The sequence below is a fragment of the Manacus vitellinus genome, unplaced genomic scaffold, assembly GCF_001715985.3.
Source record: "Manacus vitellinus isolate BGI_N305 unplaced genomic scaffold, ASM171598v3 scaffold_58_pilon, whole genome shotgun sequence".
In the NCBI taxonomy this organism is placed as follows: Eukaryota; Metazoa; Chordata; class Aves; order Passeriformes; family Pipridae; genus Manacus; species Manacus vitellinus.
In genome coordinates this window covers 340,252-464,994 of record NW_021940671.1, presented here as the reverse complement: position 1 = coordinate 464,994, position 124,743 = coordinate 340,252, and the positions used below count along the sequence as shown (strand labels likewise).

General features: G+C 46.2%; 5 protein-coding genes across 12 annotated transcripts; 3 read left to right on the top strand and 2 right to left on the bottom strand.

Annotated features, from left to right (window-relative positions):
• Window positions 1-276: 276 nt before the first annotated feature.
• On the top strand, window positions 277-3,249 carry SNRPD3 (small nuclear ribonucleoprotein D3 polypeptide). The gene is made up of 3 exons (XM_029963319.1): window positions 277-447; window positions 1,020-1,212; window positions 2,072-3,249. Exons 1-3 carry the CDS (start codon window positions 322-324, stop codon window positions 2,131-2,133), a joined length of 381 nt encoding a protein of 126 aa, XP_029819179.1. The 5' UTR covers window positions 277-321; the 3' UTR covers window positions 2,134-3,249.
• An 11,748-nt stretch (window positions 3,250-14,997) lies between these two features.
• LRRC75B (leucine rich repeat containing 75B) lies at window positions 14,998-34,343 on the bottom strand. The gene is made up of 4 exons (XM_018081866.3): window positions 34,079-34,343; window positions 29,311-29,439; window positions 27,219-27,331; window positions 14,998-16,663 (listed from the first exon to the last, which is right to left on the bottom strand). Exons 1-4 carry the CDS (start codon window positions 34,334-34,336, stop codon window positions 16,141-16,143), a joined length of 1,023 nt encoding a protein of 340 aa, XP_017937355.3. The 5' UTR covers window positions 34,337-34,343; the 3' UTR covers window positions 14,998-16,140.
• Window positions 34,344-42,530: 8,187 nt separating this feature from the next.
• GGT1 (gamma-glutamyltransferase 1) lies at window positions 42,531-73,609 on the top strand. Of its 7 annotated transcripts, none has more exons than XM_018081992.2 (14): window positions 42,531-42,670; window positions 42,837-43,007; window positions 62,250-62,411; window positions 63,034-63,161; window positions 63,391-63,480; window positions 64,460-64,652; window positions 65,823-65,980; window positions 66,856-67,005; window positions 67,505-67,641; window positions 68,500-68,687; window positions 69,516-69,643; window positions 70,464-70,576; window positions 71,604-71,717; window positions 72,772-73,609. In XM_018081992.2, exons 2-14 carry the CDS (start codon window positions 42,886-42,888, stop codon window positions 72,913-72,915), a joined length of 1,827 nt encoding a protein of 608 aa, XP_017937481.2. In that variant the 5' UTR covers window positions 42,531-42,670; window positions 42,837-42,885; the 3' UTR covers window positions 72,916-73,609. The 7 variants fall into 7 exon arrangements, with proteins under 7 accessions (XP_017937481.2, XP_017937482.2, XP_017937483.2 ...); XM_018081993.2 differs by having other exon boundaries at window positions 42,531-42,743; XM_018081994.2 differs by lacking the exon at window positions 42,837-43,007.
• A 1,713-nt stretch (window positions 73,610-75,322) lies between these two features.
• GGT5 (gamma-glutamyltransferase 5) lies at window positions 75,323-89,281 on the bottom strand. Its single transcript, XM_018081997.2, has 12 exons — window positions 88,884-89,281; window positions 85,620-85,750; window positions 83,945-84,034; window positions 82,735-82,924; window positions 82,002-82,159; window positions 81,443-81,592; window positions 80,894-81,027; window positions 80,292-80,494; window positions 79,776-79,867; window positions 78,896-79,005; window positions 78,364-78,471; window positions 75,323-78,135 (listed from the first exon to the last, which is right to left on the bottom strand). Exons 1-12 carry the CDS (start codon window positions 89,042-89,044, stop codon window positions 77,989-77,991), a joined length of 1,674 nt encoding a protein of 557 aa, XP_017937486.2. The 5' UTR covers window positions 89,045-89,281; the 3' UTR covers window positions 75,323-77,988.
• Window positions 89,282-105,779: 16,498 nt separating this feature from the next.
• Window positions 105,780-122,261, top strand: SMPD4 (sphingomyelin phosphodiesterase 4). 2 transcript variants are annotated; one of them, XM_018081945.1, is made up of 19 exons: window positions 105,780-105,871; window positions 106,069-106,155; window positions 106,830-106,972; window positions 107,121-107,196; window positions 108,037-108,145; window positions 108,751-108,803; window positions 109,367-109,518; window positions 109,850-109,982; window positions 110,594-110,665; window positions 114,072-114,161; window positions 116,556-116,701; window positions 117,145-117,235; window positions 118,226-118,329; window positions 118,627-118,790; window positions 119,468-119,673; window positions 120,243-120,476; window positions 121,156-121,287; window positions 121,443-121,571; window positions 121,887-122,261. In XM_018081945.1, exons 1-19 carry the CDS (start codon window positions 105,833-105,835, stop codon window positions 122,211-122,213), a joined length of 2,487 nt encoding a protein of 828 aa, XP_017937434.1. In that variant the 5' UTR covers window positions 105,780-105,832; the 3' UTR covers window positions 122,214-122,261. The 2 variants fall into 2 exon arrangements, with proteins under 2 accessions (XP_017937434.1, XP_017937435.1); XM_018081946.1 differs by lacking the exon at window positions 114,072-114,161.
• Window positions 122,262-124,743: the final 2,482 nt, after the last annotated feature.

Sequence of the window (124,743 nt, the reverse complement as noted above, 5' to 3'; positions counted from 1 at the left end):
TGAGGCTGTTCCCGTTGAGGTGCACCTGGCGATACCAGTGGTTTGTTGTCTGATACTTAAAAGTGATTTTCCTAGGTCAGAAGAGACCTGGGAAAGATGGGCTTTTGGTATTTAAAGTCTTTCCTTCCGTGGGCAGCTCCCTAAAGGAGTTTTATGGATGCATAGTCAAAGCATACGGTGTGTTTGGACAAGTGAGAAAATCGGTGCTGTACACTGGGGAAGATCCTGGGTTGTGTAGGTGAAGCCTTGTCTACGACTTTCTTTGTCATAACGGCTTTTGTTTTCTTCTTGTGTCAGGAGTAGAGCCACAGCACTGCAGCCATGTCGATTGGGGTGCCAATCAAGGTCCTGCATGAGGCCGAGGGCCACATCGTCACCTGTGAGACCAACACAGGAGAAGTTTACCGAGGCAAACTTATTGAAGCTGAGGACAACATGAATTGTCAGGTATACAGGCCCCACAAGGATGGAGGGAAGGCTGGCTGATCTGGGCCTGGGAAGGCTGATAGCCTGATTAAAAGGCTGTTGCTTTTAGAAAACTGTACTGCTGCTTCTTAACCATAGTGAAATGGATTCAGCATTACAGAGTGCTCCAAAGAGGCCAGAGTTTATTCTTTACAGTTCTAGAGTCAGCTTGGGCGTTGCTGTCAGTAAGATCAAGGATTTAAGATTCTGTTCTGAGGACAATATTTTTTTGGAGTTCTTTATTAAAAGCCGCTGAGCATAAGAATAAATAAACCTTGATTTAAGAAACTGAAGCTTATTTACTGAATGTTACCAAGTCACTGCTGAAATTAAAATGCTTTTTTAATAGTTAGGACTAGAGCACCTTTATTAAACCTGATTGAATATGAGAAAACAAAAGCATATTGTTTAGTTACAAATTAGTTTACAAAACTAATTTGTAAAATGGGGAGAAAGCCAAAGTCTTGGGCAGCAGGCCTGGAGTTTGAATGGCCGTGGATGCCTCGTGTCACAGGTGAGGCCTGTGTGAGCACTGACTGGTTTTTACCTTCCAGATGTCCAACATAACAGTGACATACAGAGATGGCAGAGTGGCACAGCTCGAACAGGTGTACATCAGAGGTAGCAAGATACGGTTTCTCATCTTACCAGACATGTTGAAAAATGCTCCTATGCTGAAGAGCATGAAGAACAAAAACCAGGGCTCTGGAGCTGGGCGAGGAAAAGCAGCTATTCTCAAAGCTCAAGGTGCGTACAGTTTGTTCGTGGTCCCTCCCCCATTCTTCCCTAGAACTGGAAAACTCGTCTCTACCACTGAGAAGATGTAGGCTGTAAGAAAAGGAAAAATTACTGATTCATACAGGTTTTTTGTGTGCTTCGTCTTATGGTGGGAATCAAGACAAATTGTCCAATTACCTAAATGTGTTATGTTGATGCCACAATAATTCAGAGGTATTGAGTGGTCTTGTCAAACAAAGGCTTTCTGTTAAACTTAGTTTTCTGTTTTCCAGCAGTTGTGGCCACCAGCTGTTTGGAATACTTAGGGAAGGATTCAGGTTTTCTTGTTAAGCTTTTGTAGGAAAACCATTTCGGTTATAAAGATGGTACTTAAACTGCTGAGAAGCTGTAATTATTAGCCTTTCTGTAGCTCACCCTCATTTGTACCTTTCTCAAGGGAACAATCTAGTTATAACAAGACTGAGTAACGATCATGTGCCACAAAGTCTCTGGTTAAAATTAGCACATGCAGTAAGGTTACATGGGGGGTAACATCTGCTGAAACATACTGAGTTCTGTTGCAAAACCTTGGAAGAGTGTGGAGTTTTAAATCTCTTGGGCTACACAAGTTTGTGTATCAGCTTAGCAGGAACACGAGATGTATGAGTATTCACTGCAGCTCTTCCAAAGAGCCAGAGTGGGACCATCAGTTCTGGTTCTTCTCACAGAAAGCTTCTTGCTGTCACATCACTTTCTGAGCGTCATAGGGCAGCCTGTTTTCCTTCTTTCTGAGCGAGAGACTTTGTTGTTTAGGTTTTGCTTGTCAGTTGTTGAGATAAATATGCAGGTATGTCAAATTCATGTCATCTCTGATGTTTTATTTCTTCAGTGGCTGCAAGAGGAAGAGGCCGTGGGATGGGCCGTGGCAACATCTTCCAGAAGCGAAGATAATTTTGGTCTTGACAGACATGCTTTTTTTTTATTAGGGGTGTTAACTTGACTGTGTGTGCATTGGTTTCAGTTTTGTTTAATAAATGTTTCTGACAAAAACTTGTCTGCTCTTACCTTACAGGGCAATTCTTGGGCTGTAGGTTAATTACAGTGTTAACACTGTAGGTTAATTTCAAACTTAAGCCAGCTTTGCCTGGAGAATAGTGAACTTTAGGTTTGACCACTTTGTGTGATGCATTGATTTTTAAAGATAATTATTTTTCCTTTTTCTTGTTTAATCCTGTTGTCATTTATTCTTAAAAGAATTAGAAGGCATTCTTAATGAAGAATTTCTAAGTCATATGCTTTAAAGTCTTACTAGCAGCTGCATTTATGGAAAATAGAGCAAAATAGAGGCAGCTTCCTGAGAAGCAAAGCACTGTATTCTTTTGCTTTATATGGACCTACAATGGATAGAGGTCCATTCAGATCTGTATATTGAGCTTGTATTCTTGCATTTCTTAGTTTTGTCTTTGGATACGGGGAGAATTTTTCATTAGGAACACAATTTTGATAGCCTGAGTCTATCCTTGCAGTGAAAAAATCTCTCAGCAGTTTTTCCCTCTGTCTGGGAAGACAGAATATAAAATGAGCATTTTCCAGGATAAATTTGAAATGCTTTGTAAATTTGAAAGGTAGTGCAGGTGTATGGGGAAAGTCTTACAAATGATTATCCATTAAACACAACTCCATAAAAATGTTTACACTTTGAACAAAACTCATCATCACCTTCAGCTCTTGATCTTAACATCTCTACAGAGTCATGTAGATAATCAGCTGATCTGCAGGAAGCCAAGTGTAGTTCTAACTTAATTTTATTCTGCTGAAAGTGTAGTGTGGTTGTTCTTACTGACTTAAATGGTTGAAATGTTTAAATGTAACACTTCTGTATCTAATCACATACTTGCATACAATCAGCTATGAGTCTGTACACACAGGAAAGAGCTAGTCATGCTTTTCTGCTCTGATGCTGTGAAGGCTCTCCCTTGTGTGCAGAGAGGAAAGTTGAACTAATGTATTGATTTGTTGAATTGTGTGTAAATAAAGCTGTATTTGGTCTCAAACCACTAGGAAAAACCCTGCTACTTGTTCTTCTGGGTAGTAGTGATCCTAAATATTTGCATTGGAAACCTCCTTAGCACGTGTTGAAGCTTAAATTAAAAAAGCATTGTACTGACATCTTATGCCTCATGGGAATGTGTCCAAAAGACAAGACAGTTTTCACAAAGCCCTGCTTCAAAATGCAGCGCGTGAGTCACGTTTGTGTAGCAGTAATGCTTTCCTGAAGATGGTATTTCCAACTTAAAATGAGCAATTTGAGGCTCTAGTAATGATACTAAACCCTTCCTTGTGGAACTGTGTCATTCTTCAAATCAGCTGTCACTCAGAAGAGGATCATGAGCGATACCTGTTGATCAGGTCATTTCATTCTGTGTGAGACTGCCCTGGGCTGTGTGCAAACTACAACCTTTCCAATCACTGGGAGTAATAACTTGATTCTGTTGGCAGTTCTTTAACAGCTAGTGATTCTAGCTCTTACTGTGGAGAGAAGACGTTGTCACAGGATTTCTTCCCCATGCCCAGGTAGATGCTTCTGGATGTTGCAAGACTTTTGAGAAAAACCATCTTAACGTGAAGCTTGAGTCTGTTTTGAGTTTCTGTACTAGATGCCCCCTAAGACTGACATTTTTAACATACAGAGGAGAAAAGAATTCCATTCTGTAGCTGCACCATGAGTTTCATGGTAAGAATTGGACTGTCTGTGGTATCCCAGCCTAATGCCTGGGATTTCTGTAAATGGTTTGGTAAGAACAGATATTTCTGCTGACATCCCTGCCTTTGTTGCTGTATGGTGGTATACAAGAGCAGCAGTATAGCTGTTTGAAATAGATGTCTTTCATTTGCAGTCTTTTAACTGGGTTTTGCTGCTTTTAATAACCAGGCTTATGATTGTGTTGTAATTTTGTACAGTGGAGTTACACTGTGTTAGCAGGCAGACATGGACTGATATGAGACTAGTTTACTTTCTGTGTGACTTGATTTGTATCTGCTGCAAGGTTTGATAGGATGCTGCTTCAGCAGCTAGAGCTGACTTGGAAAGCAAGCACCCAATAGAAACCTGAGCTTGGTTAGTACAGTTAATTGTCCTAAATATAAACTGGTATAGGATGGAGAGTGTGCCTGTTGAGGGCTGTCAAGCTGTTCTGCTGAAAGGGTGTTATCCTGGCCACGGCTGATGTACAGTGAGGGACAAAGGAAGTTACCCTTGCCTTGTTCAGTAACAGGAGACACGTGACACTACTTGCAGTTTGAGCAGAGGAATCCCTTTGCCAGAACTCCTTTGGGTCTGGCTTCTATTGGGTCTCCCTGTAACCTCTCAAGGAGACTTAACAGGGAGAATTGCAGCATCTTTTCATGCTGGGACTATTGGGTACTTCCCAGCCCTCAGAGCTCTGCTTCCTTTTTCTGTAAAGCCTCCAAAAAGAACTGTTAATATGTGGAAAAGGAAGTAAGCCACAGATGGGGGACTTGACTAAAAGTATTTTTTGGAAGAGATTCAGCATTTTGGCAAGGCTTCAAATCTGGCCCATTGGCTTTGTGTCTCACTGTTTCCTCCTGACTGTTAAATAGCCTGTAGTCTGTCCTGAAGGATAGGTGGAAGCTTTTGCAGAGGGCAGGGGAAAATGGCACCATGTTTTGGCCACAGGCAGCTACTGGAATGACAAAAGGCTTGGAAACACCCAGGGGAACCCTAAGGAGAATAATAGTTAAATGCTATTTGAGCAAATTAAAGCTGCCTGGCAGTAGGGGGTTTGTTGGGGACTGTTTCCACTAATGATGACTGGCTCACCTGTTTTAAAGTCCCTCTTCATCCTTCCTGTGCAATGCCAAGGTGCCATTCTCTCCTCTCTGGAACAGTAGGTGTGGCTTTTAGCAGCTCTGAGGGCAGGGGACAGCCACAAATTTCAGAGAGCAACTGTTTCAGAGAGTAACAGAAATGCTGCTATATCACCCTCTGTATTTGTGACTGTCCACTGAACACACAGCAAGGAAACTTTATTTAAAACTTTTTTCCCAACCAGAAGAGTTTTTCTGAAAACTTTTTTTGCCTTAGCTTTTAAGCTTTATTTAAAACATGTAATATCTCTAATCCATATCAGCTTTGAAGAAAATACTGGATTTTGCATAAACAAAAGGCTTTGCTCTATGACTTCAGGTTGAGGCTGAGTCTGGGACAAACTGTTCAGAAAGATACTGTGAATTTAGTGTTAGAATTTTTTAAATTTCACACTGGTAGGAATTTAAGTCCCCGCCAAGACAAATGTATTACAATTTCTAGCTAGACTAACTGGAACAGTAGTTTGTTACAGGCTTCTTTGAAGGTCCTTCCTGCGATGTGTGTGTTACACTTAGAGTGTGATAAATCAAAATTTCCTTCTGACAAACGAGGTCTCACCCACTAGATGGCTCTGTCGGGAAGAGAATGAAGCTCGAGAAACCAGAACCCTCTGGAGGGAAAAAATGCAAGAAATGTGGTCCCTGCTATAAAAACTGTAAACTCAGTGCTATTACAAACTCTAGCATGAAAGTACTCCGCTTATTTTCTTTCTTCTTCAGTGTTCCCAGAGTGCTGGCTTTGTGCACAGCTGGGTTATTCCAGCTGTTGATGCTGTTTGTTTCCTTGGTACTTGGATAATTGGGTATGTGCACTTAGGCAGATTGTGTAGATTCCTCACTTCAGTAACTTAAGCAATCTGTTCTCTGGGACAGTGGATACCAGGGAGAGATGCAGCTGTCTGTTTTTAACATCTGCACTTGTTTGCCACCCTTTTTTTTTTGTCACAGATTGCAGCATTTCTTTTCATTCTTTGCCATTGCCTTTGTGTGTGGGCTTGTAAATCTCTTCCTGTTCAGTGGGTCCAGGGCTCTCTGTAGCTTCCTGTTTTTAACAGAGAGAGACAAGTACTGGCCTAGAGCTTTGTCATGAACTTGCCCCTTCGATAACATCAGTGTAGATGCCTTTGAAGGACTCCTGTGGCACAGACAACCTACACTGCAGCCATGCAAAATGGTGTGTGGAGAAGTGCAGGTAGTTTCGTCCAGTCTTCCAGAGTCAAAACCAAACTTGTGTTCTGGTTCAAAACCAGGGAATAACAGCAGAGAAGAGGTAAATGGTTAGAGAAGGTATCAGCTGAAAAAATTGCTTTGCACAGAACTGTAGGACCTTTCCTCACTGATCAGGTGCTTTCATCCCCTACATGTGCAGTGCTTCTCTCCAGGTGTTTCTAACTTATATTTGATCCTAAGCTGTACTTTTCTTTAGTTCATTTTTCAATGCCCTTCAGAAAACCTCTGCCTCTTCTGGAAGGGCAGAATGGAGTAGGAAATGTGAGTTTCTAGTACTACTTGTCAGCATAACTGTCCAGTCTGTATCTCTTTGCCACTTGAGCTTCACAGTGAGTTTTCTTGTAAAACAGAAGTGTCCTATTTCCTCTTGCCAGTACAAGGTGAGCAAGGATGGAAGGCTGACATCCCAGTGGTGCAATGATTTGGTAAGGAAGCAGTGGGTGGAATTCTGAGGCCAATGAGAAAGTGTCAATGATTTAGTTGTTTATTTCTCAGCTGAGGGTCAAAATGGAGGAAAGGTTCTTTGATGTTGCCATCCTGACAAAGGCACTTTCCAGATCAAGCTGCATTTTAACTGCTTTGGATGTCCTGTTGTTGCCTGGACCTGTAATAATAGTTCTTGATAGGGTCAAGAGTACTTTGAAGGTGATGAATAAGGAAGTGCCACCCTGCCCTGCTCATGCTAACTGTTCCTCAAAGAATAGGGTGTGGGATTATTTAACTCATTGTGGAGGCTGACATTAGTGTGCAGTATGAGTAGTAGGTTTGGAGTGTTTTTTATGCCACCTAATTCAGACATTTAATGAGAAAAGTATTTTGGGTTTGTGTGTGAGTTGTTTGTTCCTAGTAGACAGGCTATTATTCCTGGCACAGGACCAGTCATTGCATAAGCAAGTATTGTGCAGCCTTCTGCTGCTCAGCAGAGACTATCAGAGTCTATGAAAAGTGGAGATTTTCCAGCATCATTAATTCAGGGAAGAATGCTGAAGCCCTGGCAAAGAAACAGATTGTATCCAGAAGATGTGTAGTTATGCTGGGAGAAATGAAAAGAATCACAGAAAAACACTATTATTGTTCTTTTGTTTGGTGAACTGCTTGCAGTGAACATTTAATTTGTTCTTCATTTTCCCTTGCCTAGGGACTCAAAATCTGCTGTGTGTGGTTGGGGGTTTGCCCTAAATCCAGCTCAGTGATGTTGGTACATCTACTCCAGAGCAAACCATTGCCTGTGAGGCAAAACTCCTTGCATTTTGTCCCCCAGTGCCTAAAATGTTAACAGGGAGTGAGTGGGACAGAGCACCCAGCAGGTTTATCAACAGCACTGGCCTGTGATTCAGAGGGAAGGCAATGGGAATGCCTGGGTTTGCAGGGACGTGGTGTGTTATGTGGGACTGTCCCTTCACTGTGTTCGTGGTTCCATGATGGAAAGAGCCCGACTGTCACTTCCATGTGTTTTTCTTTACAAAACCATTACAGGATATAAAGACATTGTCACCTTGCATTTCATAAAGGGGGATGGAGTCTGAGCCAAGGAGAGACTCAGACCAGGATTTGAAGACAGGCTTGGGCCCACAGCTACTGCTGAAACGAGTGAGTTAGGCACCTCAGTATTTTCCAATATACTTATCCTTAATGACTGGCCTAAGGGTGTCCCTGGAGCTCAGAGACAAAGTCTCCTGAGGCCCAGTGAGTGCTCTAAGTGCTGGATCATCCCAGAAGCGATGGTCTCTGAGCATTGTCTCCTGCATCAGTCTCCTGAGCACATCAGTTGAGCACTAACCCACTTCATGGTGGTGTATTAGAGTGGGTAGTTCTTTGGATATTCAGGCTGCTTTGCTCCAAGTCCCTCAGTGGCATCCACAAAAGTGCAATTTTGTGTTTTCTATTACATCTATTTTGTACCTTCTTTTCTGATTTCTCTGTTCTCCTCCAACAAACATCAATCAGTCCAGTAAGGACTACTAAATCTGTGCTACTTTGATTTGTTTCCATCCTCCTTCCTTAATTCCTCCTGTAATTTCATCCTTACCTTCTGGAAAATAAGTGAATTTTAACTGTAAGTTTACAGGAGCTGCAGGTGAGATCCTGCAGTGGAATCCTGTGCTTCTGGCAAACATATTTTCTTGCTATAGGTAAAAGTGAAAACTGGCTTTATGGAGAAGTGCTTTCGAGGAAAGACACGAGACTGCAAGTCTGGAGAAGAGATGCAGTCTCTGCCTCTCTTCTGGAGGTTTACAGGTAAGCTGCTTGACAGGATAATCGTTCTACTTTCCTTGTAAGAATATGAGGGAGATAAATTACTGATCAAATTATCTTGGTTGCTTTGCATATCGCTCTGCCCAGGTGTAGCTGAAGGTGATGATTAGAGGATTAGGCTTATTTATAATCCCCCTTTCAGGAGGTTTGGTTCTGTTTTCAGGGTAGAGTTCTCTCCATCCTACTTGGCAGAAGAGAACAGACCTCTGCAACACAAACGTGCATTGGCTTTGTATTCCAATTTCAAATGTGTTGAGTGCAATTCACATCTATAAACAACAATATATTTGTTGCCTATAAGTAGGAGCTGTCCAGGCTAAATGCTAAAAAGCATTTGGGCTTTTTAGGAAGCTGGCAGTCCCCCCCATCAGAGGCACAAGTCAGGCCGTAACTGTTATGAGCCCACAGCCTGGGAGAGGTTTTGGAACACTGCAGCTGATGACCCTCAGCAAACATGCTGTGAAGCTGAGAATGTGGTAATGCCTTGATCCATATGGTGGCACTTTTGGTTGCCTTAGTCTCCAAAAATTTCAAGTAAACTGTAGGGTGAATAAGGTTTATTTCCCTGACAAAATATCCAGCTGAGAAGCAGAACCGGAGTGTGGAGACTTTTCTATAACAAAAAGATGTTGCTGTTTGTTGCTTCACAATTGAATGAGCTCCTTTCTGCATGAGTCTCATGTCTCTGAAACAGCTCCACAGCAAGCCTTTTTTTTTGCAAAGCTCAGCCATAAGTCAATGTTGTTCCTCTTTGAAGAACACTATATCAAAGTGTACATCAGATGGATCCTTGGAACCAGACAGGAGTGTCATTTGCCTGCAGTCATCTTCACCTCTCGCTTTTGAGGGCAGTTTGGATACAGGAGCAGGGAGTGCTGTGGTTTGGGAAAAGAAGGAGTGACTGCACATAGAGAAAATGTTGCTTCTTCCTTTGCTCTTGACATTTGTTAGGATCTGCTGTCTTTGTTTTGTCTTTTTGCTACAAACGTGTTTTTTTTCCCCAGTTAATGATCCAAATTTGACATGGAGAAAAGCAGATGAAGCTCTAGGGAACTCATTAGGGGTTTTTCATGTCAGAATTTGACTCTGAATACATGAAGTCTAATCCTAAACCTAGGCAGAGATTTATACCATGGGACATGCTGAAGCCTCTGGCTAGAGGCTATTGAGAGAGTCCATGTAACAGCCCTCACATCACCTCTGCTGCCTCATTTGAGCCTTGCTTTTACTGTGTGTTTCAAAACCCTCCTTTTGTAACACAGTCCTGTCCTTAGGCTGACACTAATGCTATGGGACACACTGATTCCCCAGCCTAAGGGTTATACTGGGGATGATCCTAGCAGCAGCTTTAGCTTTCCTTAGTTTCAGCACCCTGATCCCAAGTCCTGCTTTACCTCTTGGCTCTCTGTCTCTGAATCCCAATGCCAGTGATGGCTTCCACCATTTTACCTTGTGAAGGTCTCCCCAAACAGATGCAGGGCACCCACCTCACTGCTCTCACTCCCCTCCTCAACAAGACAGGGAGGGAAACTAAGATTAAAATCCCGGTGAGCCCAGATATAGACAGGGAGATCACTTAGCAATTACTGTACTGGACAAAACAGACCTACTGGGGGAGAATTAATTTATTGCTAGTTAAAATAGGTTTGGCTAGTGAGTAACAAAGACAAATTAAAGACACCTTCCCACCTCCTCCTTCTCCCAGGCTCAGTTTCACTCCTTCATCCCCAACTCCTCTGCCTCCCCTCCCCATGGCACTGGGAAGTGGGATTGTGGTCAGTCCATGGCAGGTTGTCTCTGCTGCTCCTTCCTCCTCACACCGTTCCCCTGCTCCACATGGTCACCCCATGGGCTGCAGGGGACTCTGCTCTGGTGCCTGCAGCACATCTTCCTCCTCCTCCTCCTCCTCCTCCCCTGGCCTTGGTGTTGTGGAGCTGCTTCTCACACTTTTTCCCCTCACTGCTCTGTGGTGTTTTGCCCTGTCCTAGGTATGTTTTCCCAACGGTGCCAGCAGCCTGGGAGCTGTGCTCAGCAGTGCCTGCAGCAGGGCCATTGTGGGACCTGCTGCAGGAGTTCTCCCTCCCCTCATGGCAGCCCTGCAGCCCCTGGGCATGGGCTCCCAAGGTGTGAGCTGGGCACCTCAGAAAGGAGTTCTGGAGGTGCATCCTGCCTTCCTGCTGATGGGAGCCCAGGGGACACTCAGCTCCAGAGCATCTGGCCAAGGATGGCGAAACGGCTTCTGTCCTGAGGTTGGTGGGCAAGGATTGCATTTGTCTGGCTTGGCCTAATGTCTGCTTAGTGAGGGCAACAGGAAGGGCAGGTAGGGGCCAGACATTGCCTTCTCCTGCTTTAAAGAGGGTTCTTTGCGTGTTACCATAAGGGACTCTCTTTGCAGTCTTCCAAAACCAGCCAAAATCAGGAAAAAGTTAGTGAGTGCCGCCAGTTCAGATACAATTTTGGGAGCTAAACAATATTGATGAGGGACAGCAACAGCACAGGCATTAGTGATGCAGAACCCAAAATGGCCAGTGGGTCCTGCTGTCCTCGTGCTGTGTTAGCAGGAGGTTTGGGGGCTGCCAGTGACACTCTAAAACACTCCAATTCAGATTGGAGCTGAGGGATGGGCTAGTCCAAGCTGAGATCCAGGCAAGGGGACCTAGAGACACTTTGGGCTCTTTTCTCTGGCTATCTTGTTACATGTCAAAGTTGTTCCTTTGGTACCCTTCATTTCGCTCTCTTTCACTTGCAGTTTCTGAAAAACACAAATCCCAAAGAACTGTTGCTAGAATGAGCAGTTTGGTTCTGACTTACTCAGTTTTTCAGTTGCAGCAGAGTTCAGACAAAGGTGCACACGTCAAACTGTTGGCTCTGCAAACCAAAAGATTTCAGGGGATCAAGAGCAAAGCTCCCCTCAGAAGTCTGACATGAAGACCCAAAGGCAGCTGCTGCTGCTGTGTGGGAAAGGGCCTTTTCCTCCCTTTTCTGTGCCACATTTGTGCTCGTTGAAACCCCATGTGCTTCAGGGGAGTTACACAGATTGAATAAGGCCCATGTAGTTTTTGATAGCTTTCCAAATGCCTCCAATCATTGTATCCAACACGGGGCAGATTGAAACAAAAATGGACTGGGAGCAATAGCCCTCCCAGAAGCAGAGGAACTGGCGGGTCAGTAAGCAGGGAAGTCTCTCTCCTCCACCCTTGTGACACACCCTGCACGCAAGCAGAATGACCCTGATGCTGTAGAAGGAAATTTCAGTGTTTTTGTGGTTCCCTTGCTTTTGAGGCCAGTTTGGAGGCAGCAGGGGGAGTGCCCAGCTTTGGGAAAAGGAGAATGCACGTGCAAGAAAAGCTGACTTTCCTCTGAGCTCTTCTGCTGCTGAGGAAGAGTTCCTGTGTGGTTATTGTGTTTTGTGGCTATTCTGGTTTTGAATCAGCATCACTGAACTGGAATACTCTCAAATTTGAGAGGAACAGAAGGGGTTCACAATCGAGTACTTGGTGTCTCAAAGCAGAATCAAGATGCGGTCATGGCTTCCCAGAGCACTGGCCTCAGCTAAGAGTGTTCCGGCCTATTCTGTTCTGTGCACTACCTCTTGGCAGCCTTAAGCCAGCTACTGTATCTATTTTGAGAGCACTCAAATGCCAGTAAACTGCAAAACAGATTCTCTTGTCCATGGATAATGGTCCCCAACTGTGCAGCGCCGGGGTAACTGGGCTTCCTGCCAGCTGCCCTGGAAGGCTCCTACACCTGCTGCACTGTCAGGGTGCTGTAGTGGTAAGAGTTTGTACTGAGACATCATTGCCTCTTCTGGGCTGTGAAACATCATCTGGTGTGGGACAGATGATCTCTCTAAAGGCAATGTTTAATCCTCTCTTGTTTGTTTTCTTAAGATGAAACAATTTATATTTTTGACATCTTTGTCAGCAGCTGTCCACTAAGGAGCCTGTCAGCCTGCCCCAAACAGTGCAAACTCCTTTATCTTCCAAGTGCCTGTGATGAATTATAAGTTGATAAAAGAGCCTTGGCAGTGCAGAAGAGAAGGGCCTTGACAGGTTTTGAAGTATGTGAAATAAAAAATAGATCAGACAAGCCTGTGCTTCCAGCTGCTTTTTGCATCCTTACCTCAACAAAATGATTACTAGTTATTCAGACTGGAATGAGGGAAGCTTGTGGCAGCCTCAGTGCTCGGCATATTCCCATCTGGAGCATGCCAGGATGCTTACCTGGGGTTTGTGGTCAGAGGCTGAGGTAAAACACAGGATGGAGGAGTGAGGAAGGTGTTGTCCAGTTAGGTAGGGAGGGAACAAGTGCTTTTCTGTTGGAGTAACTGGAAGTGTCTGTGCTGTTCCTTCTTCCCTCTGCTCTCTGGCACCAACGGCCTCATTAGCTGCGTGTGCAGCCCCTGTGGCTGGGCTTTGCAGGCTGGTTCTGCTGGAGGTCTCTGCCTGCCTGAGCCCACACAGCCCCAGCTGACAGTGCTCACCAACAGCTTCAAGGGACATGCTTTGTACCTGGTGACCTCTCCTTCCAGCAGACTGCTCTTGGAAGGTGTGCTTAAATGTCTCACTTGGAGAGCTATTGTGAGACTGGTCCCCTGGTGGGAGGTCAGGTAGGGAAGGGACTGTGAAATTACCTGTGCAGCTGCAGCTTCCTCCCTGCTGCGTGACACAGGTCCCATCACAGGCTGAGCATCTGCATCCTGCATGGAGAGGGAGGCTGAGAAAAATGAAAATGATGGAGAGAGCCTGATATGTGAGTTTTGATACTGAGGGGGGTGTGTGGCTTTAAGCAGCTGAGGTTACAACCCTACACCAGCAAGCACATACTGAGGAGAGTATTGAGAAGGGCAGGGATTCATCTCCTGTTACATTAGCAGGAGACATGGGCTCACTGCAGGGCAGGCGTCCCCTGGTTCAGGAGCATAACTAAGCTGGTCCCTCTGGGTATCAGTGGGGAGACTTGAATTAGCAGCTCATCCCTTTAATCCCCTTTGAGAGCCCTGAGCTTTCTCATTCAATGCAAGGAAAGGCTCATTTGGGTTGTATCATCCTCTCTGGTTTGTGAACTCAGCTTTTATGAAAATGGTGGATTTGGAGCCTCCAGGCCTGTTCCTTGAGCATACACCTCATCTGTGGGGGACACCAGGGCACTTCCTAGCTCTGGAGCTGGATGCACACCGGTGCTCCCCAAGCCCTTCACCTGTCAGTGGGGTCAGGAGCTGGCAGGGAACAGGGTGCTGGGATGGTTCCTCCACAGCTGAGTTACAGCCCATCGGAGCTCATCCAAGAAGCAGTGGCAGTCTCCTAGGCCAGGACCTCATGATTTGCATTTGCATGTACTTATTCACAACCAGCTCCCCATGGGGAGGTTTCTATGGCAAAGGAACCGAAAGCATATGGAGGAATAAACACAGATCCCCCAGCTGCTCAGCTGAACCAGGCTGTTTCAAGCCATGCTTTATCTCCAGCTCCTGGAGTTGCCAGCGATTAGCATAGAATTCCCCTGCAAGGGGCTGGATGTCTCATCCTCATCCTGCTGGGTAGCACAGCTCAGACCAAAAGCAGGGCTGGAAAGAGGCTGCACAGATCCTCCCTGGGGCTCGGCCAGGAGCTCTGCAGGGAGGAGCTGTGTCAGGGGTGCACTGCACACTGGGGGTCTTGCCTCATTTTGCAGGGGTGCCACTGTTTTGGAGAAGCTGTGAAGATGCCTTGATGCAGAGCTCTAGGGACACACTGCTCAGAGCCAAAGACCAAATGTTTAGTGCCCCTTTTCCTTCTTTCTAGGTATGCACTGGCTCACCAGGCAGCTCCAAGCCTTCATTTAAATCCTTTGTGCCCGACTTTTCTTCTTGGCACAGAGCAGAGTGCTGCTATGGTTAGACTGTAAGAGTTTAAGCAGATCTTGCTGACATTTGAAATGCTTTTCATTTTTGCTGAAAGGTATTTTGGAAGGAAAAGAAGAAAAAATTAATACCATCTCTTCCACAGCAGGGGAGGAAACTGAGGGCTGAGCCTGGGGCCTTATGGTAAATGGAGTTACATCCAGCTGGGGCCGGTCACTACTGGTGTTCCCCAGGGCTCAGTACTGGGGCCAGTCCTGTTCAGTGTCTTTATTGATTATCTGGATGAGGGGATCGAGGGCACCCCCAGGAATTTCACAGATGACATTAAGTTGGGTGGAAATGTTGATCTGCTGGAGGGAAGGAAGGCTCAGTAGAGGGATCTGGACCAGCCCCCTGCAGCACGAAGGGTGGCAGCCTACCACAAATGAACACCCATATTTCTCTTTCCTTAAAGGAATGAACAACTCTCACCAACATGAATGGTACCTGATCCTCTCCCACACTGCTCAGGCACTGCATGAGGACTCCTGGTCCATATTCTTGCAGTGCCTGGGCTGCTGGCTCAATCTGTGACCAACCCAGATACTCAGACTCTGAAGTGCTTCACGCTCATGTCCAAGAGAACTCTTTATTATGTTTACATAGAGCATGAGCAACATGGAAAACACTAGAAATACTGCATCAGTGGTTTGGTTTTTGGGCAGCATTGGAAATGGCGATGCAGCTGCTCACGTCATGTCTGTATTACGAGGTATGCGATATGCCACGAGGAGCCAAAGCTTTGAGCTTTGCTGTGGGAAGTGCCCATCTCTGGCACATTCACTGCTTGCTCCTCTAGTGCCACAGTTAGGTGCTTAGCTTGTCAGCTTTTCCTCAATTTCACTTGGAACTTGTAATTGTAGTACCTTGGAACTTGTAATTTTAGTACAAAAGAACAGTTTTTGAAACCAATCCTACTAATCCACAAGACCATTCTCCCTCCCTTTTCTCCCCCCTCCTCCCATCCCATCCCAACTCATCCCATCCCCCATGCTCCCACCAACACATACCTTCTTCCCCTCCCTCTCACCCCGGTCACACAGCAAATATCCTGATGCTGCAGTTCCAAGCCATGTGTCCGCCCCAGCCTATGTGATCCAATGGTCTCTGACCAGGTCCCTTTGTTCAGACGTTCATACAAAACACACAATAGGAAAAAAACAAAACAAAAGGAGCCAGACACAAGAGGGAGACACACTGCCGGGCTCCAGCTCTGGCCTCTTCAACTAAGCTCCACAGCAGCTAGGCTCTTGGGGTACCTCCTTCCACACTCAAGGCTGCAGGTCCCAAGGTTTCCAAGGTGCATAGGAAAAGGAAGAAAGGAAGTAAACTACAAGCCTGTTTCTGTTTTAGGTTCCCCCCCATCCCTTTCCCTCAACCCAATGGCTGCTGGAGGATATTCTTGACTCCGACAGGTCTTTTCCCGTCTTCCAGTGAGACCCTGCCTGGGGACCAGGTTCACTGTAAGTCACTGGTTCCTCTCTGGAACGTGGGCGATGGGTTTGGCAGCGAGGGGAGGGAGCGGAGCACGTTGCGGGGGGACGACAGGCTTTTATCTCACAGTAGGTTGGGGGGGAGATGTCAGGAAAGGCGAGAGAAAAAGAGCCAAAGGAAGCCGGCTAAGCTGGCCTTCTGCTTGATGTTTGTACTCGAAACTGCTCCTTGGGGTGGCTTCAGTGTGCCAGCGCCGGCCTGTTGTTCAGTCACCTCTCGCAGCCCTGCTGAGAAAAAGCACGTGGCGGGGTGCTTCCGGCTGCTTCATCCTCTGGCTGGCTGCCCTCGTGCCCGCCGGCGATCTCAGAGTCGCAGTCAAGCGCCTCATAGATGGTAGGCAGCGTGGTCTGCTGGCTGAGCCGCTTGCGCAGGCCCACGAGCAGCGGCTGCGGCATGGAGGAGACGTCCACGTTGTTGCCGAGGTCAACCCAGGCCAGGCAAGGGAACTTGTTCATGTCCTTCATGGTGTCAGTCAGCTCCTTCATGGTCGCCCGCGTCAGCCGGTTGCCGTTGAGGGAAAGGTGGGTGAGCTTGGGGAGCGCCCAGAGGAAGGGCAGCAGCAGGCGCACCATGTCATCGTTCAGCTCGGTGAAGCTCAGGTCCACGGAGGTGAGGTGGTCCCCGTTGTTCTGCAGGTAGTAGGCCATGCGGTGGACATCCCGCATGGTCAGGGGGATCCCCGACAAATCCATGGAGTCCTGGCTCACCTTCTTCTGCAAGCTGGTCTTCAGGCTGATTATGGAAAAGGGGAGAGAGATCATTAAGGGAAGCACTCCCATCCATCTCACCCAAGAGAGAGAGCGCTTGTGACAGGGGAGGACTCGTTAACAGCAGGGGCTAGAACATTAAGCAAAGGGTTAATAGAGCTTATAGGGGAAACAAGCATTTACACCATACCTCAGGGCAGGCTGTCCTGGGGCTTTCCTGTGTGTTCTCAGCACCTATACATGAACTTTGCCAGAACTGGCTAAACACAGGATGCTAAAGTGTCTTCCACCAGCAGATTTCAAAGGGTTTGTCTGTCTGTGTGTGTACGGACGCTCATGTATAGAAAGCAAAAATAACCAAGGCAAGCAAACTTTCAAAGTGCACTGGTTTGCACTATGTGGGGGCTGTTTGTGAGCCACCTCTCCAGGTGAATGCCAAGGTCTGCCACAAACAGACTGTGCTGCAGAGGAGAGCAGTGTTAAATGGCTGAAAAACTGATATTTTACCAGGAAAACAACCAATAGGCAAACTGCACTCCAGGAGTGGATTTACTGCATGTCCCTTTAAGCTTTCACAACCAGCACTTAGTCAGTAAGCAGCACCAGTGGCTGCCTATTTGGGTCTCTGTGGTCAGCAGATCATCTGGGATCTGCTGCAGCTGTGAGGAGGCGGGGAGGGCATAAGGGTGCTCAGAGATGGCTTCAGCCATTTCTTTTGCTGTCTGCCTGGCAAGCGGAGAGAGGAGGAGGTAGGCAAGCTGTACAGCAGGCAAAGCTGTGTTATGGGGCTGTTGGGTATGCAAAGGGAGTGGGGAGTGGAGTGTTATAATGAACTGTGGGTTTGTGAGAGTGCTGTGAGAAGTGGGAGCTGTGGGGCTACAGGAGCTGGTGGGGATACTTTGCAAAACTGAGTAGAAAGTGTGTGTTGGTGTAACATAGAAGAACCTAATCCCTTAGTGTAAATTATGTTAGTCTTGCTGCTCTTTCAGACACATCTAGCTCTAAGGACACGGGAGCCTTAGTAGGACCCCCAGTTGTGTGCTCAGGGGGTCTGTAAGTGCCTTGTTGAGCTTGGGAGGATCAGGGTGGGTTAAGAATTAACCACCACTTCGAAGGTCCCCACTCTTCCTATCTGGCTCTCTGTAGTGTCCTGCACTCCTGTGGCACAGCCAGTCCCTGAAAGCAATGGGTTCATGGGGACATGCAATTTCCTCGGAGGAGGCTGCAGCACCGCAGGAGCTCCCGTGGCAGGGGAGAATGTCCCTACGAGCCTTAGGACTGCCAGGCTCTTCTGTAGTTGTGGAGAGGATGTGATGCTGCCTCTACAGCTTTGCTTTACATATGCAGTACATGGCATCCTGGAAATTTCAGTCCTTAATGATCCCCTATGAGCATGTGTTAACATGAATGAATAAATGTGCATCAGGTCAGGCAACAGCCCTTTGTGGACACGTTCAACACCGGCAAACCTGTAGCTGTGCTTCGTGGTAGGAGCGTGAGGTGGAAAGACCTCATGGCCTGCCCTGTCAATTCTTAAGCCCACAAATTCCTGCTCTGGGTTTAGTAGCACTTTGCCCAGGTTATTTCTATGTGCCCTTGTGTTTCCCGTGGGCATTCACTGTGCCAGGCTGAGGCTGTATCTGCAAGCGTGCATTCAAACTAATGAGCTCTCATGGTAGAGAAGTAATAACAGCATGGATTAGCTTGTATTCAGACCCTAAAGTATTGTAAGTAAAATGTATTACTTACTAAATATTTACACTTTAGATGACTCACACTACTCGTGAGTGGATTGCAGGAGGGGTAAGGGGAGCAGTGCTCGTCTGTACTGTCAAACAGCAGAGACTGATGTCCTGGAGAACTGGTCTGAAAGCACACAAGGGAGGTCTCCACAGGACCTCCACTTGAAGACAGTATTTGATATCTTTCCAATATCAGGGCCCCAGAGATGAGACTGTGAAGAATTAATCTACCATGTTGCTTGTAGCAGTGGTGCAGTTCTTTTAGCTGCTGCAATAGCAGTAGCAGTTGTGCATGCTGTGGTGACACTGGGCAAGCCTCCCTTTTCCTACAAATCCAAGGGATCCTTGAGATCAGCCTAGGCTGCCTGGGAGCTGCATTTCTTTTAACTCTCCAGAAAAACAATGTCTGTGGTTTTTTGGTATAGTTTGTCACCAACCACTGGCAGTGGTGTAGCATGATCTACCACAAAAGAGGGTTCAACTTGTATGAAGTCTATCAGGGACCAGCCTCAAAGCTGGAAGAGTCTCAGGTTATCCCTTTAGCTGTGTTTAAACTGGGTGTTTAATATGGAGTACTTTTTTTCTAGCAAAACCAAGCATCAAATGCATAGTGAAGGTATGCATTCATACTGGTCAGGTTAAGCAGAGAGAAATGAAACTTCTGTGAACCTGAGTGCATGGTGGAAACAGTCCCCTATATCCATAAGGGGCTGGTACAAGAGATACAGAAGCCTTCTCTGGCCTCTATGGGTTTAAAATAAGACTTTGTCGGGAGTGTGGGGGAATAAAGGATAAGCAAGCATAGAAGCAAGACTGTAACTACTTCAGTGCCCATTTTGTGTATATGCAGCCTGTGGCTCCTGGGAATTTTCTTCCCCAGCCCTGTCAAGCCATGGCAGATTCTGGGGGGGTGGGGGACACAGAAAGGAGGCACAAGCGTAGGGACACCTTCCCCAGCCCCAAGCCTTGTCTCGGTCTATGCAAAGCCTCCTCAAACCTTCCTTTCTGTAAAGCTGCAAGGCACAAGCCCAGTTTGGTCTGGGGATGGGGACCACTGGAGGGCACGTCTGAGCCGGCACCGCTCCTGCTGCCGGCCCTCAGCATTCAGGTGCCGTTTTTCCTTCCGCGTCTGCAGCAGCAGCTTTCTTTTCTTAACAGGGGGCAGGTCTGAATGGCTCTTGGGGTCCCCTTTAGAGTGACTTGGCTCTGAGTGCAGACAGTGATAAGTGAGGGGAAATGTCTGAAAGACAAAAGCAATGTGCTGTCTCTCTCTGCCCGTTAAGCCTCCCCTCCTGTTGACTGCTGTGCAGGGACTGCAGTAATAAGTCACGGATCGTGCTCTGACCAGAGCAGGTACCTTCTGCTGCTCTCTCCAGCAACGAGCCAATACCCCAAGGAGGCTTTAATCGAGCAGACAAATTATCTTCCCGTAATTGATTCTGCAGACTGGACTGCTCCCGGCTGAATGTGCTTAAACCCTCCTGTCCTGTGCCAGAGCCCGCCCTCCCTTCTTTGCTGGCTTGTTTTTCTTTCCTTTCCTGTGTTTTTGCTGCTTCCTTTTGCCCTCATTGCTGTACCTGCCAGGGTGACTCTGGGCCTCCTGTCCCAGCACTGTGGGCTCCTCCTGTGCTTAAATTGTTCTCTTGCCTATAAAAATGCCTCTTGTAGGGATGATGTGTCTGTAGGAGCCTCGTCCTGGTAGACATAAGCCCCCGTGCTGCAGCCAGGCTCTCTGGTAAGTGCTGAAGCATGAGATCTGACACCCCATGCATGCTGTGAACCCTGGCAGCCTCCTCCTCACCTCCTTGGTGTTTCTGTTCAGCTCCAAGAGGTGCAGCTAAATACCATCCCTAGGAAGAGCCCAGCACAGCTGGCCACTCCTCCTCTATTGCTTTAGAGGTAAATGTACTTGCTGATAGAAAAGGGTCAGGGAGACGTGGGTAGGTGCTTGACTCTGAATTATCTGACACTTGTTTTTGGAGGGTTTTTTTGAGCTCTTTTAAGCTCTACTTCTCAGGGAGTGTGAGGGGGTGGGGGGCAGGATACACAGGACACTGAGCTCTCAGTCGCTTGTGCAGCAGCTGAGAAAATGCTAGGCTTACTTCCAGGGAAATGGGTCATCTATTATCCCCTAATTTCTGCAAGTGAAATAGGCTTAAAGACTGCCTCAGCTGCAGGTTTTTTTCCTTTGTGTGAGACACAACAGCTACTTAGAAATGTGGCTCTTGATGCCCGTGGGACTTGTAGACAGAGGGCTGCAGAAACACTAGGGGCTGGATTAACCTCATGCTACCACAACTGGTGCTCTGGGCAGATTTATAATTGGGGGGATTTGCATCTAACAAGGATCTGGACTCTGGATTCAGGGAAGCAGACTGTGTTTGTATTATCTGCAGCAAACTTAGAGAGGAAACAAACCTCCACTCCCTCAGATGCTGGAAAAATGGCTCTGAGTGAAAAATTCTGTGAAACTTAGAGCAAGAAACAAGGGCAATCAGCAGTCCATCCCCTCCTGCCTGCCTGGGGATGCAGCATCCAGAGGGGAAAGTTGCCGGCTCAGATTCCTGTTTATAAGGAATCAACACTCTGCTTGCAACCCCTGTCCAGCCCTGCTGAGGGATGAGAGCTCTTGGAGGTACATCTCCCTGTTTCGCTCATGTGAAAGAAGTTCTTACTTCCATTGTTCCCAGCTCCCATCTTAGGGTCAGGCCTTTCTCCTAAGGATGTGCAGGCAGTCCTCCTTCCACCCTCACTGCCAATCATCCATTCCTAGGTGCCAGCTCTGCTCTTCAGTGGGCATTAGCCAGCAGTCCCCTGGCCACGTGAGATCCACCCAGGATCATGCAGACAGAGCAGAGGCCTGAGGGACCTGCAGGTGTCAGAAGAAACCCCCTTTCTCTCAGTGAGAAGTGTGGGCTGGGAAGGGGATGAAACCATCTTGTGCCTCTCCTGGCTTTATTTTGGGATAAAAATCTTCTGCCTCCTGAGAACTCAGCTAGCATAAGCAAATTCAGAGTGTTTTGAGATGGAAAAATTAGGAGACTTGAAATTAATTGCTAGTTGTTTGTCTCGAGGACCTGTCCCAAGGGAACTAACCCTTAGGCCATCTTCCAGGTCCTTCTTTGAGTCCATGAAGCTGCAGGCTCAGCACATTTCTTTTATTAGCATTGAATCCCTTCATTTTCTTGCTCATCAGCTAAATTCTTTGGTGGCTGCGGGGAAGGGGTGTAATGGCTCTTGAGTGTTGCCCTGTTGGGACTTGCAGCAGTCACAGCAGTGTTTGGCCTGTTGTTAGCTTTGTGGGGTTTGGAGGAGCATGTTCAGCCCAGGAATGTTCAGGTTCTTGGAGTCCCAGCCTCACTTCCTTGTCTCCATGCTATGGAGAGAGACTGGGAGGAGACAGTAAGAGTCAGACAGGATTTCAGCAGTGAGGGATGTCTACCACTCCCTGCCTGTTTCTCTGGAGAATTACCAGCTTTCTCCCCCTCCTTTTATTTTTACATTTAATTTGTCTCCAAATGTAAAACTTTCCTGATGCCAGAAACTCCCATTCCTGTGCATCCCCTTCATCATTAACAGGCACTGCCAGTAGTGGCTAATTAGCCATGAGTCAGGTATCTCTTGGCTGCTCTTCCTTCCATAGAACCTTGTGACAAGCATGTCTGGATGGCTTCCCTGCTTTCAGGAGTGATTTAGGGGATGGATTCTGAGCTTTTTAATTGCCTATTTAGCATAATCTGCTTGCTTTGCCTCTCTGTGGCACAGGGTGCTGCTGTGCAGGGCTGGCTTGAGCTGCCTCTAATGCAACATGAAAAAGGAAAGAGAAGCCTCAAAAGTACAGACTACCCCAACTCGAGCTGATCTGAGGCTGGGCCTGACACTGCTGTAAAGATGGAGGCAGTGCACAAATAGGCCACTTCCAGGAGAAGTCTCTTAGTCACATCTCCATCCTTGTGCCCAAGCTCTTTTGACCAACTGTGGGGAGACAAGGGAATGCAAAGGTAGCCCTTCTCCTACCCCCCTCCCTCTGCAACTGGGGTGGGACCTGGACATCTGTAGGTGTTGATGCAGCTGAGTGCCTCTCCTTCTCCTGGCTCTGCTGTCATCTTCACTTTGTTCTTGAAGGTGTGTTCAGGAGAGCTGGGAACCCTTGGCCTTCCTTGTGCTGCCACTTGATCCATGCAAGACCTCGGGTTGTTTCCCTTCATTATTTAGGCCTATCCTAGCAAAGCAGGGAATAATGCTGCCTCCTCACTGTAAATATCATGTATCAGCCTATGTCCTTGCCAGACCTTCAACTGTGTCACGGTCACAAAGGCACAAGGTCTCTGCTGATGGCTTTTAACTACCATCTGCCACTCAGCCTCTGTTATTTCACTCACTGTCTCTCTGTCAAAGTGTCCTGCTTCTCCTGCCTGCCAGTCTTGGCCTTTTTCTTCTGACTCTGACAAGGCAGTGTCAAGCTGCTGGATGACCCTTTCTGCCACCTCCAACAGCCTTTCCAGCTGCATCTGCCTCTTGATGCTGCTGGGAACCCTCATCATGGGTAGTGCTTGGGATGCTGTGCACTGTAAGAAGAGGGCACAATTCCTGCCTCTCTTCACAACTCATACACCAGCTCATGTCTGTCCAGCTGACATCTCTGTGAGCAGCAGCTTATTGAAAACATTGTGTGGGGCACTTCTTGTGCTCCCATATGGCTATTACCATATGGCTTTACTTAACTCACTGGTATTCTCTAACTTGGCTTCCTTTTGCTAAAGCAGGAATGATGGTGCCTATTTACCCTGTTGCATAAGGCTGACATGAAGCTGTAGTTAATATTCACCTCATGCCATTTGAAGGCTGGGATCTCATCTGCCAGAGCTGTCAGCCACAGCCCTGAGTGATGTTTTCAAGGAAAAAAAAAAAAGATCCAAATCCCTTTAGGGCTGTTTCCTTGAAGTCCTCTAGACACAAGTGCTTTCACTGCATTTTAAAAGTGCATCTAATGCTGCAACGTCTGGGCAATGCACGTCAGTAACAGAAATGGAGCAGCAAGCCCGGAAGGGATACTCAGTTCTCCACCCAGTTTTGGATTAGCCATGATGAAATTCACTCAGATGAGCAAAGTAAAACTGTGGTGAGACTTGTGAAAAGGAAAGCTCACACACATGTCGTTTGGGAGTTAACTCCATACACACAACTGCCTTTGCTCCTCCAGAACCAGTCACTGTGCAAAAAACCTGGGTTTTTTTCCCCTATGTTAGGAACCCCCTGATTGTAAAGCTCTGTTTTGTGGATCCAGGTTTGGTTGATCCTTTGCACTCCAGAAAGGAAATAGTTACACTGAAGTAGCCAGCTCTGGGGATGATGCAAGTGGAAGATACATTAAGGTTCCCTGACATGGCTCTGCCAAGACAGCTCAGTTGTAATCCAGTTTCCTGATCACAGACTAGGCTGAGATCCAGCTCTCCACACAAAGCCTGTCTTCACCTGATACCCTTCTCTCTTTTTGAACTGTTCTGGCTCTCAAAAAGTAATACATCCTCTGGGTCCAGCCCTGTTCTGGAGGCAGATGGTGACAATTTTCCTTAATTCACCATTAAAGGAGGCCCCAAGACTTCTGAAAACAAGAATTAGTAATATCTAAAAAATTCTGCACCTGTCAAAATGCCACAGATGTGGTGTTGATAACCTAAAAAGCCTACATCTGTGTAGTGGTGCATTTCTTAATCTTTACACTACAAACATCAATTTAATGAGAAAGTGAAGCTGGAGTTATACAACATTCTAGGATGTATTCAGCTCGTTAAGTGGGAGTGATCTATACAACTGTAAAATGATGCTAAAACTGAATTCCCATTAGGATGTAAGGGACTGAAAACTGTGCAGTAAAGTTATGCTGGTCGCTGCTGCAGAAATCTTACCCTCCAGCTCTTGAATTTTTAAATTTTAAAACTCCCAGAGTAAATCCCCAAGAGCTCACCTTCCCAGTTTGGTTAGGCAGTCAACCCAAGCAGGGTCAGGGCCAGTAGGGTGCAGGCTGCTGGCTGGAAGCTGCAGACCCAAGACAGGATTTTGCAGGAAAGGAGAACTGAGCCCCTTTCTTTCAGTGTGGCAAACTTGTCTGAGTATCACCTGGGCAGCTGAAATAGTCTCTTTGGGTGACTGCACAGCTGGGACACTGCTAACCCTTCACTGTATAAAGCAGACAAGCACTGTCAGGAACTCACAGGCACAGATGCAGAGGGCAAACTGCCTCTCAGCTTCACCTTGGCAGCTTAGTCAAGCACAGAAACAAGACACAGCCTGGACTGGATCTCTCCTGCTCACTCCAGCTGCTGTTCCACTGAGTATTCTGAGTTGAAATAGGCTTTGTCCTTCCACATTTCTGTATGGGGTCTGCCTGTGTATCGAAACAGTAGTGCTTGAAATGTATCTTATCCTTTTTGCCCTATCAGTTCATGGGTGGCTCAGGTTTGTACCTGCTGGGTGTGGGTCCCACTGAGAGTAGCTGGTAGATGTAGATGTGGACTATCATCAGTCTGTGTGTGACCCACTTTTTTTTGTATTTGGCAGTGGGAAGGAACACCTGATGTGTGATCTGACTCCAGTATTGCAGGTCCTTTCAATCTCCCATACCACATCTCTATAACATCCCAAATGTAATTAAAACCTGGCAGATGCTCCAAGCTCTCTGTATGGCTGGGCTTGTTAATTATCTCCTGGATCCATCTAAAATACTGCCAGAAAGCAGAAATCGCGTTTCAGTGGAGAAGGGAGTCCTGCATCAGCTCTGTGAAAACCAGATGCCAAAGCCCAGGACACTGCAAAAGTGAGAGGAGGATTAATTTCCTGAATGTGTTCTCCATGCATAGATTCCTCTCTGTTGTCCTTAAACCCCACTAGATTTTAGACATTCCTTCCAAGCATTGCTGCTACCCCATGCTCTTTACAGGACCTCAATGGCAGGAAGGGTACAAGCCAAGGGTTTTGAAACAGACACTAATAGCAAAATACTCCTACTAGCTGACAGAGAGAAGTGGAGAATTTGGATCATGTAAAAACAGCCTGGCTGAACAAACTCAGGCCCTGGTATCTCCAAATGAAGCAGCTATTTCTTGCCTTCCTGCTACTGACAACACCCGTTTTCTTGCAGCAGCTTTGGATGCCAACTCTGCAGGCGTCTTTTGCTGCAAACTGCAAACCACTTCATCTCTAGACTTAAAAGAGGAAGCTCTTCTGTTAAATATTTAATCAAGATTAATTTGTGCCTTATGTAACACCTTGTAACTGGGCCTGGTTTCCAGGTAAGGCCACCCATTTTAGACCTATATTTCCCTCCATCGCACATTGCCTCGTTGCCCTCTCCCTGCTTGTGCTCACAGATGTTCTGTACCTGGCCAAGACTTTGGGATTTGCGTGGGATTTGGGTTCATGGGGCCCAGAGCTCTTCCTCTGGCCACAGACCTCCTCTCTGTTGTTGGTAAGTGATGAGTTTGCAGCAGTTTGCAGTCCTCTGCTGTCCCTGGGCTGTGCAATCACAGAGAACACTTCCAGTTTGATTCTTCATCCTGGAGTCCAACAACCAAAAGAGGTTTGTTCTGCCTGCAAGCAGGAGTATGGAGGCAGAGGGTTGAGTTAGTAGCAGCAGGGAGGGATTTTTCACTTGGAAAACCAGAAAGGACTCAGCTCTGGAACCTCAGTCTTGTTCTGTGCTGTGGTTCCCACCTGCAAAGCAGCACAAACAGCCCTGGGCTGTGGGGTGCTGGGAAGGAGAGCATTCAGAGTGCTCAGATTTGGTGGCAAAGTGGGGCTATAGGTATGAGAGGCAGATGGCCTGGAAATCATGATATTAGGGATTTTATTCCTTAAGATGCACTGGGGATCTGCCTCTGAGTCAGAATGAAAGGTACGATAGAAATGTCAATTCCCATGGGGGATTTTAAGTTGCTGGCACACATCAAAGACTAAAACTCTCAGAAAAGCCCAAGGCCTTTCTCAGTGTGCTGCTGATTTTGCATTTCTTTTTATCCAATCCTGCATTTATTCCAGTGAAGCTAATGGGGCTGACATGGGCTCTTTTCTTAGTCATTTCTCTGTCTTCTCTTCAGCATTGGTGATCTGCGTCACAGGAGCAGGGTTTGCTCAAAGAAAATGAGGAGAGAAGGTGGGGATTGCTCTTTATCTGGTTACAAAAGCTAGCAAGTGTCAAGGAGGGAACAAGTGTAGGTGTCTGAATACATTTCTGGTAGTGGAAAGCAGCTGCCATCCAGTACCTGTCAGTGGCCGACGTGCTTTGAGTTGTGCTGCCTTTGCATGAGGCCCAGCACCATCTCCAGGCCCTCTCTGGGTGCTGGCAGAGAAATGGGAGTTGAGAAGGATGGTCACATCTCTGCCAGCCCCCCCAAAGTGGTTCCTACTGAATGGGGTGATCAGCTTATGGCAGTGCCTCATAATGGGACACCTTTCCCACAGGCAGGGAAGTTTTACTGATATAAACAAGGACAAAGTGGGATGCAGAGCTCAGCTGGCACGTGGGTGTCTCTGCAAGGCTGCCAGCTCTGGGGCCAAACACCCTGCAGGAGGGTTGTCTGTGCTGTGCAATCAGTGGGATTGAGTTCAGTGTGCTTTGGAGAGGGGGAGAAACTGTAAGACTACACAAAAAAGAGTAAATGGCAAACGAGATCAAGGAGAGGGGTGTTGGGGCTGACCCTGCTGGGGTTTTGTAAGAGACTGCACAGCAGCTGCCGTGCACGGTTTTCAGTCCTGCCCTTCTCTGAGAAGGCACACTGGGATGGTGCAACACAGTTTCTAGAGGCAGATCCCCCATCCTGTCCCTGCCAGGCTCCTTACCACACTTGGGACTTCCTCCGGGGCATGCCGTGCCGGTGCCATTTGGAGTGGGGTGTCAGGTGGTAAATCAGCTGCCTGCAGATCCTGTCTGAGGATTTCCAAGGGTCATATTCCTGAAAGCAAAGGGACAACTTAGACTCTGCCTGCACCATAGCAGAATATGAGGCAAGGGAGAAGGACGAGGTAGATGGGAAAGGAGCAAAGATGGTGAAGCAGAATGGCAAATGGCAGATGCTGAAGGCTGAGACTTTTGCCCTCTCTACCGTATTTTCCAAATGCTGACAAACACCCACTGAATCAGCTCAACCCTCATGGCATGCGCTGCCAGCATGTGGCAGTTCTGCTTTGCCCAGTGCAGAGGGAACCCAGCATTAGTGCTCAGCTGAGCACCCCCTGACCCCCATCCCAGCCCCCCTAGGAACCCACAGGGACTAGCCCATGCTCTTGGGATAGGTGCCTTGTTCTAGCCTGGTACTGTGCTGGCAAGGCTGCAGCTGGCACTCTGCTGTCACCTACAACAGCAAACCTTTCCAAGTGGGGGCACGTGCACACCAGGCTTCAGCACAGCAGCTGGCACAGTGCTCTGCGAGTGACTGCTGGCTCACACAACTGAGAATTACCCTCCTGTTCTCTCCCGTGTCCTCACTGATTTAATTTCCACTGACAGACTGGGAGTTGCACTCAGCCTGCTTGCCTGTAATGCAGTTACACCCACCAGATGCTCAGCCAGGGTCGGAGATGGTACGTGGTCTGATGGTGTGTGTTCTGGGAAGGGTGCTGTAGGTACTGAATCTCTCCAACCACTGAGTTAAACTCCTGTTGGCTTTGAGGGGCAGCTCAGGTGCTCAACATCTTCCTTAGGAATGGTGAAAATCATATCTATGTAGTGGTATGTGTGTCAGTGCAGATTAGCATGTGCATCTATAAGGCATGAAATGAGAGGGGGGTATTATGCAGGTGTATAAAAATTGTAGCACGTTATCTACTGAGCACCTGGGTGAGGAGGGTAACATCCCCTCCTGCTGCCTGCCCTGAGGGGCACTGCACACCATGGGGTTGGAGATGGTCTGGGAGAGCAGCTGGAGATAAGGTCAAATGAAGTATGACTAAAGAGGAAGTAGTGCTGCAACCCACCCCCTCCTTTAGATGTGTATAGAATTTGCACAGAGATTACACTTGAAAAGATTTATTTTTTCAGGCTGCGTTGCAGCCCAATAATGATGATTAAACTTTGGCTAAATGTAGTTTGTCTGTTGAGACCTGACTGGCTAATTGTTATCAGTGAGCCTCAGGAGATGCAGAACAAGGTTAGAAATGCCACTAATCTACACCAAGCATTCAGTGTATTCCCTGGGGTGCTGCTGCTTGCTCTGAGCTCTGTGTACTTAATATCTCTCTTTGAATAAGAAATTTACTCCACTGCTCTCTTTATAAAGCAAACATGACACTTGCCAAGCCTGATGAGCAAATGGATACATTGCAAATCCAAGTGTTTGTGGTGGCAAAGGTAACAGAAATAGGTGCTGGTGTTGCAGTGGGACTGTGGTATCTGTGATGTTTGCCTGTGTGTGCTCAGCCTTGCCTTTCTGTCTCTGCTCACCTCATGCTCTGAAGGGAAATGCTGGAGCAGTGCAGGGATAATGTGCATGTAACACATTTACTTCTTGAACCCTGAGTTGCAATATATTCCTACAGCACCATCCTTTACTGGGAGATCTGGGAGGGTTTGGGGGGAAGTAATACTGGGTTAGGGTAGTTATATATGGCAAAGGGTCTGGGAAGAGAGAGATGGTTTTCCTGCAGAGATCTCTGCTCTCCTCTGCAGCCCCTTAAGCCCCCCATAAGCTCTAGCTGCTTTGAACCCCTGTGATACCAGTGAATATGGCACTGTACCCTGTCACCAAGGTTTATAGGCACAAAAAGTAATTTCCTGATTTCCGTGCACATAACCACCCCCTCCTTCAGCTGCACTCATGTGCTGAGGTAATTTTAGCTAATTTGTACAGAAATATGTCCCACAATCTATTTGCTGCCAATCCCAGGGCATACAGTGGATGTTTTTGAAGGATTGCAGGGCTGAGGGAACACTCACCTTTTTGGGACACTGCAGATCTCTAGCGAGGCTCATCAGCAAGTCATGGGAGATGGGATCCACCAAGTTGAGGAAAGTTGCATTTTTGTAGAGCACTTCATTGAGGAATGTTCCTTCCAGTCCCAGGTCCTACACGAAAAACAGACAGTGTCATACATGGGCTTCCTCATAGCTATAACCATGAGGTGTTTTGAAAACAGAAAGTAAATCTGATGAGGTGCCAGCTGGATGCTCAGTACAGGAAATTATCCAACAGAGGTGAAGCAGCTGTGTCTGACCAAGCATTTCTGTGCTGGGGGATGCAGACAGCCAGAGAGCTCAATGAGATGCAGTGTTAATTTGAGCTAGTGAGCCTAAGGGCTTCCACCTTCTTTCCACCTATTACAGGAAGGTGAGAACTCTTATAATTTTCAGGCTGGCTGGAGCCCAGAGAGAATTAGTTTTAGAGAAACACAGTTTTGTCAGCCTCTACGTGTGAATCCGCTGAAGGAGCCAAGCAGGAAGGGTGGCTCTAAAGATGCTTCTCCAATCTCAGCTTTTCTGGAAGAATCAAACTCTTCTCGGGTATTCAGATGCTGCCATTACACCCTGGTGGTGGCTGGCTGAGCAGAAGTCCTGCCCATCCTTATGAGTTTAGCTGTACTGTAAATTTTTCAGTAAGCACTAAGTGCTGGCAGCATTGTCTTTTAGGTGTAATGGTACATTTATAGGTGGCTTTACACCACAGTCAGAGGGACTCCTCTTCCCACCTTCCACAATATGAGTTAAGGGAACATCTGTGGTCCACGCAACTCATCTGCCTGGACCAGGGTACAGGACACCTTTGGACATGCTGGAAGAAACCTGAGCAGCTTTAGGAACAAAAAGCCTCCCCAGGAGTCAGATGGGTGATACTGCAAAGAACTAAGCTGTTTCTTGTTAAGAGGAAGGCCAAGAGTTAATATATGACATAGTTATTACAATCAGGAGGTACCATAAAGTGGTGAAAAACAAAAAAAATCCAGGAAAGACAGATAACGTACTCGCACAAAAATCACAGGAGAAGAAAAAAATACCTTAGGAGTAGAAATGTAGAACAAGAAAAACCTCTTTAATAGGGATGGTGCTGGGTTTGATTCAGTTGACAAGGAGGGCTCAGCTGAGGGAGGAAACAAGTCTTATCCCCATTCTGTATGCTGCTGACAGGAGAAATGAATAAGCAAATGGGTGCCCCATATGTTCGCACTGCTCTGCCGAGCGTGTGCTTCAGGCACCACCCAGTGACTGAGAGCTAAAAAAAAAAAGGAGAGAGAGGGGGAAAAAAGCTGGATGTATGCACATACATCACCAACAGGGATGGAGCCATAGCTGGCAGAGGTGTGGGATCTTAAACTCTAAGCACCAGTATAAGAGAGTGCTGGATATCCTGCTCTGGATATGCTTGGATTGAGCAGAAAGAACAATATCAAAGAAATCCTAGTTACAGATCTAGTGGAGAACGGGACAACAAATCAAATGCATTACAGCCCCATCACTGTGTGTAAACAGATAACACCCATAAGAAACCAAGGAAGCCAAGCAGTGGATCAGTCCTGAAGGACAGACAGCCACAGCTGGATATGGGCCAGGAGCGTACCAAGGCATCATGCCAGTGTCTCCCTTAACCATAAGGCTTCAGGGAAATGGAGCCTCCTACGCCAAGTGTAATGTGCACAGATGAAGAAATCTGCCGTGAGGATGGCATGGCTGGGCATGCAGCAGTGGATGTCAGACAAGTAATTAAAGTCCCCCAGTTGGAGCTTTACCATTAAGATGAATCTGCATTCCCATTATAAATCCTGCCTGCGAGGGTTTTGTAAGTAATATAGCTGTAAATATTCACTTCACATTGATATTCCATAAATTCTTAGCCCAGAGGCATTTTCTGGTTCATCTTACTTATTTCCCTTTCTCTCTCTCTCTCTCTCTCATTTCTCAGAAAATTTTGTACCACCTAAAGGATGGCTGCTGAGAGCAGAATATTAAAAGTCTTGCCAGTTCAGCTGGCTTAGTGCTGTTGTCTTAAAAATGACACTTGGTCATTGTCTCAGCACAGGGAAAACAGATCACACCAGACTTTTTGCTAGTCTGATGTCTCTCCTGGCTTCAGCTGAGCGATGCCCACTTAGATCAGCAGGAAAGCTGATCTGGCTTCTGCAGGTGGGCATTTCTGAGGCTGAAGATGTGCAATGGAGCTAGTGTTGATGTACAAAGCACGTGTACACCTGTGGTTTGCAGTTGTTCTCTGTGCAGTCTTCTAAAATGCTGGGTCTTCCATCTCCGTTAGCGGATCTGCTTCTGCCTGGCTTGCTTGCTCTATTTATCACACCCTATCAACATCTTAGGAGTAGTCCACAGCCCTTTGGAGTCTGCAGAACACAGATCAAAACCCACTGGCAGATACACTCCATCTGCAGGGCTGCACAAGGTGTGTGTCTGCCAGGAGCAGCAGGAGGCACATGGGGAGCCCGTGTCCTCTGGCCTGGCTGAGCGTGTCTGCTCACCCGAGGAGGCTGTGATTCCCGTCCCACCATTTCCCTGCCCTCTCTAGGGTATTTGCACCCTGGCCCAAAGCACAGTGATGAGGTGTGGTGTTAAATATCCTCCCTGTCCACTAGAGTGAACAAGGTATCTGTTTTTTTACAGGTAACAAACAGACCGTCCCCTAGGACACACTGATCCGCGACCCCCGAGAGCGTGTTGCTGCCAAGGTAAGGAAGGACATGCTGGGGACCAAGCTAAGGGGTGAATTTAGTCGTGGAGTGAAGAAAATTTATAAATGAGAAAAAGGATTGATCATACTATTCTCTGAAGCTGACACTGGACACGTGAGGAGGACTGGTTGTCAATACATGACCCCAGACTGAGTGATAGTTGTGCTCAGCTGTTGAAGGGGGTGGTACATGGTAGTGGTGTAGCCCTCTGTCTCTGAAACCTCTGAGCACTCTGTGAGCTGAGGCTTTGGGGTGCTGCTGGATGGGTTCCCGTCTTACTTGGCGAGAAGGGTTCTGTTGTGACTACAGGAGGCATGTCCCACTGCTCTGTCACGAGCAGATGAACAGACGGCCACTGTTTCAACATGGACAGGCAGAGATAAGGACCAGGAATAATATGGGGAACTGGAAAGGCAGTGGGCAAAATGTAAGTGTTCAGGACATGGTAATTCTCAGCACAGATGTGGGGAAGCCAAGTGTTTAAGTGATCCTGAAAGGAGCTTAGAAATGACCCTCTATTCCACATGGCCCTGTGACTTAGCATTCAAACCCTGGCTGTTCAGAGATGGACCTTCTGGAGACCTTCAAGGTCTGCGGAGGGTTTCAATGCTTCAGTCCCAAGGAGAGGTGTTGAGCACTATAGAAAATGACATTCTGCAGTTCTGGCCTCTGGCATACCCTACAAAAATCTGTTCACGTTACATTGCCACGTCCATGAAGTGAGTGGTTGCCTCTCTTTCTTCAAAAGCTTCTTGTAACGGTGCCTTTCCAAAACTGCCTTTGAAATCTTATTCAGCCCTTGTCTGCCATACTGGTGCAAGCATAGAGTTCTGCTGAGGGCTTATCTGTCTACACGTGTGATAAGAAGAGTGTTTGTGGTGCTGGTAACAATCCTCAGATGAATGCTAAGGTAGTGGACAGCAAAACCAGAGATGTAATTTTTGGTCCTGTAAATTCTTATTCGTGAGTGTGCAACTCACTGGTAGCCCAGGGCATTGACCACCATTGCTGGATGTGTTGTAAAACCCAGGGATGTGCAGAACAGGGCTGTTAATCAGCTCCCTGCAGCTCCCTGGTACGATGGCTGCACAAGCTTCCCAGCGAGCCAGTCCCTGCTCTACCACACTCACACCCAAAGGTCACTTACTACTAAGATGAGCAGTGTGTGTTCCCAAGATGAAGCAGACCATTATCTAATGAAGCAACGTGATAAGCTAAGAATTGATAGTGGTTTATGTCCAAATCAGAAGTGGGATTTGTCTGTCCCCCATGCTACCAATTTCAGAGTTGCTTGCAGTTTGGGGCCGCTGAGTTTGCCTGGAAAGTGATGGTAGCAGTGAGTGATGGAAGAGATGGCTCTGTTCCAGCAGCAGGGCTCTGTCCTCAGCATCAGTTTGGCACCACGCTGTCTGCACACTGGCTTTTCTGTTCCTGAATGGCGGCAGACAGAAACACGCTCCCACTGATACACTGACCCCTTTATCTCTCCTTTCAGCCTAGATTGTCCCAGAGGTCCTCTCCAAAACCATTTTGGGTTCTGCCAAAGACAGGTCTCAGCCAACCTGGCTGGGTGGGCATAATGGGATGTGGTGGCAGTGGGACGGCAGTGGCTTTTTTTCTGGGGGGCATCACTCCTGAGCACACCCAGGGGCTGGCACGGAGGGGTGTGGATGGGGACAGCCCAGACTCGGATGCCCCTTTTCCTACGTGCAGCATAGCTCTCCTCTAGCTCTCCTCTCTGACCCCCGGCAGCCAAGCCAGGTGCCCCTCGCCCAGGCTGGGGGTCGGGGCGGGTGTCGCCTGCCGCGACAGGGACCGAGCGCGGGCGGCTCCCGCCGCCGGGGCACGGAGCGGACGAAAGGCAGCACAACAGAGCCCGGCTCGCCGCAAGGGGGGCTGCAGACCCCAGCCCCGAGAAAGGGAGCGTCGTAAACCGCGCTCCATCCTGCTGCAGCCCTCGGCCCGCACGCCCTTTGTGCCTGCCTGCCCTGCCCCGATCCGCCCGCTGCCCCGGGCCGCATCCCCGCAGCAGGTACCTTCCTCAGCAGCCGGAGGATGTGCACGGCGTGCTCCCGCTTGTGCTCCCGGATGGTGGCCTGGATCTCCCGCAGCCACCCCACCCGCCGCACGTAGGGCGCGGGCGAGGCCTTTCCGCAGGCACCCCGGGCAGCTTCTGCGGGTGAGGAGCAGCGAAGAGAGGTGGAAGTCCGCCCCGGTCCGGCTCCAGCCTGCCGGGGCAGGGCTCCTCGCCGCTCTCTCCTCCAGGCTGCTCTGCCGCTCAGCGGGAGCCCCATGGCCGCGCTCCGGCCGCGCCGCCGCCGCGCTCGGACCGGGCGAGCACCGGGCTGCGGGCCGGGAGGCGCGGGGAAGGCGGGGGGTCCGCCCGCCCCCCGGCCGCCGCCCCGGCCCCCCGCGCTCCCCGCTGCGGGAATCCCGGCGTCGCGCAGGAACAACGCCCAGGGCTCGCTATCGGCCGGGGTCCCTGACCCAGCACCAGCCCCGCTGCCTCGGCGGCGCCTCCTCCTCCCGGGTTGGTTCTGCCGGGAGATGCTTGGCGGAGAAGACAAAGAGAGAAGCGGATGCTGCCGGGACCGCTCCTTCCATCCAGGCATTTTGGGGAGCTTTTTTTTTTCATTCCTGGACAAACTCTTTGAACAGTGCAAAAGGTTGTCTAGATTAATAGTGGTTCAAAGCACGCCATCTGGCAGGGACTGCTTCTGTGGGCTGTGTTTTCTATCAGTCTGTTGTTGGACCCAGAGGAGGTGTTTTTAGAAATCTAGAAAGTGGCGGGAATTTTGCCCATCACCCGTCATCTGCAACTGATAGTATGATGTTCCTTACCTGCTGTGGGTAGAATTGTTTTCCTTGTATGCATTCTTCCCTCCTCTAGCAGTGCAAGTTTAGCACATTCTTTTCCTCAGACAGAATCACTGGTAAAAAACAAAGCCTGGATCCCACCTCCGACCACTGAGATTTTGCAGGCAGCTCATTCATGCTCCCAGTATAACCAGTGGCTCAGCCTGACCTACTTTTTGGAGCTGGAGCCATAAGCTTACTTCTGTTCGGTGCCCATGACTGTTTGAGTCCTGCACACAGAGCAGGGGTGTCTGGTATCTGTAATGTGAGGGCACACAGCTCTAGGAACAACCTGGGGTTCTCACTGCCTTGTGCATCCATTAGACAAGTATCACCAAATGCATCTGTAGAAGAATCTGTTGCTGTGGCCATTGGGTCCTCACTTTGGGAGAATGGAGGTGGCTGTGGCTTTTTGCCATACAGAGCCAGCAAGGATCATTTTCTTTCTGAATCTTTCTCCAAGCCATGAATGAGGATGGAGATGTGGGTTCTTTATATCATTGCAGCCTCTTTCAAATACTCTGTGGGTGACCTCTGTTTGGCTTGAAGAGACAGAGGCAAAAAGGGGCTGGACTCTAAAGCAGCCTGGCTAATGCTTAAATTTTGTCACAGTGTTTGCACAGCCCTCTAACCATGGTAGGCCAAATTCTGATGGCCCTCTCAGAATTTTACTCCGCTATTTATCAGACAAAAGCCCTGACTGTTCATCTCCCTGTTGGTCCCCTCCCTTCTCTATCTAAGCACCTGCATGAGGGAAATTAGCATCAACAGATCTTGAGATATTGCTGAGGCCGACTCAAGCTAATCACATTTGGAGGGAGTAGATGCTGAGTAAGGACTTCAGGATCTGGTCAGAGAGCTTTGAGAGAGGCTGGGTCAGGAGAAAATCATTCATGTGGGGTGCAGCATTATCCTGCAGGAGTGTCACTGGGAGCAAAGAGAAGGACAAAATCTGCTGGAGAGATGAGTAAAGGTGCCAATGGAGGGGTGCACAGTGGCCTTTCCCTGCCGTCTGGCAGCTGGACAGGCTGCCACAGATCTGTGCTTCTGCCTGCTCTGCTCTGCTCTGTGAGTGTGGCTGACAAGACAAGCAGCGATAGTGGGGCTTGTAACCAAAGGATCGGTTTAACAGCAGAATGGCTTTGTATTGCTCAATTGTCTCACACCTTATCTCCGACAGTCAGAAGGAAACATAATCTGCAGTTCCCTGGCAGGCAGGATGAAGCTGTGTGCGTTGTTCCGAGGCAGTGGGAGAACCAGGGCAAGAAAGCGGTTCAGAGGATGGCAGTGTTACCAGGATACCTTCTGCTCTGCATGTGACTTGAAAATATCCGGCCACAGAGCAAATCCTCTTAACAAACAAACAATTGCAAGAGCAGTTCAGCTGTCTCTGGGCTGTGTGCTTTAACGCTGGGAACGATACAATAGCATGGATAATAGGAGCTAATGAGAAACACACCAGTGATCCACTTGGCTGTGCTGAAGGAGAATGGCTGGCTGGCAGCTCTCTGTAGGCTAAGAGATAATCCTGCCCTATCTGTGTGTGCTTTCAAAGGGCACTGACAGCGAGTGGATGTATTTCTATAGCTGAGATGGTCAGCAAGGGAAGGAGGCAGGAGTTTGCTTGGAAAGAGTGGACTCAGAGCCTGCATCCTCTGGTCCTGTGCAATGAAGAGACTGAGCCAGTAGGTGAGAATGCAGTACCCAGGGGATACCAATCTACAGGAGTGTCCCCATCTTCCCTTTCCTCTCTGCTGCAGTGGCAAGGGCACTTGAAAACTTTTACATAGAGATAGATCAGCTCATGAGCTTGTTGGATATGACAGTGGGGACTGTGGGCCCTCTCACAGCAACCAGAAGCTGTGGGTTTGAGACTTGGAAAGAAGATTCCTTCACCCCATCCCAGAGGGTATATCAGCACCTCTCAGAAGGCTATTAACTTGCTTCTAACCTGAACACACGGGCACATGGTGCTGCCAACTGAAGCTAGCTGGGTGCAGCATGACTGAAATAGTTTTACCAAAAATCTCTCCTAACATGAGAAATGGGAGAAATAGAAAGCAGAGATCCTTTCACTATTCACTCAAATTCTATGCTATAAGCACGTTTCCTTGTTGTCATCCTAGTGTCCAGTAATGGGAATGTTCCCAGTTCCTAGTTTTTCAGGCAAGTAAGGAGAGCTCAGGTCAGTGCCAGGAGAGAAGAGCGACTGTACTGGATCAGACCACGGGTCTCTTTCCCTTGGGATCCTCAATTAATGGTAGTTAATAGAGGATGTCTAGCAAGGAGGATAACAAGAGGGGGATGCAGGGTAATATGTTCCTGAATACTCTCTTTACCATCAGCCATCTGTAGCTGAGGAATTTCCTGAGATGTGGATCTCTGCATTTAATAATCCTTACAGATTTTTTTCCTAAACCTTTTTTTGAGCCTGAGCAAATTTTGAGCATCCACAGCATTTTATGGCACTGTTCAGCTGTGTGAAAAAAAATATTTACCTTGTTCTGAGTCTGTCACTTTCTGTTTTCCTTTGATGCTTTTGTAGCTTATGTATTGGAAGAGGCAGCAGGCAGTCATTCCCTCTTCATTTTCCCTAAGCCACACCCTGTCTGCTGTGACCCCTCTCATGTTTCTGTTTGCCAGTTTGAAGAGTCTTGGACTTGTAAGGAAACCATTTCAGACTTTAGTTCATCCTTAGCTAAGTCCCTTCCCCTCCTCTGGTCCTGCTGTAGCCTCTGGCAAACCAGCACAACAGCCGTGGGGATGCAGCTGCACCCTGGAGCTACCTGAGAGCACACTGAGGTCTGTGGTTTTGCTCTGTCTCCTGTCAATCACTTGGCTTTTTTGATTGCTCTTGAACCTTGGGCTGATGCTTTCACTGAACACTCCTGCCTTACTCTTGCTGTCAAAGAGCTTAATTAACCCCTGTGATTCAGTAGACCGTAGAGGGGATAATCATTGCTCACCCCTTACAAATTCACACTGGCAATCGTGGTCAGAGGTTGCCAAGGCCTCATTTCTGTACCGTCCATCCCTACAGTGTCTGTGCCATAGGCAGTGCTGGGCTGGGAGGTCAGGCTCCCACGCCGTGGCTGGGAAGGTCGTGGCTTCCTCCCTGACACAGCTGGAGGGTTGCCTTGAGTTTGCACTTTCTAATGTGCCCCTGCCCTGTTCGTGCAGTGCCCAGCACCACAGCACTCCCTGCAGAGACTGTGGAGCTGGATCGCTGCAGATGGAGCTCATGTCGCTGCCCTTCCCCTTGGAATACCCCGTGGTGCCGTCGGTGTGACTGCAATTCCAATTGCCCCTTTCGGGGAGGAACCGGGCGCGCAGGCGCACCCCCGCACGCTCCCGGAGCCTGGGCTGATTTGTATGCTGGTCAACCTGGATTCGAATGACAATCCTAATTATGTTTGCCTTGTGTATGATGAAGGTTACGTTTTTGACTGGTTTTGCCGGGCTGGAAATGTAATTGATTAATTTAGTGCTTAAGAAGGGAAAGAGGATTAAGGCGGTGGCGAGGCTGTGCTGCCAGACACTGCATTGACTGCCTCACACTTTCACAGCTTCAGCTTTTGTTTGCCTGCAAACCAGCTTGTCTGAGCTCCCAAGTTGTTATTTCTTGTGGCTCTGAGCTTCTTGGCAGATCACTCAAAGCCAAGCCTCCTGCAGGGAAGGGAGCTGTAGCTCTGGAGAGATACATGCAAAGAGCTAGTGCAGGGTGCAGGTTTAATTCCATTATATCTGGGGGCAACTGCACTTGCTGTTTGGCCATGTTCTACTCAAGGGGAAATGCATGTGGGGAGCTCCATATCCCAAACACCTGTAAGCTCTTGACTTATCAAAGCAGCAGACCTGGAGAATGTCCATCTGTCCATGACAGTGCAGTTTTGGGGAGGAAATCCCCTTAATGACAACCATCTTTCCCAAAACTGCAGAGCACATGGAGGTGGGGAGATAAAGGATGAATGCAGCATCATTTGGGCTGTAATCTTACAGAGTTCCTGCAGCATCAGTGCTGGCAGAAGCAGCTGCATGCAGACAGTCACTGCTGAGACACTGCACTTGATGGAGAAATGGTAGCAATTGCCCATGTAACATTAATTAGGTCTTAAACCTTTTGCTTCTTGCAGCTGAGGCTCTCTTTACAGCCCATGAGGCCCCTTGGTGGTGTTCTGGGTCTGAGGCATGCATCTGTGCAGTGCTGGGTTTTCAAAAGGACAGAGTTCTGCTAAGTAATTATGGACACTGGCCTGCTCATTATTGGGCAAATTAATCAAGTTGTAGCAGGGCCCATAAAAGCAGATTTGTTGGCCTGTATACTGCCTGCATAGAGAATCTTAACAACTTGTGATCTTGTGGTCACAGTTAAATTGGCCAACATTGCTGCGAGCACAGGGAAGGTCTCCAGTCCGCTCCAGTGACGCATGGCATTCCCTTGACTCCTCAGCACAGGAGAACTCTCAGCTCCTGCTACTTTCACGATGAATCAGCTGGGTAACTGAGATACAGGAGGATTTCTGTTACCTCCATTCTGGGAGCATGCTGCACCCATTTCATTTGGATTCACTTTATCTTGATTAAATCAACACAGGCTGTGAAGGAGGGCATGGTGAGGTTTGGACACACAGCCCTGCGCTGAACAGCTGCAGCAGATGTAGTGCCTGGCAGAAAGGCAGAGGAAGCAGATCTGAAAGCGCCACCAGAGACACCCATCACACCTCTGGAAGGGGGTGGGCTGGCCAGGCTCTCCTGTCCCACTCAGGGACTGGTTGTCACACACCTCCAGTGTGGGGTGTCTCTTCCAGGCCTGTAAAGGGGAGCAGTAGTAAAGTTAAAAAAAGCAGCAGAGCAAATGCAGTAATGAAGCAGAGGCTGGGAAGTGGCACCTCCAGGGACAGGCTGTGGTCCCAGGAGGCTGCTCTTCTCTTTAGTCACCTGCCTTTGGGGCACAGCGGTGATGCTTTCACAAGGCTGATGGGAGGCGTAGGGGAAAGCCCTGGGACCTCTCCAGGCATTGCCATGCATTAGACCATTAAAGAAGCTGATCTAAGACAGGAGAAACAGTGGAGGAAAGCCTTGCAAGGACTTAAAATATAGCTTGCTGTGGGGCTCTCACATTTCCAGCTTTTAAGAGGCAGAAACATCTGATCTTATAATATGTCCCTCTGGAATCCCTTCTTTTTGTGTGTCTCAAAAAATATTTCTGAAGAGCTTTTAGAAAACCTGGCTTAGAAGCTTCACAGTTTAAAGCTATGGGCTGGAGTTACAGTTTCATAAAAGAATTAAACCATCTTAAGCCTGTGCAGGAGAGGCTGAAGGCAGCGCCTGGTGCTGCTAAGCTTCTTTTGGAATTTGAAACCACTAAATGCACAGATTATATTGGCTTTAAGCATCTTAGCAAGCAGTGCTAAACCACTGAGAGCAACCACAGGCCTCCAGGGGAGTGTTGGACTAGGTGCTGGAGGCTGGACTGTGGAGGTGTGACCTGAGCAGACATGAGGCATGAAAATGCTGGTGGGTGGTTTAAATGGTGGCTGCCTGGGAAGCTCAGTGCTTTCCCCATCACTGGCTCTGGCAGAGTGAAGCGAGTCCAGCCACCAGGATGACACATAAGATGTCCTGCTGCTGAGGAGGATGGCACCACTGACTAAGACTTTCGTGTTCTCTAAAGATCTCAGCACTTTTTAAAAGCTTGTTTACAGTTCATGACAGGCCTGTAAAAGTGACCAACTGTTTTTATTTCTTTCCAGCTTGATTAGTTTTTCTCCATCTATATCCAAAGATAGAAAGACATCTCTTGCCTAAAAAATACCAAGTATTTTAAGAGTACAAGAAGCAGAGCTTGAAGTGGGAATTGGAGCATAAAAGCCTTCTTTGAAGCATTTCCCCTTCTGCCTAGGAACCTTTCAGAGCCAGGTTGTTACACACCCATGACCTAGCATTTAGATTTAGATGGGTGATCAGAAGTAGGTCTCCAAGTCTGTCAGTGAGAGCCCAGTGTTGGGGGGGCTTCTCTGGCTGTTCTGTACTGCTCAGGCAGCCTCTGGACACTGGACTGGAGCTGTCTCCAGGATCTAGCAGGAGTCTGTCTCCAGCTTGTGCCCTGGTCACCAGTGTCACCCAGCCTAGCCTTTAAAAGATAAGAGCCACTGAGCCAAACTGGCCTACTACCCTGTTTACACCATTGATGAATTTGGATTTTTTGGTGCTGGCATCTGAATTATGTTTTGTCTCTCACTTAAGACACCCTGAGGGATTCACTCTGTGAGGTTTGATCTAGATGATGCCTAAACCCACTGCAGTCTGTTGGGCAGTGCCATGAGCAGACAAACAGGAAAGGGTAGTGCTGCTGGAAAAGCAAACAGGCTTTTCCTAGGAGTCCTGTTTGTGTCATTAATACCTGGCACCACCGAGCTGCTCAGCACAAAAGCTCTTTTGGGCTTTGCCAGGCTCAGGTTTGGTTTGGATAACAACCATGTGTGCCACTTCTGCCCTGTGCACAAAGCTTGCTGCTTTCATCAGTGCCATCCTGCACATGCTGTCCCTCGTGCAGTGTTATGGATGGAGCTTTTCCAGACAGGCTGTCAGAGCCTGTGATCTTCAGCAGATGCATTAACTGTGTTAACCTTTGAAGCAAAGTGAATTTCTAATGTCAGAATGGCAGAGGCCAACATAAAACCTTCCACCTTCCCCTACTTTTTTTTTTGTCACCATAGAAAATGCTTTGGCTTTTTCTGTGCTTACCACAGCAGTTCTGTGTGGCTTAGCCCATGTTTGCCTCATCGCGTCAGTCCACACAGTTCACTTGTAAGGAATTCCATCCACGCCTAGAAATTGAGGAAGATGAGGTTGGGAAGGCTCCGAGGTGCAGGTCCTGCCTCAGTGATTGCAGGCAGCAGTGCTGAAAAGGAAGAAAACCAGGGGGAAGAGTGAGCTGCTTTAGAGGAGTTACCTTGTGACAAACGCTTTTAGAGTAATGACTAAGTGCTTCCCTCCTTTGCACCATCATCCCACAGGGCAAAGGAAAGGTGCTGGGGATGCCTTTTCTCAGACCTGGCCAGAACCCAGAGGGACCACTGATGGAACAGGTGGCCCTTGGTGTCTCTCTCTGCACTCAGGTGGTGTTTATTATCCTGGAGGCTGATGCACAAAAGTGCAGCCTCACATTGAAACAGGACAGTTGATCCCAGTGAGGATTTCCACCCTCTTTTTGATGCAGTTTGAACCAAATATAGGGCTGCTCCGTGAATAAGGTGTTTTTGAGGCCGAGGCAGGGAGCCTGCGCTTGGTGAGGAGTAGCAGGTCACGTTCAGGAGGCAGGGGCACGGATGCCACGGCCCTTGCTGAGCTATCCAGCTTCCTGCAGCACAGGCAACGCTTTGCCTGGACAGGACGGGATGGAGGGGGTGCAGCAGGGCAGTGGTAAGGGGGACACTCCATGGAGGGGATACCCCTGTGGGATGCCGCTGCTGGCAGCGCATTCCCCCTGGCAGCTGCCTCCCGTGGACAACTGGCAGACCCTCTTGTCCGGCCCGCCCCGGCCCGCGGGCTGGCTACCCTGGAATCGCCTCCCGTCTGTGCCATCTAGTGCCCAGCACAAGAACTGGGACTGACCCAGCCTCTCACCCACAGGGGAACAGCCCGGCTGCTCTGGAGAACAGGCTCTCCTCTCGCTGGGCCAGTCGCCAAGCCCTGGGCCAGGCAGGGATGTGCTGGGAGGACCCCTGAGATGCCGCACCGCCTGCATGGAAAATCCCACTTAGCTCCAGGTAGGATCGCAGCGCGCAGGTGTGTCTGTGGGGCGGATGGAGCGGGGAGAGTGACTCTGCTCGGAGGCTGGAGGTGAGATGAGGCTGGGTGATACTACACTGACAGAAGCTCCAGGCAGGGAGAGGAAGGCTTGAAGCTCTCGGGAATCCTGCCTTTGCTTTTCAGGCACTGTGTTCCTGTGGCACGCTCTGACGTTGCACATGTGTTTTAAGGGATGAAAATGCTGACCTCTGACTGGAATTCTCCTATTTGGACAGATTTCAATGCTATTCCAAGGGAGCTACAGTTAGTTGTGCTCGATATGTTTGGCGTAATCTTTGTTATGGTATTTCTTAGGTAAGTTCCTTGTACTAAGTTACTATTTTTTTAAAAAAAGTTTCTGTAGCTGTAGCTTGATTTGCCAGCTTTGATTCTTAATTCTGCCTTTGTCCTATTTTTCCTTTTCAAAGGAATACTATTCCTCTTTACAGACCCAGTTTCATTTATAAGCTCTAAAGAGCGGATGAACAAATTCTTTCTTCTTTCTTGCTGCATTTTTCCCCCAAATCTGTGTAAGAAATTTAATGGTGGTGAAAAGAGGTCCTAACTCACACCATCAGTATATATCTGTCCTTCATATTGGTTTATCACAGCCAGGCATCACATATTTCTCTATATTGAATTTCATCTGCTCTTATTTGCCCTGTTTTGCAGATGTTTTCAAGTTTTCCACAACTGAAATTTTCCTGCTATCTTTTGCTAGCTCCATATGTTATCTTCTATCATTTCATTACTGGGCCACAAGTAAATATAATGAACATGCTGTTTCTGGCATTTGTAGGGTACCCCACTCAGCATTTTTCACATGAAGTTTTGATCATTCATTCTTCACTTGTATTAGGTTAAAAATGATTACCTGATAGCTACTTCCCAGAACTTCCCATTAGTAACTTTAGGGAGTTAGTAGTAAAACTGTTCAAGGAGCAAATGAGCATATCTTTTTTCTTGGGATCACGACCAGTGTCTGTGAGCTCTGCTCCTCTTCTCCTGTGAACTGTATCTGCAGGTTTGCCTCTCCAGGATATGTTGCACAGGCACATCATCCTGTTTCTGAAATGTAAAATTTCCTACTAGTTCATTTTTTCTCTTGATAATTAAGTAAGGCTGATCACTTAGGAAGTCTCAGTAGCTTTTTCAGAAGTGAAAAGGTAGAATTGCCCCTTAGCATCTGGTAGGTAACTGGCTGTAGTGATAGCTCAGTGGTTTTGGAGCTGGTATGCTCAGAGCTCTCCTGGGGCTGCTATTGATCTTGGCATGTTATTGCTTTTGAAGGGACTGATCTTTGAAACCAGGCTCCAGGAAGTCATTTAAGGATGTGTTGCATCCTGCTGAGCACTGAAACTGTGAGGACTTCAGTGGGAAGGAAACTCTTCTTGAAAGAGATGCAGTATTTATCTGCTTTCCCTAATTAGTGCTCCATCTTCCTGGAGGTGATATTCTCCACAACATCCCCTTGGCAGCAGGAAGCCAGTGCTGGGGTTAAGTCCCCACTTGCCCAAAGCTTAACTGGTCCCAGCTGTGCAGCAAGAGCTCTATTTCTGAGGCTCCTGGGCTCAGGGCAGGTGTTTTGCTGTGCTGCCCACACGGCTGTTTGCACACCTGCTGTTCCCTTCTCCCAAGACCAAGTGGTGCAGAGGCACGGCTGGTTCTGCAGTGAGCTCCAGCTTCTCACAGGTCTGTAAGCTCTTTTAATGCTGTCTCTCAGTTCTCTGGGTCTTGTAGTCTCTAGGGCTTCACACCTTCCCTGTGTAATTCACTCCCAGGTCTGTTGTGTGCCACAGTCAGGCTTTAAAATGCTTGTGTCAGATGGGTGTGAGCAAGAGTCTGTTTGTCCCCAGAGCTGCTTAGTTAACAGGGAAGCCCAAAATCTCTATTTTGCATGAAAGGAAATGGAGTCTCAGATAAGCAGTGTGATTTATTGCAGTTATTTATTAGCAGAAACAGGAATAAACTCCCTTTCAGTCCCCACGCCTCAGTGCTGTAACCCCAAGGCCACGTGTATCCCTTGCCCCAGCCCCTGCCTGTGCAGCAGAGTCAGTGTGAGAGCCCAGCTGTAACCTGGGGAGGTTTGGTGCAGGGGATCCATTCCCATGTGTTGAGGAGGTGTTTGGCCTTACCTGCATCATCTTCTGTCATGGCATGGCAGTGGCTGTGCCTGGTATGACAGGGGGCCAAGGCTTGGGCCGGGCTCAGGCAGCTAAACCTGGCTCTGGCTGGTGCAGGGATGGGGTTGTGTGGCAGCTGGGCTCCTGGCTCCCCAAACGTCCATCCCAGCTTTAATTACACTGACACTGCTGCCTGGGTGTAATTAGCAGTTGAGAAACTCTGAGTGTGATTTTAATAAGCTGAGAGTAATGCAATTTGTCTTTTCTATAAGAGATGCTTTGCAAACAAAAACTGTAATTAAAAAGCACACACACAGGGCAAACAGTGACTGTGCAGTGGGTGTTTTACTGCTCTATGTGCAGCGTGTCTGGCACATGGCCTGACCTGGCACAGGGGTCCCCCTTTGGGACAGTCTTCATCATGGGGTTCCTGAGAGACCAGCACATAATAACTGCAGGATTTGGCTCAATTGTGAGTTTTACAAAAGGCTCTTCCCTGTCTTCACAGATCCTCTTTGATATAATATTGTTCCTCTACAAGAATAAGTCTCCTGGGTGTTATCCTCCCCATTGCTTTTCATTCCTGTCACTATTGTGTTTCTGTGCTCTCACCCAAAAGCCCAAATTAGGCTGGTGGGATCTCTGTGGCAGAGGCCAGGCATGGGGTGGCATGGGGGGAGGCAGGAAGCCTTTTCAAGAACAGCCAGCATTTCTGGTAGCCTCAGATCTGAACAGTCAGGCCAAGCCCTGGACTCTGCCTCTCTTCCCTGCTCCTTCCTGCTCTCTTAAAAAAAAAAAATCCATATATATATAGAAGTAATCTCTTTTATCTAGTCTTCTGTCTCTGCACAGCTCTGCCCTGCCCTGCTGGAGTTCTAAGTTCATTTCTGGCCATGGGAGCTCTCACGAGGGAGCAGCCCCATTGAGTCCTAAAGTCTGTTTCCCCAAAAACCCCCATTACACACCGGGCTGACCCCACCAGCAAATTGCCCCTCTTCCTCAGTGCTGTGAGGCAACTGTACAGGGAACAGTTGGGAGACAGAGGCACAACAGCTGTTAGAAAATGGTTATTCTGTCCCCCCAGCAAGCATCAGAGGGCCAGAGTCAGGGATTTGCACCTCGTGTGGGGAGTGGGGAGAGTGGGAATATCACTCCAGCCTCTGGGAAGCTCCTTTGCCTCCATCTGCCAGGGCAGATGAGGACCCTTCCCAGAGGGGAGGCCACTCTACCCCCCTGCAAAAGTCCATCTGTGCCTGATGGCACTGGCTGCCGTGGCTGTCGTAATTTAGGGAGTGCCTATGTTTGTAGTACCCCTCCTCTCAACCTGTGGGAGACACAGTGATCTTTGAGAGTGCAGAGCCAGAGAAATGCCTCTGGTTTCTCATCTGTTCTCATTTCTCCCTGCCTGGGGGCAATGGTCAGGGGGCCCAGGTGGATAAAGGGGGGTTAAAGCAGCAGCTCACTTGTATCCCCTTGTGCTGTGTCATGCAGGTGTAACTGGCCTGCTGCCTGCTCTACCAGCTAATTGCAGCCCTGGCACATTGGCAAAACAAACAAAACCTTCTCCAGATATCAGGTTGAAATGCGGTAAAGGGATCTGTGGTTCCCACTGGCAGTGGAAATGGCAGCAGGTGCAGGCTCAGCAGATGGAAAGCACCCAGAGTCTGCCCCATCCCAGCACAGAGAGGCTGTGATGTTAATGCTGTGCAGCCCATCCTTGTGGGATGGAGAGGGAGAACTGATGGGGTTTGGTTGCTGTGCAATGTTATCTGTCCTGTGTCTGTGGCATGTGTGCTCCTCCTGGAGACATGGCAAGTGTGTCTTTCCTGGAGCCAAGCTGGTACAGTCTCTGCTGCTCTGCCCAGCTGGCCCTTCCACACTTTCCAGGTTGCAAGTGCTTTGAGGCAGAGACTTGTGATTCTGACCTCTCAAAAGCAATGGCCATTTCTGGTGCCCTTTGTGACACCTAAATAAACAAGCCTGAAGAAGGCTGGGTCAGGGGCCAGATAAACCAGAAAGGGACTGTGTTCTCTGATCTGTACTTGAGATGTGAATCCTGTTATCCTGGTAGCAGGTGGCATCTCTCAGGACAGAAGACTTGTTGGTGTTTGAGCACTTATCCTTCCCAAAGTCCTGTGTTATGCTCTGTCCAGAGGAGGAGATGCTGTGAGCATCAAACCTGCCAGGTTTCTGCATTCAGATGCAGAGGCCAGTCAAGAGAGGCTCCTGTCCCTGTGGTTTTCTTTTGTGTGAATGAACTTTGTGACCGTGACTGCACGGAATCACCCAGTGCTTTCAGGGTATACCCTTGGGCTGGTGGAAGCTGAACATACTCAACTGCTTTGCTGAAGTGTGGGCTGTGACAGGAGCCTGCCCTGTTGTACAGTAGTGCCCATCCCTCACATGGCTTGTGGTTTGCACCAAGACTGAATCTGTGTTGTGCATTTCCCTCCTAAGGTCAAAACTGATGGGCTCAAATGGCCACACAGAGTTGGGAACTGTGTTACACAAGTCTTAGCTGGATGAACTGTGAGCCTGGAGGACTAGGGGAGTACGTGGAGCTGCAGCAAGTGACATCCTTAGAAAGAAAATTCATTTATTTCCTGAGGCTATAGTTCCAGGGAGCAAACAGAGGGTGTGAGGAGCTGGGAACCACTGGAATAAAAGAGTTGTAAGTCCAGATTCTCACTTAGGGCGTGAGCTGTCTTGCACGGTGTGTGACCTCCCCGTATAGTGTAATATGAACTCTTTGTGCTGCTGCTGAGCACCCTCCAGGGAAAAGGGACCCAGTGTAAATCAGAGCTCCCCGGCCCATGACACTCTTGTTTCTGGGTGTTCATCCCAGAGATAGGTTTGCCCTCTGAAGACTGCAGGGGTGTAGCCAGAGGGTACACAGCCTCTGCCTGCTCAGTGCAAATTAGAGCTTTATGTACAGCCCTCTCAGCGACTCCCTGGAGTTTTTTCCCATGCAGCACCTGAACAGCTGGAGATGGGTTCATTCCCACTGTGAGCTGAGTGGCCCTGCAGTGGACAGTGGTGGCTGCAGACGCTACCAGGCCTGGGTCAGAGGGCTGAAAAGTGGGGATAACAGATCTCAGGATTGCTGCTGCTGCTCTGCCCCATCCCTCTCTGAGAGCTGCAACCCTGACCCTGCCACAGGGCAGGAGCTTCTAAGTGATTGAATAGAGAACTTGCCATACTAAAGTAATTCTGGCTTACCACGGTGTGCTGAATTTTATGCTGAGATGTTTCATTTGTTGTTCCAAGAACAGTAGAGCTGATCCATCAGCAGAAGCTGCTGAGAAAGGAACAAGAAGCTGTGAGGCTTCCTGAGAAGCGCAGCTCTCATGAGGCAAAGTTTGGGTGGGCTGCACCACAGATCTCCGTGGGTCAGTGTTCATTCATGTCCAGGAATAACTTCTGAGCCCTCACATCTCCAACTCCCACTGATTCTTAAGCAGAATGGAAAAAAGATTTGTGGAGGTCTGCGTAGTGGACCTTGGCTCTTGCTGGGAAAAGTCCATGATCCTCTGGTTTTAGGGCCCTCTTGCTTAGGTTAGACTTTAACAGCAATTAGTCACCCAACAACTTTCTGTAATAATCTGCAAGTTTTCCATTATGTGGTAAACACTTTGAACTCCTCCCCAGATCCTCTGCTGCAATCTAATCTGCTGTCATTTTTCACTGGAAGATGAAGGGTGCTACCTTCACATTTTATTAATTCCCTGTTTACAGTGGGGGAGAAACCAAAGCTATGAGAAACACTGAAAACAGCAGCCCACAGAGCTCCAGACACTGTGCAATTAGATCATTGTCAGCCTCTGCACTTGTCACTTCCAGCTGACTCTGGATTTACTGTATATATTGGGCATGTGACAGGGAAGAGAGGTAAAGCCTATCAACATGCTTAAGGGAATCTGGGGAGAAGATTCCTTATTCCAGCCCATGCACTGACCTGCTCTGAATCCCTGGGCAAGATTGTCTCTATTGTCCTGTCTCTAAAGTGGGGATGATATGAGTGCTTTTCTCATTTGGCCTGTAAGGCTCCCTGGCCCTGACAGTAACTTAAAAATGCTGTTAAGTAGTGAATTTTTTTGTAATGATGTTGACAAGAATGTGGCAATCTGGATGGATTATGGAGTTTGGAGACCTTCCTGGGGGTGCAGCATATACTGGAGGCTCATATTTGCTAGGCAGCTCTCCACAGACCCCCCTGTGTCCTACCATGAGTATCAGCAGAGAAATAGGGGAAGGGACCTATTAAGACTCTTCTTTGTGCTTAGAGGTTGGTTAGAGTTCACTTTGCCACTCACCCAGCATGTTTAGGTTGTCTTCAAACTATCCTGTAAAAAACATGTTGCACCTTGAGCAAATGGGGAGCTTTCCTTGGCATGGATGAAGTCTGCTGCAGTTGTGGGTGTACTGAAAATGTCTGTCAGGGGTGCATATTTCTCATTTTGATAAGGATATCAGAACAACTCAATGTTAATTGTTTCTGGTTTGATTCCAACAGCTCCAAAGCCAGGCCCCCTCCAAAGTAACAGGACAAGAGGGAGTAGTTTATTGAGATTCTGGAGAGTACAAATATAGTGAGCAAATCTTACATCTGCAAGAGAAGGCCAGTTTGTCCTATATCTGAAAAAAATCTCTTATGCAGCCTTTCTAGCAGTTAAAAGGGGATCTCAGTTATGTATCTGCTTTCAAGTCCCTTGACACTGTCAAAGCAGGCCCATTCCTTAGGGTGAGACTCAGACTATGATGTTGTGTGCAGGAACACTCTTTACAGAGTTTAAATAGCTCCTTTACTTAGGCTAGCACAGTGTTCCGTGAAGAGGACAGGGGAGATCTCTGGCTAAAAACATAACCTGTGAAGGGTTAAGGGTAAGATCATTCTCCAGTCCAGTTCACTATGTGTTGCACAAGCAGCTCTTCTTGCAAGAGTCATTCCCACATCTTCCTTCCCCACCCAACCCTAAGAACCAGCCATGGAGCTTCCTGTCAGTGTGAGATTTTGGTTCTGTGAGCGGGTGGTATTTGTTTGGCTGCTGTTACATGGTCCTGCAGGTCTTGGTGCCATTCCTGGTAGGTGAGTGTAACTCCATGAATTCCACTTTGTGAAAGCCTGGACTGCCTCCTGCCATTTCCAGTTGCCTCAGCTGAGAACACAGACATAATCTGTTAGACCTGGCATCTTCTTTATAGAGCAATTACAGAGATACCCAACCAATTATTTATAACCTTTGAATCAGGCAAACCTCATCCTAATGCATGACGTGGCTTTTCATGGTCAAACAAACCCTTCAGTGAGAGATCAACAAAACTGAAATTAAGGAAGTTGAAAATTAAATCTTTTCCCTTTGGGGAGCAATGGTGCATCCTTGAGAGATTTCCTCTCTATTCACAGGGTACATGACTTCCTCTGATGGATAAGGGCAGGATGTGCCTCAAGAGCTTCCCAGGTCAGTGTCCAAGACACCACCTTTTATGGGACACACGATCCTTCTCCTCCACAGAGCTCCCAGCCCCTATGGCCATGGAGCTGGGCAGTGCTCCAGCATCAGCTAACTTTGATGAGTGCAGGAATGGGATTGGCCTGATCAGGATGGGTATGGGGTCACCAGTGCCCTAATGCAGAGGGTGTCCTTGCTGTCAGGACCTGTGCCAGGAGAAAACCAGCAACTTGGCACAGTATTGTTTGATGCAAGAAGAAAAGAAACAACTCTGCCAGTACAGATTCACTCTTGGGACTACCTAACATCAAAGTATTGTCTCCATTCAAGTGTGGTCTTTCCTTGCTCCCCACCCTCTACGCTGTTCCCTTTACCGTGAGAAAGTACGGCCTGGAAAGTGCTGGTCCACTCTGTTCTCAGCTTGCCCTGTGAGCCAGCAATTCTTCAGGGACAGGGAGGGGGAAGGGTGGCATGCCTTTACTGCTCAAAGATAGGACTTCATTACATCACCCTCCCCTTCTGACCACTCCCATATATGAAGCCTTGCTGCCACTCGGCTCTCTGTGACTGATCTTGCTTTGGAGCCCCTGCATCTGGGAACCCTCGAGGAATAAGGGGCAGGAGAGCAAGGCAGAAGCACCTTCTTTTGGTGTCACTAGCTGAAGGTGAACTGCACCCAGGGAGAACAGAACTTTTAAAGTAGTGAGTAAACAGCATGATTTTATCTTATCTCCGTATTTTGGTTGGATTGGGGTGTGAAATAGAGGAGTTCTTTCCCTTTATTACATACCTTTCCAGTTCTTTAATCCTACTTTATTAAAGGGTACCTTTGTTTCACAAGCCTTCAGGCTCAGGTTGGAAAAGCAAGTGTTTCTCTCTTATAGGGATTGACAGGTCTTTATCTACTGTTTTGACTTTGAATTTTCTCAGTGAAGGCTGGGTCACAGGGAGCAGGGTCTCTGTCCAGGCAATCTGAACAGCCACTGGTTCAGGGTCAGCAGTACATGAACTGATGGCTTCAAGCAGAATTTGGTTTTCTGACAGAGGCTGAGATCAAAGAAAGGAGCTGGGAGTCTAGTGCCCTGGGATCTCAATCACATCATTAGAGGAGATATTTCACCTCTGCATGGCTCATCCAACCTTTTGAAGGTACCCTATATACCACCCAAGCTGATGTTGGTCTTCACTCCTTATTGGGTTGACAAGGTCTATGGAAAGGTTGGTATTGGGTTATCAGACTGAGTCTCAACTTGACCCTGGTTTTGCACATGGTGTGAGTGACATTGCATTGCTGATAAGAGAAATGCTGCTTTAGCAACTGGACACAGGAAAGACTCTCAAAACCACCAGAGAGGCCAGAGCTACTCAAACACTGGAAGACAGATTTCAGGAGGTCCTAAAGATGAGAAATTCTTACTTCAGTCAGTGTCCTAATGGCAAGTGGTGCTCTTCAGAGGAAGCTAGGTCTAAGAAGTAGGCTGAAATCCATAGATCTTGGATACTTCTTCTTTTCACATCATTCTGTGCTTCTAAGTGGTAACCTGAAAAAACTCTGTTGGGATAGGAGGTCAAGCACTGACATGTTTCTTACCTGGTAGCAAGGGGAAAGGCCAGGAGGCAGATGCAGAGCCAGAAAAGCTGCAGGGACAATGGGATGATGCTGGAGGTGTGTTCCAGAAGCAGAGTAGAAGGGCAGTGCTGCGGAATAGAGCAAAGCTCCCGATGCAGAGCAGGCAGAGCGCTCAGCACAGGTCAGGAGATCAGTCATGGACAGGGAAACAGGCCTGCAAAACAGAAAAAAATGCCCTGAAATAAATCAAGCAGGCCAAATTTAATTCTTTGTAAAAAAATTCTGTTGCGAGGAAGTGTCAAGGGCAAATGTATTGGTGTGAAAAGGAACAGATTCTGCCCAGGAAAATGAATATTTAGACATGTGAAGGACCAGAAGAACATCTGGGAGACTCTGTGCTCATTACCAGAACAAAAAGAATGGACCTCTCCTACATATACTTGGAAAACAAAGACCTGCTCCTGCTCTTGGCTGAAGCCCTTTTAACATGTCAGAGGGGGGCTCTCCCAGCATAAGTTTGCAGTCCTGGGCTGCATTTCCTGATCCAGCTGTCCACAGCAAACAGGAATCAGACCAAGAGAGACAAAGTTATTCAAACCAGCTCTGTGGTAATTCAGATACGTGTCTACCTGTAGAGTCTTGATTTAGCAAAAGCAGGCAAATTTAAGCAGGTAGCTACAAATTTTTTTCAGTTGGAAACAGAGCTCTTTTCTTCCAAGTTCAGCTGCAGTCTGTGAAACCTCTTCAGTGAATTCAGTCTTGAGTTCATTTATTATATTGGAATCCGAGTTTTATTGTTGGTTCTTGCTGCACCCATCCAGATGCTCTACAGTCTATAAGATACATAGTTACTTGCTATGGCAATGACATTGAATAAATCCCTCTGTAGAGCATCAAGAAAGTCTAGACTTCATCTGTGATTGGAGGGCTTTGATGTGCATGTGAAGGACAGGTCCAACTGCAGCAGTCGGGCTAGACTGAAGAAAGCCTCTAGCCCTGAGAGGCTTTCTCCCCTTTAGTTTCCTCCTTTCCTATTCTTTTGTCTTTTTTGTCCTCCTATCTGCCTCTTTCATCCCCACTTTGTCTGTTTTTCCCTTTCAGCACTTTAGGTTTTCTTCTTTCCCCATGTTATTCCCTCTTCTTTCCCCCTTTCTTCCTCCAGTAGTTCTCTCCCCTCTTATTCCAGGACGGTGATGTTGAGGGGAAGCTGTGCAGGACTGTGTTGCTCAGCTTATTGCTGGCAGCTGAGGGGAGGGCAAGTCTGTCAGCTGCAAGAACACAGTCCGTTTGGTGGCCTGGCAGAAAGGCTTTGGAAAGATGAAAGGACTTTATAAAGCTGGTAGATAAAAGGTACAGATTGGTGTGGGTTTTGGAAACAGCGGAGCTTGACATGAAATTAATGAGTAAGACTGAGTAGCAGAAAGATAAAATTAAGGAAAAGTGATAAAAGAAAGCAGACCTTGAACAGAGGACAGTCACCCTTTTCTGGAAGGAAGGAGCAGAAGGATTGTTTCTGCAACAGCAATCAGCAGAGCCTCTGCCCACCCAGGAGCCCTGTCAGCTGTCACACAGCACTGTCCCAGCTTCAGCTACCTGGGTGGGTAGAAGAGTATAACCAGAACTGGACCATGTGGCTGGTAAGAAAGGGTTAATAAATCTCCCCATCTACCAGTTCTCTTTCATTTTGTTTACCTTTGCCCCAGGGAAGAGCGATGCACCTGTGGGTGATTATGGGAAAACAGATTCATAAAATGAAAACATGTGGGTTTAGTGGGTTGCTCCATTTGAGCAGGTGAGTTACAATGAAAGCAACTCTTACTGGAGGGGAAGGAGGTGCTTTGGCTGTGGACAAACATCTGCTTATTTAGTTTCATCTCTGAAAGTCAACTCTTGTGTCCCTGCTCTTAGTCAACTTGACCTCTTGCACGCTAGGCAACTTTTCCAGTTCTTAAAGTACCTTTTCTCTGAGAGTCTCCCCTAGTGACTTGTTTTCCAGGGCTTTTTCAGCAGTGATCTCTTTTTTACATCAGTGTTTCTTAGGCAGTGTTTAGCTTAAAATAGAACTCTCTGCTACCCACGCAGCTGGTACTTAACTCCCACTGGTTGCCTTAGGCATGGAAGAGTAGAGCAAGGGGTCAGAAAGGAAACTGTAATTCAGTGTGAAGAAACTTATGCTTATGAACATCTCTGTGCTACCAGGAACTCAAGATACTATTTGATGCTCATGTTCAGGTAGTGTTGGATTGCAACATTACTCTATTAGAGGGGAAAGACTTCCTGATGGAAAAAACAGCTAACCTGCAACATGAGGTGTCCGTAGCTAACGTATCAAATCTTGTAACAGGGTCTATTCCAACAACGCATCGGTTAAAGCCTCAGGAAAGGGAGACCTTGGGATGTATGTTCTGCCATAAAAAGGAGGAGTCTGAACAGTAGATGTGATCTGTGCTCTGTGAGTCATTGCTGGTGTTGCTTCCTGAAATTCTTATGGGAAAAATCAATAAGGGTGGGGGAAGAAACAGAAAGTGCCCAGGAATGTCTCAGGTCACTTGATGCTTTTCAGTGTCTGCGAGTTCCATGGCAAGAGCTATGAAGGCATCACTTCATATGCTGACAGATGCATTCCTCTGTTTGCTTGAGTTTCAATGTAATAGTGCCTGCTGTTTTGGGGGAATGTTAAAGGTGACCATGCTGTGAACATCACAAATGGAAAGAGGTGGCAAGCCCTGCAGGAGATATGTTTTTTCTTTATTTGTCTTGGGTTGAGAAGAACAAGGCAGCAATGCACCTGCATTAACCATGGGATTACTGTTTGAGGTGTGGCTTTGCAGCTTGAAACATGCAAGGCTGAGTTATAACAGGGTTCTCTATTATGTTAATGCCTAGACTGAGATATTCGAGAGTTCCCAAAGATTACGTACAGTTGAAATGAGGTCCTTGTGCATAGCACAACCTGTACATGGCACACTATTCACCCTTCAGAACCAGAGACACTAACTTCAGGTTTCATAACCTTCTCTGACCTCATCCTCAACTCTACTCGTGCGTAAGTGAAAGAGTAACTTGCTGAGGAGCATCCAACTTGTTCCAGCTCTGTGCTGGTAAGAACATGCCATGGATGAGACTGCATTGTCCTTGAAGAAGGACATAGAATTTGCTTAATTTTTGTGACTCACTGATATAAAACCTGCCTTTCAGCAGTGAGGGTGAAGCATTACAGTTGGATAATTATGATTTAGAACTGGGCTTTTTACAGCTAGCAGCCTTTCCATATCACCTTGTACCCTCTGAGACAAATGTGACAGGGAGACTCTTCTGACCTAGACCTGCTCCAGGGACATAGTAACTTTAGAACTATAAAACTATTAAGCATAAAACCTGACACCTACAGGGTCAGTAAATTAAGAAAAGGGTTCCATTCAGTAGACTGCACCTTAGATTCCTCTGTTAATATTAAAGATATGACAGACTGAAAGTGCAGAGGGCTCTGTTTGGGGCACAGACCAGCTATCTTTCCACGCTGTCTGCTTTTTCAGAGGACAGTTGTTTTGGCACAGATCCTGTCACAATCTTTTCTGTGGAGCATCATGGGTCTCACATCAAAAATTTATATAAAGTGAGAGTGGAATGTGTTACTAGCTGAATGTGGCCTGGACTCTGTATGTGTACTTCAGACTGGCCAGTAGAAAAAAGCAGGTATATCAAATCTTTCTGAGCCTGCAGAATATTTTCTGTGCCAATATCTACTTTCTGGAAAGCTTCTGTTTTTGCTTGAGATCTCTTAGATAGTAGCAATATAACTGAAGGGGTGTGCCCTCTTGATGCAACATATTGAAAGGGGTATCTGAAAGTCCTCTTTGAAGGATGGGCACATGCTAGATCCCTTCTGAATATCTCAAGGTTGGAATGCTCATGTTTTATAATACTAATTTTTCCAAATGTAAATGTTAAACAGAACTCCAATTTGTGCCTAGTACAGAAAAGGTGCTGTATTTTTAAGGCGAGGAAATATGACTCAAAAAGCTTTTAATCTTGGAACAAGGCCAAAGTTTGTTAATGAGTCAGTGTAGTACAGCTACCATCCTTCTGAAGCAAGTGGAGATCCAGTGTATCAAAGGTTGGAGTGGGGCAGAGGGACTGGATGGGTTTGGAATTGAGACATTACCCACTTGACTGATCCTCCTAAGTCCAAAGATGGCATCTAACGGTGCTGACTGGCATCCAGGCAGACTTTGCTTCACCCTGGTTTTGCAGAATGCCTTCTGGCTGAAAGTCAGGCTTTGGACATGTGGGCTTGAATCCTTACTGTGCCCCAGTTTCAGGCAAGCTGTGATTTGCTTGTGCTGCATTCTGGATGGGCATTCAGCTCATGTTCAGAGGGGTCCTGAGGTTTCCAGCGAGCCCTGGACAGCAGCAGTGGCAGAAGCTTTGGGGGCTGAGTCTGTAGACAGCTGAGTCCAAAGACAGCTGGTGCAGGTCCTTACCTTGAGTCTGGGTTGCTGCTGGGGTTTATGCTGCACTGTTCAACAGCAGGTGAGCTGCAACCTTTGAGCTACAACTGTGCTCCTGAACTTGCCACAAGCAGACACGTACGATCGTTGCTTAAAAGCCTCAGTGAGGTTTAGTGATGAAGGGCAGGTTTCTTCATCCCTGCCTTCCTGCTCTGCCATTCTTCCTGCCAGAGGGTGCTCCTGTGGGAGCAGGCATGGCAGAACAGACATTGCATCTTCTCATTGCAGCTGGAGTATTAATCCAGACTAAACCTAATGACAGTTTAAGGTAGAGTGTCACTGTGATTGCTAAGAACTGGTGTGTGAGCTGATCAGGTGCCCAGGCATTGCTGGCACACTTGGCAGGCAGGTTATTCCCACAAAGTGTAATCCCAGCTAAATCTGTCAAGGTGTCTGGGTTTAAGCTGAAGGTACAAACACACTTAAAATCCAGTCTCCCTGTGAACCACAAGGGTGTCAGTTGGTTAGGCAGGAGTGGTGTGAGGGTACATGACCATGTGGGGATGGAAGCACTTCTACTTAAGATGACCACAGATTTAGACTCATAGAATGATTTAGGTTGGAAAAGACCTTTGAGATCACTGATTCCAACCGTTGACCCAACACTGCCGAGTCACCACTAAGTCCCCAGGTCCCACAGGTCTTTTAAATACCCCCAGGGATGGTGACTCCACCGCTTTCCAGGGCAGCCTGAAAATGCCTGACCACCTTTTCAGTGAAGAAATTTTTCCCAGTATACAATCTAAACCTTTCCTGGTGCATCTCGAGGCCATTTTATTTGCTCAGTTCCTTAATCAGAACTTCAGAGCTAACAACTAGGTGAGAAAAAACATTTGTACCGCATAGCAACTGAACCCCAGGAATACAGAATGATTCTGCTGGTGATACACAACCTTCATGAATGCTAAAATATGCATTTCAAAAGGTGTGGGTTCTTGACTCTTCACCCAGTCAATGATTACTTATGCATTCCTCTGGTAGTGTGAATTCAAACATAATGAGTTTCAATGGGTTAATCTCTGCGAGCAGAGCAGTACAAATACCAAATAGTATGGTACGCTTGGGAGAGCTTTTAAGTGAAGATAAGTGGTTCCTGCCACTGCTACAAGGATGTATTGCCCCTAGAAAAGGGTTTGCTTCTCGAGAAAGGACAGTCAAAGGAGATCAGTACACACAGCTCTGTGCAAAAGGACAGGAGGGACTTGCAAATATTCTCCAGAGGTAAGGGGGAATTAGGAATTACTTTCATTAAGCCATTCCTCTCAGCCTGATAGTGATGTGTGGGATTTCTTATTCCACACAATAGGGGACAATGTGAGTTTTTTAATATATCAGAGGAAAGCTTGCCAAAAGAGAATGATAGGACCTGACTAACCAGTCTGAGTAAGCTCAGGTCTAATGAACAGCTTCAAGTTTAAAGGTAGAAGAAGAGCACCTGAACACTTCTTTTGCAAAGTTGGCAGAATTGAGCTATTTTAATGAAGTATTTTGACTTTAAGTTGGGAGTGATTGTAACAGTAATGTTCTGAATGAATTTGTAAAACTTTAATAACTTGGACTTTTGAGATTGAGTTTGCTGGTTCTGGATTTCTGGGACGTCCTCAACCAGAAAACACAGTGAAAACCATGTGAAAGGGGGAATTCTGCATTTATTCCACCTTTCTGCCCTTTTTTCACTTCATAGTTTATGCTGAAGTGTCTTAAAGTAAAAAAATGCTGGGTTTGATGTTAAAATTTCTGCAGGAAAACATGAAAGATTTTTGAGGAAAAAGTTGCTTCAAGAGGAAATTATTGTTTCATTCTCATTAAATTCGAGGTTTACTCTACATTGGACAGAATACTACATGCCATTAGGCTTCAGAAAGGCCACTGCCTGTGGCGGAATTGCAATCTGTGGTCACAGCAGCTCTGTTTGAGCAGCACACCTGAGAGCCAGCCGGGCAGCCGCTTGGGCACCGAGCTGTTCTATTCAGTGTCGATTATCTCTGGCTTGACTTCACAGCTATAAAGACCATTGATCTCCAGGGAGGCCTTTCTCCTGAAAATTGATCTGTATCCACACGAGTCTGAGATGCCGGGATTAACAAAGAGGGTGCTAAAAGCTTTTGTCCTGCCTCTGAGGGGAGGGTCGAACAGGGCTTGGAGAACTGGCACAGAGGAACCGGCTCTGGGGGAAGGTTTTAACTGAGTTGAGTGGAGTTACTGTGATTCTCCAGGACTGCTCTGCCTTCCTGCTCCAGATGGGACCAGTGCCTAGCTCTGAATTTGGAAGCCTCTTAGGGCTTCTTCATGGTTTGGCTGAACTCTGCTTTAGTTCCCTTATCACTGGTGGAGATGAAGAGCTGCATAAGACTTGAATTTAAGTATCTTGTGATGAATAAGTACAGGAAATTCATAGTTTATCCCATAATGCTGGATCAGTAATGGAACATTTGGGTGAACAGCCCTTGGGCCTCTGCTAGAAACCTGGCTCTCCTACTTTTAGGCCTCTGCTGGGGGACCTGCAGCAACCTTGTGACTGTTCCCTTTAGGTACATTCTCACCCAAAAGTCATTGACAGTTCACTCTGCAGAACAGTAGAGTGTAAAAACCTTATTTCAACTGTTTGTTATTAATTATTTAAATATGATAATGTTACTGATACAGATTAGGTTTTGAGTTTTATCAGAAGAGCATGGCCTGTGTCCTATGACAAGAGTCAAGATGTCCAAACTATCCTTGCGTATCATGTGCTGCCTGGGGAAAGTAAGGAAGGATGTCTCAAAGCTAATTGCCAAGTAGTGGCTACTGGGCTGGTTGTGGGAGTACAAGGATCTCTCAGGAGTGGTGCTGAGCTATGCAGCTGTTGCAAGATGGGCTTAAAGCAGAAACCTGTTGGGTTAAAGTTTTAAACGTTGTCCCAGAGTTCTTTGTCATCCTCTGGCACCCTGCTGTTCTCTCCCCATTGCTTTCTGGCTGGTACATCTCCTCTTTCTTCTCTTCCAGTTCTCCTGGTGCTTTCCCTGACCATGGCAGATTCCTCATCTCTACAGAATGCCTCAGTTCTCTTGGCAGAGATGTCAGACCCTGATCTCCTGCCTGACACCAGCTAGCCTGTTGTACTGGGGTTCTTTATTTGAAAAACAGTGTCCTGTTTAAATAAGGTTGCACACGTTGTGACACATCTCAATACAGCTCAGTGGGGTTTCTTGTAGAGGCATAGCTCTGCTATTTGCTGGTCCACCCCGTCTCCTAATGTAAATTAAGGTAATCAGGCTACATTTTAAATTCCATGGCTAACACTGGCTCTTGGACCTTTATAACAGTGAGAAATAGTTGTATTGCTTTTAATTACTTTATAACCCCTCTCTCATGGAGACCTATTGCTTCTGCCAAGCAGCACTCTGTGACTGAAGCCAAGCTTCCAAGCAGCTGGATTTGGCAGAGATGTGGAGGTTGGAGCCAGCTCAGGTGGTGGCCTGCAGCTGCTGCTCCACTCCCAACAATAAATCATAGCAGGGACTTGACTCAGAGCCAAGGTTCAAATAGATTATTTGGGCAAAAACTCAGCTGTTGCTGCCACGTGCCTGCCCAGGTCACAGGGTGAGTGTGGAGAGGTAGGTTAGTGGATATCTGCAGGCTCCTGATTCATCTCCTGATTTCTGTACAGCATGTCTGGCTCTGCTGTGCCACAGTTGGGAAGGCAGTAAGGGCTGTGCAAGGGATGCTTCCCTCTAGGGTCAGGCCTGAAAAGGTTAAGGAACTTATGGGAGTTGAGCTGGCAGTAAAGGTGGAGGGGATTATCCTCAGCTGAGTTTGCTCTCTGTAGTGTTGAAGACAAGAAAGCTGCAGGTCTTTAGCTCATACATCTGCTGCTTCCTTAGCAGGATCAGTCTGGCAGATGGCACCTTTATTAAGAGCATTGACATGGGTTGCAGATGCCCAGCCCAGAGGACAGTGTGGTGCCACAGTGCAGCACAGGGGCAGTGTCCAGCAGTCAGTGTCTCTTCATGGCAACCTGGGTGTGTTCCTGCCCCAGTGGTGCGGGTCTTATCCTCACCCTGGGGCTGGCAGGCCAGGAGCTGTGCCTGAGGCAGATGAAGTGGGCTGGAGGGCCATTTCTCAAGGTCTCTGCACTTACCAGGCAGTAAAGCAGAGGTAGTATCTGAGATTTCCCCTTCTCCTCTCCTGCTGTGGGAATAACTTGCCTGAGGAGGCAGTAAATCTCTCCAGGAGCCAGGCAGTGAGGCAAACAGCTGTGGGGGAGAGCTGAGAGCCCAGCCAGGAGCCCACGGGTTAACACAGCCCCTGCAGAGCTTAAGTCAGCCTGGGCTTGCAGGACAGCCCAGCATAGAGCAGCCTTCAGATGAAACAAAGTACCTTCTGCCGAGCTGGGGCCAGATAAAAGATCCCATGGCATTCCTTGTGAAGCCTGGAGGAGACTGCCAGTGCTGAAGCTGAACTGTGCCAACGAACAAAACTGTCTTTAAACTCTGAGGCTGTGTGTGAGCTATTGTTGGGGACATAATGGCTTCTCTGTTTCCCTGCACAGACATTGCTCTGCAAACACGCCACTGGTCTCTTTTAAAAGTAGTTGAGTGTAAATTAAGCTCTAGAACCTGGAAAGAGGTTTCGTCCATTTACCTTTTGCTGTCCTCAGTTGACATTTGTTTGCAGAACAGCACATACAGTAGAAATACATCCTGTTTTGAGCTGCTTTACCTGGAGATGGTCATCTTTAAAGCTCAGACTAAGACTCACAGAGCTTGGATAGCAAATGTATATCTCCTATTTTAAATAACAGGAGTGAGGGTGAGGTTGAGGGGGCCTTGCTTGCTAATTACCTCCCTCTGAGAAAAGTTTTGGGCTGGCTGGCCTGGCCTGTTTCCTCTCCTTAGCTCAGTGCTGGCACAGTCACTGCTCTCTAATCCTGTGTGTGTGGCTGCTGCAAGGCACCGAGTGCCGCTCTGGCTGCTGGAGTTCACTCTGCTTTGGGCTGCTGAACATCCACAGAGGTTGGGGTTGGTGGATCCGTTCTTCACCCACAATTCCATGGTCTGGCTTGTCTCTGAGGATGGCAGATGCTTTGGTGAGGTAAAGGTTACTGTGCAAGTACTGTAGTTGTGGTAAAAACCCAAAGCTGCACTACGCAGGGGAAGGTAGTCCCCAAGGGCAATGTAATGAATTTAGGTCTATTTTGCTAGAACAATCCTGTAACAGAAAAGGAAATGGGTCAAAGAGCAGTTGTTCAAGCTGCAAGTGATAAACTGTCAGTCCCACCAAGGGTTATTCCCTCATTAACTCTCAACTCATCCTGGTGTGTATCTGGAATACACTTGCTGGGGAGCTCCTTGGCTTGCTATGCTCACTTACAGATGAGCTGTAACCCTGTGCACCCACAGGACTGGGACACATGGAGATATGAGCACTGGCCATTTCCTCTGGAAATGGCTGGCTTTTTGGGAAAGTGCTCTGGCTGAGGGCCCCAAACAGGAGTGACTGCTGTGCTCACACTGGGCTGTGCAAAACAGCTTTGGCTGAGGTTGCTGGCTAATGACTAAGACATGTTTTGCACTGGTTCTTGACAACCTTCTGGACAGAGACTCCTCCACAGATGTGGTGTTTAAAAGATTATATGAAGTTAAATTTTTAAAAAAAGTTTCTTCTGAAGATGATGTGAGTCATGACTAACACCAGTTGTGTTCTGCTCCTTGGATTTCCCTTCTCACCTCTGAATCTGCAGCTTTTCCAGTGTGTGATGTTACCTGCCTGCTGTGAGGCTGGTTCTTACCCAAGTGATAGTTGCTGGTTTGAGGATATGGAAGGAGGTAGATGAAAACACTCTGCTTGTGCCTGGTCACCTGCTCCCTAATTCCCGTGTGGCCCCGAGGCAGCAGGGCTGATAATCCTGTCTCTTCCCACAGGAAGATGAAGAAGCGCTGTGTGGTGGCTGCAGTCCTGGCCACAGCTCTGCTGGGGCTCATCTTGTTCCTGGGACTGTTCTTCGGGCTGCGCTCAGGGGACACTCACACGTACAAGAGGGCGGCCGTGGCCACAGACGCAGGGCCGTGCTCGATAATTGGAAGGTACCCACTGATTGTGCCATGATTCTCATTAGCTCTGACAGCTCCTGCATGAGGCAGGACTGTTGTTTCCCCGATGCCCAGGTGCAATCCTGGCAGCTGCCCAGCATGGATAATCAATCCCTAATCTCCCTGTAGAAAGAGGAGGCCCTAATAAAACCTGGTTTTTTACCGTGGGCAGCATTACTGCAGTTGCTCACAGACAACGTAGCAGGCAAAGTTTCCCCGGTTCCATGAACAATGAGAACCAGAGTTGCCTTTCTAGCTCCTTTTAAAAAACTTTTATCAAGATGTCTCCTAGTTCTAGTCTCAAGTGATGCAGATCTAAGGCTCCTCAGAAAGTTGTTTCTCATGAGAAATGAATGTGTCTGGAATGCCCGTCCCCTCACATACTTTGACACATCTCTGTCTTTTCAAGCTAGTTTGGATGTGTCTGCACCAAGATTATTAGGATGTGTTCTCTATGGTGACAGGCTAAAAACTTCCTGTTCCTGAGGAACCTATAGACTTGGTGTAGACAAATATGCATTAGACAATCTGTCATAACTGCTCTGACGAGATGAATCCACTGCTTACAGTGGTAGCTGAGACACTGTAACTTACCACCTTCTCTTCTGCTGCACAGGGACATCCTTCAGCGAGGAGGATCAGCAGTGGATGCTGCAATTGCAGCTCTGCTTTGTATAGGACTCATGAACGCTCACAGCATGGGCATAGGAGGGGGCCTCTTCTTTACCATCTACAGCAGCACAGGTAAGGGACAGGGCCATACACATCTGGAACAGTTTGAGAACTTTATCTAAGGCAGGTGATTTATCCTACCTGAGCTAAAGTAAAAGACTGATGCTCACAACCTCTGGGGGAATGTCGTCAAAGTAATTGCCAAGAAACTGGCTCACGTTGATCAGAGACCTTCAGCAGAGACCACGGCTGTGTGCTGAGTCCAGAGCTAAACATCATCTTCCTTGCTCTGTCATTAAAGGAAAAGTGGAAATCATTAATGCAAGAGAGGTGGCTCCAAAGGGCGCATCGGAGGCCATGTTTGGGAACAACACACAGCTCTCTCTGAAAGGTATGGCGAGGGCTGTTTCACTGCTTTTGGGGGGACCATGTAGCTCCAACATTAGCTGCTGCAGGCACATCTGAATCAAGAACATTTCTTACTGGGTTCTTGCCTACCTACAGGATTTCTCACCTGGAAATGTCCTCTACTTTACACAGCCTGCAAACTCTGTCCTGACAAAGAAGCTAAAAATAATGTCCTTTAAACTAGTCATTCAGCCCAACACTTTCTGCTTTTCACTTCATGAAAATACGGGTGAATCCAAAGCACTGAGCATAACCTGTTCCATATCTGGCATCTTTCCTTTCCGCCTCTTTGAATAAATCTTTGTGGATCACCTGGGTTCTTCTCAGTTCAAGTGTTCTCCTTAAATACTTGTTGTGGCATCAACTAATTGCTTGGGGCATCCAGAAAAGTAATTTCCTTTTGGGGAAGTATTTTCTAATAAAAAATAGAAAGAAATACTATCTAGTTCTCTTCATAGTCACTCCTCTAACCAAGAAGGAATAGCACCTTGGAGGGGGTTTGAGCAGTGTGTTGAACTTCTGAGAGATGCCAAGGAGAACAGGATTGAAGAAAGCTGCTGCTTCACTGTGCAGAGTAGTCATCAATCTGTTGCAGTTGTAGAGTTACAATGCTGCAACAAAGTTTTTGGCTAAAGTGTGTCGCAGTCTGTGTCCTCTCGCAGTGATAGCTTTTGGTGTTCTGAGCAGCTTTGCTCTGAAACAGAGCCTACTGAGGGGAAATGACCCTAAAACTCGAGTTACCAGCAAGAGGACAGAGGCATCTCAGCAGTCCAGAGTACGTAGGTGCAAATGTCAGACCAAATAATTCTGTTAAGCACCATGTGCACAAAGGGGAGCTGGTCACAGCACACACAACCCCTGCCTAAAATCAGGACTGGCAGAGACACCTGCTCTACCTCCTGCTCCATCAGTCGCTTTCTTTCCTTGCTGTGGAAGACTAACATGTTCCTTATCTGCTCCAGGAGGACTGTCCATTGCTGTTCCAGGAGAAATCCGTGGCTATCAACTGGCTCACGAACGTCATGGCAAACTGCCATGGAGAGAACTGTTTCTACCCAGTATCAAGTTGGCAAGAGAAGGGTTCCCTGTTGGGAAAGGCCTTGCAGCAGCCATCGAATCAAAAGAGGAGTCAATCGAAAGCAATCCCTTGCTGTGGTAGGTAGAGCAGTTGCTGTTCTGTGCAGACAAATTTGGGGTAGCTGCATCCTGGCTGCAAATCTCTGTGTTTGTGTAACATAGTGTCTGTGAGAGTGTGCCTGCCCTCCGGTCACCATGCTCACTGTGCTGCTGATGTTATTGCAGCTACCTGAAGGTGCTAAATCACGTGGCCAAGTGTGGGAATGTTTGGTCCTGACCTTTAAAGGGGGAAAAATTCTACTCTTAAAGTCCATTTGTCTGAGCAAAGTTGGAATCAGAGTATGTGCTGGGATCAATCTGCCAGATGGCAATGTGTTCTCTGAATCCTCAGCTTTTCCTCGTGCTGTAAGTGTACCAAGCTAATCATACCTGCATTTGGAGCAATTGCAAAGTCTCTTTGAACATCTCATCTGCTGTCAGGCAGTGGGAATTTGGGTTGTCTCTTACTCTGCAGTCAGTCTTCCTCAAGCAATGCCTTTGACTGTCCACTTCTGGCAATGACTGTGAACATGAAGGGTTATAAATGCTCCTCCTCTTCTTGAAGTCAAACCCCTAGTGTTTATGTCCAGCCCTTCTGGAGATCATGCTCAATTCTCTCTTTTCCTTAAAATATCTACCAACTGCAGGTTGGATTTCCAGTTCAGTTGGGATATACAGCCTGGGCTTATCTCCTGTGCTCCTGTGTGGCAGGTCCACAACAGCACATCTGTGACCCATGATGAGGGAGCTAGAGAGGAAACCATCTACCTTAAAGTGATCTAACACACAGGGATTGAAATGCATTCTTCTGGACTCACTGGAAGCTTTGAACCTCATGGCTTCATAGTCTGTGCTCTGAACTGAACTGCTTGAGTTCAAGGACTTAGGCCCATCCTGGGCATCTTGAGGCAGTTGTTGGCCCCTTGGGCAGGCAGGGAAGGTGGGTGCCTTGCTGTAAAAGATGGACACTCACTGCTGCAGCCTTCACTGAGCAAACTGAGCAGTATGGAATCCCAGTTCAGAAACCACTGGCCACTTTTATGTCCCAGTACAAGATGTCAGGACCCCTGGGGCATGGCTCAGGCAGTGTCTCTTCTCTCCAGGAGGCCTTTAGCATGAACACTCAGATACTGGGTCAGCTGCTACAGGTACTCACAGTTTTGAACTTGTCTCTCAGACCTGATCTTCTCAATCTCCTTTCTCTGTTAGTGAAGTGTTCTGCAAAGGAGGGAAAATTCTGCGTGAGGGTGATATCATCAAGATGCCTAAACTAGCCAAGACATACGAGACTATAGCCACAGAAGGAGCAGATGCCTTTTACACAGGAAGCCTGGCAGAACAGATCATCGCTGACATCCACAGCGCAGGTGAGAAACAGGACATCTGTCCCAAACAGCAGGAGTGGCCTGACTGCTCAGCACCCAGGGAGGAGCCAGTGACCTGTGGAAGCCTCGGGAGTGGGTCAAACCTGCTGCCTGAAATGCTCCCTCTGAGATCTGTGGCAACAGGACACCCAAAAGAAGCTTCAGCACTTTAATGGATGTGCTTGAAACTCAGTCAGAAATGGGGAGTTTTTCCTGTGCATTTCTGTACCACATAACCAAGCAAATCTGAGTGGCTCTGGCAGTGGCTTAGTAGGTACAGGCTCTGTTTACAGAGCCTGAATCCAACAAGTTTGTACCTGAAACATTACGTGCGTGGTTCTGTAAACTCTGGGCTGTTTGATCTCTCGGCACCACTAGATGGTGGCAGCATCCTGTCCTCACCAGCTAGCATTGACTAGCTTCGGTGAATCTCCTGTGGGCCATTTACCAGCTTCATTTGTGGTAGATAATTACTTACTGCCTTCCCCCTTCTGATAAAAAAGGCAACGGAACACACAAATTATTCTACTTGTGGGGTAGCACAAACTATCTGCATCCTCCCTCCTGTAAACAGGACTCTGGAGGACATTTTGTTACCTGACATTGCTGGTGTCCTTTGTAAAAAAAAAAAAAAAATAAATAAAAATGTGGATCCACCAGAGTTTTGGCTGCTGTAAACCAGCCCAACTCCGTGCTTAGGCTATCTCAGCCTCAGACAGATCTATCAAGGAATAAATTCATCTTCTGTGCACATGCCACTTTTTGGGTTTGTCCATGTTCCCTCCCACCCTTGCTGTGATTCATGGTGATGGAGCACAATCTCCTCTTCTCATCAGAGATCACACAAACCCACATCTCTAGTTTTCTTCCCTTTCCAGGAGGGATTGTCACACTGGAAGATCTGCGGGACTACAATGCAACCGTGATCAATGACCCCATAGAGGTCACACTCGGGGAGTTCACCCTCTACACGCCCAGTGCCCCCCTGAGTGGCCCAGTGCTGGCCCTCATTTTCAACATACTGAAAGGTGAGAGTGCCACTGAGCAGTGCCTCACAGGCAGCAGGAGCTGGGAGAGCTCCAAAAACACCATTTTTTGTTTGGGAACCAGGGCCTCCCTTGATAGCTCTCTAGCAGGTGAGGATCCCTCCTGAAGTCTCGGACTCAAGATGCAGAAACATTCCTGTTCTGCCCTAAACTCAGGGATGTCACCTTCCTACTTGAAATACAGGTGCAAGAGGAAAAATATTCTCCTGATTGGGGAACTTCCCTGATACCTGTATGGGTGGAACCTAATGTATACTTGAGGCTTCTTTGGAAAACATCTCTGCAAGTATAAATGCTGCTGATGACTGCCACAGTGCTCAAAACTACCGGAGCTCCTGTGTTCTCCATGTGGAGATTAGGACAGTCCAGTGACTCCATCTCTGTAGAGAGTGGGCTTTGAGGTTATACCTTTGACACAGGTGTATTAGCAGTCCTTTGACCCTGTACTTTGTGCTCACATTTGCTTGTCTTCTGTTGTCAGGATATAATTTCTCTGCTGACAGCATCAGAACCGTGGAGGAGAAAGGTCTGACTTACCACCGCATTGTGGAGGCCTTTCGCTTTGCCTACGCCAAGAGGACTTTACTGGGAGATCCAAAGTTTGTCAACATTACAGAGGTACCTGGCAAAAGCCTTCTCTTTCTGCAACACCAAGGTTGACTGGAACATGGCTTGAAGTTTTTGGTTGACTAAACTTTGTCAGGTGTGCTCTGTGCCACCTGCTATTGACAGGCACTGAAATAGCTCTGAATCAAAATGTGAAGTCCTGTGTGACTCATGGCTGAGCTGTGAGGGATATATATGGAGGAAACCTTCCTGCTGTAAGGAATAGCAAACTCCTCAATGCAGCAGAAGTGTTTGAGGATGTTTAGGGCTAACCCTGCCTGTTTTGATAGTGTTTGAAGCCCTATTCACTATATGACATTTCCAGCATCCTTGTGGCTCACTAACCACAGTCCTGCCTATAGTAGAATGGACCAATGGATGGGAAGGGGTGAGACAGAAACCCTGCTTTTCCCAACTTCACACTTTGTGCTTTTACTTCTGTGGCTGCAAAAGCAGTAGGATCTGAGCCCAGCCCAGCTTGATGAACACAAATTTTCAACTGACAGTCATGGTCAGAGCTTGCCTTGGCTTTGTCCTCTCAATCCGATTCTGTTCCTCTCATCTCTGAAGCAAGAGTAGCCCTGCTTGCCTATGCCTTACAGCAGTGTGGAGGACAGCTTTCCATAGTGCTGCAAAAATGGATGCTGATTAACTTCTACACAAAGGGGTGCACTGTAACAGCTGCTCCTGTGACTGCTTAAAATGCTCTTTGATACAATGTCCATCTTCCAAGAAGAAAAGCCCCTGCTGGAAAACTATAGCCTCACTGCTGGGATGTGCCACTGTTCTGTAGTCTGAAGCATTGGATATCAGCCTCATAACTACATGTCTCTTAATCTGCTGAGTAACTGCATTGGATTTCTCTGACAGGCAATCAGAAACATGACATCCGAGTTCTTTGCGGATGGTCTCCGGAGGAAAATCACAGACAACACCTCCCATCCAGTTGACTACTATGAGCCCGTGTATTACACTGGAGATAATGCCGGTACATCCCACATCTCCATTGTGGCTGATGATGGCAGTGCTGTGTCCGCCACCAGCACCATCAACCAATAGTATGAGCTCAGACATTACTTCCCTGTAGGCCTTTGCCATCTTCCTAGTGGTGGTTCTGGGGTTGGTATCAAACACCTCTGAGCTGTCACCTCTTGGGAGGGGTAGGGACCAGTAGCACTGTTGATGGGCACTTCTGCTGAGCTTGCAGGTCAGTCCTGAACACTGAGGCCTTGTGGTTGGGTCAGAGGACGAGGTGTATCCTCTCTCATATTGAGTTTCCCTCCCCAAGACAACATTCACTGCATCTGGATCTTCTCATAAGCAGTACTATTGCTGCAGGCTCTGATTGCCCAGGCTTTTGGAAGGAATTTGAGCTAATGCAGCTGGCCTGGAAGTGCAGTGTTTGGCTTTGAGTGCTGTCAGAAAGAACTGTGTTCATGCGTATGGCCTGAAACCAGAGTGTGAAGGTTCTTTTTGTCCATAGAAAATGTGGGTAAAAATGTCTCTAACTTGACACATCTAAGCAAACTCCCAGCCATTCCCAAATGTGCCAGCCTTGGAGCTGTGCTGCCTCTGAATGGAGTGCAGTACTGCCCAGCTGGAAGGGAAAATAGTTGTCCTTAGCTGCTGTGCTGGTTTTCCCCTTGGGGGTTCTTGAAGAGGAGCTGTAGGCAGGGCTCTAGGCTGTCTTTCCTCTGTGTGTAGCTGTGTACTCATGGTATTAACTGCCTCCTTCCCCCCTAGGGGTGACAGAAAGTCCTTTACAATGGGAGGGAGTGGAGAGTTACTCCAATCAAATCCCAGGTTTCACATTGCAGTAATTCACCTGAAGCTCCTCCTGGATTTGCTCTGGTTTTGACATGTCTATGACAACTTGTTTTCTCTAGTTTTGGCTCTGATGTACGATCCAACGTGAGTGGAATCATATTTAATGATGAGATGGATGACTTCAGCTCGCCTTACATAATCAATGGATTTGGGATCCCTCCTTCTCCAGCAAATTTCATAGCACCAGGTAGCTGTAAACTACCTTCCTGATTCAGGGTTTTGGCTCTGTTGTGTCAGCCATCAGGCACAGATCTGGGACCTTCTGCAGGGGGCAGGGATGGAAGCGAGTCACCTGGCACTCCTGCCAAAAGCACACAGCCAGCCAGCCCTGGTGCACCCTGGAGGAGGAGAGGCTGTCTAGAAAAAAACTCTTTTGTATGCCTCCTTTCCCTTTCCCAGGGAAATCAGTACATGTCCAATGGAATGACTTAAAAGCTGCAAAAGATTTCTTTGAAGTAACTGAAGAGAGAGGCAGCAGCAGGAGCTGACTGCAAATTGCAGGATGACACTGCCCAGCCTTCTCCCTCCTTCCTGGAGAGCTGTAGGGCACCCTGGGATAGATCTAATTAACACACCTTATCCAGGCAACCTGCCTGCTCCACCACCACTGTTTCCTGCAGACCCATCTCACTGCTGACAAAGCAGGCTGGGATTCTGCTGCCTTCCTGTACTCCACGCTTTGGAGAGGGACAGGGGAGTGAAAGGACAAGAGTGGAAGTCCTGTGGTGCACTGGAGACAGCTGCATCACAGACAGCCCCGGATGGGACAGGACTGGAGGAAGGTGCCTTCAGCCTCTGCATGGAGGACCAGGGTTAAGCTTGGCATTACAGGGGCAAGAAGGAGATGGGTGCAGGGGATGGTAGGATCCCCAGTGGCCAAACAAGGCACATGAGCTGAGTCAGGAAGGTGGATACGGAGGCTCTGGATTTAGACATGGAGCAGGAGCTGGCACTTTGTAAGGTGCAGGTAGAAAACTGAGCCTCTGTTGCATCTGTGTTCCTGACAGGTAAACAGCCAATGTCCTCTATGTGCCCCTCCATCTTGGTGGACAAAACAAAAAAGGTGAAGATGGTGGTTGGTGCTTCTGGAGGAACAAAAATAACGACAGCAACAGCACTGGTACGTGATGGTGTGGGCAAATGGGGAACACCGCCAGGCAAAACTGGAGAGAGGCAGCTTTTGGGGCTCTGTTCTACACCTGTGACATGATCATGGCTGTGGCTCCCTGCCATGGGCCAGGGGCTTGAAAAGGAGGCTTCTGCCTGGCATTCGAAGGGCCAGACCTCCAACTCTTGCCAGAGCTACAAAGGGTCTGCTATTAGACTGCTTCTTTCAGTGGCTCCAGGTCTTTTCCTTTGGCAAGTTGTTCTTACCACTTGTGGAAGATTTGTGACTTCAGATTAGCTTTGAGTTCTTTTCTCTGGGTCTCCATGAACCAGGCTCTTTACCTAGTTTAGAGCCGTTCCCATCCACCAGCCTAAACTTTGTCACACAGGGAGGTTAATAAGAACTTAGCTCAGGCATGATGTCAGTGACAAGCAGGCTCTCTGTGAGCTGCTGTGGCTGCCACTCAAATGTCCAACTAGCCTAAAAGTGACTGCAGAAGAAAGCTGTCCCCTGTGCCAGCACACACAGCAGCACCAAGCTGGATCTGGCTTTCTGGCTGAGGTAGAGAAGTCAGTAAAAACCACTATAAGTGGCTTTCTAAGCCTCAGACCCTGAGGCTGTTCTCCCTCCCCAGCAGCTCCAGCCTGCAGTTCAAGCACGTAGAGATGAGCCAGGCCCAAAAGAACTGGTTGCACAATAGCAGGAGGCTGTAGCTTGCTGAGGTGACTGTTGGGTGCTTAATCACAGCAGCATAAATCCAGCCACTGTAACTTAAGGATCTGATCCTTTTACTATGTTAATTTTAGTAACTCAGGGTCTCTTTGTGTGTGAATCCTACTAAGCATATACAAGTTGACTGGCTGCAATGTACTGTGTTTTGCTTAGCCAAGATAAGAACCACTGAGAGCCACATGAACCAGAAATGGTGCCTTTTACGTGCTCTGGTGAACACCCTTCAGGCTTCTCTGCCTGTGTGCCTACAAGGGTCAGGCCTCCTTGAAGACAAGTAACTAACATTAGGGCTTTTTGCTTCTCACAGACAATCATGAATTCCATCTGGTTTGGTTATGATGTGAAGAAAGCAGTGGAAGAGCCCAGAGTCCACGATCAGCTGTTTCCCAACATCACGGAGCTTGAGCAGCAAATAGAGAAGGTTGGTCTCACCCGGGTCTGGGGTGCACGTGAACTTGTATGGGCTGGGTTCCTAGTGCTGGAAAGGCATGAACTGTGGAAAATCAGGAAGTTTTGCCAAATGTTCCCTAGGTGAGCAGTATTAAAGCTGGTACAGGTCAAGTGCTGGGTCACAATAAGATGTTCAAAGTGTGTCTTTGCTCTCATTCACATGGGTGTGAAGCCAGTGCATTGCAGAGTAACTACATCTGAAACCAAGCATCTGCTTGCAGTGGTGTTTGGCTCAAAGGACTTGCAAAACAGCAAACCACATCAGGGCCCAAACTATCCAGCAGTCTAAACCAGTGAGCCTCAGGAAACTCCTGTCCTATTGTGCAACCTCATGATGAATTCTGAAGCCCTGGCCCAGAGCTAAGGAGGGGGGATGCACAGAGAGACCTGGGAACAAACTTGAAAATATGTAAAGATCTCTGCGCAGTGGTGTCAGTCTGAGAGCTGATGGCAAGGCCTGCCTCACTCTGCAGGCCACTCACCTGAGTTGGCAGCTTCATTCACCCTGAGAAATTACACATCACAGAGCCCTGAGACAGATGCAGGTTCTGTGCATATTTCATCTTGTGTCTCTGTATTTGGGATAACACTCCTACATAAGGTGGTTTTCTCATCAAACTATGCAGAATTTCCTCTGTTAATAAGCTTTTTACTAAGGTAACATTTGGTAGATACCTGCCAGCACTGGAGAGGATGCCCCGCTCTCTACAAGTCCTGTGTTTTCCACCACTGCCAAACAGGATCCAGCAGTCCTGGCTGTCAGTATGGGGACATCTGAGGTGGAACACTCTGTGACCAAGAATAGTATTGGTAGTGAACATCACAAATAGCACATCATCTCAATTGCACTTCTTCAAAGGCAGGGCAGCCCAGGAAGCAAAGGGAAGAGGAGGAACAACAGGCGGATTTAGACCTACACGACGCAGGCACCGAACACTGGGGTAGTCATGGAGGATGCGGGTCGCAGGCTGTGGGATGTGTACAATTTCCTTCTCCTGTTGTCCTCACTCCCTTCTGCATTGCAGAGCATAGAAGATCAGCTGAAGAAGAGGAGGCACGACACGGCGCGGGTGAGCGGCGGCGCGGTGGTGCAGGCCATCCTCAGGACGGACAAGGGATGGGCTGCGGCCTCCGACTCCCGAAAGGGCGGCTTCCCTGCAGGCTACTGACGTGGCTCGGCTCCTTCTTTCAGTGGGCTAGTGACACCAGGGTGTGTTTGGGGGGAAGATCCTTTAGGTCTGCAACTCAGGGACTTCTCACAGGAAAGAGAACACATTTACCTGTGATTCTGTTGACGGAACTGGGACAGTTTTCTACAGCCATGACCGAAGTGCCTCATGCCACAGCCGTCTGCTAAGACAGGCATGTCCACCAGGACGTGCAGTACTTACTTGAAGAGTCTGTTCTGCCTCGAAGAGTTTGTTCCCTGCCTCCTCTCCATCCCATGAAGACAAATTGGGTGCCCAGTTTCTGCAGAAGGTCCAGCTCACTCAAGCTGCGGGAAGTGTTTCCCCTGCACGGTGTCAGCTACCAGGAATGTCCCTGTCACTGCTAGAGAAGATATTTGTTTCCTGTTGAGTAGGTGAGAGTTACAGGACTCTGGGGACTGGGTTTTCTAAGTTACAAACTAACAGATCTGTGCCATAGCAGAAAGCCCAGCTCTAGACTGGGATAAGCCAAACTCACCACTCTGTTAACAAAAGATGTTTCTGCATTTCACCCAGTTGATTATTGGAGATGAGTGGGGAAATGGGGAAATGGCTTCAAACTTTTTTTATATTTCTGTTGAGAAGGTCTAAAGGGAAGATGCTGCCTGTAAAACTCTGAGCACAACTAAAATAAATAAATACGGAGTCACACGTTTTTCTTGCCTGCACAGTTGCTACTCAAAAAGGGATGGTGAGAGTCTGTGTGAAAGAAGCTCCTCCTGAGATTTTTCTCTTCTCTTCTTTGATGAAGCAATGAGTAAACAATAATAGTTAAATATCCAAAACAAAATTGTTTTTCCTCCAGTTTGCCTTTTACCATGTCATACTGCAGGCCTGAAATACCAGAGCCTGGGGAAATGAAACTTCTAAAAAGGGCATGCTGCTGCTACTCTTGTTTGAAGGTAAGTTACCATCAACCATTTAATGACCTCTGAGAAATCCCTGTCTGATATGGAGCAGCTGAGAGTATCTGTATCTACATGAGGGGCTTTGGTGTTCACCTACCAGCATGGACCAATACATCACATCACAAGCTTAGTCCAAGATCAAAACCGAATGTTCCAGGATGTTGTAAGGCTCTAAGGATGTTTATGAAATCCTTTAAACACAAGTGAAAGTAACTAAATTAATCAATTTGGCTTGTTGAAACTTCCTGTCAGTTTGTAAGAACCTTAAAATACAGAAGAGAAAATGAAAGGCTGAAATTCTAGGCATCAGGCACCTTCTCTTTCCTAAGGAGTGTCTGGAAATGAGGAGAGCCCAGTTTCAAGGAATAAAGTGATAGCTAGATCATGCTTAAATCAGTCATGACTTTGACATATATATTTGCTTATATCAGTTGAACTAAATGAGTGGCTTTTACCAAACTTTGCCTGGGGTGTGCTCTCTCTCCTTTTCCTGTCCCCTTTTATTCCTGAACTGAGACGTTCACTTTTCTTCTTCTTGTAATTCCACAACACATGCTCCTCAGTGTCAGGCTGCTGTTCACATCCAGCTTGCAGGGCCATTTTGGGAAGCTCTGGTACAAGTTTGTGTGTGGAACAGCATTGGCTGCTCTTTGGAATTGGGACTAGCTGAGCTCTCTCTTGGCCAAGTGTCCTCTGGGAAATAAAGAAAAGTACTGCACAGAAAAATAAGGTTATTGAAACCTTACAGACACTATAGTTATTCCAGTACTGGAGGGGAACTGTTTTCTGGGAAATGGAGAATCATGCTTTCTGAAAGAAGTCTGAGTAACTGCTGCTGGGCTGCCTCAAACAGTTCATGGTGCAGCAGTTGTTCCTATGTTTCTAAATTTCTTCTTGCTGGTCAAAAAACTTCCCTATTATTTATAACCTGTGTTACAAAACTTCCTTCGTGGAAAGCTCAGATTTTGCCATGGATAAAAACACTTCTGTTTACAATTGTTCCTGTAACGCATTTCAGTTCTTGACTCTGCAGAAATGGATTTGGTTGGTAGGTTTTTAGCAGTATCACTACAGAGGAATGATTTGTTAAAACTAAACTGGGCTACAGCTTGCACTTACATCCTACATTTAAAAAAAAAACCCAAACCTATGAATATTTCTGCAAGCTGTAATTACAGGATAACATATCTGTACACAGGGCAGGCACTTCTGCCACCTGCTCAGATACCACATTCCACTACTCGTGCTGTGTCTCTGCTACTCATGCAGTCTGCTGTTCCTCAGCTTCTCCAGCAGCATACTGAGGCTCCAGAATGAACAACTGTTACTGCTGGGAACACCTGCATGGAAGTCCTGTCTCAAACAACTGCTTGTGTGTTGGGATACACAACTGGTTTAGAGGAGAAATTCCCAGATGGGTTTTGAAACACTTTATTAAAAGTATAATTTACAGACTTCATTAGAAAATAGAGCAGCCTCTGTACAATGATGCTTTGAAAGTCCCTGTAAGTTGATTTCAGTACAAAAATAACGCTCTCTTGTGGGGAGGAGCATGAATGGGGAGAGACCAAACTTAGAGGCTCCTGACCCAAGCAGATTTCAGCAGCAGTGAGGAGGTGGCAGGGCAAGAGCAGAGGTGCCAAGGCAGGTACAATTCCTCAGCTTCACTAGGTGTTCTGCTAGTGAGGACTACAGGACTGGAAGTCTCTGCTGCAGTGAGAAGTCTGCAGTTCCATTTCTTTCTGCCTTGCAAATTAAAGCTGTGGTGGGTTTTAAAACTGCTCAGTTGGCTCAGTTGCAAAGTAGTTAAATTGTAGTGAGCACTGGACTACAGATAATATTCCCATGTCTTTATGGTGGGAAGAAGCTGTGATGTTACTGCACTGGAAAGGTGATAGGGCTGCAGTATGCTGGTGCTTTATCTTAAAGTATGTGAGAAGAGAAGGTAATGGAAGACTTAGTTACTTGGTGATTTGGGTTTTCTGTAGTGAAATGTGATGGAGAGGGCCCAGAGCAGTGCTGAAGGTGGCCTTGAAGGGAAGCCAGTCTCCCTGTCTCCAGCCAGTGCCACTCTCGGTTGCTGTCTGGAAACTCTAAGCTCAGTGGGGTTAGCTGGAAATAGCTACAGATCTTGCTAAAGCCAGCCTCCGGTCTAGTTAGTCTGTCTGGAGCTGCAGTGTGAGCTGCAGATGGTGTCTGGCACCTGTAAGTGCTTCCCCTGCACAGCTCTGCTGTTGGGGTGTTATTTCTGTCACTAGAACCAATTCACCCAGGAACTGGCACCTGGGGTAAGGGAGTTAATCAAAGTAGAAAACTTCAGCAAATGAAGTAGATTGGGGGTTTTTGTTAGTCATAGTAAATGTAACCCCTTCCAAATGAACATAAATACCACCCCCTCAGCCTTTGGGCCTATTCCCTTTCTCTGTTCCCATTCAGCAGCACTGTAGTCCCATCTCACAGGGCCATGGCTTGAGTAAGCAGCTCTGATGGAGAAACCAGTAGTTCTTCCTGAACCAGGGAATGAAGATAAATTCCAGCTGGACAAAGGAGTGCATGGAGCTGGCTCTGTGCAGAAGTAACTCGTCTTCCAGATCCTTGATAAAGTGCCTGCGGTTACGATCTGGTAACGTAGCGATCATTAGCTCTGATGCAGGGGTGGTCATGCTACAGTCCTTGGTGGACAATTCTGAAGGAAAACACGTCTGGCTCTGGTCAGCTTCGCTCAGACCATCATTAAAATGCAAGTGAAGGCTGAGATTTCAGTAAATTGATGGCTTTATGGGACCGATTTTGTGGCTAAGAACATTGGCATAAAACCTAGCTGGCCTTGTTTTAATTTGTGGGTTTTAATAGAGTGTGCTTGTTATGCTGTTTGTAGAGGGATGGTATTTGTTTGTGCACTAGGAGACCCATGGACCATGTGTGTGAAGGGGAGGGCTCTGCTAGGCCTGGCTCTGGTTTGATTCACTTCCAGACACACACACAACACTGTGCCCATAGGGCAGTCAGGCTCATAAGCTTTCAGAAAATGGAGTTTTGGGGGATTCTGGGAATTTGCCCCTGCATATTTGAGAAGAGCTTTGAGGGCTTTGTCTTTTTTTGGTTTTATTTTTTTAAATGTTTGATTCAGGGCCATTTTGAGCAACGTCATGGATTAACTGCAAAAGACCTTTCGGGTCCAGGTCCATGAGTTCAGGTCTCTTCTCCAGAAGTTTTCTTGCTCTGTGATAGTTCTTAGAGTTCTACAACATCCTCCTTGTGATCTGAAGGGAACATTAGAGGCTGACTGTGGTAAACAGGGATTTGGTGCATGTGCACAGGCTGTGGGAGAAGAGAATTCTGCTAATGCCTGGTGGTGCTGCATCACTCCCCAGCAGTCCTGGTGTTTGCCTGGCCAGGCTGAGCTCATGGCTACAAGTGACGTCTCCTGATCGTGTTTCCTTTGCATTTTGAAGAAAGTTCTAAAGCTTCCAAAACCAGCAGCATGTCTTCCCTTTCCAAACCCACCCTCTAAGCCTGGATGCTTCAGATTTTAAAATCCTGACCCCTGCACTGGTGCTCAGCCAGAGCAGATCTGCCCTAAGTCCTGCCTGCAGCATGGTGCAAACCTGGACTGTTCAACAGGCTGCACTGAGCCAGACTCCCAGTCCTACACTCCTTGTAGTCTTCATAGCCAAAATAGTTCTGTATTTCACATTACTGAGCTCCAGTAGTAATAAGCTTCTTATGGAACAGCCTGAAAGAAATCAATTCTACTCTTAGCTGAGACTCCAGCAGGAACAGAAGATACAGCTGGGTCATTTCACAGTGTTCCTGGTGAGGTTTGGACCAATTTTCCTTTCCCACTTTTTATTCTTTCATTCTGAGTAGCTGATGTGCTCAAGAAATATGTTTTTCAGTATATCACAGAAGTAATGGAAGGTGTAGCTCTAAACAAGGCTGGCTGACCTCTCCTTATGCTGCCCGAGGGTACCTGCAGTCTGCTGGAATTAGGTGTAGTCACAGGTTTTGCCCATGCTCCAGGAGGCATCTTGGTGGGAACAGGCAATTATGGGCATGTTGAAGGAAAGCATGTTCTGGATCTAGTTATCTCCTTTGGCTTTGTGAGTTGTGATGGCATTCCATGCTAATATCCAGCCGACTTCCCCAGCTTCCTTTTATCAGAGTAAGCAGAGATGCATTTTCCTTCCTTGGAAATTCCCTGCACAACATTCATTACAAATTTATCTTTCTTTTCTTTATGTCCTCTTCTCAGCAGGCCACTCCTAACTTCCTGTGGGGGAGAGAAGAGGAAATGGGGTGAATGGAGCAGGGGCCTGAGGTCTTAGCATTGCCAGTTGTGAAAATGAAGGATGCGTATGTGGAGTCAGGTTGAGAAAGTGAGATTTAAACAAGAAGGAGGTTAGCCAGAGGCAAAATACAGATTATTCAGGAGAGTTACAAGAGCAATCTGCTTTCCACCAAGAGGAGAAGACAAGAAGAGCCAATCGAGGCCACTCACCTCGCTGAAATGCCCCTCAAAGACGACACCGTCGCCCAGAGTGTGCATGACGGGAGCTGAAATGGCGCGTTCCAAGTCGTAGCCAAACCACAGCTTGTTTATAATGGCCTGCAATGAACCAAACCCCACACTGCCTGACTGGAGATACTCAGAAAGAGCCTGGGTCACGTGCTGCCAACCCCTGCACTGGTGTTCAGCTAGAGCAGATCTGCTGTAAGTCCTGCCTGCAACCTGGACTGTTCAACAGGCTGCACTGAGCCAGACTCCCAGTCCTACCAGCCTGCTCTCCTGCTTTCATGGGGACCAATATCAGATGCTCAGAGTAAGTAAAAGAACAGGGTGAACACATAATAATTCTTCCCAGAGTGCTTTCCCTGGCCTCCAGCCTGCAGCCTCTATGACTTCTAAATTGCAAAAAAAAAAAAACCAAAACACCAAGGCGTCAAGACCTGAGGGGAGCTGAGTAGCTCAGGACGGTGTGTGCTCCCCTTGCTCAGTGCAAATCGTTGCTGTGTGGTAGCTGTTCACTTACCATGGTGGTAGCACTGATAATCCAGCCCCCACCTGCTCCCCCAATCACCAGCATGTCCCCTGTCTTGGAGATGAGGATGGAAGGCACCATTGCTGAGGTAGGCTTCTCTCCTAGAGCAGAGACAGAGAGTATTATTCTTTCCATGTGGCTCTTAACAAGATTGGAGGGACACAAGTTCACCTATCTCACCATCCTTGTATTTCCCACAGAAAACCAAACTACTACTCCTTCCTCAAGAAAAATGAGTTTCCTTGTGCCAAAGGCCTGTCTCCCAAGAAGCTGGCCCTTTATGGCACAGTCTGAACAGGAAGCTCCTCTTGGTGCAGAACAGGGTATCCTACAAGTATTCAGGGCTCCTGCAGCTTGTTCAGCCCAGCTGAGGAACCCTTGTCAGCAATCCTGCCACAATGTCCTCTCCTGGCAGGCCGGAGGGACCCTGCACCAGGGATAGCTGATTGCACAGAGCTGTGTCTGCACCAGCACTGCTGTGTTACAGAGCTCAGTGCAAGGCTGTAGCATTACTGACTGTGCAGCAGCTATATATTTAGAATCAGAGGTGAACCTAAAATGTCTTGTCTTAGCAGTAGTTTCTTCACTTCTTCCTCCCCCCAATAATCAGTGATCAGCTTCATCACTTTTTTTAATTTCTGATTTCTCTGGTCAGAATCCAAAACTCCTGTGTATCCATGCAAGGGGATATGTGAGTAGACAGACACACTACAGGGCTTTATCCTCTTTTAGTCTGAAACAAACTTGCTCTCATCCAGACCTATGAAAGGAAAGTGTACCTGTAGTTTACAGGTAGTCTCTGCCCACTTGTACACAGCCTGTGTGTCCATCTCCTGGCCCTGTGCTTTATTTTGAGGATGGGAATGCTCACCTGGGTTAATGCTTCTGTTTGCTGTGCAGAAATCAGCAAGTTCATTGTTTAAAATGATCCCGGTTTGGTTAGAATACACGAAGGAGCCAAACCTGCAGGGGGGAAAGATGAAGCCTTTCAGTGCCCAGGGCTCTCCTGTTGTTGATGACATTAACTGAACAAGGCACCCTGTGGGTTACCTCTTTTTCCTCCCAGCTTGCAACTGCCCCAGCAAGAGTGTCCAAAAGGAATTTCTGCTGCTGCTGCTGCCAGAGACAAACTCCCTGTTACTATTGCCTGTGGGGATTTGCCCAACCCACAGAAACTCAGCAATAGCTCAGCAAGTTCTTGCATCCTCCTGAATTGTGATGGTCCTTGGAGCTGATGCTCACAGACCTTTGCTGTCACATGGAAAAGGCATTCCCAAGTAAGGAGCTGCCTAAATCAGTGAAGCCCGAGGGCCTGTGAACCTGTGAAGTACCCTGTGAACCTGACACGTGGCCTGTGTGACTCAGTCTCCAACCCCTGGCTACTCACGGGTAGTTGATGGTGCTGGTGGCGGACACGGCACTGCCATCTGCAGCGAGCACAGAGATGTGGCTTGTGCCCATGCTTTTGTATTCGCCGTTGTAGATGGACTCCAACAAGTTGTAATGGCTGAGTGGGTGGTCACCACGAGCATCTATTCGGTGCCTGACAAGCTCCACAAACCTGTCAGACAGCATGGTCCCCACAGTCACCTGCAATCACAGCAAGGACACTGAGCTGGTGCCACCATGGTGTGGGCATGTCTTTGGGTACGTGGAAGTCTGGGGAATTCAGCCTCAATAGCCAGAGCTTGGGGCCCTGCACTGGCAGCATTCAGCCCCAAGCCATTCTCATCCCAGAAAACAAAACCAACTCAGTACTGAGGCCCCTCAGCATTGGCTCAAGCATGTGCTTGTCCTTTATCAGGCAAGTGAGCGCCAGCCTACAGCTGAAGCTTCAGAGTAAACAGCATAATCCTGCCTCTGCTTTGGCCTCTGCTGCTGCCACACTAGCAGCTCTAAGTATTTTCTTCCCTTCCATGGCTGCAAAGCAGGAGAGTGCCAGAGTGTTGTTTGGTGCTATAGGACTGTACCCATGCACTGTCAGCTCACCTGAGCCCTAGAGAAGGCTGGGTCACTCATGTGGGGTCTTAGCATGTTGCCAAACTTCAGAGCCTCTGCAATGTGATGGTAGGTTTCTACCTTCTCCTCAGGTGTTGCCAGTGATGCTTCATGAAGTTTATACTCTATGGAGCAGGATGAAATAATTTTGTTAATAGGCCCAAGGCAATGTTTTTTCAAGAAGTCTAAAAAAACCCTCAAAGTAGCCTCCTTTTTTCCAATCCCAGTTCTTACCAAGTCCCCCCTATGCTTTAGTAGGATATAGACACAGAAACAACCGAGTACTAATTTTCACTGTGACTTCAATTTATTTTGAAGCCTTGGGAAAATTGTGTATCCTTTGGCCTTTGCAGCAGCTACAGTGATGCTGATCCAGTGTATGAGTGAGACAGGTCATCACCCTGCTGCATAGCACGGTCACACTGCTGCTCTGGGGCCCATTCCGGCTTGCCAGATCCATTTCTGCCCATTACTGGTTTACCACTCTGGAGCAACACTCCCTGAAAACCTTTTGCTCCCCCTTTTCCGCTAGGAATTTACCTTCCAATACCTTGAGGATGAACATGAGCACTGCACCTCCCATGGGCGGTCCCGGGGCAAACACCGTGGTGTGGTTGTTGAGGGTGATGTTCAGAGCTGGGGACACCTCTGCTCGGTACGTCCGAAGGTCCTCCACGGAGAGACTGGACCCTTCAACAGAGAACCAGTGGCTGGCATTAGCACATCAACTCATCCTGGTGCTGTGGACTGGCTACAACAGGGCACTGTGAAGAGGCATCCCTGTATATCCCAAATTCCTTCCACCAAGCACAGCACTGTTGTCACGGGTCCTGATCTGCTGCCAAACCCCAGGATACCACAAAGCCTGAGGGAGTCAGACAGGCCACTGCATGAGCACTGGGGGGGAAGGCCAGAGCAGCAGATGGTCTCAGTGCAGCTTCTGGGTCTGAACTGGGCAAAGGTGGCCTCTTCCCATGCCAGGTACCATCCCAAGCAGCAAGCAAAAGACTTGTGTTGGCTTTCCCCTGGCACAGGCTCACTGAGAGCCAACAGCTGGGAAAAGGCTTGTCTATCAGGACTGACTATATCTGTTACCTACCAGCCTTCCTGGCATCCTCCACCAGTGCCTTTCCTATCTGTCCCTCATAAAATGCTGCGGCTCCATGTTCTGCTACAGTTTGCAGTGTTTGCAGCAGGGCTGGCCACCTGAAGGTCTCTCCCCTCTTCAGAAACCTTTGACCATCACATAGCAGTGGGCTGTTAAAGAAGAACATTCATCAGTTTACTGCACGTGCTTGCTCTGTCCCCAGGGCCAATAATCTCTTTTTCCTGCCCAAAGCTGATCTAGTTTATGCACATCTTGTACTTTCCAAGGCAGTGCTACACTGCAGGCTACATGGAGGAAAGCTCTCATAGCACCAGGCACTCCTTCCCCAGACAGTTTCCTCCACAGAACTCAACACTTTGACCATGGCTCAGGTCATTGGGGCTCCTCCAAATGAGTGTCTGCCATAGGGCCCTGCTGTCAGGGGACAATTTCCACACAGATGGAGGCAGGCTACATACAGCCAGCTCCTTCTCATCAGTAATCATGCTTAGCAGACTGTTTTGCTGTGCCAAGCCACTCTAAATTTAAAAAAAAAAAAAAAAGTTGCTGACAGAAAAAAAATATTTTAAAAATCCACTTCTCTGATTCCCTCCCACTCCATAGCTAGTATTCCCTGAGCACAAGCCACAGCAGCAGCCTGTGTTCCACGTCAGCATCTCAGAGGAAGGGTCTGAGGCTGAGGGAACAGTGGTTCTCAAGCTGCAGTTTCATTCATGGGTCTTACCACAGGTCTTTTCCTCGCACGGAGAAGTTTGGGTCACTGATTATTTTGTCCACAACTGGGGAAATGACAAGTGGCTCTGAAAGGAGCTTGATGGTTGGTTCAAAGAGGTCTTTCCATGGTAAGCGGCCATATCGCTTGTGGGCTTCCTCATACCCACGGAGTTCTCCTGGCACACCAATCCAGGGGGCACCTGAAGAGCACAGCAGCAGTGTCACACCCAGGCAGTCATTGGCAAAGCACTCCAATGGAAGTGTGATTTTGTAGAGGCAACCAAGGCATCTAAAAGCAGGCTTGGTTTGTTTATTACCCTTGTCTGTTCATCTATCTCTTCCACTGTCCAACAGAAGGGTATAGAGAGGCCAGAGCCAGACTCAGAGGTGAGGTGAAAGCAAAACAGGCAACAGGCACATGCTGCAGCAAGGGAGGTGTCAGCTGGATTTTGGAGACAAAGCACTTGTGGAGCCTGGTCAGACACCAGAGCAAGTGAAGCTGTGAAGTTCTTCATCCTTGGAGAAACTCAAAACCATCACAGGGCGAGGCCCTGAGCAGCCTGAGCTAACCCTGATATCACTGCTTTGTGCAGGAGCTGGACCAGAGACCTCCAGCTGTCCCTTTCAACCAGTTATACCTGATTCCTTTTCAGGCTCTTCTTCCAAGGATAAGAACATCTCCTCCAGGAACTAGGACATGCACCAAAAGAAAATGTGCTAGGAAAGGAGAATGAACAGAGCAAGAAATGTAGAGAATCCAAGATGTGCTGCTAAAGCAAGAGTGCCTGAGCCCAGCAACTCAAATCCCAATGTGCCAGGGTGCTTCCCCAACATATGGACAGGGACAAGCACATTAGATTGATTTCTTTCATTTCCAGAAAGTTGAGAAGTTACTGACTTCATTTTTCTCTGTAAAAACTGCTGGGAAATGAGTGAGTCCTTTGGGAAATCTGGTCTTGAACTGCAGATTTCCTACAAAGAGAAATTACATTGTGATTTCTCCTCATGTTGGCTCCCCACCCTCCTCACTGGTCAGGCTGCCAGTGTCACTTAGTTATGGACCTAGTATTTTTTCTTGCTTTTGCAAAAGCCAGTCCAGGTGGAGTGTGTTAAATTAAATGAAACTCCAGATAAAGTCAGCGAGGTTCTCGGTTCCCCACCCTGAGCTTTGTGTGCGCCAGGAGGGCACAGATCCCTCGTGGCCCAGTCTGTGTCCTTACCAATGTGGAAACCAGGGCCACAGCCAGACAGTAAATTGTGAGGAAACACTCGTGGGACTGTCTCGCGGGCGTTGATCACCTCAACTGTTCCTAGAGAGGAGAAGAGGGAAAGGCATGACACTGTCTTCCTGAAGAAGGTGAACATCACATTTTCAGCTGTAGTACCACACATGCTGCTGGCCCAGAGCTCAGCTGCCCTAAGTGGAGACTTTTGCCAAGTGTGTCCAGCACACCTGCAGGGTCAGGTCTCAGCACACCTTGTCCTTTGCTCCCTTGCTTTTATTTAGAGCAAACCAAACAGCACCTACCTGGAGACAACAAAGGTACAGGGACAAGGCCAGGACTTGTCTCCAGCCAGTTAAGGTTCCCCCCAGGGTTCTTGGGCCTGGGACGTGGCTGGAACGTGCTGCTCTACACCTGATTTTTAGGTTCCTGCACTTCCTCTGCAGGTGGGACATGTCAGAGACATAATATGAGCCTCAGGTTCCTTGGAGAGTCATCTACCAGGTGATGGTGAGGCAGGTCCATCGTGTTTATGAGCAGAAGGTGATACTGAAGGAGCCTCTGTGTATCAGGGAGCTTAAAAGGAAAATATAAACAAAGCCAAACCCAACAAAACCTGCACTGTATGGACTTGTATTTCAGGTCTAGCCTATCATTTTGCCTACTTCTCTGCCTTGCATTTATCCTTTTCTGTGACAGTTCCCAGAGCCAGCTGTGCTGCAGGAGCCCACGGTGCTCCCAAGCACCAGAGCTGTGCAGGGCCATGGGCAGCTCTGTGCAGCATAACTCAGGTAGCAGAAGAGGACTGTTGTCAAGAAACAAAGTTACCTCTGCCAAAAGGAAAGGAAAAAAAAATATAGGTGTTCTGCCAAATTAAGCTTTTGCATGAGATACAGCCAAGTGTTTCCAGATTCATGACTCTGTACGACTACTTGGCAGGGGTTTTAAAATTCTGGTATTGTTACTGTGTTCATTGTTGATTTTACTATTTAGATCTGTAAGCTCTGGGGGCTTTTGGAAGCCAAGACTTAAAAAAACCCCACATTAAAAACATAAAAGCAAGAACACAGCACTAGAGGTTAAGCCAAACACAGGAAGGCTTCCCAGCAGGCCCTGAATATTGTCAGATTTAGACTTCTGAAGTGAAGAGGCATCTCCTGGGAACAGGTCTCCCTGCTGCTTTGGGAATTCCCAAGCCAGTGAGGGCAGTGAGATGCAGCCCCCATGTCAGTAGGCACTGCCTGAGCTGCTGGGGCAGGATGAGCCCCTGAAGTCCCAGCCCAAGGGCTCAGATGAGCTCATTTCCAGCACATGCCTCACTCTGCTCCTTTCTGCTTCCATGGCAGCCCAGTGGCATCTCAGCACTGCTCACACCTTGCTGCAGCCTGCTGTGTGACTTTGAAATTTGGGATTGCTCTGGAGAGGCAAACTCAATTCATTTTATATCAAAGCTCTTTCTTCCCCACACACGTCCTCGCTGTGAAATGATGATCACAGCTCCGTGTGATGGATGCTTTGGGTTAGGAGGAGAAGCCTGGTTTGTGATCGGAGGATGCAGCTTTTATATTCAAAATACTGCTCTGAGAGAACAGGAAGGATTTTGGCTTCTCCACAGCAGCTGGGTGTCTGCACAGGGACAGGGCACCATGGAGAGGCCAGGGCTGGCCCATACCTGTGCTGGCATTATAGACGGTAAATATGACCCCACCACCCAGGCCTGAACTCTGAGGATTCATCACTGAGGTGCAGATCAAGCCAGCAATGGCAGCATCCACAGCTGTGCCTCCACTTTTCAGGATGTCCCTGTGGTGGAAAGGGAGAAAAAAGACAATGTTAAAATCCAGGAATTACAGAATGGAGGAACCACATCAAAATGCCTCCTTGGGGCCCCTGCAAGGCAGCCCCAGCTTGAGGAGAGCAGGTAGCAGGTGGAGAAAGCTACTGGCAGCAGTGAGGGGTGTGAGAGCACAGAGAGGAGCCTTCCTCTGTGGGAGTGAGAAGGAACAGATAGAGGGAAAGAAGGGGCAGTCTGCAGGAGGAAAGAGCAACCAGGGACCAGACCTGTGTGAGGCTGGTCTTCCCCTGGGAGTTATGGACAGAGAGATCTGCAGCTGCTCACAAATGCTGTTGACAAAAGGAGATGGCAAGGAGTTCCCAGATGTGGAGGAGGATGCACAGGAGAGAGCTTTCCACATGCTGGGAACCAAACAACTGATCCCTATGTCCCTAAGTGCTATTCCCAATAAAAAGGCACATGCTGGTCAGCTGGACGGGGCACTGAAGCAGGAATGATGGGTCCATGTGAAGCAAACTCCCGAGACATAACGTGTCAATTAGCACAATATAACTTCATTGCTCCTGCAGCTGGGCTTATGTGATATTAGCACAGAAACACCCCCATCATCTCCCTGTACTCCCAAAGACAAAACCAACAAATAAATAGAAAAAAACAAACAGTAAAAAACCCACAACTGTTACTAACTAGGCACAGCCACATTAAAGAACACGCAGGCATTAGGATACCCTCAAGCTGCTGACAGCAATGAGGTTCTGCTACAGAAATGTGTCTCAACAAGTTCTTCTTGAGGGATCAAGCACAGCTGAAAAACATCTTTTCCTTGCAGTGGAAATGGGGTGGTGTTTCCTGCATACCCTGCCAGTAGCCAGCACTGTGTTTGCTAGGAAGGTTTCTGACTGTTTTATTGGGTTATTGCTCAGATAAGGCAAAGCCAGAAGGGAAAGTGTAATTGTTCATTAATTGCAGTGCAACTGCTCCCAGAAGCTGCACGGGAACACAAAGCAAACATAGGGACTGCTGTTTATTTTACATCCATTGATATGGCTGGGTCCTGCTGGGGCTGGGAACAGGATGCTGCCAGCAGGAACACTGATTGTGGCTTTCCTTTGTTTCCGTAAATGCCTCGGAACCACTGCTCGTCAGGCAACAGCATAGGGACAAGTGGGAAGAAAAGAAATGGTAGGGAACCATGGGGCTTTCTGTTTGGGGTCTGCATGGCTTTTGTCCTCCCTGGAGCAAGCTGCTCCCTGGCTGTAACTCTGAACTTGGAGGCTGAGGCTCAGGCTTGCCCATCCATCTCCTTGCAGCAGGGGATGGACTCACCACACCAATGTCCCTGTGTGGTGTTTTTCTGAAACTGAAGCTTTTAATTGATGACAAAAGAGGAAGGAAATCAGGGCTTCCTGAGAAACTGAGTCACCTCCGCAGAAGGCCCAAGACAGCAGGTTAGAAGGACCATTACCCTGACCTGGGATAGTGCTCCCCAGAGCCCCTGGATTATGGGCTATGAAGCAGCACATGTACAAAGCCTGGTGCCAGGGAAAACCATGGTTCTGGGATAATTGGCAGTGAAAAACAACTATAGAAAGAAGCTTTGAGATCGTATGGTATGGATTTCAATGCAATGCATTAAGACCTTAACATGTAACATCAGGCACATTTTCCCAAACCCTGAAAAGCACCAAATTCTCACCCAAGTTTTCCAGCCACATTCACAATTGTGTAAGAGGTTGCACACCTTGTACTGCCACTGTCCCTCCGAAACCAATGCCATACACCCCTCACCATGTCCCCAGAAACACTTGTGCCTGGAGGAGCATTCCCTGATGAAGATCTTCATCCCAGTCTGCAGACTGTCCCTCAATCTCAGCAGCTTTCTCTCCAGCCTCTCTGGAGACTGAAGCACAACAGAAAACACTCTCTGAGCTGGCTCTTGGTATGTCACACGTGGCTCTCTGAGCATGGCTCACCCACTTTCAGACAGAGATCTGCCACTTCCCAGGAAGTTATGCCTGGGTGATTTAGGACCATTATCTTTCTCATTAGCCAGACCACACCCTGTTCAATAACTTTTCTCCTTTTATAGGGATCACTGCTGCAATGAGATTAATTGTAGCACAAAGTCCTAGAGAGACACATGACCCTCAATCAAAGCGTGGTGCTCTACCTCTGTAGAGATATCTCAGTGCTACAGCTGACAAGATCTGATAAGAACGTCTGGTCCTAGGTCCTTCCTGACTCTTAGTTTCAACTTTAGGGTTTGGTCATTGCTGAGTCAGCATGTCATTGCAAGAATCCCATGAGAGACATGGTAAAGTGTGGTATAAGGGCACCAAACCTCATCTCACTCCTCCAGCCATAAAGTAGAGCACACAGCTCCAGCATCCCACACATCGTGTTAACTTGCAGCCTTCTGCTTTTGTGTATACAAGCATTTAATAACAGTAGGAACAGTAGCAGTAAAATAATAACATGGGAGTCAAAATGTTTGAGAGAGAAGTTATTACATAAACTGGAGCGGTACAACCTCGGCAGATGGAAAATTTTTTAAACCTACATCTTTCTTTCCAAGTGATGTCAGTATGTCTTTTGTACTTATACTGTCTTGGATTAATTTCAGTTAAATCTGGCCTTTGTTTTTTTTCTGCAGGCTTCAGTCCAGAAATATATCCCCTGCTAAAGACTGGGATGCCCAGCCCTCCTTTCCCTCTCAGTCTGGCCTTCCTTGCCTCTGTTGAAGCCCAGCTGCAGCTCTCTGCAAGCTCCTCTAACTTCTTATTTCTAAGCCACTTACCTGACCCACCACCATGCTGTGAACAGTAAATTTCCCACTTCCCCACTTAAAACCAGCCTTGTATTTGTATACTATAAATATTTATACCCTCCAAAAATCCACGGGCTTGCAGAGCTGCAAATTTTTGCGACACTGGATAATGAAAATGAGCATCAACCTCAGAGCAGGGGCTCCGTCTGCCCCCCGAGCTGCTCCACGCAGGGACCAGCATCGCTGCTCAGCCCCAGAGCAGGGACGAGCAGAAACCTGGCGCACTCCCGTGGTTAGTGCCTGTCCTGTCTGTCACCGCGGGGCACGACATGCACGACAAGTGACCCGAAGAGCCGAGGGGTCCGCGCACATACCGGCCGATGTTAGAGCAGGTCTCGGTGTCGGCAGCCACGGCCCCGTGCAGGTAGCGCTGGGGACCGCACCGGGGCTGGCTCAGGATGACCACGAGTGTCACGGCCACCGCCAGCACCCCCAGGGTCAGCAGCACCAGGCAGCAGATCTTCCCCGTGGACATGGTTATTCCCGTGCCGCCGGAGGAGCTGGGAGGCTTTCACTCCTTTCGAGAAGGCGCCTGCTTTGCTCAGGGTGGAAATAAGAGGATCCCGGCAGTTTTGTGAGGGAGGTCCCGTTTCAGTGGGCTCTGCCCCCAGCGACGGAGAATTACATTGTTTTTAAGATTAAAAGCTGTGAAAAAGGGAACGGTGTATTCCTTCTTTCCTACTCTCCTAGGTGTGAGAGGCTTTTCATTCTCTTTAAGAAAGTAAACTTTTTCTTGCAGATCCACCACATGCCTTTTTTTTTTAAGTCTCTGATGAAAACATTTAACACATTCACTGCTGGAGCACTTCAAAGAGAAGTGCACTTCTACACTGCTTCTTGGCTTCACACATTCTTGGCTTCTATTCTTGCCACACAAAGCAAATTAGCTAACAAAGGTGGCCCACATGGTAAATCACCACGAAAATTACGTCAGTCCTACACTGCAAACTTGGGGTATTTTTTTTCCATATGACCACTCAAAGATGTAAAAGCTAAATACAATATACAAGGCTAGAACCTGATCCCTGACAGAGCAGCGATGAGCACGTGAATTGTTACACAGTGAAATAGCTCTGTAAGAGCCTCTTAATTATACAGTTCTCCTTGCACTCAAGAACTTAAAGATAGGGTTCCACATCTGTCTTTCTAAAAGATGTTACCTGTGATCCTTTCCCAGCTAGATTTGGGAGAAGGGGAATTCACCTGCACAGATTTACACACGTATTTCAGTGCAGACTTTGAGCCTCTCCTGCTAAACTTTATCTCATAACTAAGCAATATTATTTCACATGTCATATCTCAAGGAATGGATTTGATAGGCTGAAGTGTCTTTATTACAGTTGTATATTCCCGTAAGGTTATCTTGGGGAACCGAAGATAGTCCAAAAAAAATACGTTGTTTTGTCTGAGATAAAACCATGGTCCCTAGGTAATAATTTCTTGGTCTCCACGCCTCTGTCTCATTTGGCAAATACACTTGGCATGTGCAAACAAGCATCCTCATCTCTAGTGTGACTCTTCATTTCATTCCATTGCAAAACATTGCTGATCTTGTAGAATTTCTCAATCCCTATATGACTTTGATGTTCTGTTTTTGAAAATTACTCTATAACACTTGAAGAATCATCATTCTGGTGCTTTCCGGGAAAGCTCTTCCCTGTAAATTCATAACAGGGCTGGAATCCCTGGCCATTCAGTACCAACAGACTCAAGATTCAAGTGGATTTTGCCCATTCACTTCCATCAAATGACGTAGAAAATTCAACTGTAGTCTCCAAATTTCCATCAAATTTCCTTTTTAACTCAGCACATCAAACATCTCTATCTGGAAAACTACTGTTGTGAAGTCAAGGAGGAGACTTGGAAGAAGCAAGAAAGGTAAAAGCAAGTGTCAGATCATGTCTGGGAAGGCCAGGACATAGTTATCACCTACTCCAACCAACAGCTGCCTCTCACAGGCAAACCCATTTGTGTTTTTGATACAGAAATGAAGACTGAGTCTCCTTGTCCCCTTCAATGTGTAACCTTTACAATCTTGTTGGTGCAACACTCAACTTTTGCACAGCTCTACTTAGTGGGACACATGGCACAAACCACTGCCCAAGGGAAACTCTTCTCCATTAACTTTATTTGATGAGGATACACAGGCATGGTTTACTGCAAGCATCAGCATTTCACTCTTCCTGTAACAGTGGAGCCATGCTCAAGGTTAGATTAACAGTGAAACTTTCTGATTCAGCCTTTAACTCTTGAGTGCCCTTCTGGACCAAATCCAGCAGTTTTCTTCAAGACTGAACCTCATTAGTACAATAATATAACAGCTGAAAGTATTGGCAGCGGAAAACAAAAGGGAGCATTGCAGCCATCCAAAGACATCAACAGTAAACTCTGTCTGAACTCTGTATTGACTAAAATAGCAGCTGCTACAACCTTTTCTTTTTGCCTTTTTTTTTAAAAGTTCCTTGTGTTAGTTAAGGGTATAGAGAAACAACAGGGACTTTTGTCTTAAGACACCATCTGAAAACAACCTCATCCTCTCAGAAAGAGGAGCAAGCATGGGAAATATTTTCTAAAAATCCCCTAAATGAGAACTGAGGCTTTTCTGGGATTACCAGGTAAATAACAGAGCTGTACTGCTGAGAACAGTGAACCTTTCCAAAGTGTTTAATCATATTGCAATCTTTGAGTCAGGAGTCAAGACCAGCATCTGGATTTCATCTGCTCTCCAAAATGAGCAGGACTGGTCAATCAGAGAACAAAGGAAGCCAAAGAGATCATGTGGAGACAGAAGGTCCCATCTCTGCCTATCCCTGCAGCTCCTGAGAAATGAAAGCATACACACAGCATCCCCTCTGGAGTTCTGCAGTCTCCTACCATCTCACTGGAATCCAGTGAGATCCACCAGCATCAGAGCTGGTGCTGAAAGGGAGAGTGAGGGAGAACATGTGGAACTGGCACAGGAAGGGTAGAAAGGGACCGGGATGTGCCTCTGGGAAGCCACAAGCTGCTGGAAAGACTCACACTTGCCTTAGACTCCCCTGTCATGAATCCCAGCTTAAACATGGCCTAAGAACTCTGCACCTCTGTCCTCTCCCCACTGCACTTCCAGCTTTTTGGGAAGGACAAGTCCTGGAAATACAAGCCAGATGTGTGAGTGCTGCAAGTCAGTAAGGATCTCAGAGAGACAGCACACATAAAAAAACAGGGCAAGCTGAGTTTCTCTGCTAGGGAAGGTGGGAAGAGCAGGTTCTTAACTGCCCTTATGATCCTCATGTACTTCACAAGTAAAGCAAAGGAAAGGCTGACAGAAGGATAAAAAACAGCACCATGAACAGCCCTTGCCATTTCCTGGCACAAAAAACGAAGGTTACTGCTGATTGTGCAACTACAGACATAGGCTTCTGGCTCTGTCTTGATTCCAGGGATAACAGCATTACTTCACAATGACTTCCCTTCCTTCTGAATGGCCCTGGTAACCCTTTCCTTGTGCAAGAATACAAGAAAGTGCTTTCTTCCCTAAAAAGTGGAGGAGCAGCATGCAGGGAAAGAGAAAATCAGTTTTCTAGAACTTGTTTTCTGTCCTTTTCTTTTTCTCTGCTCATCTTTCACTCCTGCTTTACTTTGGAAATTCCCCAGTATTCAAATACTTTCAAAAATGTTCTTTCCAGTTTCTTGCACAATTCCCTTTGGAGCCGTTGTATTACTTATCCTTAGCCACTTTCCCACACAGTGATCACTGTAATCCTTTCTTCCTTCAAAATTTCACACTCTTTCCTCTAGGGGACATGCTGACGTTATTGTCCCAAAATTTACTCAGCTGGAACATGGGGTAGAAAATGCAAAAAGTCAACTGTTGCTCATTCATGAGAATGAAAAACGGGAATGGAAAAAACCCCCACTTCCCCACATTCAGAACTGGAATAGTAATCTTTGTTAATGTTAAAGGTATAGTGTAAGGATATCTGAGCTGAGATGGATGTGTGCTACATGTTTTTATTTCAGTAGCGAATAAGCCATTTTCACAATTTCATGCATATCCTTCCTTTCTTTTCTACCTTGTATATTTAATTTTAAGACTTTTTTTTGCACAACAGCTGGCTACGTTTATTACCATATTGAAGTAAAACATTTTTAGCTTATCAGATTGGAAAAGTAAGTTACGGTCAGCAATATATTCTAGTTCTCAACAATTACAGGATCCCTTTCCAAATCATGTAGCAACAGCTGTACCAGCACATTTCACAAGTCTTCTCTGGATTCAAACCCTAAGGCAGTACAGCAATGTGTAGACTTCCACATCAAAAGAAAGGTAGTTGCACAAGAAAAAAAAATTGATTCAAGAAAACCTTGAGGGTTTGGGTTTTTTTTGTTTTTGTTTTATTCATTTATTTGCATATTGCACAAAAAGCAGAGCTATTGGTCTCCATAGCAAAGGGCAAATGGAAGCAGCAGCATTTAACAAAGAGAAACAGTTTCTACATGGTGCACCAGGGTCAGTGTAGAAAGGACTTAAAATAAATAATGCACACAGAAACATCTGGGGTTTGTCTGCAATAGATTAAAAGACTTCCTGCAGTGACTGAACAGGGTGTCCTAGTTTAATGAAAATTAAATTAATTTGAAGGCTTTCGGACCACAGAAACTGGATCACTGTGTGCCTCTCCAGAGCTCCATGCCTGCAGCCAGAATGGTGCTGAAACCACAAGGAAAGGGACTTGGTCCTTCAGCCTCACACATCATCCTCCCTGAAAATCAAGAAATCAAAACCCAACTCCAGGTGCCACAGCCACGAGACTAATGGCTAATTGTATCTTGGCTTCTTTCCTGGCCCTCTTCTCCTTCCTGTCTGCACCAGTAACTTTCACAACACTTCCACTTCTGCTGCTTAGTTCAGGCAGAGTCTTTTGGATGCTGTTCAGGAGCAGTGACCAACCTTTCTGCCACTTCAGGCCCCAGGATGAATTACAGAAGGCTGAGATCCACAGCTCTCTCATCAGGTAACTGCAAGTGTTCCCATCATATTCCTCCATCCTTCCTCCTCCGTGCTGCTTTCTTTCCCGAGATCCTCATCATGTACACACAACCTTCCCAGCTGGAAATCCCTGGTGCAGCCTGTTGAGCCTGCACAGCCAAAAGGCATTCCATCCCCAAACCATGTGGAATCTGTAATTGGTTACAGAGATCCTCTGGGTTGCCCAAAGCCATGGAAAGGGCCTTATTACTAAAACTTAATCCCTCCTTTCTGGGACATTTGGTGCCTGGGGCCGCTCTCTCCCTGACAGCTCCCTCCTGACATGGCACAGACTGGATGTGCCTCTGCCACAAGGACAATTCTCTTCTTTCAGCAGCTCTGCCCAGCATACATCACCTCCTGGAATGAGAAAACTTAGTCCCTCAAAGTCAGGCAGCCATCACCAAGGAGTACCCCAACTCCAAAAGAAACACTTCTTCTGGAGTCAGCCCTCACCAGAGCCTGTGCTCCTGCCAAAAAGTAATCAGCACTTTTTCTTTTCTTTGCCTGTTCCCACTCCCGACGGCCTGGGGTGACTGAGAAGAGACAAGTGAACCTCAGTTCCTGGGTGCCAGGCTCTATTTCATGTCAAATGCTGAAAAGGTGCCGCTTCTCAGTCTCGGAGCCAAGTTGGACTTTCCCTCTTCTGCTTCCTCCTCAATGTCTGACACTTGCTGCAGAGTCAAGGGCAGATCACTGCTGGATGCCAGAAACCTGCCAACCCTGGACTCTCAGCAGACTGTACACATTTCATATTTCCTTGCCTGACATGAAATTCAGTCAGTCTGAACAGGGTTGGATACACACATAAAAACACTGATCACACACATATTAGTGGCCAGGATTGTCCAACACCATATTTTGGAGGCTTGTTTACTCAAGGCCAAGCAAACAGACATTTTAAAAACATAAACTCAGTAAAAGCAAAAGTGCTTATATCCAGAAAACTTCTCTGTTCCTCAGACACTGCTTAGAAAGAGGAAAAAAAATTTAAAAACTGAAATAGTTCAACATTCCAATATAAAGACATTCAGCGCAGCCATGTCCCAGTTTCATGGTCACAGATGCTGTTTCATCTAAAGAACATTTGTCTCATTTGCTTGCATTCAGTTTTCACACTTTCTAAACAATAGGCTTAAATGTTGACTATATTTACATTAGAACACAAAACCAGACATCTGGGTCAAACTGAGAGCCCCACAGCTCCTGCCACAGCTCCCCCAGGGTGTCCAGAGCCATGAGGTTACTGGGAAAGTGCTACACTCAGAGCAAGCAGCACTGGCACTTCTGCTGAAAACCACTGCTACTCCTGTCCCCTGTAACACCCTCCTGACTGCAGCATCTTGACCCCTGAAGTCCCAGGGAGGAGCCCATGCAAGGGCCTGGAATAAAGGCTTTGGGAACATTACTCTAAGTGAACAATCAGAGAGAAAGAAACCCACTGAGTCTGAGAGAGTTGACTGTCCTCTGAAGGACCCTTTAGAAAACTGAGCCAACTTTTAGGGTTTTTCTGAAAAACAAGATGAAGTACAGTCATGGCCCAGCAGGAGTCCTGGAACATGAACTAAAAAGGGATTTATAACAAGAAAGAAAAAGGGAGATTTAAGTAACTGCTTGCTCTTATCCAAAAACACAGGCTTTACCAATTCAGTCATAACCCTGCATCAATATTTAGCTTGGGATGTCCCAGTAAATGCAAATACACTGTGACAGAAGAGTTCAAGATAAACACATGTTAAATCACAGCTTAGAAATTATAAACTTCATTTCCCATGACCCACTAGAAACCCAAAAGCAAGTTCTCATCCCAATTATACTTATGTTGACACCTGAAGTCAACTGAGATTCAAGGTGTTAACTGCTGAACCAACAATCACAGCAGAAGCAGTGACAACATATCTGTCTCACTGAGAACACGTGCTGGACTGGAAACAATTTTCAACAGAGAACAAGACAGAGAATATTTACATAAGACTACAGTTAAGAGCTACTATCCATAATAGCCACAAGAAATTAAACATGAAACTTGCTTTTGAGTCCAAGTAGTTCCATTGGAGGTTCTTCAGTGACTCAGCAAAGAGAGAATTAGTGGTGACTACTTGCTGCAGAGGATAGGTGCCTATGTTTTTAAAACTACTGTCACAGTAGTATCCTCAATAACAAGGCCAGAAGTTGGAACCAGCCCCCAGGCTCCTCCTTGCTCCAAACTGATGCCTGTTCATTTGTGACAGCGCAGCATGAATTCTCATCCTGCAAATCACAGATATTGTTCTTGTAAGAGAGACTAAGTTTTGTTTATCTTGTAATTTGGCATTTCTGTTCAGCCATGAAGTGTCAGCAATAGTAAAATGATTTAAAAGAACTGGAACTATTTAAAAGATAACTAGTGAACTTGTGGTTTTCCTCAGGGTTGACTTTAAACAGAATTTGACATAACACAGGGATTTTGGTCAAGGAGCTGACTTTTCAAGACACTGCCAGGATCCCCCTAACAAGGAGAAATGCATATGACCACAGCTTTACCTATGCTGAAGTATTAGCACTCCTGCAGCTCTGTACTCTATCTACACAGCAACATTCACACAATCTGATGTCAAACGAAGACTGTTCCTTGGTATTCAGTCACTTCCTTTGATTAGAAGTAATAGGAATGTCAAATCCAAATACTCAAAGAACAGCAGAGAATAATATGAAATGGATAGCAATAGATAAGGAATCACAAAGCTCCAGCTCGAGGGTGGTGGTGAAGCCATGTGAATGCCTAGAGGTTAAACCATCACAGACAGGAAGTAAAGAAGCATGGAGCTGGAGTTTCTCAGCATGCTAGAAATGTGAGATATGAATTCTAAGGGTTGAAAAGCAGAACACATTTCTGGGAAAGAGAGAAGAGTTTAAAGAAAAAAAAAAAGATACAGGCTTGAAAACAAAGTTCATTAGTGAAACTGGGAACTGTGCCCTCTCCCTGGACCTCTGTGCAATCTTAAACACAGTTTGACAGTGGGGGCCATTAGAAGGACGCAATGAACCTAATCTCTGTTTACATAGGAGAGTAGCTCTGTCCCAAGCAAAATGAGTGGCTGTTGAAGTTGTATTTTGTTAACCCTGGGTATGATAGGGAAAAAGTCGTGGCATGTTCTTTTCCTCTCTGGCAGTGACAGCCCTGATGCTTTTGGCATGAGTGGATCGTGCCAGGGCATCGAGAGCTGCTGTGCAGGCTGTACACCCCTGGTTCTGGTTACACTCCCAGTGAACTGTGATGCCTGGCTCAGTGCTGGCACAGGCACCATCCACACTTCACACAGGAAACACAACTCAGAAGGAAGCAGAGGGATATAAAGCTCTGGTTGGGAAGGCAGTACTGGGTTAACCGTTGGACTCGATGATCTTACACATCTTTTCCAACTTAAACGATTCTATGACCCCACTGTCCCTGCCTAAGAGCCACTTGGCCCCATCCCTCACCTACCCCTAAGACAGCACTTATCCATGGGGCACTCCACTCCCCCAGGCAAAGGATCACTCAGGGAGAGCCCTGGTAAAACCCTTCACTTTACTGTGGTAACACCTCTGAACACCACTCTCACTATATCACTGAATTTCTCATTCTCAGAGCCATAATCTTGACTCTAAACCTTGACTGGGCTCTAAGCCAAGATATCAGCCACATCCCCAGCTCACGGTGTTGAGGGAACCCTACCAACATCCTTCCAACAGTTTTGGCAACAGCTTTTGTTGTCCCTCTCTCACTGTACATCTAGATTTTTCTTTCTTTATTTCTTCCTAACCCTAACTCAGTGCCTGTACCAAGTCTTGTACAATGGGATACACCACAAAACTTGGTGAAGTTTAGGTAGGGATGGACTCAACAATCCCCAAGGGCAGAGCTACTGCTGTTCTCTAGTAATGTTTTGATGAGTACTCTGGCCTATCAGGTGGGCAGCATTATGAGAAACATCTGTGCATAATCCATCAGTGCCTCAGGGCATTTAGAAAATATTATTTAATGTAGTTAATAGATTGGGAGATGAGGACACCTACAGGAGGAGGGATCTTCCCCAGGCTGTTCCTTTTTCTTGTTCTTCAGTAATGTTGTTGACATTACACCATGTTTCGTGCTACACAAAACAGCTGGAGAAGATGTCTCAGAGTGCTCTAGGTCTGGAGAAGATGTCTCAGAGTGCTCTAGGTCCAGCCACAGCTCTTCTGTGAGATTGCTTACAAACTCAATTTAAGCACATGCTTAAACACTCTGAATCCTTGATCACAGAAAGCTCATATGCCCTTGGAGATGTTCAGATAAGGTGCAAAGTGTAAGGCAGTCAGAGGGAGCAGATTTGGTCCAGCTGCTTTTTCATGTGTAATAGGGAGCATAAATATTGGCAGGATAAAATTGAGCTGATCTATGAGCCCTTTCACAGCTGTGGGGAACAGCATTTCAATAACTTCCAGCTGACATCACCTTAGGTACGTACAGTTGCCAATGTTTTCTTCTCCTCTGTTATGGCTTGTTCAGCAATTCCTAAACTTCTGAATATTAGGGTTGTAAGAACAGAATATGAAGACATGAGGTACCTGCCCACACAACCTGAACTCTATGCTTGAATGACATCCCAGTCCAGGCACAATTCCTACTCTCAGTCTGTTTCTGAGCTTCCTGGAACAGGAGCTGTTGATAGTTATAGCCATATATTTAAATGGCACAACAGAAATAACTCTGTACATGGCACTCATCTGAATCCCTTCATCTTTATGCAATAAACCATATTTCATTTTAACCAACAGCAATCCTACAAATCACACTTATTTCCCACCAAAGTGGGAATAAAAATTTACATTTCCCCTCAGGCAAATGCTTTATTTATTCTCCAAACTTGAATGATTTACAAGCACCTATTGTGACATTCACTATTCAGTATTTCATAGTCAGAAGCAAGATTATAAAGTTTTAGTATTTGGGATAACAGAACAATGTGATGCTCTGTTGTTTATAATGTTCCAGAAAGCCCTTAGGTACCATCCTCCACTCAATACGATCCCAACGACCTCCCTGCCTTTAGTACAGGTTGACACACAATGAAGAATTGCAGGGTTTATTTTTAAATCCAGTCTCATGGTGCAAAATAAACTTCAGCCTGGGAAATCTGGCAGGTGAGAACTTCATGTGCATAGCATGAATTGTTGGTTGTTAATCTCCCAGCTCCAAGTAGTTCTGTGTCCTGCTTTCACACACAGCAGGCGTGGGCCTGGAACACAATTTGCCTTAGGTTGGCTCTAACACCACAGGGAGCAAAGCAATAGAACAGGTCACGTCCTGCTGGGTCCCAAATCTTAGTTCTGGGGCCCATTTCATAGTTATATTCAGTACTGCTGGAAATGCACCAAGAAATCTGGTTCAGGGTGAGAACAGTCTGTTCCAAGACAGTTTCTCTCATTTCAGCATTTAAAATGCACTTGAATGTTTGGCTCTGCATCCAAAGCAGAAACTCTTAATTCCATCCTAACATTATACAAGTACAAGTCCCATATGACTGTGAGATGTTATCATGGTAATTTTGGTTGCAGAATTGGGCAGTTGAAATGGGAAGAAAAAAAATTAAAGAAGCTAATAACGGATGATGGGAAATCTCATGCATTCAAAATGCTGCTACATTAGAAAAGAACTTCAGCTCATGTACTGTAAGGAAACACATCCATCTTCCACCTTCAGGGAACAAGAAAGTATCAGTTTCTGAGAAGAAGTTAAAAATCATATAAATGTTTAAAAGTGTATTTGACTGAATACAAATGTCAGTATCATATCTGCAAACATCTTCATGCAAATCCCACATGGTCAGGTCAAATAAATAAATAAAATTGGACAATAAATGTGCTTAAAAACTTTGAAAGGTGAATCAACACCAGAAGTTGTTCTGAAATGCAGTGCTGAATTTTCTAGAGGAGCAGCCAAGGGGGGCTGAGGAGTCAAACAAACAGCATCCATCTCAAGAGGGGATTCAGAGTCAAAGCTCAAAGACAATATTCAAACATACATGAAGCAATTATCTATGGTATGTTAATTTCTAGGTCAAATACATATGTACTCCCAGCATTTCACTGGAGTCTTGTAGTAACTGAATCTCTATTCTTCAAGTAGAAAGATGAGACTCTGCCATAGTCCTTTCCATGCATTCTTTCAGCTGACAGGCAGTAACACCAACCTTCAAGATTTTTTTTCCAAGATGTGCAATATATAATGTTTCTCTCAGGGATGTTGTACATAATTTAAAAAAAAATCCATAACCAACACTTTCTTAAAAAGGCCTCATGAACTCACTTGGATCTGGTAGTACCAAATCAGAGGTAAAACAATTTGTCTCTCCTTCAGCTATCAGGGAGCCTCCTCCCAAATCACAGGGGTGTAAATCAGTGTAAGCAAACAAATTCCAGGAGCCATTTCAAGGCTCCCCTTCCTAAAGCTGCTCAATAGCAGATGCTTTTACTTAAAGGAACTCGTGTCAGAGGATACTCAGTTTATTCAGTACTTATCTTAAAAGGTTCAAAGGAAAATAATTTCGAGGACAAAAGATCTCCCAGCATTGAGGTCAATCCCAGTCCTTCCACTGGTTTCTGCAGACCCAGAGCCCTGTCCAGCATTCACAGAAGCTTCTTACATGAGGCTCTACTTTCTACCTCTTTTTTATATTCTTTTCTGAGGTCCTGTGACTGATCCTTCTTCATGGGCTCTATGCAGTTCCCCATTCATACTTCATTGTGCTTGTCAGGCTGAAGCAGCCAATATCCAAGGCTTTCAAGTGTCACCTCCTGGTCACTCACCCCAGCAATCTACATTGACTTCTCTCTTCTTGACTGCCAGGGGCTAAAAACTGCATGTTCTAAGAGGAAATTATTCACATGCATAAAAGACTGCAGAATCAGGAAGGATAAAGATGAAAGCCAGCTGGCAGACAGCCACTAGTGGGAGAGACATTCTGCTCCCCAAATATGGCTTACAAAAGGAAGAGGAGATTATTAAAGGTATCATTAAATAGATTAGCTGCTCTTTAAGAATGGCAGTTCCTGGTTTTAACTGGAAGGATAAAAATAACATGAAATACTGTACCAGTTACAAAACCAACCAGCTACAGCTTAATTCCGTCCTGAACTGCCTCCCTTCCTAAGGCTAATATTTCTTCTTTATTATACTTCATTTTGTTAAACAGCTTAGAGCTGCATTTACTTGTTTATGGTTTTTTGCAGTACTGGGGTGATAAAAGGACCTGGATGCTGAAGTAATCCAAGGACATCTTGCCATAGTGATATACAGGTTCTTTGGGAAAACTAACCTAACACAAATCTTGTAGATAGAGAAGCTGCCTTTCAGGGACACAGAAAGAGCAATCACATTTGTAGGCACTCAGCACTGCAGAGCAAGGAATATCACTGTGACCTCTGCTGAGGGACAGAGGCTTCTCCACCACACTGGTGAATATTATGCAGCTTGGAAGACTCTGGGAAATGTGTAGGACCACGAAGAGCTGTCTGTTCTGAGTGAGAGCAATGATTACCTGACATACAACAGATTCTCTCTGGAAGGTCCAGAGCATACAGCTGGAAATGCACAGAATTTAGAGGCCAGTTTGGAGCTCTGTAACAAATTCCACAGTCAGAGAATCATTCCATAAGGAATCCATCCCTCCCTCAGGGCAGGATGCACATCCAGGTGTATGATGGAGGCACAGCCAAAGGCAACCCCCCTTCTTCCCAGTGCCCCCATCCAGCCCTGTGTGTAGAACTGCAGCTCCCCTGGAAAAAGGTGACATTGTCCTCAATGGTACTTTGCAGAAACCTGGTGAACTGAGAAACAGGAACATCAATTTGGCAAAGTATAAATAGCAAGCAGAGCTCCTGCTGCACGCTTCAAGTATTAGTTAAAGCTAAGCATTCATCTTTATCTTACTGCATGAAAATCTTTCTTTGCAAACAGCGAAATATCTGGAAATAAAACCGTGGTTGTCAGCTTGAAGTACCATTTCCTTCAAAATCAACAGGAAAAGTTTCTCACAAATGGAACAAAGAACTGGAATAGAAAATGGTACATTAAATGTTGTTTTACTTCTCAAAGCCCAAATCCCAGACCTCAACCCTTACATTAATAAAGCAAAACTCAGAAAGTAGTTCCAGCACTAATAGTCACCATATTCAAACTTCCTCAGACTCTTGATCCAAGAGTTGCTTTAGCCCCCTGCACAGTGCATTATGTTCACACACTTGGCCACCAATACTCATGTTTTATTCTAAGTGTTGAAAGGCTGGAATGACTTAATCACTCAGGCTCCTAGATTCATGTGATTATGCAAGAAATCCAACTTAAATTAAAAACATATTTCTAGCACGGAGAAGAAAATCTTCAAAATGGGACTGTTAAAGTTGCAAAACTCAAAGTACACATTAAAAGGCACAAAATACACTGCTTATTAATTCAGACTGTTCTTAAGGTACTCTCAAGACTGTGGGAGGCAAGCTGGAGCTGTAACTCCTGATACCATGCTGTCATACAATATCTTAAGCAATCTCTATTTGCAGAACTTAGGCAAAACTGTGACAAATTTGCAGAAATCACTAGGGAAAACTAATGCATATATCTTAATAGAAATTACCTGATAGGTACAACAACTGTGTCTTTTCTCTCACCCTCTTGTATATGATGCAAGACCCCAAGGAACATATTTTTTCCCCTACAGAGCTGTTCCATTGCTTTCCACCAACCCCTGCAGATTACCCATTTCAGCAGGTACCAATGCACCACTGTCCCTGCTTCTGGGTCTTTTAAAACCAAGAGTTACTCCAATTTTTACTTTATATTAAAATACAAAGAAAGTGCTCTCTGATCTCATAGAAGAGCTGCAACATGATAGATAAGCCACAGAAACATTTCTGTGAAGCTTTCTGTTTCTGCCTGAGAGTGCCCTGGCACCAGTAGCACACAAGTGCAATAGTCTTGTATTTCTTGAGGATGAATTTTTTATAATCTGAAGTGGAACCCATAGGAATTCCTATCCCTTGAGAATCTGTAGTTTTCTGAAAGATTCTGCTGCTTGATATGTATTTATTTACCCTGAGAAATAAGTTTAACATAGAACATTAGTGTCCCAGCTAAATTAATAAAACATACAAGGGACTGCCCGAAGAGCTGCACTCTGAAAGGAGGCAGACATGGGGATGCCTCGTCCTGCAATGGTTAAACACACCCTGAGTGACTGATGGCATATCCTACACAAGGGCTAATGTTTTCTCAAATACAAATGAAGTCTCATCTTCATCCATGTGAAACTCTGACTTACAGCCTTGGCAGGCCTGTGCACGTTAGGGACTGTATAAAGCTGATGTCTGCACGAGCCAAACAGCTTTGGAGAGAGAAGTTGCTTCAACTGGACCAGAAACATTATGACAGTTCTGAAAATTCCCCTTTTCTCCTCACCTAGATGAATCCAGCCTCTGTTCCAGCTGGTTTCTCATTAACTGGTAGTCTGGGTTTCTTCCCATCACAACTGAACAGACTATATGTTTTCTAATCATTTCACCCATCCCTGACATATCAACACCCAAACAATTCCCCAGCCAAAAGAAGACATTTGACAGATCTTCGCTGCTATGACACTCTAACCTGTCCCTATAGGAAGAGATTAAATTAATCCTGCACAAGCAACAAGATCTGACTATGTTATCAAAAAACTGTGCTATTTCTCTAAATTAGATTATTTCTAATTTATCTTTTCCTCTCATCGATTAACATTATCAGGTTAAAGTTACAGTCATGTGTTCCCAGCTTGGACTTGTGGTTTGCTGCATCTAAGTCAGATTTCACAAGAAGCTGGAGTGTCCAAAAGCCTGGCTGTTTCTCCCTCGATATCCACCAGCTCTATAAAAGATGGCATCTTTCTCTACAAACACCATTTCACAGGGGAAAAGCCACTTACTAAAGCCTTGATGTGACACTCCTCCTGTACCCAAATTTCCCATTGAAGTCTGAGGCCCCACATGATTTAATTCGCAGTTTTTTCAGTACTGCTTTCAGAAAAGAAGGCTGTGTGAGCTCCAGGGACAGCACTGTGAGCACCAGAACCACAGTCTGGTTTCTTAAATGTCCCAGGTGTTTAACCTGAACATCAGTACAGGTGCAAGCTGCCACTGGAGTACTTAGAGAGTCTCTTATCCCAGTGGATTTTCTGGTACTGAGTGTGGTATTAACTCACTCTACTATGCACAAATTGAGTCATTCACCTTTAGGACAATTGCATGAAATTAATTACCACTGTAGAGTTTGATTGAAACTGTAATGCTGTAGTGATTACACCAAGGTGACAAAATGCTGTGAAGCTACATAGGAGAGGTGTTAGTATGGCTGGTCAGTCATTTCTTTGTCTGACAGAAACCTCAGGCACAATGAGTGACAAAAACATAAAACAAGCACCAAACCAGATCACTGAATGGAATTTATACTTTCAGAAAACAGCTCTCTCAGGACTACTTCTCTCAGGAAAAATACACCAACAAAACAAAAAAGCCTTTCTTGTTTCTGTGGCTTAAAGACAGCTATAATTTGGGATAAAGTGAAAAAGGAAACCTAAGTAAGTGGTATATGAGCAGGTGACCTAACTTTTCTGGGCCTCTGTCTCTCCATCTGCAAAATGGAAAAAAATACATATACAATGCTGATATGCACATTTGAAAATGCTGTATGTAAGAGAGATAATGGACCTATGCCATTGATTTTGGTAGGCTCCAGGGCACATCTATAAATATAAATAGACTGTCATTCCACAGTACTCCTCAGCAGTTCCATTAGTTCTTAAAATAATTTAATGGATTTCTTCCATGCAGTTATTTTCTTGCACAGATTTCACTGAGCCAGCACGCTGAGCACCCCCAGAGTTCCGTTTCCACATATTCACCCAATCATCTATTTCTTCTTGCTTTCTTTCTTCACTTCTATCACCCACTGAAAATACATCAGGTTTACTGTTTCCTCACCATCTGGCGCTCATACCTTTAACTTTTATAGCTACATGAACACATTGCAGAAACTTTGCCATGAAGTCCCAGTAGCTTTTTCCGAGCTAAAGCAGCTCATTATCCCCACCTGGAGGAGGGACCGACCCCTCAAGGAACGGTGTTCACTCACAGCCAGTCCCCATCTGCAAAGGGACGTTTAAAACACGGCCAGAATCCCACCCAGGACACACACGCGTGTGCATCACAGTTAACATGGGACATACACACGTCACATCACAGCTAACACAGCTCAAAACATTTCTGTTCAGTCACACTGTCATATGTGTCAATACCAGTTTGCTACATTCAAAATGTTGGATATTTATTTAAAAAAACCAAAACCTTCATACATAATATAAAAAAGGAAATTCATAAACCAATCAATTGTCTGCCAGAATTCCAAATGGGGCTGTGTGAAAAGTAATTCGTCTTTCAGCAGTCAGAACTGGACTGTTCCACTGCCTCTGGGGCTGATGTCTTCCCTGCCCTTACTCACTACTAAAATCAAAATGAGATCCAGTTTGGGAAAAGCAGATTGGAGAGGAAGCACATGTCAATACCAAGAAATAATGTACTATGTTTAACTTTGATTCTGTAAACGTTTATGTAAATATTGAATCATTTTCGGCTGGTAAATAATCCTGTTAAACTGGAGGTCTTCACCACTGGGGTCTTCAACATCCTCCCGAGGGGCAATGGAGGGGTAGGTACAGATCTCTTCACTCTGGTGACTACTGACAGGACTAGAGGAAACTGCATGAAGCTGAGGTTTAGATTGGATACGAGAAACAGGTTTGTCACCCAGAGGGTGGTTGGGCAGTGAACAAGCTCCCCAGGGCAGCGGTCACAGCATCAAGCCTGACAGAGTTCAAGAGGCATTTGGACAGAGGTCTCAGGGACTTGGTGGGATTCTTGGGGTGTCCGGTGCGGGGCCAGGACTTAGGCTCGATGATCCTGGTGGGTCCCTCCCAACTCGGCACATTCTATGACTCTACGAAGGGGCTGAGCCGGGGGCGCTCAGTGCGGCCATGTTGGGGACAGGACGCGGCCCCGTCACCATGGCAACCCCGCGGTGATGTCACCTGCCTGCGCCGTGACGCGAAAGGGGCGCGCGGGCGCCGAGCGCGGGAGGCGGCCGGGGGAGAGCGGGCTCGATCCCAGTCCCGGTCCCGATCCCGGTCCCGATCCCGCTGCGGCCGCGGCGGGACTGGAGGAGGAGGAATGGCCGGACCGCACCTGCAGCAGCCCAGCTTCCTGCTGGTACGTGCGCCGGGGGCGGGCGGGTGTGCGGTACCGCTGCGCCACCCCGTGCGGTCCCGCGGGCCGGGCGGTGGGTTCGGGTGTCGGCTGAAAGGATACCGGGGGAGCGGCGCGGGCGGGGCTTTGTTTCTGTTTTACGCCATGGCCACGGCAAGCGTTGTCCCTTCTGATCGAGTTTCCCTCGTGATTTGTAACAGGCCACGCTGAAGGCGGACTGTGTAAACAAACCGTTTGCGCAGCGGTGCCACGACCTGGAGACCGTCATCGAGGAGCTCCCCGCCAAGGTGAGCGGCCGCTGCCTTCTCAGGACCTCCCTGCCCGGCAGGTTTCAGGGGGATTTGGTTTTGTCATATTGCTATTTTCTTTGTCCCTGTTTCTCTTATCAAGATAAGCCGGAATCTGTTCGGAACGGGCTTCCCAGGGCAGTGGTGGAGTCACCGTCCCTGGAGGTGTTTAAGGAAAGACTGGACGTGGCACTGAGTGCCCTGATCTAGTTGACACGGTGGTGTTGGGTCACAGCTTGGACTCGATGATCTCAGAGTTCTTTTCCATCCTCGTTGATTCTGTGATTCTGAGTTTTTAGAACAGTGGAAGTCCAGTGTTTCCAAGAGTTAAAAACCTTTTCTAGCCATTAAAAGATTGTTTCAGTGGACTGCACTTCATTAATACCTTTCAGCCTCAGTTTAGGAGGGAAACTAGTTTTTAAAATGTAACAAATAACTGCATGTGGTGCTGAGGAGCATCACAGCAAATTCAGTAGGATCAGAAATCAGGATAGATCTCCCATAATTGCCATATTGCAATGCAATGTTTTGAATGGAAGCTTTGGCCAGTGACAGTCTGGAAACAGTCATAAATAGCTGGCAGACAGTATCTTTATGCATTCTGATATGTGCAGCAGAGATTGTCCCTGTGAGGGATCGTGCACATTAATTCCTTGTGTCTGTTTTCCCTAAAGGAACTACATGGCATCTTCCCATGGCTGGTGGAGAGCATTTTTGGTAGCCTGGATGGCATCATCGTGGGCTGGAATCTTCGCTGTTTGCAAGGAAGAACAAATCCTAACGAATACTCTGTGGCTTTGGATTTCCTGGATCCCAGGTAAACTCATTCATTTCAGCACGGATTAAAAAATGAATCATTGAACAAAAAACTAGTGTTTGACCTTTTTTCCACTGTCCATAATTCACAGAAGTGAGACAGGAGAGGGTACTCACCACAGGTTTTTCTCTCTGATGCTTGTTTGCAGTGGCCCGATGATGAAGCTGGTTTACAAACTCCAAGCAGAAGAGTACAGATATGATTTCCCAGTCTCTTATCTTCCAGTGAGTAACTGAACAGTTTGTAAGAGGAGAAGGTAGTTGCTGTTGCAGCTGTTGAAACTTTGCATGCCTGTGATTCAGTACAGGCCACGGTGTAGCCTCAGTGCTCCAGAGTTAGAGTAGGCCTGTTTCCTTTCCTCCTCTGGAGGAGGAGAGTTCCCAGCCATAAACTCTGTTGGAGATTGTGGTTGTCAGCAGCTGGATATTTGAGCTGCAATGTGGTTCTTACCCTGTCCCCAGAGAAAGCTGTGTGGTTACCAGTAGTTGCAGGACTGAAAATAGTTTTCCAAGCTCGTCACAGTGCAGTGACTTCCCTGGCTAAGCTTTGTACCCACGGGTTTGAAGTCTCACTGCCATCCTGGATGTGAATATCACATTTCAAATAAAGATGTTCATCTGCAGAGTTGTTTCACTATGTTTCTTCCACTGCTACCAGCTGCATGCTATCTAGGAATTCAGGTAGTTCTACAGTCTTTCACAAAATGAAACATCATTTAAGTAGATGGTAATTGCTGGTCCACAGCTCAGTTACCAAGACAAAACCATCAGCCAAACACCAGTCCTCTGCTGCTCCCACTCCAACTGGAAAAGTCATGGTGAAGGTTTTTTAAAAATATATTGAATTTAAATTAAAAAAATACTGAATATTCTTTTCAATGAGAAAGCTGAGAGTTCTCTAAAGACTTTGCATTTGCGGAAGGAATTACTGCAATGCAATAAAATCCCACTGAGCTGAATGTAGAGATCATCCCAGAATGCTGGAATGCAGAGCCTCACTATCTGAAAACATACTCTGCAGTATGCTGAGTAGCCAGATTAATATTTCATTACTCTGTCTTTCAGGGCCCTGTGAAGGCTTCAATACAAGAGCAAGTTCTGCCAGAATGTTCTTTATACCACAACAAAGTCCAGTTTCCTTCATCTGGTGGTTTAGGCTTGAATTTGGCTCTTAGTATCCTTTTAACTGTCGGATATTTACTTCTGTTTAAATATCTAAAATTGAAAGGTCATGAGTGTTTCTGTTGTATATTTATTATGTGTGTGTGGTAAATCATGGTTGTGCTAAAGAGTTTGGGCTAATTAGAAATATTTAGATAACGACGAAAAATAAATTTGTCCTCTTCTTGTAAACCCTTGTTGGGGGAATTTCTGGCCTCAATCAAGTCAACAACAAAATTCCTAGTGTTTTCAGTTGAGCCTGTATTTCACAATTTTTGTTTTTGTAACTACTCATAGTTTATGCAATGTGGTAGGAAAAGGGCATGTTCACTTTGCAGCCAGCGGACTTGTTGGAAGCACTGTAGCTGTGCTGGTTTCAGTTTGAGATAGTCAAATGTGCTAAAAGTAATGCAAACACACCTTGTCACACAGAGAACACCTCAACTGCCAAAGCTGGAGTCAGCTGGAAAGCAAGAAAGCAAAGCTGAATTTGCTGTTAAGCTCTAGCAAGGTAATTTAGTATTGACAAAATAAAAACTTAATGACTGTTTAGCATCCCCCAGTATCTAACAGTTGTGCCTGTTTTTTATTATCTGATCCTTGACTCTGTTCTTCCAGACCCCTTTGAATATTACATGTTTTACTTTGCAATTAGTTTGATTACACAGAAGGTAAGTACCTGTAGCAATTTTTCCCTTAAAAGAGTATTAGCCTTTCTTCACAGTGCTACAAGAGCTTCCTGAGGTGCTTGTAGCTAAATTAGCAGCAGTTTTATCTGTTCTTTTGGAATTTGTTACTGCTTTGGTTCAGTTGATGATCCAAGATAATAAACAAAACACCCACTTTAGATACACCAGTAAGCACTCTGTCCAACCAACAAGGAGCAGGCAGTGGATTCCAAGTGGTTTTCCTACTCCTGTGTCAGATCAGACCTTCTGTACAGTCATAACCATGGCTTGGTGCTGTGTGTGTGGTTATTTGGTTCCTCTGCCTGTTGTTACCTGTGCTAGATATCTCTGCTCTCTTCTCCTTGGTTACATTCACTGCCACAGCAACAGTTGTCTTACAGCTCCTCGCTTTACCTTTACTCAGAAGTGTCTTTGCTGTCAGTTCACCCTTTACAACCTCGGGGCTCCTGCTTATTCCTGCTGAATGTGTCTGGCTGTGCAGCATCACTCCCCAGCCTGGGCAGGCCACAGTGTATAACCCCCAGCACTCCCTGTCTCTGTTACAGAACTCGCCTGTCACCCACCACGTCAGCCCTTCCAACAGTGCTTATTTCATCCTGGTGGACACGTACCTGAAGTGTTTCCTGCCCACAGAAGGAAGTGTCCTTCCTCCACCTTCCTCAAATCCCGGGGGAGCCATCCCTTCCCCGACTCCCAGGTAATGACTGCAGTGCCAGAGGCAGAGTGTGGGAACAGGGCATACAAAATATGGCTGACTGAGCAAGATCTCTACGAAACAGAAAGCACCTCCACACTTAGATGTGCATGTACTTATTATATAATTACAAAATGCAATAGTGACCTAGTGTTTTAGTTAATAGTTGAAGTGATTAGTAATTACAGTGAGCTGCAGGATTTTGAAACGTGTAATCAGCTAGGCAGTTTAAAAGACTGTTTTCCAGTTTACAGGCTGGTGATTAAAAGCAGTGATACATTCTCCTGCACTGAGGCTTACTTACTTGAGTATTTCCATTCATTTTTCCTGGCAGGTCTCCAGCAGTGCCCTTCTCTTCCTATGGCATGCACCACACCAGCCTGCTGAAACGCCACATTGCTCACCAGCCCTCTGTGAACGCTGACCCGGCTTCCCAGGAGATCTGGAGATCAGAAACACTGCTTCAGGTAAGCTGGATTTCTTGCTGCTGACTGAGGGACCTCTTCTTTTTAAACCAGAGACAGTTAATTCCATTTTGCTTTAGCTTGTTTTTGGAATTGACAGCACAGCTGTTGCTTTCTGTTAGCAAAACAAAGAACCACAACAGTTAAGTTGTAGCTTGGAAAGGCACTTACTTATCTTTTTTTTTTTAGACTGGGTTTCTAATTACTGATCTCAAGCATTTGAGTAATTTTTTCTCATAAAGTTTCTACACCTGATGTTTCTCTTTTTTTGATCTCGCATCAATTTATTCAAAGGCTGAGCGCAGAGAAGTTGGTTCTGCTCACCATCAAGGGGAGGGAAAGAAAAATCTGGACTTAAGAGTTGTTCTGAAACAAGTTCCTATCATGTTGCTGAACTGACTACTTGATGCCTGGCAGGTGCAAGGGTTTGCCATCCAAGTCATTGACACTGAAACATCTCTGAAGCATTGACCTGAAACATCTCTGAATAGGTGTCTGTCTATTTACCAGCTTAGTTTTCAAATTACATACTATGGTCTTCCTTATGCCTATCTTGTAACTGGCAGCCCTGGATTATTTCTTTTTCCCTAGCTGAGAAAATACTTGTTTTGCAGATCTTTGTTGAAATGTGGCTTCATCATTACTCACTGGAAATGTATCAGAAAATGCAGTCCCCTCACGTCAAGGTAATAGTTTGTACTTTATTCATGAACATCACCTGGTGGTTGAACTCTTATCTTGGGGTGAATCTCCTGTTCTGTGGAGTATTTTTTTTGTATATTGGTCCAAAGGAAAGAAATAACTTACCAGAATATCTACATGAGTGTGTCAGAATTGCTAATCCACTTACAAAGAATGTTGTGAATAAGTGTGTCATTCAGATTTGCCTTCATTGCAGAAATTGTGTTGGTTTTTGTTTGGTTGTTTTTTTCGTACAAGATGAGTTTGTGGGATGGTCACAACAATCTGAACACCAATAATCAAAGTACTAATGGTGGAGCAGATACCACTATAAAACCATTGTGTTAAATCTCACTGGGGCAACACGGCTGCTAAAAATATCTAAAATTGATTTCCAGCAGAGATAGCAACTGTTACTGAAATACCAATAAGTTATTTCTGAGATCTGTAACCGGTTTTTAGCATAAATCCAAATTTAAAAAAAAAATCTTACTAAACTGTCCTTCAGAGTTAAGCAAAGAAGCCACTTTTGTTGTTTCTTATTCCAAAATATGCTTTTCACCATAATGGTGTGAGAAGCAGTTCTACAGCTACAGAGAGTTCAGAATATCTGACAAGCTCTTGCACAGATAATACACTATTATGAGCAGTTTGTGGTGGCCTGTTCAGTAACAAACTACTGCATGTAAGAAGTAAGTAAGTGTTGGGGAGGCCAAGATCAAGGCATTATAAATGTAAAGGGAATTTGAAGGAGAAAATGTTGATCCTCTGAATTCCCTCTGGGTCGCAGTGGGACTTTCATGGAAGGGGAGAGAAATATAAAAACTACTCAGGATTTATTCCTGTGTGAAAGAGCAACATGAGAGTTGATTGACTGAGAAATTCTAATCCTTCACTCCACAGGATATGAAATAAAACACATCTGTATTTTGCAAGGGAAAAACATTGGAGAGCTGAACTGTGATGGGTTTTGTCTTTTGTTCTTGAGGTCAAAATGCAAACTCAGTAATGTTGCAAAGTCTCCACTTGGGACTCCCAGCAGCATGGCTGTGCACCTGTGATGGAAAGGCTTTGCTTGAAGTACCTTTGGTCTGTCTGTCTGTCCAGTCTCTGTGCATCAAGTGCTGTGCTTAGGCCAGAAATGACGATTGCTTTAAACTTCTCTCCTCTGTTCACCCTCTGTATTTCAGATGCTCTCTTCTAGCACTAGGGAGCAGCAGTTGCAGACAATGACTCCACTTTATGGTGGAGTAGGGTCTAGGTAGAGCATACAGTTCTCTGAAATCAGCACTTCAGGATCCTCCACAAGGTGTGTTGAGCCACAGCTTGAGGCCATAACTCCCTGACGTTACTTTAGTTTCATCTTTGATGGGAAGTAACCATAAACATGTAAAATAGGAAGTCTTCGCTCTTTAGGGGGTAGAACATTGGAATGGGGGACTGGAATTCCCCATGACATCCATACATGGATGAAGGATCTGCCCTGCAGGACTGAGGAAAGGTGCCAGATCAGCTGGGGACAGGGCTGTTCATAAGCCTGTGGTATTTAAATTAAGCTTTTTAGATTGTCTCAGGGTGGGCTGAAGGAGAACAATCTGCCTCACAGTTCCTCAAGTGAGGAAGTAGAATATCCAGAAATGTAAGTTTTATTATAACACAAGTGTTAAAGGCCTTGACTTGAAACCCATGATCGCCCTAAACTCATTCATAAAATTAATAATTATGCAGGTTCACTTGATTCCCATTTAACCTTCTGTGTGTGTGAAAGGAGGGGTAATTAGTGACTCCTCATCCCTGGATCTAGACCTGTTTGACCATCAGTCATTTGAAATGGCTACATACCTGTATTGGAAGGGGGGATGAGGTTCTGCAGAACTTGCTCTTTCTTTGTCCAGCAGCCAGATTTGTTTGCTTTGATGGGCCAAGACAGATCCCAGATAAGTAACTTTCCTGTGAAGTAGAATCATAGATTTTTCCTTAAACCTTGTTAATGGCATCACAGACTTCCCATTACAAGTAGAAGGCAGTGGCATGGGAATAAACAGTAAATAATTTCTTTTGACAAGATACACTGTGTTACAACTTTGAATTCTTTCTGGGTCTGCTGTGAACCTGAGGTTGAAGCAATTTGCTCTGCTGAGTGTCACTGTTTCCCCCTTTAATTCCACTATTTTCCAATTCTTTTGTCTGTTTGCTTTTTCCTTCTCTAATGATCCAGAGTCCAAGTGTGCAGCATCTCTTTTCCTATCCCCTTCTGCCGGAATCACAATAAACCTTAGAAAAAGTAGTTTGACAAAACTTTATGTGATGCTTCCTGACCTTCCAATGCCAGGTGCTCAGCCCCCAGCACTGCATGTGGAACACCCATTGGACTACAGGGTCTTGCAGATTCCTGTGGCAGAGGAGTCAATAATGAAGCAGAGAACCTGCCTGAGGTGTTGCAATAACAATCCTACCACTCTTAAGAGTGTAAAACCAAAAGATGCCAAACTGACACTGGAGGAGGTTGGGTAGAGGCTGTTTAAAGACAGCAGAGGTGTGATCTGGAGAGTTAGTTTAGATGCCTGACAGTAGTCATTGGGATTTGTGTAGTGTACATTTTTTGTTTTATGTTTTTTCATTAATTTCATACATGTGTGTCACTGTCGCTACAGTATCCTCTTCATCACATTGTCAGAAAAATACTCTTTACCTGCTTATTCCAGAAGGGATCTGGCTGAGGCTTGCAGACACTTCAGTGTTATGGCAATGTGCCTTTTGCATCAGCACATAACACTGTGTTAGGTGTGTCTTTTGCCTTTTTATACACGGGATGTTTCCCTATTAGTGAAAGTAATTCCCTCTTTTGAGAAAATTCACAAGACCTGAACCCTTTCCAAATGGCCTTTAAGTAGAGAGAACACAGAGGGTTTCTCTGAACTGGAAACTTCAAACTGAGTTTCTCCCCCGTATACAAACCAGCAGCACAGGAAGTTTTCAAAATAGACTTTAAAAAAGCCTGCAAAATATTGCTCTGTTTTACTTCATTTTTAACAAATGCACACTGCAAGTGTGTTGCTGCAGTGCAGTTAACTTCTGAAATGGGAGTTTATTTGGCAAAAGCTGCATATCCCCTACCAGTGCTTGCTCTAAGGGTAGCAGAGAACAGCCACTTTTCTGACACCTGTTCCCATTTGTATTTCCAAGTTGACAAAGGGTATGAAATACTGTGGAATCAGTCTACTGACCACCACAAAGAAGAGGATACTGTGGCTGCAGTTGTTACTGTGATATGTTGTCCCTGACTGTATTCGTGATGTTCATTTTTTCCCCCCACCCTTCTTCCTTGGGCTCATTCTCACTTTTTTTTTTCTCTTGCTCTCTTCTCTCCTTTTTTCCCTCCCCCCTTCCTTTTTGTTTCTGTTGTCTCAGCTGGAGGTTCTCCACTACCGACTCAGTATCTCCAGTAAACACCACGGTAGTCCTGCCCAATCCAGCTACCAGGCCCTCCACGCATACCAAGTATTATCATCTTTTCATTTTGTTTCCTTATTAAAAATCTCGTTCCATCATATAATCTGCGAAGTGTATTGGTGCTGGCTGTACAGCAGCTTTTTCTGCCAGCAGTGTGACAGCTTGATGAGATCACTGCACTGAGATTTACTAAACTTTTCAGTGCAACAGATACCGAGAGGAATTAGCAAAGGTCATGGAGAAAATAGTTAAAATGTAGCATATTATGAGGACTAATTGGGAACTCTGTTTCTAGAGATGCATTCTTGTAATGCAGTTTAGAAAGACTTATCAGCTATGTTGATGTTTCTTCACCAATGGCAGATTTCTGTCCCTCACTAGTCATTTAAGCAAACCTTGCATGGAAGAAAAGATCAGAATTTGCATGGTTGTCACCCAAATTAAGGTAGGTAACATCTAGGGCTTTTTAGCCAATGAAATGTCATTGGATAATACTAAATTTGTAGTGGCAGTGTGAACCTGGCTGTCCACTTTTGCAAAAGCACAAGTGGTACATTTGCAGATTGTTCAGGAAATGTGCATGCAAAAACATTCCTGTTGGAACAGATTGCTGATTCCTCTTTCCCTACTTCAGCCTTTACTCATTGGGTCTTCATTTTGGGAATGGGGAGGGCTAAGCTTATATACTATAAAGCTCTTTAGCACTACATTGCATTTCCCTGCTCTTTAATCCTTTTTTCTTTTTCCATTAAGTACTGCTTAGAAAGGAACACAGAACATACTACTTGAAATCTCTTTATTATGTTTATCTAATTACTGTGTTAAGAATTAAGAATGGCATACATCCATCCTGTAAGATAGGGTTTGACAACAAAAACACTTGTGGGGAAAAACAGTTTTTAAACCAGTGATGTTCATAATGGTGCTGATCCAGGCTAAGAGGAAATTATGAGAATTTCCAAGGGGAAAAACTACTGACATCACTCAAAAGGATGTATTGAAATAGGGGTGGTTTTGTAAATTCAAAAGGTGCCTTCAAGGGGAGCATAAGATTTTTTTAAATTACACCCTTTCAAGGCCTATAGCAGAGTACTCAGCCTCTCCAATGCTTCTGGAGATCCTGATCCAAACTCCTAGGACCATGTAACCCCTCAGAGCTCTACCCTCTGACATAAACTCTCCTCAGGACTGTAGAAAACATGCCAACATAAGCAGGAGCTGTCAAAACCACAAGACCAGCCTTCATTAGGACTAGTATCCATTTGTCCTTCTCGTAGAAGAGTCTCAGATCTGACTGTACCACATGACTGTATTTATCATCAAGCCTTGAATCTTCTCCTGGAGTGAATCTCAGAGTATATTAAAAGTCTTAAGAGACTGTAAAAACTCATCTGCTTTGCCTCGGGCATTGCAGAGAAATGACATGGACACACACAGACCCCTCCACGCCCCCAGCACTGGAAATACTGTTGAGTGGATTTAAGAAGTGGAAGCTTTTTGTATAAAAATGCCTGCCAGTCCCTTAGAGTTACATTCAGTGTCTTACCTTAGCATGGCTGCACCTGCCATCCAGAAACATCTTGCAGCTCTTGTGTAATACACTCTCCCAGGACTTCCCATTATACTTGCAGCTGTAACTTTTGTTTCTTCTCAACTTCTGTGAAAATTAGAATACAAATGGCTATCTCAAAATCTGCCTTCAGTGGTGGATTGAAATCAGTTCACTGCTCTTAAAGCAGATCACAGTAGCAAAGGAGTTTGTGCTTAGTCCCCAGGTTTGGCAGCAGATCAGCTCTGGTGCTGGGCACACAGAACCAGCTCTGTTTGACCTCATTCACCTCCCTGCTCTGCCATACACTCACTCATTCCTTAATAACATCACTGTGGCTCACCCTCACTCCTTGTGCTACTCCCAGCCCTAAGGATGCTAGAACCAACAGGATCACACAGGACTCCAAGCAGTTCTTATTCTTACCATTACTCTGTCTAGGATTATTCTCTCTTATAAGGCAGAGGAAGGAGAACTCAGTAAAGCCAGCCCTGAGCATAAACAAAGGACCTGCTGTGCTGTCTGCAGCAATGAACTTATAACCATAATGAAAGGCTGAATATTCTTTTTTCAGAAAGGGGTAAGTTGAAATCTACAAGTTATTCTGTTCTTTAATTCTAGTCCAAAATTCAGTGCATTAGAGTACTGTAGATACCTTTTCTTACAATCAAAATATGTTGCTGTTTCTTAGTGAACTGATGGCAGAAGATTGATACAGCTTGTCCTGGGGAGCAAGCCTGCCCAAAATCAGGTGGCACCAAACTAGGGTGAAGAACCTAGAAGGAAGAGAGCATTTCTTGTATTTTGAGCTGAGAATATAATTTTCCTGAATTATTTCCTGGACATTTAGCATATGACACTTATTAATTTCCTCTCTTTTGCTTTGAATCTAGGAGTCATTTAAGCCCACTGAAGAGCATGTGCTAGTGGTAAGACTGCTTGTGAAACACCTGCATGCTTTCAGCAACAGCCTGAAACCAGAGCCCCTCTCCCCTTCAGCCCACTCCCACACAGCCAGTCCACTGGAGGAGTTTAAAAGGTAGGTACATGAGCAGCCTGTCTCTGAAATGTATAGGGCTTCTCCCTGAAAAGCTCAGCTTTCACCGAGAGGTTGTTTTGATCTTTAGATACAGAAGTACATTATTAAAAGTAAAAAAGTAATGGATTATATTTCTCACTCCCACGAGGGGGGTGCAGCCTCAGCAGCAGCTATGACACCTTAGTCTATATCCTGGCATAAGTCAGAGAAAAGAAATGCTACCAGAGGATTCTTGCCAAGGTTAGTTTTGTATCTGCTGTTTATGAATTTGAGTTGAAACTCAGTGGCCAGAAGTAGCCTCAGTTAAGAAAGAACAAGTTTTGGTCAGTCCTTTCTGTATTTGCAGTTGTGGCAGTGTGTTGGGTTGTTGGTGGGTTAGGTGGTTTTGTTTTTAAAATTTGCTGCTGGTCTGTACATGTGACTGTCTTTGAATCTGTTTGCAGGGTTGTAATTCCTCGATTTGTCCAGGAGAAGCTTTACATCTTTCTACAACACTGTTTTGGCCACTGGCCTCTGGATGCCTCCTTCAGAGCAGTATGTACCTGCTTCCCTTTTTAAGTCTGTACTTAACAGAACTCATTATTAGTTATTGCCATTTAGCACCTATTGGTCTCTAAATCTCTCTTTTCTAGAGCAGTGGAATTCTTTATCTAACATGCACATTTAATATTATACAAAGAGTACCAATTAGACATAAGAAGGAAGTTGAATAGATCTTGGTGAGAATTACTACAAATTGTTGGCTGATTTTCCTGACAGTGAAAATGGCTGTTGATTGGGCAAAAAAAAGTAGGTGTTACTCTTAAAATAGATACTAAGAAATTAGGACCTATATGAATGTATCTAATCTAATACAATAGGTCATAAACAAAAGTAATATGATAGTCATTTGCAATAGATACTGCAAATACTACCTCCTGCAAGCAGAAAAAGAAATATATCAGGCCTTGATTCTTCCTAATTAACGTAGAAGTTTAAAAGTGCAGAATGTAACAGGGCTACATCTTGCTCACTGGACTTAAGCTGTATTGCAGTGTTTGAGGTGCATGTGTAAGGCAGGATGTGAGAAGAAATATTTACAGTGGCCACGGCAAATCTAGTCTTGACTTCAGTGAGTCAGGACCCTGCTGTTTCCTCAGGGTGGTGGGTACATCTGTGCAGAAGACAAAAGCTGAAATTATATTAATGTAGCATCTTGTTTACTTACTTCAGTAGGTGCAGTAAACACTATCAGAGCTGTTAAATGCACCTTAAATGTAGCCACAACTAAGGGGTTTTTTTGTTTTGAGTGCCATCTCATTTGGCCATTACAGAAGATCCAGGTTGGTCCTAAGAACATACACTTTTTCCAGTTCTTTTTCAAAGGTTCTCAGATTACTAGAGAAAGATTTATTCCTAACAACTTTTAGGTGTCATTAAGGTAATAGTCACTAATTTAAAAAGAAACAAACAAAAATCCCTTTCTTGTCTTCCCTTCCAAAAAAGCATTGATACTCCTGTGGTTTTATGTGTGATTTTGCTTAGGTTCTTGAGATGTGGCTGAGTTACTTGCAGCCTTGGAGATACGCTCCCGAAAAGTCGTCGCCGCAGAGCGCGGAGCCTTTGCCTCGCAGCGTGTCGGAGAAATGGTAAGGAGGAAAGCAGCTGTGAGGAATCTGAGCCAGCCTCAAGGTTATGCAGATCCCGAGTAAAACAGCAGTATTTCAAAAACTGCCCATCAGCCTGAATTAACTTCCTGTACAAGAGTAGAGATGGCTTTTTAGAACGCCAAGTTTTTGTTTTGAGAGTGTTCTTTTGTCTCGGTGCAAATTGACCCATCTTTCCAGAGACAGAGTAAAACATTCCCTTTATGGCTAGTTTGGCAGAAGACAAAATAACAGTTATTTAAATAGCTGTACTCACAAATCCTGTACTCACTTTGACAGGGCTGCCTTCATTCAAGAAAACCTACTCATGTATACCAAGCTGTTTGTAGGATTTCTGAACAGAGCTCTTCGAACAGACTTGGTCAGCCCCAAAAATGCCCTCATGGTGTTCCGAGTAGCTAAGGTCTTTGCTCAGCCCAACCTAGCTGAAATGATCCTGAAAGGTAAAAGGATATTTTGACATCTTATGCTGTCTCAGTCCTGTCTTAGTCTTTCTTCACAATAGCTACATCTTACCTCAGAAGCACTGAGGTGAATAGGCTTCTCTCTCATTTTGAATGCTGTTTTTCCACTCAAAAGTCTGTGTGTCTTCCCTAATGTTTGTCATATTGGTTTGAATGTCTGCAGTCCTTTTCTAACCACCATCATTTAGATTTGATTCCACATTTGTTCCTTAAAGAACACAATTACAATAGGCAGTTTTTCTTACACTTGTCTTACTTGATTATTTACCTCAGGATTAAAACTTCTTATATCTCTGAAGGTCTCTATGTTTGGCAAAAGAGCTAATCAGCTAGTCATGCATGCACTTCAGAATAATTAGGATAGAGTAAATTGGGGAGAGGCAAGATTTGACAAGTATTAGTGTCTGAAATGTCATGATTCTCCTCTGCCTTTGCTGAAAAACATTACAGGCTTAAAATGCTGCCTGTATGGTCTGCACTAAATGCACTCTGACATTTTTTCCTGTAGGCAGAGAGAATGAAATAAAAAAGGGTAATTAAGGCCTCTTTCCCCCTAGAACCATCTGTCTATCTAAAAGCAGCTTTAAGACAGCTAGACCTTCCCCAGGCAAAAACAGTATTATGTAACCATCTTCACTGCTTATCTCAAATTCCAGGAGAACAGTTATTCCTGGAGCCAGAACTTGTTATTCCCCACCGTCAGCACCGACTTTTTATGAGCCCCACACTTGGTGGGAGTTTTTTGTCATCACGGTCTCCAGCTGTTACAGATGCCTCATTTAAGGTGAAGAGTCATGTTTACAGCCTGGAAGGACAGGACTTCCAGTATAAACAGATGTTTGGTACAGAAGTCAGGAATTTGGTAAGCAACGAGCTTCTTGTCACCTGCCTTTCTACATGGACAGGTGCTTTCTCAGTGCTGAGCATCCATGTTATGAGAAGTTAGGAGTGGAAAACTTCACACCCTGCATTACTGTATAATTTGGTTTGCTCACAGTGACTTCTGGAACCTGAGGGGTTTCAATTCAGCACAGCTGTAAAAATCTGCTTGCTCTTTGCTAAATAAGAAGTCAATGTAACAGCTTGCTGCCTTGGAGTAGCATATGGTGGGGTGGTTCCTCTCAAACATTCTTACTGTGAACTTCTGATTCAGAAGTTGATCAGAACTTGATCAGAACCTATCAGCAAGTCAGATAAAAATAGCAGGAGGAAACCTAAGCAGCACTCAGGTTTTAAAATGCTTCAACATCAAAGAACTACCTTCTCCCTATGGGAAATGCAACTAATAGTCAGCACAAGTCCATATAAGCTGAGAGGGTGAATTTGCTGGGATTGCTCTCACTGCCAGCTATCAAGGCCCAGTTTTATCTCTGTATTGATGCTCAGTCCCACATAATTTTGTTCTGTTTTTTTTTTGTTTGTTTGTTTTAGGTGTTAAAACTGGCTCAGTTAATTTGTCAGGCACAGCAGACAGCAAAATCCATATCAGACCATTCTGCAGAGACAATGGCTACCCAGTCCTTCTTTTCATGGTTTAGATTTACACCATCTGACATGAATGGTTCCTACACAGGCAATGACCTTGATGAAATTGGGCAAGACAGCATCAAAAAAACAGATGAATATTTAGAGAAGGCACTGGAATACTTGTGCCAAATCTTTAAGGTACGTAACATCTTTCTAAGAACTTGTACAGTGTGAACAAGAGTCAGGATTCCTCAAATGTATGTCTGTGTTTCTTGTTCTTTGTGGGGTCACAAAGCCATTCAGAGGCTCTGCTGGCAAATTTTGTTTTTAAAGTCTTCTAGACTCTTGACTTCACCTGACCACCTCAAAACCCTGTATTAGCTCCTCTGAATTTCTAAATATCAAGCCTGCTTTGTTTCAAGTGGCCACGCTTTTGGACTGTATGGTTTATACCAAACCTGTTCCTTTACTTGGCCCTGTCCTCATGTTTAAAAACAGGCAAGGCTCTTTTAAAAACAGTCCAGTGTCTTCTAAATGTAGAGCTCTAGAAGTTGAACAAATACCTGCAGCTATGGATGAACAGTTAAGAGAACAGATAATTTCTCTGCAGCCACACTCCCTTACACAGCACTGACCTAGGAGACAGCTGCTTGGTACTTCTTGAGAGCTAAGGGACATACAAACCAGAACACCTTTCTTGGGTTAACCTGGAGACTTTTATCTCCTTTTAATGTCTAACCAAGGTGCTATTAAGCAGTTCTTGGTATCTGAGCTGGCTTTCAAGGACTTCCAGTGCTAATGAGTTTGTGAAGTGAGAAATAAATGAAACAGGGGGTAGATGAGACACCTGCTTTAGAACTGTGTTATTCTTGAGTAGCTGAGCGAAGCCCAGCTGACCCAGATGATGATGAAGTGTGGGACAGCTCAAGACGAGAATGGAAAAAAACAACTTCCAGACTGCATTGAAAGCGAGAACGGCCTCATTCTCACACCCCTTGGCAGGTACCAGGTGAGAGAAAAAGCATTCCATATCACCCCCTCGGTTCCTCTTGAAAACACAAGTTGCCCTTCTGCAGTGAAAAAAAACCCCACAACTTACCTGGGGGTAAGAGACGTGCCAGCTTGAAGGTGTACAAGATCAGGTGTTTGTTTTCCCCCTCCCAGATCATAAATGGCCTGCGGCGGTTTGAGGTGCAGTACCAGGGGGATGCTGAGCTCCAGCCCATCCGCAGCTACGAGAACGCCGCCCTTGTCCGCCTCCTGTTCCGCCTGTCCTCGGGGCTCAACGAAAGGGTAGGGACAGCACTGCCTCCTTCTGTGTTTTCCCTTGCAAATTTGTTATTGAAGTATTCTTCGTGGTTGATGAACAGTGGAGTATCATTCAGAATGTTTCTCAAACAGGAAAAGCAAATTCTTTCCTTCCTATAGGTATGACAGACACAAGGCCAAGTCTGCACTAAAGCAGTTCTGCTGTTTAAAGTGTATTTTGATGCCCCCTATTTCCTATAGTCCTAACCTATAAATAAAATAGGTTAAATAAATTAGTTACACTTACTTTATGACAGTAGTTGCATTACAGCACTAATGTCTTAATGTTTCTTACCTCAGTTTGCTGATCAGATGGAAGTGCTTTGCTCCAGGGAAGATTTTGTTGGCAGACTTTGTCGCTATCATCTCATCAACCCCCACCTCGTACAGAAAATCAGGTATAGTCCCATGGTGAGGGACAGAACGAGCCAGAACTGGGGACCAAGGATCAGTCTGAGGTTTTTGGCCAGCTACAGGACTCTCATTTCTTTGCTGATGATCTACTTCCTTGCATCCTGGTTTTACATTGGGCCAGTGGGCTGCACATTCATTATCCTAATTGGGTATTTTCTTTATGCTGTTATAATGACTTTTTTCTTTGAAGGATGGAAACCACATGAACACTAGTTTCCTTCTCCTGGCTTACACTTGTAAAAATAAATGTTGTAAGGATGAGCCTGGGACTCAATGAGTAAAATGTTTTAATTATATCAGATCTTACTAAGGTATTTTTTAATACTAAAGTTAACTGAGTTTTATAAACAATGATGTGGTCTGGTGGAGATAATCAATGTAAATTTTATTTTTATAAAAGTATTCCTAGAGATTTTAGTGAATGAGTTGTTTGGTTTTTTTGAGGGGGGGAAGAATGAGCCATCAGTATTTATAAAACTGAAATAAACCATGCCATATAGAGAAATACTTTTGATTCAGCAATAACTGCTTTCAAGCCTCCTACACTGTTCTAAAGCAAGAATTGACTGTAGGACCTCCAAAGCATGCTTACAAAAGGTAACAGAAATAGCAGTGCTCGCACAAATTTATAGGAAGTTGCACTGATATTAAAAAACGAAAACACAGAAGATGGGACAAAGCAGCAAGAGTGGCATCTCATAGCCCAGTGCTGGGCTTAAGCTTCCTGGTGCCTGCCTGAGGCCTCCCCAGCCCTGGCAGGTTTATGTCTTCTTCCTTCATAAACCACTTCATGTTGTTTGCATGTCTTCTGGAGCCACTGTGCTCATTGGGCACTTGCTTAGAAAAACAGAAATTACTGCTCTGTTTCCCCTCTAACCTTACTGCAACTCTAACCTGGTAGTTTTTGGCAACAGATAGGAACATTCCTCTCTTGGAGATCAACAAATACTTTGTTGTCCATTTCACTTGACAGGAAAATGGCAAGAAATACCCTTTTGTTAAATCACTGCTTAAGGAATCCATCGGTTCCCATGTCAGGCAGCTCTGCAGCATTACTCCTGTAAAATATTAAGGACTGCACACAGCAGTGACATAAGGAGAGAAAACATTTACTGTAAACATGAAAGCACTCACACACGTGGACTGTAACATTCACAGCAGCATCTGACTCCAGCTCTCAAACACCCATGGAGCTCAGCTCCATCCCTGCCCTGGCACAACTCAGGGTACTACATAAAAAGCACAAGTTTTCAGAGTCTACCTGGTGATTTCAAAACATCCTCATCCAAAGATCAGCTTCCAAAGGCAACTCAGTCAGGAAAATACCAAAAAATACCAACCATTTTGTGCTCACTAAAAAATACGCCACATTAATGCACCCAGGAAAGAGGCTAATCAAAGCAAAATGAGGTTCAGTAAGAAAAACACCTATAAGCTAAATGTAAATAAACATCCAAAATGATGCTGTAGGAACCAGAGCATTCAGTACCATGAAAGTAAGCCTGCAATAACCATTTTTTACTAACAAATCCATCAATGTGCCTCAGAGCTGCACAAGGGTTGCATCTCACCATGTTCTACGCCAGCGTAAGAGAAGATACTTCCTACTTACATTGTCCTGCTGTAGATGAGTCCTGCTGCATTGATTTGAGCATTTGATACATGAGGGCCTTGGTTTCTGTTAACTTCTTTGCTTAAACTGCCCCTCCCCACTACTTCCATAATCAGCTCTGTGGTCGCAGGACTTGGGTCATAATTTCTCTCTTTTTTACCAGTTAAAAAACTACATCTGTCATTTGTAGATACCATTACTAACCTTTTGAGCAGATCTTCCAGTTCACTCAGAGGACAGTGAAGGATAGTGTTGCATAGAACACAAAGCCATTTATGATTTTGTCCCCTAACCTGCAAAGCCTGTGAGTTTTCACTTACCACAGAACACAGTAACCATCATCCAGTGGCACAACAGAACTGGTATCTAACATGGGAAGAGCAGTATAATGTCTAACACAGGAATAATAATAAATTTATTACAATAGAAACAAACAGATAATGCATTAGTTCATGTACAAAATACTGATAGCACTCTGCTGCCTCACTCAGTGCTTACTAAGTACCCACATTTAAAAACATCCTAAAACTGATGACACCACACAGATTCATGGAGGTCATAGCAATTTCTTGACACTACTGTAAGAGAGCCCAGCTACTCTTCAAGGTTTGCTGCACAATACAGAGACATGGGGCAGGATATAATGGGAACATCTGATATTTGAAATTCTGCACCAGGAAATCATCAAGAGGGAGCAATTTATAAGCATGGTGGAAATAAAAATGCATGAAATTAAAGTTACTTGTGGCAAATGTTTTCATTAGAAGTGCCCAACAATAAGGCAGCTGATGACTGACTTGAGTGCCCATCATTGCTCAAGACACAATGTGCTAATTGTCAGTTCTACTCCTGAGCTGTTGTTTTTTTGCCTTTTCTGTTCAAACAAACTGATGTAGTATAGAAGCATTTTCCCTGCACTGCATCAACTCCCAAAGGAAGCCAGATGCCTCAGAAAGACTCTTAATAAAAGAAATCTAGCTGTGAGCCTGCTGGATTGACTGGTGTCACTTGGCCTTTATACTGTTGGTTTTCCCCCCCACACCTTTACACGCACATTTACTGAATTCACAGAGGAAGTCAGTGTGCACATTAGTATCTCTTTCCTTCTCATCAGCCTCGCTCTTTTGGAGT

Coding starts and splice junctions, on each gene's coding strand:
- SNRPD3 (XM_029963319.1), top strand. CDS start 322: ATGTCGATTGGGGTGCCAATCAAGGTCCTGCATGAGGCCGAGGGCCAC. Junction 448..1,019: donor AGGACAACATGAATTGTCAG/GTATACAGGCCC, acceptor TTTACCTTCCAG/ATGTCCAACATAACAGTGAC. Junction 1,213..2,071: donor AGCTATTCTCAAAGCTCAAG/GTGCGTACAGTT, acceptor TTATTTCTTCAG/TGGCTGCAAGAGGAAGAGGC.
- LRRC75B (XM_018081866.3), bottom strand. CDS start 34,336: ATGGGGCTCCCGCTGAGCGGCAGAGCAGCCTGGAGGAGAGAGCGGCGA. Junction 27,332..29,310: donor ATCTGCAGTGTCCCAAAAAG/GTGAGTGTTCCC, acceptor CTTTGCTTTCAG/GAATATGACCCTTGGAAATC. Junction 16,664..27,218: donor CGGAGGAAGTCCCAAGTGTG/GTAAGGAGCCTG, acceptor TTCCATAATCAG/CCTGAAGACCAGCTTGCAGA.
- GGT1 (XM_018081990.2), top strand. CDS start 57,344: ATGAGTTTCAATGGGTTAATCTCTGCGAGCAGAGCAGTACAAATACCA. Junction 67,006..67,504: donor CATTTTCAACATACTGAAAG/GTGAGAGTGCCA, acceptor TTCTGTTGTCAG/GATATAATTTCTCTGCTGAC. Junction 67,642..68,499: donor AGTTTGTCAACATTACAGAG/GTACCTGGCAAA, acceptor TTTCTCTGACAG/GCAATCAGAAACATGACATC.
- GGT5 (XM_018081997.2), bottom strand. CDS start 89,044: ATGTCCACGGGGAAGATCTGCTGCCTGGTGCTGCTGACCCTGGGGGTG. Junction 81,028..81,442: donor CATCCTCAAGGTATTGGAAG/GTAAATTCCTAG, acceptor CCTGCTCCATAG/AGTATAAACTTCATGAAGCA. Junction 78,472..78,895: donor TTATCAGTGCTACCACCATG/GTAAGTGAACAG, acceptor GGTTCATTGCAG/GCCATTATAAACAAGCTGTG.
- SMPD4 (XM_018081945.1), top strand. CDS start 105,833: ATGGCCGGACCGCACCTGCAGCAGCCCAGCTTCCTGCTG. Junction 106,156..106,829: donor TCGAGGAGCTCCCCGCCAAG/GTGAGCGGCCGC, acceptor TTTTCCCTAAAG/GAACTACATGGCATCTTCCC. Junction 109,519..109,849: donor ATCCCTTCCCCGACTCCCAG/GTAATGACTGCA, acceptor TTTTCCTGGCAG/GTCTCCAGCAGTGCCCTTCT.